General features: G+C 47.7%; 1 protein-coding gene across 1 annotated transcript; it reads left to right on the top strand.

Annotated features, from left to right (window-relative positions):
* Positions 1–43,451: 43,451 nt before the first annotated feature.
* Positions 43,452–122,973, top strand: PTH1R (parathyroid hormone 1 receptor). Its single transcript, XM_085050066.1, has 13 exons — positions 43,452–43,892; positions 80,285–80,390; positions 90,429–90,539; positions 92,675–92,793; positions 100,135–100,229; positions 102,592–102,778; positions 105,299–105,452; positions 111,447–111,507; positions 112,014–112,080; positions 115,255–115,349; positions 117,122–117,263; positions 117,480–117,521; positions 118,892–122,973. The coding sequence occupies exons 1-13, from the start codon at positions 43,818–43,820 to the stop codon at positions 119,252–119,254; spliced, it is 1,617 nt and encodes a 538-aa protein (XP_084906192.1). The 5' UTR covers positions 43,452–43,817; the 3' UTR covers positions 119,255–122,973.
* The last annotated feature ends 20,576 nt before the right edge of the window (positions 122,974–143,549 follow it).

Here is a 143,549-nt window from a genome sequence, read left to right as displayed (position 1 = left end):
ATGGGGAGATGGCAACAGCTTGAGTGGTGAAAAAAGCAATTTTTCCAAAATTTAGATCCCAAAATTGGGGATTTTTTTTTGTGGCTTCTTCAGGCCCAGATGTTCTGGCCAGATGTTGGGTGAGGAAAAGCAGATCTGAACATCCAAACCACATCTGCTCCTCACCCGTTGTAGAGCCCAGTTCGAAACAGAAATTCCAAGCTTTTCCAAAAGGCTTTTGGCATTTCCAAAATAATGAAGGAAGGGGGAAAAAAAGACATTTTTAAAATGGAAAATAATTTTTAAAAAAAAAACCTGAAATGTTTTTAAAAAGAAAGAAAACCAGATGGGGAATTCACAAAAAAAATCTCAATTTCTCTCCTGATTTTTTTGCGGGATTTTCCCAGTTTTTCCATCCATGCCTTAACACCAGAGTGGTTCAAACCGAATAAGAAAATTCTGGAAGGAAGAGTGGAAGGTGTTGGATCCACATGGAAAAAGGAATGCAGTGGGACAATGGGAAGGAGCTGCTGGGAGTGAAGGTGGGCAGAGAAATCAAGGGAAAAATGGGAATTTCCACCCAGGTGAAAGTTCCTGCACCCCAATAAATTCCATGGGATGTACATCCAATGTTATCCTTGTTCCCTGTAGGAATTTCAGCTCCCAAAAGAGACAATTCTTCCCTCAAGCCCAACTTTTCAGCTGCTCTAAATTCCAAACCTTCGAGGGGAAAATGCTGATTTATCCCAGCTGTGGATATGGAGCACAATCAGAGGTTGTCTGGCATCATCCATCTTTTCCTTCCCAGTTTTTGGGATCAGGACAACATATGTTGGCTCTCCAAAGAAGGGTCAAAAATAACACCCAAAATATCTTTTGCATTAAAAAAAAATAGGATAATTTTTAAAAAATTAATAAAAATTGTAAAATAAATAATATTAACAAAATAATGATAAATAGATAATAATATAAATACACAAATATAAAAAATATATATAGAAATATAATAGACGTATATAAAATAAATACATAATAATAATAAATATTTTAAAAATAATAGTATTAAGAATACCAGACAGCAAAATCCAAGGAAAAATGTGCTTTTCCTCATGAAGCCATGTGGGATTGAATGGCAAAGGAGTTTCTGGTGGATCATGGAGACGCCACAGGACAAGGAGCAGAAGGGAAATGGTTTCTGAATTCCATTGCTGCAAAGCCAGGAAAAAAATCCGAAAGTCTGGGAAAAAAATCAGTGGGATCCTTCAGGGGTCTTGGGAAAGGAAAAAGGATTAATTAAATAATTACAGTGATTAATTAAAGAACTGAAAGGATTAATTACCAGCTGGTTTTGCAGGCTTGGATGAGCTGTTTTGTTAAGTTCAGATTTTTATTTTCTTCAGGAAATTCTCCAGGTCCTCCTGGAAATGTTGGGAGACAGGGATGGGTTTGGATAGCAGAGCCACTGGAACTGGAGAGGTTGTGGATTTCCTGTTATTTTATCAGAGACATTTAAAATTCCAGCCAGATCCATCGCCTTTGATCGTTTTGCAGTGATGAGCCAAGGAATTTGCACCTTGCAAATTATTATTATTGTTTTGTTATAATAAATATATTATATTATATTATATTATATTATATTATATTATAATAAATATTATAATAAATATGTTATACTATAATAAATAATGCCTTTAATAGAAAAGTATTAATTATTATATTAACAATATCTTATATAATATACAATATCTAATAATATAATATATAATAAAATAATATAATAGTAATAATAATTATTAATTATAGAGATATTTAACATACTAATATATACATTTAACATATTAATATACACATATATTAGTATGTATAACACATATGTAATATATTAGTATGTATAACATATATTATAATAAATATCTTTTTAATAATAAAGATATATTTTTATTGGTGGGGGGCTTTTTAAATTAAAATTGGAATCCTGAGATTTCCTGGAGGTTGCAGCAGGAACCACAATTCCAGCTTTTATTGCAGTTAGACACAGGGGGGAAAAAAGGATTTTAAAATTACAGGGAAAAAATATGGGAAAAAAATTAAATTTTGATATTTAATCTCCATCAAATATCAAAAAGGAGATTAAATATAAGCGGGAAGAGGAGGAAAAGGGGATGAGAAAACCTCCGTCAGGAATGTTTGAAGAGTAAATAATTCCCTTCGTTTTAACGAGGAGAGAGAAGATCCAAAGGGAAGGCAGAGCCTTTTTTGGGATGCCACAGGTGGAAGAGCGACGTCATTTCCCAAAATACTCTCCTGCCTTTTTCACGGAGTGGAATTTGGGCTCTGCTTGGACACACTCCTGCCTTCCCTGGAGGGCTGTAACCCAATCTGAGCCGCCAGCAGGGAACAATGGACACGGAGGAATGTTCCTGGATCAAGGACTGAGCTCCTGAAATCCTGGGAATTCTCTGCCAGGCTTGGCTGGAACAGCCTGGAGGTGTGAAGAGAGCCGAGAGTTTGGGGTCAAAGGGAATATCCACAAGTGCCCCTGGATGTGTGTGGGACAGACAGAGCTCAGCCCACAGCAGGGAATGTGATCCTGTGTTAATTTGGGAATTCTCAGCCAGGATTGGCCCTAGGCTGGAATTCCAGTGATTTTTATTGCTCTGCCTCAGTTCTCACCTTAGCCTCGTATTCCTCTTTATTTTCCTCATTTCTGAAGGATTTGGGGATCTTTTTTAATAAGGAGTGCAGTGAACACAACATGTTAGTCTTGACATCCAATTAAAATCCCATTGTCCTCCCAATTCCATCCTTTTCCATTTCTTTAATATATTTTCCCCTCTCTTTCCACTTTCTTCCAAGAAAGATTTCCCACATCCAGAAATGGAAATGGGAGTTTGGTGTTTTTATGGGAAGAGGAAGGTGGTTTTCCCAGATGATGCCCAAAAACTCAGATCCAGGATGTATTGGATAAACTGGGGTTGTTTGGGTTAAAATGTGAGAGAGTGAAAGGGAAGAGAAGAACTTGATAACCTTCAAAAGGAAAAAATCCTAATCCTGGAATGGTTTGGGTTGGAAGGGACTTTAGGATCATCCCATTCCACCCATTCCATGGGCAAAGACAATTCCCACTATCCCAGGCTGCTCCAGCCTGGCCTTGGACACTTCCAGGGATCCAGGGACAGCCACAGCTTCTCTGGGAATTCCATCCCAGCCAGGAATTCCTTCCCAATATCCCATCTCTCCCTTCTCCCCTTCAGTTCAAAGCCATTCCCTTGGCCTTGTCACTTCCTATCCTAATAAAATTTCCCTCTCCATGCTCCAGGGCACACAAAACTCCATCTCCAGGGGCTGTGATAAGAGTTTATCCCACACTTCATCTTCCTACTGGAATGTTTGGAGAAACTCTGCATCCAGATGAATCCCAGGCTCTGGAATCTGTCGGATGGAAAACTTGGGCCTGCTGGAAAGCTTTAAGCAGAGTTTACATAAACTGCTGTCAGGAAGAGCAGGGATGTTGTTGTTCCAGTTTGGGGATTCAGGATGTTAAGATTCCCATCAGGAATCAGAGCTAATCCCACCTCTCATTCCCACATCCGTGACAATTTGGGGCTTTCATTCCAATCCCAATCCTGGAACAAATAAATCTTGACAGCCTCTGGTCAGTTTTTTTGGGATTTCAGGCCTTTCCATGGGGTTTCCAGCCCTTGTTCCCATTAACTGATCCAAACACTCCCATTCCTGCTTGGTTGGAAATTCCTTCCAGCCATATGGATGAAACAGAAGGAAAAAACCCCGAAAAGCACCAAACCCCAAATAAATATCCTTAAATATAGTCAGGGCCAGCTGGGTTTGATTAGGATTGTCCCAAGGCTGCCATCCCAAAAGGAACCAGAGCAGGGACTTCTGGCAGGAGCTGTGGAGCTGCCGAAATCCCTTTGGGGTTTATTGCATATTCCGGGTTCATTACAAAGCATTCCCGACATTTTTCTCTGCTGAGAGGCAGAGTTTGGGATACAATCCCTGTCATGTGATCCTAAGGATCTGGTGATCCTGAAAATGGGAGTCAAGGTGATCTCATGGGAATGAGCCATCCGTGGATATTCCCACCAGGATGAGGCACTCCTGAGGTTATTCCAGGTTTTCTCCTTTCCTGCCCATCCCAGTCATGGTGGAGTGGGGCAGGAACTGCTCTGGGTTTCCCAAGAAGTTTTCCTCCATGAGATCCAGGTTTTCTCACAGAACAGCATTCCAGACTGGGATAACTCCTAATTGAACAGGAAAAGCTCCATGATCCAGAAGGACTCAGCTTCCTGCACATCTTCCCTGTCCCAGCAGGAGCAGAGAGGCCTGGAATGAGCCAGGGGAGGGATTTTCCATCATTCCCTTGGAATAGCAGAGGAGAAAGGGAAGGAGACCAAAGCAGGGCCATCCAGGCAGATCAGGATTTAGTTTTGTTCTGGGATGAGGAGCATTCCAGCTCATCTTCTTCCACCACCAGGGAGGGATGGGAGATGGAGAATGACCCGCCCAAATCCCAACTGGTCCATCCTGGAATGCCTTGGAACCATTCCAGATCCACCTCCAGGCTGACTTTATTCTTCCTCAAGGTTATTCCAGCTCCAACCAGATGTGGCTTTCCTGATAATTCCCAAATGGGCCAATCCAAGACTTGAAGTCAACATTTTCTCTGGGAAGCAAGCACAGACCATGGATTGATGCTAAATTAGGTGACACAGCTGTGCCTTTCTGCCTGGAATTTGGGATCTCTCCACATTCCAAGGGCTGCAGGTTCTGGCAGCTCCCATTTCTTCAGGACCCTTGCCATGCTGGGAATTGTTCATCCCACAACTCCACTCAAACAGCGAGAAAATATCCCAATAAATCAAGAGGAAGCACTGGAGAGCCACCCTGTCCTGGAACAGAGCAGTTTGGTGCCAGTGGACCTGCAATTCCTTCCCAACCTCATTTTTCTGGATAAAAGTTCATCCAGCTGTGTCTATTCCCAGCTTGAAGTTGATATTCCTGAATCCTGGATAGGATAATGTTGGCATTCCTCACTCCAGGCAAAGCCATTATATTTCCTGGTAAAGGCTGTAATTCCATAGGATGTTCCTGAAAATAAAATCATCCTTCCAGCTTGTGCTGGAATAGTCCAAAACACAGAGAAACACATGGAATTGCACATGGAATTCCCACTGTGCCAGGCATTTTCCACATCCATTCGAAGCCCATCCTGCATGTGCTCACTGGAGTTGTTCCAACAGCCAGGAAATGTTTACCAACACAAATCCCCTGGGATTCCTCTTTTCCATAGCAGGAGAGCACTTAGCATAGCAGGAATTCCCCAGAATCCAACAGAAGGAAATCCTAGTGGATGAAAAACGCAGGATTGGGATGGGAAGCAGTTGGAGCTGGGGAATACTCCCACCTATTCCCTCATTAAAACGGGAGAAAAATAAACTTTAAAGGCATTTATCCCATTTTTCCAGAGTGTTTCCTGCTCTCTTTTCCCCTCGATGTTGTTTTAGTGGATTTTGGGAATGAGGCTCTGCTGGGAGCTGCTGGATCCTAGGGAGTGTTTATTTAAAGGCAGTTAACTTCCATAAAATCCCTTATTCCCCCTGCAGGCAGCCTGGCTGTGCCTAGAAAAGCTCAGGAGTTGCTTCCAAGAGAGGAAAGACATCCTGTGCCAGAAAATCCAGGGGGGAAAAGTCCAGGCAGCTCCAGCAGGGAAAGGATAAAATTCCCAGTCCTGAGTGATGTAGGAATGAGTGAAAAGTGCTGGATTATCCATTTTCTCGTGGAATCAGGGAATGGTTTGGGTTGGAAAGTTAGAGGTCAGCTGGTTCCAACCATGGATCAGAAAAGCAGGGACACCTCCCGTTATCCCAGGGTGCTCCAGCCTGGCCTTGGACACTGCCAGGGATCCAGGGGCAGCCACAGCTTCTCTGGGAATTCCATCCCAGCCAGGAATTCTTTCCCAATATCCCATCTAAATCTCCATTTTCCCAGTGGGAAGCCATTCCCTGTGTCCTGTCCCCCCATCCCTTGTCCCCAGTCCCTCTGCAGCTCTCCTGGAGCCCCTTCAGGCCCTGGCAGGAGCTCTGAGCTCTCCCTGGATCCTTCCCTTCTCCAGGGGAACATTCCCAGCTCTCCCAGCCTGGCTCCAGAGCTGCTCCAGCCTTTGGATCATCTCCGTGTCTCTCTCATATCCCAGCAGAGAATTCCAGGTTATGCAAAGTTATGAAGGCCAAGGATAAAGCAGCCTTAAAATGGGACCCTAAAATGGACTGGCAGCTGCAGAGGCTTAAAAATATCCACAGGATCCTCTTCCAACACTTGAGATAGAGGGAATTAGCCAGGCTGGGAGTGTGGGAGGGAAAAGCCAGAGAGAAAAAAAGCTGGGAGATGTAAAGTCCTTAATGAGCTGTTTACAAGGGATCACGGCCTGGGAATCTGCTCACTAATCCCTCCCTCGGGATTAACGGCTCCTTAATCCAGGCTGTGCTTCCCAGGGGCAAAGCTCGAGGGGAGAAGCTGATGGATGTTCCCTGGGATTGGTTTATGGTCATCAACAAACTCGGGATGAAGCCATTGGTGTGGGAATGGAAGTGGGAAAAAGAGATCAGGCCCTGTTCTTCCCTGGATCCATCCTGTCTTCCTTTCCCTGGATCCATCTTTACTTCCTTGGATCCACTTTCCTTGCCCTGGATCCGCCCTGTCAGCTCTTCCTTGGGGTCCCTCAGTCCCTCACCTAAATTTTGGGAAAAGCAGGGATATCTCCTTGTTCAGGATGGAAAACAGGAAGCCCTCAAAGGAATCAGTGGGATAAAAGACAGGGATGAGGATGGGAAAACCGCAGGATGCAGGGAAATCTGTTTGGTAAAAAAAATCTTGCTGAAGCTCAGAGAATTCCTGTTAATTTCCAAGTTGCCTGCATGATCCAGAAGGGAATGATGGGATGAGAGAGATTTTCATTAAGTTTATCCAGGATTCCTTATGGGAAGGTGGAGAATTCCCTCTCTCTGCATTTCCTGGGAATATAACAAATTAATAAAAGCCAATTCCTTCATCCCCTGCCCATGTTGATTCCAGGGATTGTCCTGATGCAGACCTTGGAAAAGGAAACAGATCCCTGTTAATTCCCTGCCATCCCCAGTGGCCACATCCCAGTTTAGTCAGTCACTGGTGACATTCCCAGCTGGAATGGGACTTTCCAGATCCTTTCCAACAGATGTCAACTGAAGGATTTTCCCTCCAATTCCTCAGGCTTGGATTTGGATCATTGGATTTTTTTTCTCTGTTCTGCTTCTCTGTGGAAAAAGCAGGAAATTTTGTCTGTTTATTCCTTTGGTTTGGTGTGGAAAAAACTGGGATATTTTCTGGTTGCCTTTCTGGGAATGCTGGTGGGAACTGAACCCAGGGATGAAATTCCTTTTCCAGAATCCAGGGATAAGGAACTTCCTGCCACAGAGGAGTTCTTTCCTCCTTTTCCTCTTCTCAATTCAAGTCTGAGCCTCCAGATCCTCCATTATGATTAGGAATTATCTCCAGGAATATTTTGCTTATCTCGAGCACATCTCAAACACAATTTATCCAGGCTAATCCCTGGAATAACTGGGATTCCGGCTGTCCAGCCTTCGTGGGGCTAAATTTAGAGCAGATAAATCCTCAGCTCTGTGTCCTGGCAGCTGGAAAGCCATAAATAAAGCAGGGACATTCTTTGGAGTGACAGATAAAAACCCCTTTATAGGATTTACAATTTTATTGGTATTTATATTTATATTTTCATTTATATTTGTATTTATTTATATGATTTACAATTTTATTTCTATTTCTATGATTTATATTTTTATTTGTATTTTTTAATTTATTTCTCCTGCTACTTCACCGATGTTTTTATTCGTTGTATTTAGATTTATTTCTTGCTCTGAATGCACAAATCCTGAGGCAGCAGCAATCGCAGATGACAAGTGTCAGCATGAAGCTCCAGAGCGGGGAAAAGGGAAAAGTGTGGAAATAGAAGAAATAAACATAGAAATGCTTTGAAATGTCTTTTTTAATGGCATATTTTGCCTAAATCCCACTGGATTTAACATGATTTGGGGTTCATGTGGTCCAGGGATGATTTCCAAGATGCCCTTTGGATGTGGCCATCCTCTCCTGGCGATTATGGGATGTTGCTGGGATGGACACAGCCAGACCCTGCCACTGATCCCAATGTCAGATCCACCCCTGGAGCCTTTTCTTTGCCTGAACGATCTGGGAAAAAAATAAGGAAAGAAATCCAAATGGTTGTGGGAAGACATCCCAAATTTGTGGGAAAGGAGAACCCAGCGCGTGGGATTTATCCAGGTTTTCACACTGGGACAGGGAAAAGAGTCACTGAAAACTCCTAAAAGATGGAATGAGCCCTTGCAGCAATTCCTTCTCCGTGGGATCCTGATGTCCTGACAACAAGGATGTTTTATCCAGAGGGTGTCCTGCAGGTCCTGGCAGATCCCAGCCCTGGGATGTGACAGCTCAGCTACCACTGGGAAACCTCCCACGGCTGGTTCAGACAAACTCCTCCCAATCCATCCATCCATCCATCCATCCTTCCATCCATCCATCCATCCATCCATCCATCATCCCTCCCTCCATCCTTCCATCCCTCCATTTTCCCAGCATTGCATCCCGCTGGCACGACCAGGTTCCTCCACAAGCCCTGCTCCTATTTTCTCACTTGGAGCCGATTCCCTGATGAAAGCCCATTCATTTTGATTCCATTCCAATTAATCCCATTTTTTCCCCCTAGTCTAGTCCAGTATCAGCTGGAAAAAACTGCCTAATCCTGCTCTTCCCTCTTTCACCTCCCTTTTTGCTGGCAGAGCCTCCGAGTCCCCTGACCTTCTCTTTCCCTCTTTTCCAGCAGCCATCTCTCCGTACAAATCCCTTTCCCTTCGTGTTCCAGGCTGTCTCCACCTCGTCCCTCGCAGGGAAACTTCCGGAGCAGCACTCGGAGTCGTCTCCGAGCACAAACCGTGGCCCAAACCCAAGGAACGCCGCGGGATCAAAACGTTTTACGCAAATTGGCCTCGTCAGCGCCGAGAAATCCGAGCCTGACGAGTTGTTTTGCCTCTTTCTCCTTCTTTCCTTGTGTTTTTTTGGCAGCGAAATCCGGAGCGAGCGACCCAAAGTGAGGTTCGACTTCCAGAAGTGGAGCAGAAATGTTGGACTCTCTCAAGGCTGCTGGAGAATTCCCAAGCTCCTCCCAAAAACTCTCAACTTGCACTGCTGTTGCTGCTGCTCTAATTTGTCCAGGCACCTTTCAACAAATTTGGGATTTCTCCCGAGGCCTGGAGTGGGAATGTGAGTAAAACAGCCCTGAAATAATTCCAGGGTGTTGAATTCCGAAGCTGAGGGGAAATAAGGAGCTGAGAAGAAATAAAAGTGGTTTTGTGGATTTTCTTCCCGGTTTTTTATTCCCTCTTGGATGTCTTTCCTGGATTTCTGGAGCTGTGCGTGAAGCACTGAAGTTCTGCTGTTGCCTCCATGAGGAAAAGCTTTTCCCTGCCTTCCTGTGTCCCATTCCCATGGGATGACACCGTGGTGGCATCAGTGGCACATCCCTGACAGGGATCATCCTCATTTCTTTGTCATCGTCCTGTACCTCATTCAGCATTCCAAAATTTCTGAGAATTAGGATGAAGGAAGATCCTTCATCCAGCGGGAAATCTTCATTTAGGTACCTCTGGAGGAGCTGAGCCTTGAAATTATAAATATTAAAATCACCAAGGTCATGGAAATTTCTCCTGGATAGGATTTTCTGGAGTGTTTCCTGGTGGGTTTTCACACCATCTCCTGCCTGGGCTGCTCCTCATGGCCCTGCAAGGTCATTCCCACCAATCCTTTCCCCATGGAAGTAGTTCCACCCTCAGATGTGCTGGAACTGGGAGTTCATTGCTTCCCAAAAGTCCTGAGGAATTTGGGGTAAAAGCACAGCAAAATCCTCTTGGAGTTCCACATTTTCCTGGAGAACTTTGACACGGCTCATGGAGGGGCTGGAGGAGGAATGGAGCTGGGAAAAGTGGATTTGCATCCTGAGAATCCTAAAATCATTGAGGCTGGGAAAGATCTCCAGGATCATGGAGGTCTTCCCTGAGCCTCCTTTTCTCCAGGATAAACATTCCCTGCTCAGCTCCAAGCTCCTGAGATAGCCAGAATATCCAGGAGCTGGAATGAGATGATCCCTTCCAACCCAAACCCTTGTGGGATTCTGGGATTCTGTGATATCCAGATTTATTAGGAATGGCCTGGATGTTCCTGGATGTTCAGAGAGTTTGGAATTTGTCTGTGGTCCCAGAGGTCCCAATTGCCCTCAGCCTCATCCGAGTGATGGCATTCAAAGGATGATGATGGAAAAGTCGGATAACTTCAGGATTGAACCAAATTAGATCAGGAATTGGTGTCATTAATCCATGGGAACAATTAGGAATTAGCCAGGGTGTTGTCCTGTGCACTCTGAGTCCACCCAAGCAGAATTCCCATATGGAATTTCACCAGCAGTGAATGCCTGGATTCTCCTGCTGCATCTGACCCGATGGAATATTTTTAGCCTTTTCCCGATGTCCCCAAACCCCCAGCTGACAATCTGCACTGCCACCTTGTGTGACTCTGGATTTCACTCCGGCTCCCTTTGGAATCTTCTCTTGGAATTCTGCTGGATACAACCTCCCTCCCAGCCACAGAATTTCCACCTGATCCCAAAAAGATTGAATTGTTCCCTGAAAACCTCCTGCTTTTCCCACTTATCTCAGCCTCCAGTCAGGCTCTGATCTCATCTTTCCTCCTGCTGCTGGAAAATCCCCTGGAAAAGCAGGGATGGTTCACCTCCCAGATGGATTTTACCAGGAATGTTATCCCAGCCTCTTGTTCTCTTCCCTCTCTGGTTTACCTCAGGAACCTGGGGATAATCAGACCTGGCAGGAAAAAGATTGGGAATTTAGGTTTCATCCCTGAGCTTCCATTTCCCACTTGCCTGTTTCATTCCCAAATCCAGGTCAGAGAGTTCATCCATGAAGGATTTATGAAGAATTTGCACAGGGAATTCCCTGCATGGGATCCTCATCCAAATCCAGGTGGAAATGTCCTGATCCAAATCCAGAAAGAAATGTGGAATCCCAGAAACATCCAGAAAAATCCCCTCCTATAGGATTTTCCTTCAGTGAGCACACTCCAAGCACTGTGGTTGAAGGAGAAACCTAATCCAGAAGGTTTCTCCTCCTTCCTTCAAGAAAAAGAAATCCATGTTTTCCTCTAGTGATATTTGGTGCCAGTTTTGTCATCAAAAATTAGGGAGGGGAGGAGAAAAATCAAGGAATTTTGAGTGTCCTGAGGAGAAAAAGGTGAGGTTGGCAGGAAAGTTTATTCCCAGCTATCCCAGTTTGTGCTGAGCCTTTCCACACATCCTGCCACGTCCTGCTGGATCCAGGCGTGAAAAATTCCTGACAGGCAAAACCACTTTGCCTTTCCTCTTGTCCCCCTGTTATCCACATTTTATCCTGCATTTTCCACACTCAATCCCACCTGAAATTCCTTGTCGCAGCCCAAAGCCACACCCAGTGATCCCAAAAATCCCAAAGTGTCCCAGGAGTCTCCCAGATTTGCACATCTGCCCTTGGGAATCCCGTGAGCTTCACCTTCAGTTCTAGTTTTGATTTAGAATTTATCCATCCTGACCCTTGGAGATGATCAAGGCCCAGACTGGAATTCTGGGATGTTTACAAAACTGTTTGGGATTGGGATTATTCCGGATCAGGGTGTAATTAAACTCAGACTGACTAAGCCTGGCTCACGGCACTCAAGTTTAACCCAATCAAGTCCCACCAGGAGCTCTGTAAGGATTGAATTCTGGTGATCCTGGCAGTTCTTCCCAATGGGATTTTAGGCAGAGCTGCATTTTGGATCCATGTGGATCCAGTGCCATTCCCAGCTATTCCCACTGGATACTGGAAGTTGTCCCTGCCCATGGGATGACCTTAAGGTCCTTTCCATCCCAAACAATTCCAGGATTCTCTGATCCACTGGGATCATTCTCTCCTTTCTCATCCCAGTTTTTTCTCTCAGCATCAAATGGTTCTTAGGAGTCTGTAGAGTTTTCCCTGCCTGGAAAGAGATGCACAACCTCTGCATTGACATTCCAGATGGAAAAATTCCTTCTCCCAACTCCGAGTTCCGATTCCAACTGCAGAACAACCGAGGTGTGCTTTAGGCATGGTTTATTCCCATTTATCTCCCTCAATATTTGTGTTTTAGCCAATCCCAAACCTGGGACTGAGATCAGGAAAGCCAGGCTGGGAATTGTATTCCTGCTGTATTCCTGCTGCATCCCAGCCTCTGGAATTTAATCTTCCCTGCTTTACCCATTAACTCCATGCCTGATTCCAAATTCCAGCAGAAAAGTGTGCGACAAAGGGATTGGTTGTTCATCCCAAAGGTGTGCAAAAAGCCTCAGTGCTTATCCAGGACTGGATTTCCTCTCCAGTATCCTTCTGGTTTTCCATTTATTCCGAGGTCTGATCCTGCAGAGCTGGAGAACATCGACCTCTGTAAATATTAAACTCCTGGACAGGGCTGGAGGCTCAGGGGGGAATTTTTGGGGAGTATTTTCCTGTCCCTGAGGAATCATTAACAAAGTTGCACAGATAGGGAAAAGTCCTGCCACACTACATGTTTTTTCCTGGGTTGTTCCCAAAATATCCACGGAATCCTAGAATCCCAGAATTTCCTGGGATGGAAGAGAGCTTAAAGACCACTTAATTCCAGCCCCTCTGAGAGTTTTAAGTTCTGAACTTCAGGGTCACTCAAAACTGTGATGCTCCATAAAATCCACATCTGCAGGGCAGTGAGGATCCCAGAATCCCAGGATGGTTTGGATTGGTAGGAAATTTAAGGATCACCCCATTCCCACCCCTGCCATGGCAGGGACACCTCCCACCATCCCAGGCTGCTCCAAGCCCTGTCCAACCTGGCCTTGGACACTTCCCGATCAGACTGGAGGAAAATCCTTCTGATTTTCTCCTTCCAGTGCCCTTAAGAGGTTTATTTGAATCCCAAATTCTCCAGTGGCGATGGAAATGAGGTCCTGGCATTCCTCATTTCAGGAGCCCCCAGGTGACACCCAAGAGGGGACATAAAATCCAGGAGGTGACACTTCAGTGACCCAACCTCAGCCAGACCTTTCCTGCCTCGTTCCGCTCTGCTTTCCTGGACTTTGGACAATCAGAAATCCATGGAGATTTCTCAACCGTTCCTGAGGATGAAGCCTCAGGTCGATGAGGTCGCTGAGTTCTTCCCCAGCCGCCCAATTCTCCCCCTTTTCCAGACTTTTGGGCTGAATCCAGGGAATGCCAAGGGTTTAATGAGGTGAAGGGAAAGCCAAAGGTGTTTTCAGAGACCTTTTGTCACCTCTCCATAAATATTTAAATGTTGGAATGCAGTGCCAGCTCTCCCTGGAATTCCTGTCACCGCTCCCTGCAGGGACAACAAAACCTCCATTCTCAAGCACTTTCCCACTCTGAATCCCCTTTGGAAAACTGGATTATTCCCGAGATGTTGGGTCTGAAAGTGAAGTTCAGGAAAATCTTCCTTTCCTCCTTTAATTCCCAACCGAGCCCAGGGAGTTCCCAGAAAATTCCCTGCTTTTGTGCAACTTCCAAATGTGAACGTCTTCCCAAGAGGAGTCACAGGTTGGACTCGAGGATCTCCAAGGTCTTTTCCAACAGAAGAGATTCTGTCATCCTGTGAAATGCTGGATTTTCTCTGCTGGTGAGGGGAGATCAGGGAATGTTTGGAATTTGGGTTGGACAATCCCAAAGTTCATAAAAGGTGGGCAGAGCTCATCCGGTGGCTCCAAGCTCTGCATGGGTTCCTCGATAATCAGCTGGTGGCTCCAAATGGGAATCTTATCTGTGCTTCCATCAGAGAATTCCAGGCCAAACTGAGAATCATCCCCTTCCCATCCCGTGGAAAGGCTGGGAAAAGTATTATTGGGGCAGGGATGGATGGGATATTGGAAAGAATTCCTAGCTGGTATGGAATTCCCAGAGAAGCTGTGGCTGCCCCTGGATCCCTGGCAGTGTCCAAGGCCAGGTTGGACAGGGCTTGGAGCAGCCTGGGACAGTGGAAGGTGTCCCTGCCATGGGATAATCCTTAAGATCTCTTCCAACCCAACCTATTCCACGATTCCATGGATTTTGAACTGTGATGATCCCAAATTCCATCTCATTCCACTCTCCCTCACGCTCCTGAACTAAAACCCCTCTGATAGCAAAGTTGGGCACAAGAACTTGAAATATTCTATTTTTCTATTGTCCAGCAACAACATCCACCTCCCCCACCGATCCCACGGATCCACAAAGGACATTGGGATGAGCATTTAAGCAATTCCCTTCACAAAATCCAGGATCTGGGATTCCAAAACCTGCATCCCCAAGCGCTCACCGCGGGCAGATCCTGCAGCTCCAGCCGTGAGCAAAACAAGGAGAATTCTCCCTGGTTTCTTCCCCAACCACAGCAACAGCAGGAGTCGGATTTCACGAGGCCGGGATGACTCCGCAGAGTAAACTTTGGGAAACTTTGGAAAACAACTCCATTGTCGGGAACCACAGGCTGCTGATTGACAGCGGGAGAACAATGGCTTCACACGCATTCCCCAAGCCAGAGTTTATTCCCTCTTTTTGGACTTTGGGATTGGCAAAGCTTGAAAGGGTTTGGATTTCCAGCTGGATTTTCAGATCTTTCTTCCTGAAGATCTCATAAAACAGCTTTAAATAATATTATTATTATTTACATTATTATTTACATTATTATTTACATTATTATTATTTAAACTATATTTTTGTCCTATTTTTGTGAGTCCAATAATGATCTAATTAATGTTTATTAATGAGGTGATCTAATAAAGATCTAGTTAATATTTATTAATGAGATAGTCTAATAATGATCTAATTAATATTTCTTAATGAGGTCATTTCATAGAATGTTTTGGGGTGAAAAATTCCAACTGGGAAGGGAATTAAGATCTGCATTAACCACTCTTCAATCACAATGAACCCACAATCATCACACCAATTAATTCTGTACCAATTAATGCCAATTTTTACTCAGGAGTAGCACTTGCAGCTGGAATTTGGGAACATCAGGAGTTTTTTGGGATAAATCCTCCTTCTCCCTGCCTCCCCCAAGACTGTCAGCCCAGGTCTGACCCTCTCCATCCAGGGAATTTTATGGATTTGTCCGTTCCCTGCAGGCCCCAAAGCACATTTATTCCCTGCTTTATCTGCCGGAGGGGAATGCTGTGTTCCCACAGCCTCCCGGTGGGAATATTCCTCTTTTGGCAGCGGGAAAAGGCTGGGATGCCGATGGCAAAGATAAGGATGCAGCCCTGCCAGCTCGGCACGGATAAATCCCGAATTCCAGCTGCCTCAGCTCCAGGAAAGGAGAAAGATGGGAGTGAAGAGGTTCCTCCAAGTTCAAGCTGAACTCTGGAGCTGTTATTCCCGACGGGATTTTGGCTGGAAGCCTGAGCTCTCCTGCTCTTCCAAGAGCAGTAAATAAAGCTGTGGCCTCTTCTTAAAAAGGTCAGGGAGTTTAGCTGAGCATGGAAAGATTTTTCTCCATCCTGGAATGGAGCTGGAGCTGTTTAGGAAAAAGGAGAATTCCTGCTTTCCATAGGATGTTCCTCCTGCCCTCTGCAATGGCCTTTTTGGGTCTCATTATCCAACTTGGAAAAGCTTTAATTCCAGGTTCTCACTGGGAATATCACACCCCAGATATTCCAGGGTTTCTTCCAGCTACACTTGGGACAATTTTTAGGAAGTTGGGAGGTTGATGTACATGGAAAAAGGTAAAAGGGATTGGGAATTTTGGAAAGGTCCATAAAGGCACAAACAGGGATATGCACATCCCTAAAAATCCTGGTGCAAACACCGCCATAGATATTCCATTCTCAGCAGGATTTTAGGAGGCTGATGGATAAAATCCTGCAGGGATTGGGGTTAGGAAATGTTTGTATTTGGATTCCCAGCTGGGAATTTCTCCCAAATCAATCCTAGAGGATTTCCAGGCATCTCTCAGGGTGTTCACCAGGGAATCAGAGTGCCTGAAATCCAGGGAAAATCAGCCCAGAGTGAGACTGGAAGTGGAGCCAAGTTTTCATCCTGAAGGAGCTGCTGGACATCAAATTCTCAAACATGGGAAAAGGGTTGGAATCACTCTGATTTCCCTGCATTTTCCTCTTTCCTGCTCATTTTGCATCTCCACAGCTTAAATCCTCATTTTTTTTTCCAATGAGATCATCATTACCCAGCAGTAGCTCACAATGGATTTGGGATGGAAATTTGGGGACAATCTCTTCTCCCATCCCAAAATTTTTCTTCTGTCTTCTACAGGCAATAAAAATTTCCTTCATGTTTCTAGTTTGAGTAGCCAGGACTGATCCATACATTTTTAAAGGAGTAATCACAACAGGTGACTCTAAAAGAAGGAAAAAAATTATCCTTAAACAATTAGGGATGGCACAGGCAGATCCTCTGACTTTTCCACTGTTTCTGAAAAGAAAATTAATTTATCCATAGTATTTCTAAGGAGTTTTCCTGCCTTTAACACAAAATGTGGAATTTTTTCCCCCCCCAGACTTTAAATTTATTCCAAAAAGTGTTTGGGCCAAGCACCAAAATATCTTTAGGAAGAAAGATCGATGGAATGACTTCCAGCACTGGAAAATTGTCTTATTTTGCTCAGATCCCGAAGCTAAACTACATTTCCCAGGATTCTGTGGTTTCTATTTACCTGTTGAACTGTGGGGGATGATGGGAATGTCCATCTCTTCCCATGGAGAAAAATGGGAATATCTGAATTTTGGTGTCCCTCAGGCTCCAGAGCCACATTTGGTTCCTTGTCAGATCCAAATGTTATTCCCAATCCCATTTTCCTGAGGAAAAACTCCTTGGTAGCTGTAATCCTTAATAACTCCATGCAGAAATTTTGTTTTTCTTTTCCCTCACTCCTATCCCATGGAATAGGAAAATTCCTCAGTGCAGGCATTGCCTCCGGAGCAGAAGCCCTGGAATAATTAAAGGAATAATTAAAGGAATGATTAAAGGGATGATTAAAGGACAACTCTTCCCTCCCCACTGTTTAAATTTCATCCACTTCTCCTCCAAAACACCAGGAATTTTTCTCTGGATCAGCTCAAATATCCCTTTTCTGTCCCACAAGGAGCTCCTGCTCTCCCAAGAAACCCAGGAACAAAATTAGAAATCAGGGAGAAAAACCAACAGAGGGAAAAGATCCTCCAGCCCCAAATTAATCCCTGAATTCTGCTGTTTACTCAGGGAAAGAACACACGGATTTTATTTTTTTTTCCCTCTTTTTCCCTTTTATTCCTCGCCCTGCAGGAAACCAGAGAAGGGTTTTTAAAAATCCCAAACCTTCAGCATTTTTCCTTAAATTACGGAGTGGGAGTCGCTGAGGGCACAGCGTGGCTCCTTTTTGTGCTGCTCCTGCATTTTTGGGTGGCTGCAGTTTCGCTGGAACGATTCCTCCTCGGATTTTGTTTTGTTTTTCTGGTTTCCCTCCCGTTTTGGCAGCAACTTTATCCCTGGATTTGGGGAGCTGGTGGGGATTTGGGCCAGGGTTTGTGAGGAATTCATTGTCTGGGTGATGTCAGCGTTCCAAATCCGTGGAATTGCAGAGCCTGGAGTGAGCTCAGGTGCCAAGGAACACCTAAGATGGGAAAAGGATCATTTGGAACATGGAAAAGAGATGGATTGCCAGGCTTTTGGGGAAATATTCCAATTATTTCCCTGATAATTATGTTGTATAATGATTATTAAACAATTGGTAATTAATTTGTGATCATTATTAAAACTGCGGTGAAATTGTGGTGTGTGGAGCCTGAATTGGTGTTGTTCCTGCAGGAAATGGCTGGAAATGCTGGCACAGGACATTCCCAGATTCCAGGGAGGCAAATGCCAGGACAGAAACTGGAATGGGATCTGTGGGATGCAGGGAAGCTGGGAATGACTTGGGAATGCAGAGCTCAGCTAGGCCTGGCCAGGCCTGGGTGATCCATCCAGCTCCCGGATTGATCTGAGTTTGGAATCCTCTTTTCCTTCTCTGTCCAACTCCATCCAAAACATGGGAATGTCACCCAAACCACCCACAGAGCCAGGCTGGGAGAGCTGGGAATGTTCACCTGGAGAAGGGAAGGATCCAGGGAGAGCTCAGAGCTCCTGCCAGGGCCTGAAGGAGCTCCAGGAGAGCTGCAGAGGGACTGGGGACAAGGGATGGAGGGACAGGACACAGGGAATGGCTTCCCACTGCCAGAGGGCAGGGAGAGATGGGAGATTGGGAAGGAATTCCTGGCTGGGATGGAATTCCCAGAGAAGCTGTGGCTGCCCCTGGATCCCTGGCAGTGTCCAAGGCCAGGTTGGAGCAGCGTGGGATTGGGAAAGGTGTCCCTGCCCATGGCAGGGGTGGAATGAGATGATCCTTAAATTCCCTTCCATCCCAAACCATTCCAGGATTCCCTCAGTCTCACTTCCCTGCAGTTCTGTATTTCCCCAGGGATCACAGTTTTGGCTTCCTCAAAGCAGGATGAGCCTGAAATCCCAAACTTCAAATCTTTCATTGGAAAAAAACCAAAAAACCCAAACCAAACAATACAAATGTTTGCACCAGAAACTTCCATGAGCCTTGGGAGAAAATTACTTTGGAAAGATTTTGCTGCTGTCCAAGAGATTTGGACATTTTTTTTGGTTTTGCTCCTCGAGAAAAAAGGAAGTGGAAGTGGAAGTGGAAGTGGAAGTGGAAGGGAAGGGAAGGGAAGGGAAGGGAAGGGAAGGGAAAAGGGAAAAGGGAAAAGGGAAAAGGGAAAAGGGAAAAGGGAAAAGGGAAAAGGGAAAAGGGAAAAGGGAAAAGGGAAAAGGGAAAGAAAGGGAAAAGGGAACCAAGCTCCTGAATATCCCTTGGGAGAGCCTCAGATTCCAATCTGGAACAGCAGATTGGATTTTCCAGCACACACAGACACAAACCCCAGTTCCAAACTGGGCTGGGCTTGTTCTTCTGGCATTACAGGGGTAACAGGGACCTAAAATAGGGACAGCTTTTTTGGGGTGATTTAAACTGAACTGCCCATTTAGCCTAAACTGAAATGCTAATATTTAAACTAAACTGCTAATTTAAGATAGACTGCTAATTTAAACTGAACTGCTGTTTGAAACTGAACTGCTAATATGTAAACTAAAGTGCTAATTTGAACTGCTAATTTAGACTAAACTGCCAATTTAAACCCAACTGCTAATTTAAACTGAACTGCTAATTGCAGCTGCTGTCTAAATCAAACCAAACTGTTCGTTTAACACTGAGCTGCTGTCTAGTTGAAACTAAACTACTCATTTAAGCCGAAGTTTAAACTAACCTGCTGATTTAGACTAACCTGCTAATTTCGACTGAGTTTCTAATTTAAATTCAACCCCTGCCCCTCTAATTACACACCAGAAAAGCCCCAATTTAGGGAGGAGATTTTCTGAACTCCAAGCCCTCAAATTCCCAGCCCCAAACCCAACGTCCCACAACGATCCCTCCGTCTTCTAATTAGGGAAATTATGGAAATTACGGAGTTTGCAAGTGCAGAGTAAGGGAAAAAAGGGAATGAGGGTTGTGGTTCATCCCAAAGATGGGTGAAATCCCGGGAAATGCTGCAGTGGCCAAGCTGGGAATTAAATAGTTATTCTGTGCTTAAATACTTCTTCCCACAGGACAGCGTGGATTCCAGAGGCTGGGAGGAGATGGTGCAGGAATTTTTGTTCTGATGGATCCTACAGGCCAGAAATGATGATTTGGAGGGAATGTTGAAATATAGGGAATGTTGAGATACGGGGAATATTGAGATATAGGGAATATTGAGATAGAGGGAATGTTGAAATATGGGGAATATTGATGTAAAGGGAATATTGAGATAGATGAAACAACGAAATAAAGGGAATATTGAGATAAAGGAAATATTGAGGTAAAGGGAATATTGAGGTAAAGGGAATACTGAGATAAAGGGAATATTGAGGTAAAGGGAATACTGAGATAAAAGGAATGTTGAGATAGAGGGAATATTGAGATACAGGGAATATTGAGATAAAGGGAATATTGAAATATAGGGATTATTGAGATATGGGGAATATTGAGATAAAGGGAATATTGAGGTAAAGGGAATATTGGGATAAAGGGAATACTGGGATAAAGGGAATATTGAAATAAAGGGAATATTGAGCTATAGGGAATATTGAAATAACGGGAATATTGAGATAAAGGGAATACTGAGATAGTGGGAATATTGACAAAGGGAATATTGATAAAGGGAATGTTGAGATATAGGGAATATTGAGATAGAGGGAATATTGAAATAAAGGGAATATTTAGATATGGGGAATATTGAGATATAGGGAATGTTGAGATGGAGGGAATGTTGAGATAAAGGGAATATTGAGGTAAAGGGAATATTGAGATATGGGAAATATCGAGATATGGGGAATATTGAGATAAAGGGAATTCCATGGGAAGCAAAGGCCCATCTGGGAAGAGGAAGAGGAGCAGAGATTCCAGCCTGGATTATAAATCCAGGTCTAAAAAAGTGGGATAATTTGATTTGGAGGTCACTAAACCAGTCAGGGTTTAATTGGAATTCGGGACATAAAAATGGATTTATTTTGGATTTGTGGAGCAATTGGGGGTAATTTTGGGTTTTCCTGGTGTCACCAGAACACATTTCCAAGGGGTTTTTTTGTTTGTTTTCTCAAATCCTTATAGATGAAAGATCTTTTTAGCTACAAAAAAAAAAAATTTTAATAAAAGCAAACAGAAGGGGAAGGATAAAGTGGATATGGAGTCAATTCCAGGGCCCAGAAAAATGGGATTAATCAAGTTGGCCTTTGGGAACTTCCAGCCTTAAAATAAAAGTCCCTAAAATCATGCTGAGTTTGACTGTGTTCTTCCCAAAATTCAGCTGGACTTCTGTGGGGTGGGATCAGCACTCTGTGGGGTCAACAGCTCCAGAAAACATGGAAAATCCATAAAACCCAGAACTGCTGGGATGTGAACCAGCTGGAAAGGGAGCAGGGAAGAGTTAACCTTTTGGAAATGTCAAATCCGGGATTCCCAGAAAGGAGATTTCCTGTTCCCAACAACAAAACCTTTCGCTCCCAGATGAGATAATTCCTGGGAGTTGTAGGAATGGCAGGATTAGAATCCATAAGGATTGGCGTTTATCATTCAATAGGGAATAAACTCTTGGATGTCAGGGATAATTTTAGGCTGGGATAAAAGCTGGAATGTGAGTTAGAGGAGCAACGCTGAATTACTCACACCAGCTTCTCCCAGGGAGGGAGTTGTGTGTTCCTCCCTGGAATTCACTGCCCTCTCCTTGATGTGGTCAGAGGGGAGGATTATCTGCAGGAATATGACAAATCCTCGCTGGCTTGGAGGAGAGGAAACATTTACATTGGCCAGACGTTGGGGATAATAAATCCCAACACTCGGCAATCCGTTCAAATCCATTCAAACAATGGAGGTGGGAAGAGGGGGTGGATTTTGGGACACAATTCCCAGCCCCTGTCGGAGGGAAATGATGGAACAGGAGGGTGGGGGATTTGGGATACTCCCAGGGTTATTTAAAAGTCATCTTTGGATGGGCAAAAAGGATTTTCTCTGCCGCTGGGTGGATGTGGAGTTGTTCCAGGAATTCCATCACCTGCTGAGCTCTTATCCCACAAAACCACAGGGATCAGACCCCACAAATGGCAGAGCTTCCTCTCCCTTTTTCCGTGCCAGTCCCACTGCAGCAGGGTTAAGGAGAGGCTGGGAGAACAGGGAATTCACATCCTGTAGGATCATGGAATTGTGTCCACCGAAACCACAGGGATCACACCCCAAATGGCAGAGTTTCCCCTTTTCCCTTCCCACTGCAGTAAGATCCTGGAGAGGCTGGAAGAACCAGGAATTCACATCTTGTAGGATCATGGAACGGAAGCCATCAAAACCCCAAGGATCAGGCCCCAGATTCCAGAGTTTCCCCTTTTCCATGATCTTCCCACTGCAGTAAGATCCTGGAGAGGCTGGGATAACCAGGAATTCAGATCCTGTAGGATCATGGAATTGTGTCCACCAAAACCACAGAGATCAGACCCTAAATGGCAGAGTTTCCTTTCCCCTTCTCCATGCTCTTCCCACTGCAGCAGGATCCAGGAAAGGCCGGGATAACCAGGAATTCACATCCTGTAGGATCATGGAATGGTGTCCAGCCAGCCTGAAGGATCCATGGAATACACCAGGGAGATTTTGGCTCAGCATGGAGATCTCCCAAAACCTTTGAGCGAGATGGATTTGGGATGGAGGAAAGGCAATCCCAGATTCCCAACATAAAATCCACAGTGATAAATCCCCTGATACAATCCAGAGTGAGCCAAATTTCCCAGAAAAGGGAATCAGGAATTCCAGAGGGAATCCCTTCCCTCCCACCCAGCTGGGGAGAAGATGAACCAAAAAATGATCCAAAACCCCAACCCCACCCATGTCCTCGGAATTCCAAGAGGGAACAGCAGACTAAAGACTTTTCCCATTGGAATTTTGACCTCATAAATAAATTGGAATTATCCTGGATCATTTTTCCACCTCCACGCCAAGGATTTGAGGCTCCAGGATGGCCGTGATGGATCTGCTGGAGCTTCTGCTGCTCCTTATTTTTAGCTCATCCTGTGCAGTCCTTCCCTCAGGATGAGTCACTTGGAACCGGCTGCTCCAGAAGTTACACAAAAGTTTTATTTTCTCCCAAAAATTCTGGCAAGGAACGGAGCTGAGCACTGTCAGCATTCCCGGCTGGAAGTGATAACTCAGCTCCGGCTGCCAGGAGGAAAACTCATCCCGAAAATGTTCCCCCAGGGGAAGAGAAGAGCTTTAAAAACTTGTGGAGGCTGGAAAGAAATGGGGATTTTCAGCTGATCTGGAGCTGCAGAGAGTCCCAAAATTCCAGCTGCTCTGGCTGACCAGGATCACCAGAGATTGCCAAAATTTCAGCTGATTAGGACCTCCAGAAATTCTAAAAATTTCAGCTGATCAGGAGATGCAGAAATTCCCAAAATTTCAGCTCATCAGGAGTTGAAAGATAACCAAAATTTCAGCTGATCAGGAGCTCCAGAGCTTCCCAAAATTTCAGCTCATCAGGCTGATCAGGATCTCCAGAAATTCCCAAAATTTGAGCTGCTCAGGCTGATCAGTATCTTCATAGATTCCCAAAATTTCCACTGATCAAGCTGATCAGAAGCTCCAGAGATTCCCAAAATTTCAGCAGATCAGGAGCTCCAGAAATTCCCAAAACTTCAGCTGATCAGACTGACAGGAGCTGCAGAGATTCCCAAAAATTGATGCTCCTGGGAAAAGAAGCCAAAAGCCACACTTTGATTTAAGTTTAATGGATAAAATTCCATGTTTCCAAGTTAAACTCCATCAGAGAGAAAGGAAATGCTTCCATCAATTATTAACACAGACAAAATCCATGGAATTCAGCAGGATCCTGGACTGAAATTCCTGAAATATCAGCCTTTGGATTCGTTCTGCAACCTTCATATTTTTATATATATTTTTCCCTCTTCCATAGCAAACCTGCCCTGATTTTGGCATCTTGGAGACACAAGAGATCAGGGAATGGAGGGAAAAGGGTGGGAAAAAGGGAAAATTGCCATAAATCTGCTTCCCATTGGAATTCGGCTTTCCAGCTGCTATATTGGAAGGCTGAAATTCTTTCTGGAATTTTGGAATTCCTTCTGAAATCCCTTCCAAAAAACACCTGGATCTGAGGCATCTCTGTCTCATCTGAGGCTGGTCTTCATCTCCAGCTTCCCAGGAATATCCCTATGGAATTCTCCTTCTCCTGTTTGCTGGTGACAACAATTAAAAAATGAAGGAATTAACCAATCCCTGGGATCAGCTGATTGGATCAGATGATTCCAGGATTCTCCTTCAACCACATTAACCACTTTATTCAAATCTCCATATATTTTTCCCGATATCCATATTTATCCAGATATCCACTTCATACCAATATCCAGCTGAAAATCCAAATGTTTTATTCCCTTCAGACAAATATCCAGCTGAAAATTGGGATGTTTTATCCCCTTTACACCAATGTCCAGCTGAAAATCCAAATGTTTTATTCCTTTTATACCAATATCCAGATGAAAATCCAAATGTTTTGTCCACTTTATTGCAATATCCAGCTGAAAATCTAAATGTTTTATCCACTTTATCCCAATATCCAGCTGAAAATCCAAATGTTTTATTCCCTTCAGACAAATATCCAGCTGAAAATCCAAATGTTTTATCCACTTTATCCCAATATCCAGCTGAAAATCAGGATGTCCATCAGAAAATGAAGGAAATAAAGAGGGAAGTCTCCCATGGGATTTATCCCTCTTTGGTGTGCAATCCACATCTGCTTTCCAGCACTCGCTACTCCAGGATTCCATCGGGAATCACATCTGGGAATCTCTTTCTCATGGAATCCTGGAATGGTTTGGATTGGGAAGGATCTTTAAAGATTTAAAATTCCACCCCACCATGGGCAAGGACAACTTCCATTATCCCAGGTTGCTCCAAACCCCATCCAACCCAACCTTGGACACTTCCAGGGATGGGAATGAGCAGAATCTTTCGGAAAGACCTCTGGGATCATCGAGTCCAACTGCAAACACCCTTGAGAGGCTCCTTGTCCTCGCGGTGACTTTTAAGGAATTTTCTCCATTTGGATTTGGGTGAATAACTCGGATACTTCCAGGCATGACCTTCCTGCTCCCTGCGCTTTCCCAATCCCACCCCTGGTCAGGAAACGTGGAAAGAGACAAAAATAACTCCCTGGAAAAGCTCCGTGGGCAGGGATGGCCTCTTTTGTCAGGGGTGATTAGCGCCATGAATAAATTATCATATTAATGAGTGTCCCGTTCTTTCCATTCCGAGGGGCATGGATTGAACCTTGGGATTGAATTCCCGGCCAAAACAAATGGTTCATCCCAAAAAAACAGGGAGACGAGGACACAAGGGCAAGACAAAGGTTGTGGCCATGGATCCAGCAAAATAGTGGGATAGAAATCCATGGAAGAATTCCCAGTGGGAAAAGAGTTACTCATTGATCCTGAAGGTTGTTGTTGGCATTGGGAGAGGAGTTAAACATTGACCCAGGCTGGGATGAGGCTGGAAAACAGGAGAGAATCTGGGGCTGGAAAACAGGAATCTGGGACTGGAAAACAGGAGGGAATTGGACTGGAAAACAGGAGGGAAATCCGGGACTGGAGCAGTCTGATCCCAGTCTAGGTAATCCCAAATCCCAAGGAATAACTTCCTGCAATTTCAGCAGGATCCTGGGAGCACTTGGATGACACATGGAGATGGGATAGGCGTTCCCAGGGAATGGCAGAGCAGCTCCCTAGTGATCCCAGAATCCCAGATTCCCAGAACTGCAGAATCCCAGAACTGCAGAATCCCAGAACTGCAGAATCCCAGAACCACAGGATCTCAGAACCCCAGGACCACAGAATCCCAGAATTGCAGAATTGCAGAACCACAGAATTCCAGAATCACAAAATCATACAGTCGAAAAATCCCAGAATCCCACAACCACAGAATCTCAGCCTACAGAAACATGGAATCCCACAGCCACAGAGTCCCAGAATCCTAGAATCCCAGAGTCCTAGAACCAGGGAACCACAGAATTCCAGAATAACAAAATCCCAGAATCCCAGAGTCCTGGAACCACGGAATTCCAGAATCCCAGAAACCCAGAATCTCAGAATCCCAGAACCACAGAATCCCAGTATTCCAGAATCCCAATATCATAGAATAAAACAATCCCAGAATCCCACAACCACAGCAACCTGGAACTACAGAAACATGGAATGCCACAACCACAGAATCCCAGAATCGAGTCCTGGAACCATGGAACCACAGAATTCCAGAATCATAAAATCACAAAATCACAGAATCCCAGAGCCACAGAATCTTAGATTTCCAGAAACCCAGAATCAAAAAAACCCAGAATCCCAGCACCACAGAGTCCCAATATCCCAGAATCACAAAATCATAGAATCCCAGAACCACAGAATACCAGAATTCCAGAACCATAGAATCACAAAATCCCAGAATCCCAGAATCCTGTAAACCCAGAATCCCAGAGCCACAGAATCCTAGAATCCCAGAGTCCCAGAAACCCAGAATCTCAGAATCCCAGAACCACAGAATCCCAGAATCTCAAAATCGTAGAATAAAAAAATCCCAGAATCTCACAAGCACAGCATCCTGGAACTACAGAAACACGGAATCCCAGAATCCCAGAATGGACACAGCTGGAAGGGAGCCCAGTGCAGCCCAACCCCTGATCCAAGCTCCCTGCTCCAGCAGGACAGGATTTTCCCAGTGCCTCTCTCCTTTTCCAGCTGGAATTCCTCACATCTCCCTTCCAAGAAGATCAGCTCCAGATCCAGGCACCACATCCAGGCCTCACCATCCCAGCTTTTCATTGGCTGTGGTGGGAAGTGTCCCAAAAATGTAGGAATGTGGTGGACCTGGACGTGCTGGTTGCACGCAATCCTAGAGGTCTTTTCCAACCTAAATAATTCCCTAATTCCATAATTTTTATCTCCTCCATGAAGATAAAAATAAAGAAATCAAACCAATTCAAACCCCCCCAGAACCTGGGTGGGGATGGTGTCATTCCCAAAAATACTCAGCCAAGAGAAGAGGCAAAATGTATTGGGAATGTTCTGCTTGGGAGGTTCTCTCCTCACGAATCCATTCAAAAATTATGGAATTTCAAAGTGCAAGGAATGAGGACTTGGAGGAAGGGAAGAACTGTTGGAGTTTGAAGTCAGCACATCCACAACCTCCCTGCACATTCCTGATGATTCCAACACCCCAATTGCGACAAATATTTCCAGGGATTCGAGTCCAGGAGTCCTGAAGCAATTCCCAGCAGGCCGGGATGAGGACATGGATCTGGGATTGCAAATCCCCTTTAAACCACAGCCAGTCCCAGCTGTTCCCGGGAAAAGCTGCAGCAGTAAAAGTCGATGGTGTTGACCTGGAAAAATCCCACCTTATCTCCTTACCCCGTGGGGAATAAAAGTGGGATTTGCTGTACCTTCCTGTCCCAACTGAAAAGTCAGCATCCCGTGATCCGTGGCAAATTCCAAATGGAACGTTGTGCTCATCTCAGTCCCGGGAAATTTTCCCAATTCCTGTGAAACAGAATTTTCAGGCTCCTCATTTCCTAAAAAATTGGGATCTTTGTTCCAGCAGAACCAAATCTGGGATTTTCTGACATTTTTTATTTTGTTTTGAAATGGAAATATCCAGTTCTGCTCTGCTCTATTCCCTAATATTCCCTAATATTCCCTAATATTCCCTAATATTCCCTAATATTCCCTAATATTCCCTAATATTCCCCTAATTTCCCTAATATTCCCCAATATTCCTTCTCTTTCCCAGTCATTTTTGAACGTGCCCACTGTGAATTCCCAGATTTGTGGCTCCTGTGGGGAAATCTTCACCTGAGAAGGTTTGCCTTGAGTTTTCCTGAGTTTCAATCCGATCCAGGATCATTGCAAGTGAAATTCCCTCATTTCAGTTCCCTCCTATTTGTTTTCCTCACTCCTGTAAAAGCTTGAATGCTTCCAAGTGCTTGGAATGCTCCTTTATTCCCATTTTTCTCAAATAAGAAGGCAAACCCAATGTTCCAGGATGAATATAAATAATTGGAATTCTTTATTCCCGTTTTTTTGGCATGTAAAAAGGCGAATCCAATGTTCCAGGATGAATGTAAATAATTGGAATTCTTTATTCCCATTTTTTTGAATATAAAAAGGCGAAGCCAATGTTCCAGGATGGATATAAATGTTTGGAATGGTTCTTTATTCCCATTTTTTGCAAATAAGAAGGCAAATCCCATATCCCAGGATGCATTTCAGCCTCCCCACTGCAGCTGATGGAAATTTAGGAATTTTTAACATTTTCAGTGACTTTGTCAGAGACCAACTTTCTTCCCAGAGCTACCAGAGATTGTGCAGAACCCCAAATTCCATGTGGATTTGACCATCCCAGAAGGAAAACTGGGATATCACAGCTGGAATTCCGGCTGGAAAAATTTGGGGTTTTTTTCTTCCAACACACTGAGGGAGGAACTGGAATGTTATGGTCCTTGAGGGTCCTTTCCAAGCGTGGATATTCTATGGCTCTGTGACTCCAAGTATTTGGAATCTCACTTTTCCCAAATTTTTTCACTTTTCCCGCTGCCCAAAGTCTCCCAGCGCCTTTCAGGTTTGGAATCCATACATATCCTGCAGTGAGTTGCAGACAACTCCAGCATTTTCTTTTTCCCTTCTCCATATCTCTCCATATCTTCCCTGGATAATTCCTACAAAATCCCCCACTTAAAATGTGCTTCAATTAATTTAATTAATTCCATCCCTGCTTTCCAAACCCAGAGCAATTCCATGCAGCTTAACCAGCAAAAAGTCATCTGCGATTCCCCCAGATTCCAATTTAAAATTCCATAAAAAAAAAAAAAAAAAGGAGGAGACACATCTGGCCACAAGAAGGGTAAAAGCTGTCGATGAAGCAAATCCTTGATTATCCTGGAAAAAAGCAAGGCCAGGGGATGAGGCTGAAATCAATCAAATGAGCACATCCTGCCTGGAAAAAGCAAAAGCTGGGATAGATAAGACGTGATCCTGCAGAACCCTGAGCTGGCTCAGCATTCCCTGGAGAAACGGGGAAGGAGATGGAGCTTAAACCTCCTGGAAAAGGGATTTAAATCTCCTCCAAACGGGGCTGACAGTGCTGACAAGAGCTCAGCATTCCCTGTCATCCCCATCCAGGAGCTGTTTGCCTTTTCCAGCTGCTGCCTGCTGTGATTCCTCATCCCGGGATCATTCTGCTGACTCCCAGTTTCTGGGTGTGCAGTGGGGAGCAGAACCAGCTGAAAGCCTTCGGAAAAAGCTTTGGAGCAGCTGGTTCTGCTTCCAAAAAAAAGGGGGAAATTCATCCCGGAGGAATGTGCAATGTTTAATTGGAGGCAAAACCAGTGGAGCACTTTAGTCAGGAATTCTCCGACCTAGTCTGGATTTCTCAGGATTTGTGGATTTCTCAGGAATCCACAAATCTGGAATTCTCAGGCCAGACCTGGATTTCTCAGGAACCCACAAATCCGGATTTCTCAGGGGCTCAACGCGATTATTTTTTTGCTTGAAAAATGATTTTCAGGCTGTTGTGCTGTGCTTGCACTTTGCCATGGGTTCAGCTGACCCCAGTCGGGTTTGTCCCGAATGGAGCTGGAAAATTTTCCACCCTCAGGTGTTCATTACCAACCCCGAGGTGGAGGAGTTGGTAAATCATCAATTTTTTCCAGGTGGTTTTTAACCTGAGGTTTGCTTAGGTTTGTGTCTGGGGGGGGCTGAACTCTTAAAGAAACCATTCCACAGGCAGGGAAGGATAAATCATGGAATCATGGAATGGTTTGGATGAAAAGAGATCTCCAGGATCAACCCATTCCACCTCTGCCACTATCCCAGAGTTCTCCAAGCCCCAAATTCCAGCCTGGCCTTGGACACTGCCAGGGATCCAGGGGCAGCCACAGCTTCTCTGGGAATTCCATCCCAGTGGCCAATCTGCAAATATTTTTTAGGTTAATCAGGAAAAAAAAGTGTCATCAATCAAATTCTGGAAATTATTCTCTAAAACAGTCAACATATAAAAGAATTAATATATAAATGAATTAATATCTAAAAGAATTAATACATAAAAGGAGCCCTTAGCAGAACTATAACTTGGGGAGAAGTTATCCCACACAGCTCGGGGATTTTGGGATTCTCAGGTCAGTTTTCAAACGCTCTTCCCAGTACAGATTCCTGGAAATCCAACCCCAGACAGACAGCTTTATCTGAGATCTCTCCCTCTTGAACCCAGTGGGTGGAAAAGCAGATTTTTTATCACCTTTCCATGTTTGGCCTGCTTAACTGCAGGCATTGCACTGGAGTTGCAGGCCAGGCAGGCCTGAGGTGAGAAGGGACAAGGGTTACTGCAATAAAGCAGGAAAGCTCTTCTCCTGCATTCCATGGAAACAACCAAACAAATCCCCAGGAAAATCCTGCTGGAAGGTCTAAACCAGCCCTGCTGTTGGGATATTCCAGGAATATTCTACCCTTTCTCTGCTTTCCTCTCTTTTCAGCAATTCTGGATGAGTTTTTGGTGGTTTTTGGGGTTTTTTGGGATTTTTCCATGTGGAGAGGGAGGCTGGAAGAGTCTCTCCAGCCCTGGAGCACAAGGCTGGGGATCGGAATTTGGTGTCACCTGGAAGCCCCTGAAATCCCAGGGAGAATCCCAGGAGAAAATCCCAGCAGGAGAAAATCCCCGGGATAAAAACAAACCTGGAAAAAAATCCAAAGGGAAAAAAATCCTGCAAAAAAAAAAACCCAAAACCTACAAGTGCCAAAAAAGGCATCCACAGAAGGATTTCTGAGTCAATTCCAAAGGAATTGATTTCCGGGATTTCTGGGTCAGTTCCAAAAAAATTAGAACGCAAATAATTTTAGTTCTTCTTTTTAATATCCTTGTGGAAGAAACCCGTTGGATTTGTGTCCTCCACCACTTTGGGAATGCCATCAGCTTGTGTTGGTCAGGAATTTTTTCCTCCTAAGGCATTCCAAATCCTGTTTCCTAGAAAAAAAGGGATCCTCAGAACCCCAAGGCTATGAAGCCTTTCCCACCACATCCCTCTGGTCTTAAACCATCCCCAGTGACAAAAGCTCTGTGATCCTTTCCAGGGAATCCCTTTAGGGTGTTCCATTATCCTTTTAAATTTTTCCTGCTCTAGAATTCCAATCTCCATTATCCCAGCTGAAATCCAAGGTCCATTTTCCTCGTTGAGAAGCCATTTAAAAACCTCCTTTAAATATTTATATCTTCTTCTGATTCCTGAAAAAAATGGGACTCACAAAGCCCCGCTGGGGCCAAAAACACCTGGAAATTGTTTTCATGGGAAAAACATCCTGGATTTATTCATTACAGGAGAAAAAATCAAAATATTCCAAGGATATCGGCCTGGTGATATTCCCTGCCTTTTCCTTTTCCCTTTTCCCTTTTTTTTCCCTTTTCCCTTTTCCCTTCCCTCAAAAGAACAGATCCATCAGCAGCATCATTCCCCTTAAAAAGATTAAGGCTTTTGGCATTTACAAGTTTAGAGGAGATTCCTTCCCTTCCCCAAAAACACTGGAAACCTCTGGACTATTTAATATAAAAAAGTCTGGGAGTCTCAGGGATAATAAAATTCTTACAACATTCCCGAAAATCCATAGCTGAGCAGAGGGAAAAGGTAAAATTGGGGTCCAAGGAAAGATGGGAAAAGCAGGAGGATGGAAATAACCTGGAGTGATCCATGCCTGGCTCTTTTCCAGCAGGGATTTGGAGGAACCTCTTGGCCATAATTCCTTGGGAAATGTTGTATTCAGTTCCTTGGAATTGCTTTTTTTTACCAACCAGGGAAGTGGGGAGTCAGGAACTTGTTCATCTCCACTACCTCTAAGGCAGCAAAATGTTAATTAATTATGTTCATTAAATCAGTGTCTATTAATAAAGAAAGAAATCCAAAATTCCAAAGGGAAAATCTTCCCCTGTTAGGATATTTGGGACAAAGTGGTGGAGTCTCCATCCCCAGAACTGTTCAAAAAACAAGTTGATGTGGCACTTTGGGATCTGGTTCAGTGGGAATTTGGGATCTGGTTCAGTGGGGATTTGGGATATGGTTCAGTGGGGATTTGGGATCTGGTTCAGTGGGAATTTGGGATCTGGTTCAGTGGGAATTTGGTTGATGCTCCTGGAAGTCTCTTCCAACCTTCACAATTCCATGATTTGCCTAAGGCCTATAAAATTCCTACAGGGGAGAAATTCCCACAGGGAAAAAAAAATCCAAAGTGACCTTTCCCTCATTTTTCACTGCTTCCTGTTCACCTTCCAATTAAGGGATGTTGGCTTTGGGACAATTAACTCAGGAATAATTAGATTTAGGAAATAATTACGGTGATGTAGATGTGGGAGAGACTCAGTCCTGCAGCTCCAGGAAAAGAATGGAAACTTTTCCCTCCTCATTCCTGGATATTCCCAGGAAGGAGGGTGGGATGAAGACAGAAAACTCATTTTTGTTTGGTCTTTGGTTAAACTTTTCCACATTTTCCAAATATTTGCACTTGTGGATCCAAGGGGAGCCTGAAGCTCCTCTCCAGCTTGGATCACAGCCATGGATATTTTGTTGGAATTTCTCCCCACCCTATGGAAACAGGAATTTCCCCACATCTTCCTGCTCATTCCTGATTCCCACAGACATTCCCACCCCGTTGGCTGCTTCAGGGAACCTCTGGAGTTAAACAAACCCCAAATCAACGGAATTTGGTTTATTCCGGATCAGTTTTCCTGCTGCTCCAAGATTCTCTGCAGGATTGGGGTGGTTTGGCCAAAAAATTAATTGGAGGGGAGCAAGAATTCTGAATCCATATGGAATATTTAATATCTGCCTAATTGTTTTATGTTTTATTTATCTAAACATGCATTTATTTAAATATATATGTCTGTATTTAATGTATATTATTTGCATTTAAATAAATATAATACATATATTAAAAGTAAAATAAATGTAATAAATATATATATTTATTTAATGTATATTTGTTTAATATCTTAATACATATTTATTTAGGTTTTTTTTTAATTATTTTTTTTAATTAATACACTGTTCTATTAATGAAGAGGAATCTCATCCTGGGATATCTATTAGGGAATTAATAATCCAGCTGTAATTGACTCCACAGGGCTTTCATGGGAAATTTGGCTTTTCCACAGTGTCCATCATGGAATTCTTTATAAAATTCTCTGTAAAATTTCCATGTTCTTTTTCCTTTTCCCATTGTCCCAGTCCTGGGAATGTTGATTTACAGAAGCCTCACTCCAAGGTGGATATTCCCACATGAGGATGGATGGGAAACAAAATTTCCAGAGCTCCAACTGCTCCTTGAAAAGTGGGAAATGTGGGGAAAAAGGACTCCAGATCACGGATTTCACCTGGACACTCCTTCCATCAGGATAAAAATCCTGGCCAGCCCTATTTGAAGTCACCAGGCAAGAATTTATGGGATTTGGGATCAATTCCCAGCTCTGTAATTCCAGTTTTTATGATCCCATCCCATCCCTCCCTTTCTGGGTGTCTCTGTTCACCAGCTGGGAATGAGACATTTTTCCTTGGTTCCTCATTAAATTCTTGGGGCAGGAGCCATAAATCTGCCCATAAATGCAGCACTGAGCCAAACACATCGGCCTGGCTGAGGAGTCTTGGGATTTCTGCTCAGCTTTCCTGGGATTTGCTCTAGCCTTTGGGAATTCTCCTTCTCCTTCTCCTCCTTCTCCTCCTTCTCCTCCTTCTCCTCCTTCTCCTCCTTCTCCTTCTCCTTCTCCTTCTCCTTCTCCTTCTCCTTCTCCTTCTCCTTCTCCTTCTCCTTCTCCTTCTCCTTCTCCTCCCTTGGGAATTCTCCTTCTTCTCCTTCTCCATCTCCATCTCCATCTCCAATCTCCATCTCCTCCTTCTCCTTCTCCTTCTCCTTCTCCTTCTCCTCTTCTCCTTCTGCTCCTTCTCTTTTTCCTTTTTTCCTTTCCTTTCCTTTCCTTTCCTTTCCTTTCCTTTCCTTTCCTTTCCTTTCCTTTCCTTTCCTTTCCTTTCCTTTCCTTTCCTTTCCTTTCCTTTTTCTCCTCTTTCCTCTTTCCTCTTTCCTCTTTCCTCTTTCCTCTTTCCTTTCCCTTTCCCTTCCCCAGAACTTCCAAACTCCTTTATCCCTGCAGCTCCATCCCATAATTTTTGATGAATGATTTCCCATTGCAGCCTCTTCCTCGGAATTGTTTTTTTTCCTGGAATTTTCCCTCCCCTCTCCCAATCGATTTGGACAGAGTTCACACAAAGTATTTACGGGACTTTCATTCCCCCTGGGAAATTGATTTTAAAATTGAGCAATGGAGTTGAGAGTTCCTGAAGTGAAGGCTTGGGAATCACACGGACAGACAGGGATAAACATATGGAATAAAATAATTCCATTTCGTATTAAAGATAACTGGGATGAACTTGATCATGTTGATGAGAAAAATCTCTCCAAGAGATTTGGAGATCACACTAGTTCAAAGGGATTTTCCCTCTTTTTTTCAGGAAAATCAGGGGAATAATACACAAGGAAATTTAAGGTCATTCAGGAAAAATCTCTGCAGTCTCTGACTGAACCCAACCCAAAGAAAAAAGAGATTTTTTTCACTATTTAATAGAGATTTTCCCTCTTTTTCCAGGAAATTCAGGTGCATAATGGACCAGACGACACAAATTCCAGTCTAAACTGGAATGGATTTGATTTGGGATCTCATCCCTTCGGATTTCATATTTCCTTGCAGCCTGAACCTCCTGGGGATCAATTTTCCTTGAGCTCCACTTTTCCCTCCCAGGTTTCTGCTCCAGCCTGGGATGTTCCGCTTGGCAGCCCAAATCCCTGTCCTCCCTAACTCCAAGGAATTCTGCAGCTTCATCCTTGGATGCACCGGAGAGTTTCGGAGGACTTTGGATTTGTAACAACCAACACTTGGGAAATCAGTTCAGGGAATTGCTGGATGAGGATTCATGGATTCACCTCTGGAGCCACGGATTAGTTCCGAGCAGTTGAGTATCTCCAGGCTGAGGTGGAAATTGCTGAATCCCACGGAATTCCTGCAGGATAGTTCTGGTCATTCTCCTCGGGAATCATGGATGCCTTGAGTTGTTATCTCCCTGGAAACTCCTGGATTTTATGGGGTGGCTTCACCTGGGGGGTGATGGGGGTCGGTGACGTCATACAGCTGCTCTGTGATGTCACACCACAACCCTGTGATGTCACAGCCCATACTGTGATGTCATAGTCCGCTCTGTGACATCACACAGCCACTCTGGGACATCACTGCTCACTCTGTGATGTCACACTGCAGCCCCGTGATGTCACTGCCCCCTTTGTGATGTCACAGTCCCCTCTGTGAAGTCACACCATGACCCTGTGATGTCACCGCCCATTCTGTGATGTCATGCTGCAACCCTGTGATGTCACACAACCATGTGATGTCACGGCCCATTCTGTGATGTCATGGCCCATTCTGTGATGTCATAGCCTACTCTGTGATGTCACACAGTCACTCTGACATCACCGTCCACTCTGTGATATCACTGCCCACTCTATGATGTCATAGCCCACTCTGTGATGTCACACAGCCACTCTGTGACATCACTGCCCACTCTGTGATGTCACACTGCACCCCTGAGATGTCACTGCCCACTCTGTGATGTCATAGCCCACTCTGTGATGTCACCCCACAACCCTGAGATGTCACAATGCACTCTATGACATCACACCACAAACCTGTGGCATCACTCTGTGATGTCATGCGGCAATCCTGTGATGTCACACCACAGCCATGGGATGTCACACCACTACTCTGTGATGTCATAGTCCACTCTGTGATGTCACCCCACAACCCTGTGATGTCACCCCACAAGCTTGTGACATCACAGCCTACACTGTGACATCACAGCCCATTTAGTGACATCATTTAGTGACATCACGTGACAATCCTGTGATGTCACAGCCCATTCTGTGACATCATACTGCAACTCTGTGACGTCACAGCCCACTCTGAGATGTCACACTGAAACCCTGAGGTGTCACATGACAATCCTGTGCCATCACAGCCCACTCTGTGATGTCACAGCCCACTCAGTGACGTCACACCAAAGCCCTGTGACATCACAGCGCGCTCTGTGACGTCATTCCGAGGAGGCTGAGCAGCAGCAGGGGATGGGCAGGAAAAATGGGAATAATTGGACCTAACTTGGAGTTCTCCAGCTGCAGTCAGTGCTCCAGGATCCCTCTGGAGTCACTGGAGAAGGAGAACAATTCCGGATTTATTCCCACCCAAAGATCAGCCTGGGAAATAGCCTGGAAAAGCATCTTTAAAGGGCAAATCCAGGAGCAAATCCTGGAATCCACAATCAACCAACTCATCCCATGGCTTACCAAAGGAAGAGCAGAAATCCCAGAAATCCCAGAAATCCCAGAAATCCCAGAAATCCCAGAAATCCCAGAAATCCCAGAAATCCCAGAAATCCCAGCCTTATTCCAGTCTAAAACCATCCCAAAGCATCTCCATTGGAGACTAATCCTCAATATGAAGGTTGATCCTTATGATTTATTGTTTATTTATTCTAAATTTATATTTTCCGATTAGATTCATGGATTTATTCTTTTCCCAGTCCTGCTCATGGAGGGAAATCCCAAAGGCATCTCAGTGAAGACATCTTTGATGCCAAATCCAACTTTTCCCATCGACAAGACCTTGTCCCTGACTACCTGGATGCCCAAATAAAAATTCCTAAGCTGGGAATTTTATTATCACTCCAAATCTAATTTCTCCCCCATTCCTGCACCATTTAAAACTAAGGATTTCACTGGACAAGCTGGAAAATATTCCTGCAGTGAAAATTCCTGAAATCCTGGCAAAAGGAAAATGTTCCAAAGGCTGGGGTGAGGTTTTTTTTTTTTCTTCCTTTTTTTTTTTTTTTTTTAATTTCCATTCTGCTCTCTTGTTCTTATGCTTGGCTGAGCTGTTGGAACAACTTCCACCTTTTCCTTAGGCAGCAGAAAATTTTATGGAGTGGAACCATGGCGGATCCTGGAGGGTTTTAGGGATGGCCTTTGTGGAAGTGCTGAAGGAGCTGACAGGGCATGAGGAGCTCTCCAAATTCCATCTGGAAGTTAAGGAAAATCCAAATTCCCAGCGGGAAAAAAAAAGGGATATAAAAATATGTAAAAAGGAAATATCAAAACCATTTACAATTCATGAATGATGTTTCTGTTCCTGTGAAAAGAAGGGAAAATCTGTGATTTTCTTATTAAAATGTGGTTTCATCCTAAAAAATAAAACAGGAGTTGTAGCTTTTTTTAAATACAAGGTGTTAAAATAGTGGGAAGAATAAAAATGGGAATATAAAAACAATGGGAAAAGCTGTTAAACTTCCATTTTAATAGAATATAATAAAATTATTTCTGTTGTTAAATCTCTTCTTCCCAACTCTTGACTGACAACTTGGGAAACGACAAATCCTTGGAGCCTCCGGATTGGAGTTGATTTGGAGCCTTCCTAAAAAAATCCGTGGATTTTCTTTATTAAAAATTGAGTTTGAAGCTAGAAATGGAAGGAGTTTGTTCCAATATCTAAATTTGGAGAAGGTCCTGTTGGACAGAGAGGACATTTAGATTGGAATCATGGATTTCATCCCTGATAAACCTGGAAACTCCTCCACAGGGAGAGCAAGGAAAGGCTTGGCTGCTCTTCCCAGAGGATATTGCTGGGATGTCCCAGCCCTGGGAGCCCTGAATTCCCAGGTGAGGAGCCAGGAGGACCCAGAGGGACTTTGGATGCTCCAAAGGCTCCTGGAGGAGCAGAAAGGATGTTTGGAAAACCAGGAACATTCCCTGTGAAAATTCTGGAATTTCAGAGAGGAGTGAGCTTGGCTGGGGGGAGTTTTCCACCTGGAAAAATCACTTTTTTCCCCTTTTTTTTTCCTTTTACCCTCAAACTCCTAATCCATCTCACACAGAAATTCCACCCTCTGGAATCTCCAGCAGCACTCGTGATGGATAACAACTTATCAACTCCAGGGAGCAGAATTCCTCATGAAAACAAGAACATTGGGAACATCCCAGGGTTTTCCATAAAATTCCCCAGCCCTCAACACCTCCAAACTCAGGGACCTGCCGGGACACAGACATCACACCAGGATTTAAAAGCCTGGAATGTTGTTTTTTTTTCCCAGTTTTCCCTTATCTAATCCAAGTTGCAATCCATGCAAACACAATTCCTTGTTCAGCTCCATCACCGGGAAGAGCCAAATTCCTTCTGTTTCCTTTGCTCTCCTGGAATTTTCTATTCTAAGTTCGAAATCATGACTAGGAAAAGCACCAAATCCCCATTTCCCGGTGAAAATGGAAATTTCCAAATTCTCCATGATTTTCCACCCCAGATTCTTTTCCAAACTCTCTTTTCCAGCTCGGAAACCCCAAGGTAACAAACGGGGATGGAACCCAACACCCTCAAAACAATCAACCTGCCCCTCATGGGCAGATTTTCCCTGGATAAGGACAAAAATCCATCGGTATGAAGGTTGTGGATCCTCCTGGAATATTTGGGAATGAGGTGAAAGATCCCATGGATCTCTCCAGCCCCACAAAGGGACCTTATTCCCCCCTGGAACAGCTTTGGGATGATCACCTTGGAATGCTTATCGGAGCTCCGGCGGACTGTGAACTCCCGGGAAAATTCCCCTGGAAACTCGGGAAAAGCCTCACATGCTCCCCACACGCTCAGCCCAACGGCTTTATGAGGGCCAGACGGAAAATCCCGGGTGCTGATGATCCCAGGGAAAAGGTTCTGAGCTCAGCCACTGGGAAAAAACATTCCCATCCCTCGTCGTCGCCTTATCTGAGTCAGCGGTTGCTGATAAGGAGATTCCAGACGCTTTCATCCTGGTTTTTCAGGCTGGATGGGAGAATTCCCAGCCCTTGCTGCAGGCTGGGAGCTCAGGCTTGGATTTGGGAATTGGAAAATTGGGATTGCTCACCAAAAAATCAGGATTTCTCGCCGAGAAAGTCTTGTCTGGACACAATCCAAGGGTGGAGCATCCCTGCAGGAATGCATTGGGAATGGGAAAAACAGGCCCATCCTGCAAAATTCCCATTCCCAGACTCCCGGAGAAGATTGGAGTCACATTCCTGGCTGTTTTTCATCCCTGGGAGCTTTGACACCAAGATGAGGTGGTTCTGTTTGTCCAGGGAATTCCAGGGAGGTTTGGGATGGAAGGAATCTCAAGGATCATCCATTCCATGGGCAGAGACATCTTCCACTATCCCAGTTTGCTCCACGTGTCCAACCTTGGACACTGCCAGGGATCCAGGGGCAGCCACAGCTTCCCTGGGAATTCCATCCCAGCCAGGAATTCCATCCCAATTTCCCATCTCTCCCTGCCCTCTGTCACTTTAGCAACCCAGGAGACAAAGGACAGAAGATTTTGGTTTATCCAGAACAGAATTTCAGCTCCCACAGGAGGGAAATGTTCCCTCATCTGGAAATCAGATTTTAAAAAATCCAGGGAAAGGAGAATTTTGTCATTAAACTGCATCAAAATTCCCTCCAGTACAGAGCTGATTCCCAAAAGTGACCATTCCTGGCCCAAACTGCAGCAGTTTAAATGGATAATCCCTATTTTTTTTTTTCCCCGGATGCTGATTTCCGACAGTGGAAGGATCCAAACATTTGGAAAAGTTCATTTTCGGATGTCGGAGAAACATTCCAAGCCCTGCCATTCCCAAAGGGCTCCTTAAAACAACAACCTCACAAAGGTTCCTTTTATCCCACATTCCTTCAATCCCCGCTCGTGGATCCAGTCGGAAAGGGAAGCAAAACAAAAGCATTTAAAATTCCAAATTCCCTTCGATGGGGATGTGGGGCTGGGACAGGGAATGGAGTTCTCCAGCGGGAAAAATTCCAATTAAACACTTCCCACCCTCGGCTGCATCATCCCAAACAAAACCAGGATGGGCTGAAGAATTCCAAAGGCTGCAGAGAGGGAGAAGATCCTCCTGGAAGCAGTTTTGGGATTATGTGAGATGCCGGAATACTTTTCCTGGAGCACCTGCTCCATCCCAAATTCCAGCAGTCTGACCTGGAATAAATCTCTGTTTGCTTGGAAAAGCTCCCAAGTTCAAGGCCGGAATTCCTGCGCCTCGTGAGGCAGCCAGGGATCCTTTGATGTGGGGAAAAGGCGGAGAGGCTGCTTGGGATCATGTGGATGTGGAGATGCTCACATGGCTCCCTCTGGGATGGGATTCCATGGGATTTCAGGGAATGTTTCCCCTCATCCAGGCCGGGATTGCTGCTCTTCCCAAAGGACAGGGATGGGATGGGATAATGGGATGGGATGGGATGGGATGGGATGGGATGGGATGGGATGGGATGGGATGGGATGGGATGGGATGGGATGGGATGATGGGATGGGATGGGATGGGATAATGGGATAATGGGATGGGATAATGGGATAATGGGATGGGATAATGGGATAATGGGATGGGATAATGGGATGGGATAATGGGATGGGATGGGATGGGATGGGATGGGATGGGATGGGATGGGATGGGCAGGGAGGTATCCATGGGGATCTTTCCTCTGGATCCCAGCTGGAGCAGAAATCCATGGGAATGATGGATTCACTGAGCTGGGAAGCAAATTCTAATTCCCACGGATCCATGTGAGAGAGGGATGGGAAATGTCCATCCTCCCTGCTCTGGGAGTTCGGGAAAAGGATTCCACTTGGAAAAATCCCTGCGTTCAAAGCTCCAAACCCTGCAATTCCCAACCTCCCAGAAGGGAAAAGGGAGAGGGAAATTCATCATTCCCTGGCTGTGGGATCAAGTTTTGGGTGTGAGTTTGGGGTTTTTGTGGATAAAGGGGATCTGGAATTTCTCAGTGCTAGAGTCAGGGTCACATTTCCCAGGTGAGCTTCTTGCACCAGGGTTAAATTGGGGAAAATTCCCTTCTGGCATCCGGGTTGAAACTGGGAAAAATTCCCTTTTTTCACCAGGGTTGAACTGGGAAAAATTCCCTTTTTTCACCATGGTGAAACTGGGAAAAATTCCTTTTTGTGCCAGGGTGAAACTGGGAATAATTTCCTTGTGCAGCTCCAGCAGTTCAGTGTTATCTCCCTTTAACCATTCCATGACTTGGGGGAGAATTAAAATGAATATCAATATAAATAAATAAATAAATAACATGGATTGACATATCAAAATTGATTGGAAGAACAAAACGGATCTAAATAATGAAAGGTATCTAAACAATAAAATGTGTCTAAATAATGAAATATGTAAAAATAAATACAATTTGTATAAATCAATCAAATAGGATCAGAAGCATCCCTGGATCAGCCGTGAGGGCCTGGATCCAGCTGGAGCACCAAAACCTGGATGTGGCCATTCCCAAACCCTCTCAGATCCTGACTTATTCCCATCCCCTCCTGGAACATATGGACAGGGCACATAGAAAATGCTCATTTTTAATAAATATTAATCTATAAATTAGTTTTTCCCTGTTTTCCAGGAAAAGATCCACAGTGGGGCTCCTGGAATGATGCAGTGGAGTTTTCCTCTCTTTTTCTGAAGGATCCGTGGGAATGGGATGGGATGGGATGGGATGGGATGGGATGGATAATGGGATGGGATAGGATAATGGGATGGGATAATGGGATGGGATAAAGGGATGGGATAGGATAATGGGATGGGAAAATGGGATGGGATAAAGGGATGGGATGGGATGGGATGGGATGGGATGGGATAGGATAATGGGATGGGATGGAATAGGATAATGGGATGGGATGCAATAATAGGATGGGATAATGGGATGATATGGGATGATATGGGATGGGATGGGATGGGATAATGGGATGGGATGGGATAATGGGATGGGATAATGGGATAATGGGATAGTGGGATGAATTCAGGCCCATCCCCTTCACTCCCAATCCACCAGGCTGGACCGGCAGGAATCCCAATTTGGGAAGGGGTTTGTCCCTGTGCAGCTCCCCCCGCAGCCGGGAAGATCCTTTGGGATTTCAGGGAGAGGGAAAGGAGGAGGAGGAGGAGGAGGAGGAAGAGGAGGAGGCAGAGATTGCATCAAGAGCAGCTCTTTTTCCCTTCCCTTCCCCTCTCTCTCCCAACTCTACCTTCGCCTGGAAAGAGCCTTTTCATAAACCCAGCTCAAGGCTCCTATTCACGGCCATGGAGCTGGGAAAAAAAAACGGGAATTAAAAAAAAAAAAAAAAAAAAAAAACCCAAGCCGAGCAACAACCCGACCGTAGAGTTTGGGGTTTCTTTTTTTTTTTTTTTTTCGCTCTCCTCCGAAAGAGAAACCAGAAACGCTCGCAGCAGCGAAAATTTGATGTTTTTACCGTCTGCTCCTCGAAAAATCCACAGAGGGGCGAAGTTGGAGCTGCGAGGAAAAGTGGGAAATAAAAAGGGGGGGGAAAGGAGGAAATAAAAACCCCTCCGAGTTTGGTTTTTAACGCGCAGTGAGTCAGCCCGAGTGTGTGTTTGCCCGCGTGGTGCATCCTCGGCAGGGTCTGTAACCCTTTCCCATCCCAGCTGCTCCTCCCGGCATGGAAAAGTCAGCAGGGAATGATTCCTGGATCCAACCCCGATCCCCACATCATCCCCCCACGGCTCGCTTTGGGGCGGATTTGGGGTTTTTTAAAATTTTTTTAATTTTTTTCCCTCAGCGTGGTTTTATGAATGAAAACTCCCGGCTGAGCTGGGAGTGATATCCCAAATCCTGGGAGTTGGGAAAGCTGGAGAAATCCAGGCTGGGAAAAGCGGGATGAGCTCGGGGGGCTCAGCCGGGGTGAATCCGGGGAGATCCAAACCCTTTTTCCCGGAGTTCAGGATGCTCCTCCTGGGATCTCCCGGAAAACTCTGTGCCCATGTGGGTAGAAAAAAAAAAAAAAAATCCCAAAATCATCCTAAAAATAACCCCAAATCCCGATATTTTCAGCGAATTTCTGAGTGATGGCAAAGCGCTTTTGCCGCGCGGGGTAGGGGATAAAAAAATAAAAAATAAAATTAATAAAAAGTAAAATAAAGCAGGGGAAAGGGGCGGCAGGAGGAGCAGGGAATTTGCAGCCCCACGTTTTCAATCGGCTCTTGGAAACTGCAGCTCCGTGGAGCCGGAGAGGGAGAGAGAAGCCAAAAACCTCCCGATTTCTCCCTAAAACACACGGCGACCTCCAGGCTGGCAGAACCGACCGAAAGGTAATCGCGGAGGGAAAATATTCCCGAGTTTTTGGGGCTTTCTGGGGAACTTCGGGATTTGTTTGCGTGCGGGAAGGAGAAGGCGAGGCGGAAAAAAAAAAAAAAAAAGAAAAAATAAAAAAATGAAGAGGACGGCGGAGGTGGCGAAGGGGGAGTTTGGGGTTTTTTCCCCCTCCCCTCCAGAAAGCGAAAAGATAAAATTACTGCGGCTAAAAATAAAGCCGCGGTTAAAGGTTCCCCCTCCCCGCCCGATCTCCCACCCCTTCCAGCCTCTCCTCCCTCCCTCCCTCCCTCCCTCCCCTCCTTCCCTTTTTCCCTGCCTCCCTCCCTCCCTCTCCCGCTGCCTCTCCTTCCACAAAGAACCCATCGCGGCTCCCCGAAGGGCTCGCGGGCTGCTCCCGGCACCGGATGGATGTGATTCCCGCCGCGCTCGGAGCCGCTGAGCTGAGCCGAGCCGTGCCGAGCTGAGCTGAGCTGAGCTGAGCCGAGCTGAGCTGAGCCGAGCCGTGCCGAGCCGAGCTGAGTTGAGCTGAGCTGAGCTGAGCTGAACTGCCCCGCCGCTCCCCATGGGCTCCGCCGCGCACTTTCGGCATCTGCCCGCCGCTCCAGCCGGCAGAGAGCGAGCCAAAGCGCCGGGGCTGCTCGCCCTGTGCCTGTCGGGCTGAAAAGCTGGGGGGGAGCCGAGCGGAATCACCCCGCGGATCCCCCCGGGAGCGGGGGAAGGAGAAGGAGGACTCGGGAATCAGCAGCTCTCTCGCCCTGCCGCCGCTTCCCTGCGCGAGCTCGGATGCTGGGAGCAACCCCTTGGATATGGGAGCATATTTGGTGTATCACAGCCTGGGATTGATCCTCTGCTGCTCCGTGCTCAGCTCCGTCTACGCTCTGGTGAGTGGTTTTCCGGCTTCTCGTGCCCCGGCGAGGAGGGGTTTGGAGGATGGAAAGTGGGTTTCGGGGAGATCCGGGGTTGTTCTGCTGGGATATCGGGAGTGCGAGAGGGTTCCCGGGGCTGCGGGCGCTGGAATTAAAATGTCTGTGCTTCCCAAGAGTTGGGATGGCTTGGGAAGCTCCGGCCGGGAACGTGTGTGTTTGACAGGGAGCTGGGACGGCGTTTGGGGCAGAAGCTAAGGATCTATGCATGGATAAAAGACAACTTTCCTCCTTTCTTTTCCCCTCTTTTTCCCCCCTTTTTAAATTTTTCTTCTGCTTTTCGATAATTTCTGTATATTTTTTATTTTTCTTTCGTTTCCCTTTTTCTCCTTTCTCGTGTTTTTCTGCTTTTTTTCTTCTTCCTCTTCCTTTAGTTTTTTTTTTCTTTTCCTTTCCCTTCACTTTTTCTCTTCCCTTCCCCTTCCTCTTCCCCTTCCTTCCCCTTTTCATTTCCCTTTTGCTTCCCTTCCTCTTCTCCTTCCTTTTCCCTTCTCCTTCTTCCTTTCCCCTTCCCCTTCCCCTTCTCCTTCCTCCTTCCCCTTTCCATCTTCTCCGCCCCCTCCAAGCCAATTTCATTCCCAATTAATCTCCTCATCCTGCAAATCCCAGTGAGACAGAGCCTTTCCCTTTGGAATTAAATTTGGGAAGAGAAGGACTCACACTTTACACTCCACAGCAGGGAAGTCACAGCAGCCCTTTGCTCCTTGGCACTTTTCACCCTTTCCAGGGCTGGAAAAATTGGGATAAATCCATCCAAAGTGCCTGGATGGTGGGAATGGTTTAAGATCCGCAGCTCCAAAGCCCTCAGGGAGCAGTGGAGGGACATTTCCTAGGGAATCTGCCACTGGATGTGGAGCCAGGGCTGGAATTCTGCCGTGACAGGAGCTCTCCTTGCTTTCCCCATCCCTGGAATTCCCACTGCTGCTCCCATTTCCCAGCATTTTCCAGCTCAGGAAGGAGCAGGACCTCCATGGAAAGTGGGGTTGGCTCTCCAGGAGGGCTGGAGATGGGATTGGGATTGGGATTGGGATTGGGTCATCCTGTCCCTGGCTCCTGTCAGGTCCTTCCTGACCCTCCAGGATCCACCACCCTGGGCCTTTTCCCTGGATTTGGTAGGGACGCTTTGGAATCATGGGCAGAGCTGATAGGAGAGATTTTCCAGCATTCCCAGCAAGAAAACATCTCCTCAATAAATGAGAAGGAAAAGCCCCTTGGAAAACAATCCCTGTCTCAGTCCAGCCCTGCTAAATCTACTGAGAAACCTTTCCAGATCCTTAGGAAATCAGGGAAATCGGAAGAAGCGCTTGTGGATTTGTTGGGATTTCAGATGGAGGAGGTTTTTTCCCCTATTTCGGGGTTGGATCAGCATCTCCTGACTTTGGGGCCACAGCCAGGTCCTGCAGCACCTGCTCCAGAATTCCTGCAGCTTGGGGAAAATCAGGATTGGGAAGCAGCCAGGCTGGAGCTGGGGAAATTTCGGGATGCGGAAAAGCTGGGCAAGGCTGCATCTCCCCATTCCAATTCCCATTCCAATTCCTATTCCCATTCCCATTCCCATTCCCATTCCCAGCTCCCTCCCCTCTCCCAGTGCATCCCAGGATGTGCTGAGGAGTGAACCCAGTGTCAGCTCCCTCGAATTCCCACTGGGATCCCCTTTGGATCCCTCATCCCAAAAGAGCTTTTCCATCCTGGGGGATGAGTTGGGAGGTGTCCTCTGTGCCCTGAGCTCTTCCAGAATCCCAGAGGGCTGAGAAATCCATGGAATTTGCTGGGAAAGCACAGGAGTTTTCCAGCAGCTGGACCTGGATTTGCTGATTGTTTTTGCTCAGAACTCGGAATATTCCCATTTTTCCTGATTTCAGGCCCTGCTGCTCCCAACCTGCTCGGTTCACTCAGGCCAGGCTTAAAGTCGCATTTCCCACACTTCCCCTGCTTTTCCAAGCACTCCTGAGAGCAGGAGGAATTTCCAGAGGGTTCCTAAATCCATCCTGACAATCCAGGAGCTGCAGAGATCCCGAGTGTCCCTGCAGGCAGGATAATGTCACCCCTTGTCACCCAGAACTTGCCTTGAGCCAGGTTTTTATTGGTGGCATCGCTTCTTTTTCCAGCTAATCCGATTTTTAAATGGATTTTGGGAAGAGGGAATGGGATTGAGGGTGTCTAGCAGGGAGAGATCCTGGTGGGTTTATTACAAAATATATTATTATTTATTAAAAGGTGGATTTATTATAAAAGATATTATTTACTAAAGGGTGGTTATATAATAAAATACATTATTATTTAGCTATCATAAAATATATTCTCATTTATGAAAGGCTGGATTTGTTATAAAACATATTATTATCTAGTTATTATAAAGTTTATTATTATTTATCAAAGGGCCATCAGTATTCCTGATATTTGGTCATCGGGTCTGAGGGATTCACTGCTGTAAATTGTCCTTATCCTGGGAGCAACAAGGAAAAATCCGTGGGAATGGAATGCCATGGATTCTGTGGGAATGACAGCAGGATGAGGATGGAGGGGTTTAGTTCAGGCTCTGGGCTGAGCCCAAAGTGGTGCTGAGTTTTCCCCCAGGCTGTGGGGTTGGAGTCAGGAGGATCTCCCCGGGAAGGATCCAGGGAACAATTCCTGGCTGGGCTGGGAGCCTTGGGAATTCAGGCCCTGATTCCCGGGATTTGTGCAGCTCTGGGATGCTGGGATGAGGCAGAGCATGAAGAATCCCAAATCCAGCACTGTCATTCCCGGTATTCCCTCTGGATCCAGCGAGGATCGTGCCAAAGGTGCTTTTTGAGGGAATAGCACTGGAGAAGGGATGGAAAATTATTCCTTTTATCCATATCCCTGGGATATGCCGGGATTTGCAGGACTGAGCAGCTGGGTCTCTTCTCTGCAGCACCCAGGCTGAGAATTCCAGCTGGGGAGGAAATCCAGCACCGGGAAAAACCCATGAGAAGGAGAGAAAAGTGTGGAAAATCAGGGTTCCCCTCCCCATGTCCCAAATCCATGTGGGATCATCACCCTGATCCCAAATTTTGAGGGGAGCCGAGAGGGAATTTTGAGGTGGGGGGAAGGCTGGGGTGAGGCTCAGCTCTGTTCCCACTCTCCTGACGATGCAGAGAAATTCTCTCCCAACATTTCCCTGGAACAGCCCAATCCACACCTTCCTGAACTATGGCTGGGATTTCACCTGGATCGAGTGCTTTGTGCCTGGAATCGGGAAGGGTGAGGGTGGAAATTTGGGATAACTCAAGGATGGAAATTTGGGATAATTCGAGGGTGGGAATTCGGGATAATTCTGCTCTGTAGTCCCAGGACTAAGGAATTAATCCTTCAGTAATCCAAGGCAGCTCTGCAGAGATGGGCTGGAGGAGAATTTGTGGCAAAATCTGGTGTGACACCAGCAGGGAAAATGTGGGAATGCTGAATTATCTGGGAAGTGCTGGCAGAGGAAAAACCTCCCTGCGTCGTTAATGTTGGGTTTTGGGATCTTCAGGGTCTTTCCAAGCTAATTCCAGGATTCATGGAGCTCAAAACTCCGAGGTTTGCTGCTCCAACCCCTTTGGTTTTCCCTTTGTTTGTTCTTTTTCCCAGTCTCAGCCTGGCAAATCCCAACCTGGTTGTTATTCCAGATAACAAATCAATTAATTAATTATCGATAATCAGACGCCAGCGCCTTGCAGGGCTTGAGACTGAAATTTTGGGAAGCAACTCCCAGGCTGCTTGGATGGAGCTTGGAGCACCCTGGGATAGTGGAAGCTGTCGGGGTTGGAATGGGATAATCCTTAAGGTCCTTTCCATCCCAAACCCCCCTGGAATTCTGTGGTGTTGAGGAAGGTTCGGGTTAAGGAGGTGCTGGTTGGGATTTTCCTCTTTGACTCGTTCCTTGTTCCTCTGCTCAGTCCCATAATTCCATGGATTGGGAAAGAGGAATGGGTTTATGTGGGAAAATTCCTAACTGGAAGGAAGAAATAATAATGATGAAAATAGTGATGATGAAATAATAATGATGAAATAGTGATCATGATAATAATAATAATAGTAATAATGATGTTCTGTATAGAGATCCTGCAAATCCCAACTTCATTAATTCCAGACAGGCCCCAAATGCAGGGAAAGGACATTGGGAATGTCCTTTGCTGGGCACACTCTCGGGAAGGAGCTCATCCCTGCTCCAGGATTTCTGAGGGATTCTCCTGCTGTAATCTCCCTCCAGGATTACTGACATCCCTGGATCCAAACCTCTCCAGCAGCAAAGGGAAAACTCCAAACCCCTGGGTGAGGGTGAAGCCTGGCCTGGCAGCTCAGCCCACCCAATCCCAAAAAATTCCAGCAATTCCCAGCTGGACCAGTGGGAGCTGCCGGCCTCGGGCAGAGGGAAAGCAGGGAAAGCAGGGAAAGCAGGGAAAGCAGGGAAAGCAGGAGCACAGCTGAGCCCACCGAGGGTCAAGGCTGCGGGACAGGAGAGCCCAGGGGGTCTGGGCAGTTGGTGTTTGGTTTGTGTCTCCCAGAAATAGCCTGGAGCGCTGCTTTGGGATCAGCGGGATTATCCCGGCTGGAGCGGCGGCTGTGCCCGCCGGGATCCCCCAGAGCGGGCAGGGACAGCTGGAGCCACCAGGGCCACCCAAGCGCCACATCCCACAGCCTCTTCCCGGCTGCCTGATAAGGGATCATCCCGCTGGAGGATTCCCATCCTCTGGAAAACCCTTTGATCTGATCCCGCCGGAATCAGGCGCTGTCTGAAGGGATTTGGGACACAAAGGCTGCTTTTGTCACCCTGAAATCCTGGATTTTCTGGCTGTGGGGTGAGGGGAAAGCTCTGCTGGCACTGGGAATGTCCGAGGCCAGGTTGGGTGAGGCTTGGAACAGCCTGGGAGAGCAGGAGGTGTCTCTGCCCGTGGCAGGATGAGATTCCAGGTGTCTCCAACCCAAATCCTTCTGGAATTTGGGGATTTGATGATCCTTTTCCCTGGAGTCCACAGCAGAGCTTTGGCTCTGGCTAAACCCCAAAATCCCTGGATTTCTCTGTGCCTAAAAACCGGGAGAAGGGAATTTTGAAGCTCCACTATGGATGCTCCCAACTCCAACCCTGCTGGCTGAGCTGCTCCATCCTCACCCCACAGCAGGATAAAACCCATGGATGTCACCAGGACCCTTTGGAGTCCTGATTCCTCCAAATCCCCTCAGGATCAAAGATCCAGCAGGAATCCCACAGCCTTTGGGATGAGCTGTTCCTCTGGAAAAGTGCAGGCCAGGAGGGGTTTGTCCTGCTGGAAGGGAAATCGGGAATAATTCCAATTAAAAATCTAAAAAATCCAGGAAAATCTGCTCCTTAAGGACCTAAAGGAAGAACTCCACCAGCTCAGCCTGGCTTTAAGTTTAAACCTCATCAAATCCATGGGGAATTTCCCTTCCCCCTCTGCAATCCCAGGGATTTTGGGATATCATTCAGGTGTTTTGCCCCAGAACCCCTCAGGCTGGGTTTGCAGGAGCTGGGATGGAGCTGGAGATTCCCTGCCAGCCTGGGCCTTGGGAAGAAAATTCCCAAATTCCCATGGATGGCCCTGCCTTGGCGTCAATCCCTTTATTCCCACCGAGGCCAGGCTGACCTCTGCCAGGGGTTGGAGGGGCTCTGTGTTTTGGGATTTTCCTTTTCCTTCACAGCTATTCAATCCCAGAAATTCCATTTTCAAGCCAGGAATATTCTGGATTGACGCAAATCCCTCTGACAGCATCCAGGCTTGGAAATCCTCTGTCAGGCTGCTCCGTCCTTCGGAATGTTTTTCCTTTTTTCCAGGGATTTCTCTGCCCCTTTTCCCTCTCATCCCTCAGCATTCCTGGCTCCAGGCATTCCAGCAGCACAGGAATGTTGCTCCTGTCTCCCTTTTTCCCTCTGGAATAGCAAATAAAGGAGGAGAAGGCTTTTAGTTGGATCAGGGAATGGATTCTGCCCAGGAAAGCTTTGGATAAATCCAAAAGATTTGGGAAAGATTGGATCACAGAGCTGGGGACAAGGAGCCACCTGTGGGTTCAGCTTTGCCCTGACCCCATGGATGTTCTGCTAAAGTCCCCCAAAATCCTCCATCTGGTGGATCCTGGTTGTAATTCCCAGGTTTTGCCAGCAAATCCACGGAGAGCAGTGCAATTCCCAAATTTCCCTCCTCCAGTCCCACCTTGGATGTGGGTTTTGGCAGTTTTTGGGTGAGAGGTGAATCCAACATGATCCCGAGGGGTGGAGCAGGAGGATGCAGCTCAGGGGGGTGGATATGACCACATTCCTGGTTTTTTGGGGGAAAATTAGTCTTTTTTTGGTGGAAAACCTTGTGGATATGAGAGGCCAGAGGAGAGGATCCAAGCCTTGGTTTTAGCAGGACAGACAGAAACAGGGAATTGCCAGACTGGGAATTGGCCTGGAAAAGTTGGGATACAACACAGTTGGTACTCACTGAGTTATTCCAGGTGGAGTCAATCCATTTCCCTGTGTCCAGGCTGAGGAAGCTGTGGATCCAGGCAGGAATTGGCCACTTATCCATCCCATCCCATTATTCCATCCTATCCCATTATCCCATCCAATTATCCCATTATCCCATCCCATCATCCCATCCCATTATCCCATCCCACCTCTCCAAGTGCAAACCAAACAAACCTCCAACTCCAAAAGTTTGGAGTTTTTCCACCATAACAAACCCGAGGCTTCAACCTTCTGCAGAAAAACTCATCCAAAGGACCCTTGGCCTCTGGGAAAAGATTCCCAACTCCGTGTCTGGGGCAGGGAAAGGCTCAGGAATTGCTGGCTCAGCAGTTCCAAGCCCTTATCTGGTTTCCCTGCTGCTCATCCGGGCTCTGTGATCTTATCTCGGCTCCAACCTCCCTTCCCCTCTCTCTGAGAATTCCCGGGGTTTCTCTGGAGAAGCAGCCCTGGCTGGATCTGTAAGGTAGGATTGGAGGTTTGGGTGTCCTTAGGAAACCTTCTCTTCCCTTCCCCAGAGTTTGGCTCGGGATCCAAATGGGATTTGTGGGGTTTTGTTATCTTTTTCTGGGTGTTTTAACAGAAAAGGGAAGGTGGAAACCCCAGGAATGATTTTCATGGATTTAGGGATGAACACTTCCTAAGGAGCAGTAGATGTTGGGAATTCCCACCTAGAAGAGGATGAGGGATCCATGAACTGGGATTTGTGGGATTTTGGGGATCTCTGCCACATGGAGTTGAAGATGTCTTTGCTTGTTCCAGGGGGATGGAAAAAATGATCCTCAAATGTCTCTTCCAACCCAAATTATTCCATAATTCCTTGATTTGATCCCTTTAGCACCCGGATTTATCCAGCTGGCTGGGAGGACTCTGGGAATTGCAGCATCCCAGGAGATCCCTGAGCTCATCCCCTGCACTGAACCCGGGAATGGGGCTGGGAGCAGAGCCAGAATGGGACATTCCTTAGATCACAGGAAAAGGAGGTGACACTGGAATTGCTGTGCCTGGAAAGGCTGGGATTGCTGGATCTGGGAATTCCCTTCAAGCCTGGTTTTGTTCCCATTCCCTTCCCCATTCCCACGCTCCATCTGCCATTGGAATGAGACTCTGCTCCACCATCCCTGTCCCTGGCTTTGGCCCTTTTGTCCCAAGGCTGGGGACAAGGAATGATGGAGCTGAATCCCGGCAGATCCATGCAGCACATGGAATTTCCCCAAAGGAAAGGCTGCCTCTGGCTCAGCTCCACTCCCACCCAGCCCACGTCACTTCATTTCCCATGATCCCAAAACCTGGGAATGACCTGTAAAACACCGAATTAGGGGACACAGGGGGACCTGGGATTGCAGGGAATGCTCAGGAGTAGGAAACCATGGAATCATTAATAATTTAATTGATTTTGTGCCTGATATCAAAGAGCTGAGGGCCTGATTTGCTTTCATACAATCCCAGAATTCCAGGGTGGATTGGCTCAGAAGGAACCTCAAAGCTCCTCCAGTTCCATCCTTTCCCAGGGACACTCCCACTCTTCAAGTGCCTTTTATTTTTCAAAGACACAAATCAAATTCCAAAATCTGGTGAAAACTCAGGATTGGTTTCCATGTTATTTCCATCTATCCCACTTTTACTGCTGGAACCCCTGGCTCTCCTCACTGCCTCCTTGACTTTCCTCTCCATTCCTGCATCCCAATCCATGTATCTTCTCCATTCCTGTATCCCAAATTCCTCTTGGACACTGAGGAATCAGAGCTGAAGTAACTCCAAGTTTTTTAGCAAGGACACGACCTGTTTGTCCCAGGTTTTTTCCGGGACTAGGATCAATACCCATTACCAGGAGCATTTATTTTGTGGGATGCAATCCGACTCCGCTCGATAAAAAACACCGGAAAAATGAATCCCTAAAATAAAAGTGGGAGGGAGCTAAGAGGAGGAGGAACTTCCAGGGTGTTTAGATATAGATATAGATATAGATTATATAGATATAGATGATATAGATATAGATATAGATAGATATAGATATAGATATAGATTAGATATAGATATAGATAGATATAGATATATAGAAATAGATATAGATATAGATATAGATATAGATGATACAGATAGATATAGATATAGATATAGATATAGATATAGATGATATAGATATAGATATAGATAGATATAGATATAGATAGATGATAGATGATAGATATAGATATAGATATAGATATAGATATAGATATAGATATAGATAGATATAGACAGAATGGCTTTGAACTGGAAAAGGTGAGGGATAGATGGGATATTGGGATGGAATTCCTGGCTGGGATGGAATTCCCAGAGAAGTTGTGGCTGTCCCTGGATCCCTGGCAGTGTCCAAGGCCAGGCTGGAGCACCCTGGGATAGTGGGAGTTGTCCCTGCCCATGGCAGGGGTGGAACGGGATGATCCTTAATGTCCTTCCATCCCAAACAATTCCAGGATAGCCACTGGATTGGGATAAGGCAGGATAGGCCCAGGATCTGGCTGGGCCTTGGGATCTTCCTTGGTTGTGCAAACCCATGGAATTTGGTAAAAACTGGGATGTGTTTGTGTATCCAAGGGATACAAGGGTGTCCCTGAATGGCTCTGACTCATTCCAGAGCAATGGGAAGGGAGAGGATTCTCCAAATGGAGAAAGTTGAATGAGAAAGGAGAGGATTTTCCAAATGGAGAGAGTTGGATGGGAAAGGAGAGAATTCCCCAGATGGGGAGATCTGGGTTGGAGGGGAAAGGAGAGGATTCTCCAAACTGTGAGCTTGGGATCAGATGGGAAAAGAGAGGATTCTCCCAGTGGAGAGATCCCAATTTCCAGCTGCATCTCCAACCCCTGCTGAGCTCCAGCAGCTCCTTTGGAGGCTCCTGCCCTGGGCAAGGAAAACCTTGGGATCATGGAAATCAGAGCAACTGGGAGGCTCAGCAGGAATGAGGAGTTCATCCTCCTTCCCTGGTGCCACTGGGAAGGAGGATGAACATCCAGGAAGGGTGGATTTTCCAAACCATAGGATTCCATTGTGGATTCAGGGCCGTTTTTAAGGGATGCCAAATAATCTCTGGGATTTGGGCAAAATCAGTCAGTGTTTGAAGCAGGTTGTGCAGCTTTTCCTTCTCTCCCCTTCGAATTTTTGCTGATTTTCCCTCAGTGCCGTTGCCAAAGTCCCTGTGATAAATGAATGGAATTTTAGGCACTTTTCCCACCTATTTTGGAAAGTGGGAAATCGGAGCACAGCGCTGTGTATTCCCAATTTTCTGTGCCACCAGCAGGAGCTGATGGGAAAGGGGAGGTGTTGGAGCTCAGGAGGGGGAAAAGCAGCAGCATTCCCTTGTTTTGGATCCCGGAGAGGATCTGGATCCGTGCCAGGGAACGGGAGAATCTCCATGTGGGACAACTCACCTGACTCAGCAGCCCCAGGGTGATCAGGGCTCTGATAAGCACCGGGAGAGGCTGGAAAAGGGACATTCCTGTGTCCTTCTTTGCCACTTTTCCCATCCCTCCTGCAATTCCAGCACAGCCAAATCTCGTTCCCTTTGTCTCTGGGGGAACATCCATAGGATGGGAATCCATAGGATGGGAATCCTGGAATGCCTGGAGTGCAGGAATGTCGTTATTCCCATTGGAATGGGCATGGATATCCCATTGCAGTGTGCTCCAGGCTGGGTTTGGATGCAGGATTTGGCTCCTTGCAATGGATCCCAGCCAGGTTTTTTCACTCCAGGGATTTTCCTCCTCCTTCCCATCACCTCCTGCTGAGGCCTGGATATCCAACATGGCTTTGATCCCTGCCAGGCCTTATCCCATGGCTTCCCTCAGCTCCAGGGGAGCAGTGCTGCCAGTGTATTCACTTCATTCCCAGAAAAAGGAGGGGACAGGGAATTTCAAAACTGAGTGTTGGATTCAGGAGATGAGGGAATTTCAGAGCTGAGTGTTGGATTCAGGAGACTAGGGAATTTCGGAGCTGAATGTTGGATTGAGGAGATGAGGGAATGTTGGATTCAGGAGATGATGAAAGGCTGGAGTTGAGTATTGGATTCAGGAGATGAGGGAATTTTGGAGCTGAGTGTTGGATGATTGATGAGATGAAGGGAATGCTGGAGCCACCCAGCTGGAATGAGGAGGTTTGGGAATGTCAGAACCGATCAGGTGGAGTGAGGAGATGAGGGAATGCCGGAGCTGAGTGTTGGATTCAGGAGATGAGGGAATTCTGGATTCGGAAGATGAGGGAATGTTGGATTCAGGAGATAAAGGAATGTTGGATTCAGGAGATGAGGGAATGCCAGAGCTGCCCGGCAGGATTCAGGACAAGAGGAGGATCCTGGCGCTGGGAGATCAGGAGAATCCTGGATCTGGGAGCAGACGGAACTCCCACATTCCCTGCAGCTCCATGAGCCCCAGGCACAGAGCAGCCCTTGTTGGCAGAGCATCCCATTCCCACCGCCGGCAGCTCCCGCCGGGATTTTTTGGGAACAGAACCGCCCTTCCCAAGGAAAGGGAGAGAGAGGGTCTGCAGGGAGGGGAGGGGGTGGTGTCCCCGCTCTGCCGCAGGGCTGTGAATTGGGACATTAATCAGCATTCCAGGGATCGCGATGGGGTTGGATACCTGTGGTTTGAGGCGCTGCTGGAGTCAGAACAGCACACTCTGCTCCTGGAACGGGAATTGTGGCCTTCCAGGAGGAATCCAGCTGGGAAGGGATGGGAAAGGCAGAGGAGGAGGGGAAAAGGATAAAAAATGAGGGAGAGAGGGAGATGAGGGGAGAACGGAGGGAAGGAAGGAGGGAAGGAGGGAAGGAGGGAAGGAGGGAGGGAAGGAGGGAGGGAAGGAGGGAGGGAGGGAGGGAGGGAAGGAGGGAAGGAAGGAAGGAAGGAAGGAGGGAAGGAGGGAAGGAGGGAAGGAGGGAAGGAGGGAAGGAGGGAAGGAGGGAAGGAGGGAAGGAAGGAAGGAAGGAAGGAAGGAAGGAAGGAAGGAAGGAAGGAAGGAAGGAAGGCAGGCTCCTCCTGCTGAACCTTTGCCTTGATTTCTTTTCCTCTCTCTCCCCTTATTCTGGCACTCTGAAATTCATCTCCAGCTTCCTCCTGTTGCCAGGGCAGGTAAATCTTAATTGGGAATTTTGTATCCCTCCATAAATTACTCTGGAAGTCGAGGCTCGAGGAAAACCACCTTTAAATCACAGCAGAAAAAGGAATGAGAGCCCTCAATCTTGACATTCCCCACGGAAAAGGGGAAAATGAGTAAGAAATTCCTATTATATTCTTCCTGTGCATCCATCAGCAATTCCCCCTCTGGAAGCAGTTCACAAAGGAGATGTCCAAAGATTTTGGGGGGAATTACTGGAATTAAAATCTTTTCTGCTGGGTTTTTTTTTTTTTTCACTTTCACCACCCAGCTGGTCACTGTGAGGTAGAGGGAAGTGCCAGGGCAAATTGAAAAGATCCCAAAAATCCCCATTTTAACTCCTGTGGGGATCATTGTTTGCTTTGTGTGTGTAGGAATGGGGATTCTCCTGGAAATGCCTCGATGGGGAATGAGTTGGATTTGGAGGAATTGGAGAATCCTGGAATGATTTGGGTTGGAGGGACCTTAAGGATCATCCAGTTTCACCCCAAAAAAACAAATCCAGAAACCAGGAACTTATTTGGCTGTGAATTAAAATCAAAGAGCAGAAGGAAAACATCCCCTTGAGCAGGGATTTCTGGGAAAATCACAGCCCATCCATGCCTTTTCATGGAATGCTGGAGAGAGGTTGGTACAATCCCATCCTGAATTTTGGGAATATCCTCAGAAACTTCTGGGAGCACAAAGGATGGATAAAAATTCCCAAATCCATCATTAACTGACATCCAGACATAGTCCACATCTCCCCAAAAAATGATGGGAAAAGGTTGAAAGCCTCCACTCAGTCCACAGTTAATCCCTAATATTCCCTTCAGGCCACCAGGATCTGAAACCTCCAGCCTGGAGCTCCAAATCCTAGGAATTTCTCCTGGCCTGGAGAGAAATTTGGGATCACCTGTGGAGCATGGCATGGGAACACCATGGATTGACCCACAGGAGAGCAAGTGGGACGAGAATATTTCATCCCATTTTACCCAACTTTTCCCAAGTTATTTATGGAGGTTTTTCCTGTGGTCTTCCCGAGCTCTCATCCCAAATTTGCTCTTCCTGCTGCTCATTCCTGCTTTTCTTTGAGATCCAGGGAAATAATCTTTGGATGGCTCCAGCCCTGATTGTCATTCCAGGGGTGACTTGGAGCAGCTCCTTCCTTGTTTTGGCTTTTCCGTCCTTTCTCCAACTCCCTTCTCTCTGTTTGCCTTTGGAAGCTGCAAGGTTGTCCCTGAAATTGGAGGGAATTCTCACCTAAACAACTTCCCAGCCAACATCCAGGCTCTGAGCCAGGAATTCCACACATTCCCTGGTTTTTAGGGATTGGTGGGGATGGAGTGGCTGATTCAGGGCAGGAATTATCGGAATTATTTCCAGTTGGGATTCCCAGTGTGGAGGGGAGAGGATCCAGAGGTGAGGAACTCAGGGACAAACTGAGATCCAGGTGGCAAATCCTTCTCACTTCCTGCAATTCCCAAAAAGTGTCTGTAGCCACTTCTCCCGAGAAATCAGTGCTGGAAGAAGTGGGAATGACCTCAAGTTGAACCAGGGGAGGTTTAGTTGGATATTAGGAATATCCTCCATGGAAAAGCTTGTCCAGCCCTGGCCCAGGGCAGTGCTAGACATTCCTGGGGGGATTGAACATCCATGTGGATGGATTTGGGAATGCCAGTGCTGTTCCAAAGGGTTTGACAGCAGCAGAGCACTGGGAATGTGAGGGGAAAAACAAGGATGAGGCTGGAGATCCCTTGGGAAAGCTCCATGTCCCTGGGCTGGATGGAGCCTGGCCAGGGAAGCTTTCTGCTCCTGCATTGTCTGCAAACGAGCAGGATGGCAGGGAAAGGCAGGAAGGATTCCCAGTTAATGGATTTGAGGGATCGTTAGGACAGGAACTGAGCCCGGCAGCGCTGTGCCTTCCACAGCCACTCGGAAATTCCCGTTTTCCCTCTCCTGCTGCTCCCCAGAGCTCCTGGATGTTGTTTCAGACTCCTGCTGAGCTGAGGGGATGTGCAGGGGATTGTTTTATCCTCAATTGTCTCCTGGTTCTCCTCATTTCCCATGGAAAACCTGGGGAATGTTTGGAGGAGCAGCCCCTGGTTCCCTTTGGATCAAATATCCCTCCCTGAAATTCCCATTTTCCCTGTCCTGCTGCATCCCAGTGCTCCTGGATGTTGTTTCAGGCTGAGCAGGATAAGCTGGGTTTGGGCTTTTTTTGTCCCAAATTGTCTCCTGGTTCTCCTCATTTCCCATGGAAAACCTGGGGAATGTTTGGCGGGGCAGCCCCTGGTTCCCTTTGGAATATTATAAATATAAGTATAAATATAAATGTATAAATAAATAGAAATAAATAGAAATACAAATAAAATACCAATAAATATAAAAAATATAAATATAAATATAAATATAAATATAAATATAAATATAAATATAAATATAAAATCAATATAAATATAAATATCAATATAAATATCCCTCCCTCCAGCTATGTTTGAATATTCCAATGCACATCTCATCCCTGGGTTTCTTCCTTATAAATCGCTTCACTTCCCAGAATTAGGGAAGAATTGTTGGAGAAATCCCTCCAGAAGTTCCCTCCAAACCTCCCTGAGAACATCCAAGGCTGGAAAATTCCAGATCCTTTGGGTTTTATCCCTGGATTCAAAGTCAGGCTGTGATCCCTCCATTCCATCTGGCATGTTGGGGAAGTCACTCTGAGAATCCCAGGATTCTCTGGCTGCCATAAAAGGTGGCAAAGTCCCCTGGATGTGTCCTGAGGGGGCTCTGGAGCAGTGGGAATTCATGATCTGGGAGAGGGGAGGCAGGGAATAGTGGGAATTTATGATCCCAGAGAGAAGAGATAGGGATTGATGGGAATTCATTATCTGGGAGAGAGAATAGTGGGAATTCATGATCCGGGAGAAGGCAGACAGGGAATTGTGGAACTCATGATCCCAGAGAGTGGAGAGACAGGGAAAAGTGGGAATTCATGATCCGGGAAAAGGGACACAGGGAATAGTGGGAATTTATGATCTGGGAGAGGGAATAGTAGGAACTCATGTTCCCAGAGAAAGACAGGGAATAGTGGGAATTCATGGTCCCAAAGAGAAGAGATAGGGATTGATGGGAATTCATGATCTTGGAGAGGGAATAGTGGGAAGTCATGATCTGGGAGAAGGGAGACATGGAATAGTGGGAATTCATAATCTGGGTGAGGGAATAGCGGGAATTCATGATCCCAGAGAGGGGAGAGACAGGGAATAGTGGGATCTCATGATCTGGGAGAGAGAAGACACAGAATAATGGGAACTCATGATCCAGAAGAAGGCAGACACGGAATTGTGGGAATTCATGATCCCAGAGAGGGAATAGTGGGAATTCATGATCCAGGAGAAGGCAGACAGGGTATTGTGGAACTCATGATCCCAGAGAGAGGAGAGACAGGGAACTGTGGGAATTCATGATGTGGGAGAAGGGAGACAGGGAATAGTGGGAACCCATGATCCCAGAGAGGGAATTGTGGAACTCATGATCCCGGAGAAGGCAGACAGGGAGCCAGGGAGACGTCTGGGCTGTTGGAGATCAATGGGACACATGATCCCAACTCCCAGGGCATGAAAGGATTTGTGGGAAAAGGGAAAAACCTTCCTCAGTCCCTCAGGGATGGATTGGCCAGGATGACCTCGGATTGCTGGGAAGGAAATTGGGTTAAAAGTCAGGAGAAGATTCCTAGGAGGGGCTGGAATATCGGGAAGGGAGGGATTGGATATCGCAGGGGGTCTCAGCTCCAGAACATCATCAAAGGAATTAAAGCAGAGCTGATCCTGGGTTTAATTAGGGAAAATTAAACTTCCCACAGATCTGTGTTTCCAATGGCTCAGCAGAGCCAGGATTATCCCAACCCCCAGCCCAGCCCAGTTTTACCTTCCTGCCCGAAGGAAACTTCCCAGAAAGGAGGAGGAAGATTTTTCCTGGAGAAAAGGAGGCTCAGGGGGATATTCTGGCTCTCCAAAACTCCCTGACAGGAGGTGACAGCCAGGGGGAAATCAGGACAGGAGGAGAGGAAAGGTTTAGGTTGGATATTGGGAAAATTCCTTCCTGGAATTGGCTGTCCAGGCCTGGCACAGCTGCCCAGGGAAATGGTGGAATTCCCATTCCCGGATGGATTGAAAAACCCTGTGGATGTGGCACTTGAGGACAGGGCTGGAGTCGATCCTAAAGGGCTTTTCCAGCCTCAGTGATTCCATGGTTCCAAGGAAAACTGATGGGAACTCCCAAACAACTCCCTCTGCACTCTGGGGAAGGCGAGGAGGCACAAAGCCTTTCCCGGATAAACCACGGCATTGCTTTTCCAAAGGCTGGTGACGACTGCAGGCTGGGAAGAGCCGATGTCTCCATCCCAGAAGGACAGGGAAAACCCTGGATGAAGAAAGGATCCGCTGGAATAAGACATCTTGCGGGATTCTCGGAGTGTTCCTGGCTGGAAGCAAATCCCGGGGTTGTCAACAAATCCTCCCTTTTCCCAGGCGGAACAAAAGCACTTCCCCTGCAGCCAGCCTGCTTTTCCTTTGTTATGTAACTCCCCGAGTTTTAACCATGGAATGACATTCTCCAGAGCCTGCTTGGCTCCGTGGGATTTCAAATTCCCAGGCACTCCGAGCATTCCAGGGATCTGGAGGACACCCCTCAGTGACCCGAGGATGTCGATCTGTGATTCCCAGAGCACATTCCTGATATTCCCAGCTCCACGTGTGAGGTTTGGCTCATTCCATATGTTTTTTCATGGGAATGACCAAGCTCCAGCTGCTTTGCATCACCAGAGCCCTGCAAAGCACTTAATGCAGGCCAGGCAAGGCTTCGTCTGGAATATTCCTGGGTTTTTCTGTATTTCTGGGATTTTAGGGAGGTTTCGATCCTGGTTTTCCCAATGGGAAGAGTCAGGCTCTGCTCCTGAGGAATGGGGTCAGGATAATATCCCCAAATTGTGCCAGGGTGGGTTTAGATTGGATAATAAGGAAAAGTTTTTTCCCAAAGGATTGTCCAGGCCTGGCACGGCTGCCCATGGAAATAGGGGAATGCTGATCCCAGGAGGATTTAAAAGTGTGGATGTGGCACTTGGGGACATGGGCTGGTGGCCTTGGCAGGGACTCCATGGTCCTGAGAAACAGAAATGGTCCAACAGAAATGATCCTGGGATTCCATGATCTCCCAGGAGAGCACGGCAATGTGGGAATTGGGAGCGTGGACAGAACAGGGACCTGGCTAGGCCTCTGGTTGTGCTCATTTTCCATGAGGAAATCTGGGAATTCTGTGAGGAAATCTGGGAATTCCATGAGGAAATCTGGGAATTCTGTGAGGAAATCTGGGAATTCTGTGAGGAATATCGAGAAATTCCATGAGGAAATCTGTGTCCTCAGACTCGAACCGATTTCTAGGATGTTGATCCATATTTTCCAGACATCCACATGGATCTGCAGCCTTTATTCCATAATGTCCCAGCAGAACATGGGAATGTGGGAGTTGGGAGCATGGAAAGAGCAGGGACCTGGATCAGCCCCTGGTTGTGCTCATTTTCCATGAGGCATTCTGGGAATTCTGTGAGGAAAATCAGGAAATTCCGTGAGGAAATCTGGGGATTCCATGGGGAAATCTGGGAATTCTGTGAGGAAAATCTGGAAATTCCATCAGGAAATCTGTGTCCTCAGACTCAAGCTGATTTCCAGGATGTTGATCCATAATCTCCAGACATCCACTTGGATCTGCAGGATCTCTGCAAGTGCTGCAATTCCAGACTCCAAAAAGCAGAGATTTCCTGATAACTCTGAGCCATTCCCACAGGAATAAATCCAGAATTTCCTGCACAGGAATTCCAGAGGAAAAACCAGTTTCCCCCCCTAAACTGATGCCAGTTCTGCTCCCTCAGCCACCAGCATTTTTTGGGAATATCCCCTATTATGGATCAGGATAATCCCACCATCCATCTCTCTGATAATGTAAAATAAACACATGGAAAGTGCAAACAATATTTCCTTCCAGTCCAATTAACACTCCCATTCCTCTTTCCCTGTTTTTAATGGATATTATTTCTCCTTCCTCCCGTTCTATTCAGGAAATGTTGGGATGCTGCTTTTCCTGGAGCTCCCAGGAGGCAGAGCTGATCAGTTTTTAATTCCATTTCCTTCCCCTCTCCAGCAGATTTCTCCCAGGTGAAAGGCTGGGAAGAGGCAAATGAGACTTCTAATTTCCAGAATTTTGGGAATAATGGCAGGGCTGAACTGAATATTCTCATCTAAATTGCAGGGAAAAAGAGGATTGTTTTCCTGGAGAAATCCCCAGGTTGGGAAGTGAAATCAGCCTCGGAAAAGGAATATTTTTGCACTGAATTTCTTAAAATCCAGATCCGCAGCAGCTGGAATTCTGAGGGAGCAGGGAATGAAATCCCTCAGCAAACACAGAATATTCCAGTTTCAAATTCCTGCAGAGCTTCAGCAGCTTCAGGATCTGAAACCTTCCATGCCAGGCTCGGTTTGCCAGGATTCACATTCCCAGCAGGATCTGCTCCTCCTCATCCCAGAGCCTGCTCCAAAGGCAGGGAATGACCCTCCTGTGCCACTGGAAAGGCTGGAATGGAGTGGTTCTTGGAATTGTGGCACTGGAATAATGGAAAAACCTCAATTTCTCCTAGTAGGGGATCAGCTCTGGCTCCCAGTGGATCAGAAAGGGAAGGAATTCCATCAGTAGGGAATTCCAGCTCCTGCAGGATTCCTTCTTCTCCCACCCGAGGGGATGGGAATAAAGCAAGGACAGGGAATGTGCAGGGCATGGATTTGTTGGGAAGCTGAACCCTGAACTGGATATTCCTGGATAAATGGGATCCTTCCCTTCCCAAAACCTAATCCTTCCTTCTCCACCTGCTCCTCCCGCCGTGCAGGGAAAGCCCAGGATTTTCCACAGGCAGGAGTGAGGAGAGGAAATTCCAGCAGGAATTCCTCTCCATAGGCTCTGCCTGTTATTCCTTATCAGCAGAAAAAATCTGGGATAAATATCCCGAGGAAAAGACCTCCTTGGATCCTTCTTCCAGGAGACATGGAATCATTTCCATGGGAATGCTGTGTCCTGCTCTCCTGGTGGCTTTGGGAATCTGGGATTTCCCAGCACCATTTCCTGATCCCATCAGCATTCCGTGGCTTGGAGTCTCCTCAGTGCATTTTTAGGGAGCTGATGGGATGTTTATTTTTAGGGAATTGGTGAAATATTGATGAGGAGCATTGATCGGCTCCGTGGGCTCTCCAAGGGCAGCAAGGACAGGGAAGCAGAGGGAAAACAGCAGTTCCAGGAGTTTCCTGCTGAAATTCCCATCCCAACCTCCAGGAAAAGTTTTCCTGGATCAGGAAGTCTCCCCCAGGAAGCCAAATCCACACATCCTGAGGCCAAATCCCTGGAAGTGTCTTGGAAAGGCTGGATGGGGCTTGGAGAAACCTGGGATAGTGGAAAGTATCCCTGGAACAAGATGATCTTGAGCTCCCCACCCTAAACCATTCCATGATTCCAGGAATATTCCAGGAATATCCATCTTTTAAACCTCCCTGAACTGAGTTATCCTTATTCCCAATGGTTTCTCTCCTCTGGCTCCGATGGCATCTCCCAAAAAACTTCCATATCCAAAACAGGATTGAAAATTCCTGCCCAGGTCCTCCTTGTGTTCATGGAATCCTTAAGGTTGGAAAAGTCCTCTTGGATTATTATTATCCCAGCACCTCCAGGCCCATCACTAAATCATGTCCAGGGATAGTGATTCCATCATTTCCCTGGGAAGCTTTTCCAATGTTTCGCTCTTTCAGGGAAGAAAGAAATCCCACAGTTTTCAGAGCAACAGCCCCAGAAAAAAATATGGAATTTCCAGCCTCGCTCCATGAAATATTAAAAATATTTCTGCCCCACATCTCCAGAGAGGGAAAACTCCTCTCTGTAGGTGGCCAAGAGCTTTGGGAATAAATCCCAGGTCAAGGATAAAGCAAAACTTCCTTTCCAAATCCAAACCAAAGTTCAGGGATTTCCTGAGCAAGGCTTCCTTTTCCCATGGAATTCAGGACCCCAGTAGGGTTTTTGTTTGTTTATTTTAGAATCTGTTCCCATAAACTTTCAGCATCCACAGGGTTTGACATCCAGAAGTTTTTCAGCTTCCCCAGAATTCCTGCAGAGCTGGAATCACCCCAGGCAGGTTGGTGGGATGAGATGGAGAAAGCAGATTCCTGGATTTCCCAGGGGGTCTTGGACATCCATTCATTTTCCCAAAGGAGTATCTCTTTTCAGAGTTCCATGTGGGATCTGGAAAAATCCTGGCTGATAAGGGATGATCCTTTGGAACTCTGGCTTTTCCCTGCTGTGCCTGGGCTGAGTAAAAAAACCGGGATACCTTGGGATAACTCAGGAGTAGGGAGAGGAAGTCCAAAAATTAGGGAATCCTTTGGCTCCTCTAAGCTTTGGGATAAAGGGAAACATCCCAGTGATGGTTTGAGGCTGTGATGGTTTGATCCTGAATATCCCAGGATTCCCACAGCAGGTGTGGGAATATGTGGGAATTTTCCATGGGAAGAGGAGCTGATCCTTGATCCAGCCTTTCCATGGAAGCTGCAAGGACAGAACATTTCCTTGGGGCTCTGAGGCTCATCCTGGGATCCAATCCCATTCCCATTTCCCGGATTTCTGGGATTATTTTGAAAAATCCCACAGCAGAGCAGTCCAGCTGGACAGTTCTGTGCTTCCCACCGGATTCTCCCAGATATCAGTCACAGAGACCTGGATTTGGAGAGGGAAAAGGGAGGCAAAGGGAGGAAAAGGATGAGTCCGGGGCTCCTTTGATGTCCCCAAAGTGTGTCACAGCAGCAGGGCTTTCCCAGGGCCGGAATTCCCTTTTCCTGGCGTTCTCCTGGAAAGGTTCAGGTTTCCCCGGGGCTCGGGAAGGGGTGGAGGTCAGGGCTGGGAGCATCCAGCGGGACATCCCCGATGCCGAGCTCGGGAAGCTGAGCCTGGCAGGGAAGCGGCTGCGGCTGCACTGCCTCGGGATGCTGCCAGAACAAACAGCGGCGCTCGGGATTCCTGGGCAATTCCACACCGGGAATGAGCTCTCCTGCCTCCCCGGGAGAGAGGGGGGGAGCGAGGGAGGGAGGGAAGCACCGCCCGCTCCCTGCGCAGCTCCCAAATTCCCGGTGCTCACATCCCAAATCCCTGCTGTTCACATCCCAAATCCTCCATGCTCACATCCCAAATCCCCAGTGTTCTCATCCCAAATCCCCAGTGCTCACATCCCAAATCCCTGATGTTCTCATCCCAAACACTCAGTGCTCACATCCCAAATCCCTGCTGTTCACATCCCAAATCCCGTGTTCACATCCCAAATCCCGTGTTCACATCCCAAATCCCGTGTTCTCATCCCAAATCCCAGTGCTCACATCCCAAATCCCCAATGCTCCCGTCCCAAATTCCCAATGCTCACATCCCAAATCCCTGGTGTTCACATCCCAAATCCCTGGTGCTCACTTCCCACATCCCCAGTGGTCAAATCCCAAATTCCCAGTGTTCAGATCCCAAACAGTGCTCACACAGCATTTGCTCTCGGAATTTTGGTCAGGACAGTGGGATGAAAATTCCCAGGGAAATGCTGGTGGAGCAGCATCAGAACTGGAAGTTTTCCAGGCGTCTGCTCTGGAGAAACAGGGAAAAGGGAATTGAGGAGGAAGAGGAAGGGGCGGGAATGTTTTCCAAAGCCTTTCAGGTGTGTCTGTGTGGCACCTCTGGAGCAGCTGTGCAGCGTCATTCCCAATCCCAGATTATCCCGGGAAACTCCTGTCTCATCCCTGCACTTCCTTCCTGCGCCTGACGGGCTCTGAGTGTCCTGTGGATCCATGAAATATTCCAAATATTTCTGCTCCGCATCTCCAGAGAGGGGAAACTCCTCTCTGTAGGTGGCCGAGAGCTTTGGGAATAAATCCCAGGTCAAGGATAAAGCAAAACTTCCTCTCCAAATCCCAACCAAAGTTCGGGGATTTCCTGACCAAGGCTTTCTTTTCCCATAAAATTCAGGACCGGGAGTTTTCCATGGATGGAAATGGGGATGGGAGTTTTCCATGGGAAAGGATTACTGGGAAGTTTTTTGCAGAGAGCTCCTCCTTGCTTCCCCATCCCCATTCCCAGCTTTTCCAATGGGGAAAGCATCCCAATTCCCCAGGAAAACGCAGCCCGGAGGCAGAGCCAGCTCTCTGCCGGCTTTTGCACTATTTGGGATTGGCCGTAGATGGCAGCAAATGTCTCGGAGCTTCCCGCTGGGTTGGCTACGGCCGGGAAAATTCCTGCAGCCGGGAAAATTCCTGCATCCCACCGCTGGGCAGGGATGAGGACTTTTCCAGAGGGAGAGGAGCAGAGTTGGGATCAGCAGCCACTCCCATCCCGGGATTTCTGGCAGAACAGCTCTGGCACCACTGGCAGCATCTCCTCCAGGCTCCCAAATTCCTGGATGATGGGATGGACCGAGGGAATGTGGAGGGAGCCTTGGGAATGATCCTGGAGATGATCCAGGATTTCCCTCCCACCCGTCCTGAGGGAGAAATCCATCAGGATTTGTAGAATCCCAGAATGGGATGGGATGGGATGGGATGGGATGGGATGGGATGGGATGGGATGGGATGGGAGGGGCAATAAGGATCATCCCAGTCCACAGGCAGGGACACCTTTAAAGTGGAAAAGGGGAGATTTGGTTTGGCCATAAGGAAGAATTTTTTAGGATGAGGGCGGGGAGACCCTGGCACAGATTCCCAGAGCAGCTGAGGCAGTCCCTGGATCCCTGGAAGTGTCCAAGGCCAGGCTGGACAGGGCTTAGAGCAACCTGGGATAGGGAAAAGTGTCCCAGGAAAAAGATGAGCTTCAAGGTCCCTTCCAACCCAAACCAGTCACGGATTCTGTGATTCTATGAAAATTCTGTCCAGCCCCAGCCCTATTTTCCATAGAGGATATTCCCAAGTGCTCAGGAAAAGGAATAACAGAATTATTAGGAATGATCCTTCCCCTCCTCCTGCCCCAGCTGTCATTTTAAGTTCCCCATCTCTGGGAATTTCGGGAAGGCTCCCAGTGCTTCCCAGCCATCCCTCTGTTCAGGGATTATTTAACAGCTGGATTATTTAACACCCCATGCCATGGGCTATTCTCCTACTATCCCAGGTTGCTCCAAATCCTGTCCAACCTGGCCTTGGACACTGCCAGGGATCCAGGAGCAGAAAATCCCAATCCCTTCTCCACCGAGGACAAATCCAGCCCTGCTGTTCCTCCCTTTGCCCTGACTTGCCCAAATCCCTGGGTTTTCTGCCTCCAGCTCTGTGTTGTGCATTTCCTTCACCAGGCTCAGCCCTGTGGCTCTTCTCCAGAGCCTGGAATGCTGATTCCCTGCCCATTCCCATCTCCCTGCAGCCCTTTAATTCTCAGGATCACTCAGGAGTGAGCAGCACTGTGGATTCTCCCATATAATTCCCTCTGGAATCCCAGAGCAGGAACGTTGTGGTTCCATAGGTTTTCTCCTGCAATTAGCAGAGCCTCTGTAATTAGCCCAAGATAGATGGAGCTGGCAAGGAAACTCCTCATCAGTCTAATTCCAAGCTGTTGTAAAACCAGGGGATGGAAAAGGAACAGCATCCATTTGTTTCCATCTGGGAGAAATGCAGGATTCAGGCTGCAGCCAGGATGGATCCTTTGCCTTCCCAGGACATTGGGATCCTAAGGATCCACGCCGTGGTGTCAAACCCAATCCCAAATTTTCCTCATTTGTTTGGCTGCTCCCTTGATTGACTTCTTTCCCTGCTCCTCATCTCATCCCGATTTGGATTCCCAAATGCTCCCCTGTGCTGCAGGGCTGGTTTGATTCCAGGGAATTTGCAGTTGGAAAAGTGCAGGAAAAGGCTCCTGTTCATCCCATGAATTTGTGTCAGAGGAGGGAATTCTGCATCCTAAATGTTCTCCTGAGCTGTAAAGGATTCAGCTTGCCCTGATCCACTGAACTTTGAATTCCTCCCTTTCCCAGCTTCATGGCTCTGCTCTTTTCCAAGGCCTCTTTCCATGGTTGTCACTTCCAGTTGGGATTTTTCTCCCACCAGGAACAGCTGCTTTGGGAGTCGGGAGGCTGCAACTGCAGGGCCCAGTGTCCCATGGAGGTGACATTGTTCCTGCTGGGAATTCTCCCATGGAAAACTGGCCCTGGCTCAGCTGAACTCAGCTGGGCTCTTCCATTCTCGACTCCAAAATCCTGCATTTTAGGAGAGGTGGGAGAAACTCCATCAAAAATGTACGTGGTGTAACTCCCTTCTCTCTCCTCCATCCATGGTAATTTTCCAGCCTCTGACTCCTTAATAAAATCCGGAATCCTGAGGAGTCTTTAATCCATGCAGAATTGGCTTTTTAAGATTTAATTCCCTAAAGAAATTTGATTTATCTCATTTTGTGTTTGTGCACATCTGGGGGCTGGAGGTGGATCATCCTCAAGGTCTCTTTAAACCCTAACAATCCCATGATTTTCCTTTGCAACTCTAACTTTCCAAAAGCTTGGAACACTTTGGAAAACTTGCACCAAATCTGATTTTAGCTCAGGTTTTAAAGCCGGTCAGAGTCTGGAAAATCCCCCAGGAGTGAGGGGAGAGAAAAAGAGCCCTTGGTGACCTTGGAAGCTTAAAGTTCAACCTTGCCCAGGTTTTATTACCCAGGGAGGCATCCAGAGTCCAGGCTGGAGACAAACTGGAATTCTCTGCATCCATTGTTTACTCAGTGACCCGAGCTATTCCGAGATCCAAAAACTCCAGACGGAATTCCCGCCGTTTTTCCAGCACAAAGCCCATTTCTCGCGGATGAGATCCCCGTCTCTTTTTCGGGAGGCATCCAGTCTATTTTCTGGGGGACAGGAGAGGAGTCTGTGCTAAATTTAAGGCCCAGACAGGAGTAAATTCCTCATCCCAAAGTCACGGGTGTGTCCCGGAATTCCCAGTGCTCCCCGGAGCGTTTCTAACTGGGGCACCGGTAACGCGATATCCGCACGTGCCGCGAGTCGGATCCGCCGGGATATTCCTGGATACAAACCCCGGATTGTGGCTGTGGGACTCTCAGGAGGGGTTTCAGTAAGGGATCCTTGCCCGGCTGACGTCAGCGGGCAGCTCGATTTCCAGAGGCCCAAATTCCAGGTTTTTTTCCGCATCTCGGAGGGGTTGGGGGTGCTGGGAGAGTTTGCGTCATTCCCGCTGTGGCAGGGGGTGGAAAATAGCGCCGAGGGCTGGGAAAGAAATGTTTTCCTGCTTTTCCCAGCCGTGGGATGAGGAGCACGAAGGGAAGGTGTCAATGGATGCTGGGTTTTTTCAAGCCCCAAATTGGGCTTGGAAATTCCAAATCAGACCTGGCAATGGGAGGCTTAAATATAATTTTTCCCTTTGGTTTTAAGGTGAAGGAGAGTGGATTTGGATTGGATTGGATTGGATTGGATTGGATTGGATTGGATTGGATTGGATTGGATTGGATTGGATTGGATTGGATTGGAGGAAGGAATTGCTGGCTGGGAGGGTTGGTGAGGGACTAGAATGGAATTCCCAGAGAAGCTGTGGCTGCCCCTGGATCCCTGGGAATGTCCAAGCCCATGTTTGGAGCACCCTGGGATAGTGGAAGATGTCCCTGCCATGGCAGGGATGGAACTGGATGATCCTTAAGATCCCTTCCATCCCAAACCATTCCAGGATTTCCTGATTTCTGACAGCCAATCCACCTTCAGCTGTTGGATTGGATTCCCAGAACATTCCCATTGTTCTGGGAATGTCCAATGGATTGAGGAACACCTCCATGGAATGGTCACCTGGGGGTGGCTGGGAAGGTTCAGCTCAGGGAATTGCACTTCAGCCAAACCCAGGGAGAACAAAGTCTGGTGGGGACAACTTAAATGCCTCTTGTTCCCAAAAATATAACAGGGAATGGTCTTTTCCAGCACAAACCCAGAGCTCCTGGCAGCATCTTTATGGATGTGTCCAAAATTCCCAATCAGGAACAGTCACAATTCAGCATATTCCCTGATGGCAGAGCTGGGAGATTCCCGGAGCCAGGAAAATTTGATTTCCAAGTTTCCCTTTTCTTGTCTTTGGACCAAAAATCCCAGTTCACCTGCGAAGGAAAAATGCAGGAGGCACCTGCCTGGTTGAGGTTTCCGTTCACAGCATTCCCATGTCATCTTGATCCCAGAATCATGGAATTCCAGACTGGTTTGACTCGGAAGGGACCTTAAATCCCATCTCCAACCCCAGGGGCAGGGAACCTTCCACTGTCCCAGGCTGCTCCAAGCCTTATCCTTGGACACTTCCCGGGATCCAGGGCCATCCCATGACCCCTGCTCCAGTCTCACCTTGTCACAGCTCTCTGACATCCTCGTGGTTCCAAGGGAATTTTTTCCCCTCTGTTTCTCATTGACTCCCAGGTGGAGCCTCCAAAGCAGGATGTGAGCACTGTTTGTCGGAATCCCTGCGCCAACCTCATCCCAAAAAAAAACCTCTGTTTTCATCCAGACAAAAACTCATTACCCGTTTTACAGGGCTGTGGATGGGCACTGGGCTTGTTTTGGAATCCAGAGGGAATTTCTGGAAAAGCTTTCAGCTGGAGAGAGCTGGGACAGCGAAACACAGGGAGATATTTTTAGTGTGGAGTTGTTGGTTGGTTTAATTTTTTTTTTTTCCCCCATAAATCATGAGGATCTGCCTTTGTCCGTGCTGAAAAGGTCGCGGGTAGCTGGGAATTTTGGCTGCGCCGGAGGGATCGGCACATCCTTCATCCTGGAAAAAGTGACGGAATTCCAGGTGGGGGGTCCCCATCACCCGCAGGACAACCCGGTGATTAACGAGTGGCTTTTTTAGGGAAAGCAGCAGCAGCAGCCGGAAATAAATCCCAGCTCCGGCCAGGTGATCCGTGATTCCCACCACAAAGCTTGGAAGGAAATCTCGGCTGCAACACTTTTAAGGAGGCTGCGGCTTATCGGGAACATCTGGCTCTGCCTAAGCCGGGCTGTTGGCTTTGGAAAGCCGGAGTTAACTGGGAAAAGCCGGGAATTGGCACTGGGAACGGCAGTTCTGGGAAAAGCCCGTGGAGAGGATGCCGAGGGGCAGGAGGAGGACCAGCGAGTCCCTTCTGGTGGCAGAGCCGCTCCCTGTGAGCTCATCCCGGGCTCCCTTTAGGGCCTCCCAGGGAAAAGAGGCACTTTTAGGGAATGATTCACGGCCCTGTTTACGTGTCTGGCTGAGGAGGAGATAAATCATCCCTGGCGCTCCGAGAAAGCAAACCCTGCCTGGATCCGCTCGGGGTTCCAGTCCGGATCAAACTCCTCTCACTGCAGGGCAAGGGTTGGGTTTCTCCCGTGCTCAGGGATAATCTGGGATGAAGGAATGGGGCAGCCATGGTGCTGCTCCGGAGCCAGAGGGGTTCCCCAGCCAGAGCTCAGCCCAGCAGGGATACAAATCCCAGCTATTTTTGGCAGATCTGGGCTGGCATGGACACAGCCCGAGGTGCTCAGTTCCAGGGAGATGTGCACAGATCAGCTGGATCCTCCCAAAATGGGGTTTTAAAAAGGCTTGTGGTGATTTAGACTTGTCTGATTTTTTTTTTTGTTTTTAATATGGTTCCAAAAGGAAAGGGAAGGGAATACAGGAAGGGTTAGATGGGATATTGGGAAGGAATTTCTGGATGTGAGAGCGAGGAGGGGCTGGGATGGAATTCCCAGAGAAGCTGTGGCTGCCCCTGGATCCCTGGCAGTGTCCAAGGCCAAGCTGGACAGGGCTTGGAGCAGCCTGGGACAGTGGAAGGTGTCCCTGCCCATGGCAGGAGGTGGCACTGGATGATCCTTGAGGTTCCTTCCATCCCAAACCACTCCATGATTCCATGATTCAGCAGTAGGATGTGTTATTTCTTCTGCTCACCTCCCTCACCCCACTCCTTCATTCCATGCTTTCCATGGAGGTCTGTCTAAGCCTGGCTTTCCCTGTGTTTATGGATAGTCTGGAGCAGCAGTGTCCCCTGGATTTTGGGTCACTGATGGATCAGCATTGACTCACGGAGCAAAGGCATCACCACCTTGTGTCCCACAGGGAGAGATCCAGGGGATTTTCCAACAAATCCAGCAAGGAGACAAAAACAAGAAACCTTCAGGGATTGACCAGGCTGAGGAATTTGTTGTTCCAAGAGAGGGACAGAAAGCAAGAGCTGGAGTCAGACTGAAGGGACTGGGAATCTGAAGGGACAGGAGTGTCCAAGTCCAGGTTGGACAGGGCTTGGAGAATCCTGGGATAATGGGAGGTGTCCCTGCCTGTGGCAGGGGTGGGATGGGATGATCCTCGAGCTGCCTTCCAACCCAATCCACTCTGGGATTCTGGGATTCTAAATAATCCCAGGATTACAACTGCAAAAAGTGGGTTGGAGGAGAAGGAAGGGAATTTGGGCTGCAGGGAATGGTCAGCCTCAGCCTGGAGGTTTTTAAGGATGGAAGGCTGGGAATCACCTCTTGGAACTGGGGATTCCAGAAGCTCATCCCAAGTTCCCTCACCCTGATCCAGTGGAGAATGTCCGTGCTCATTGCAGGGAGTTTGGAATCGATGGCATTTAAAAGGAAGGGATTTAAAAGTCCCTTCCAACCCAACCCATTTGACAATTCCATGATCTCCCAGGCAGTGCTGGATGTTTGGATTCTCCAGCACAAACCCTCAGCACCTTTTCCAAATGTGATTCCCTGTGTGGAGTTGGAAAACCTCCTGCCCTGGATCAGATCCGTAACCAGGAGGCTCCAGGGAACATCCCAGGTGACATCCAGCCCAGGAGGTAACTCCTCCCACTCTGGAAATCCCTCTTTTCCAACTGAATCCCAGATTTCCGGGATGTGGAGCTCATTGGTGTAAACACATGAGTACAGCCTCACCCCACTGTGGCATCTCCCCATCCCAAGGACAATTCCCTTTCCAAATCCCTGCTGGAATTTGTGACCTCTGACCCCCAGGATGCACCCTCAGTGCCCAGCATGGCATCTCTCCATCCCAAGGGACAATTCCAAGTCCCTGCTGGAATATTTCCCCTGTGGCCCTCAGGATGCACCCGGAGTCCCGAGGGACAATTCCCTTCCCAAATCCCTGCCAGAATTTGTCACCTGTGACCCCCAGGATGCACCCTCAGTGCCCAGCATGGCATTGTGGCATCTCCCCATCCCAAGGGACAATTCTCTGCCCAAATCCCTGCCAGAATTTGTCACCTCTGACCCCCAGGATTTGCCCTCAGTGCCCAGCATGTCCCGAGTGGCTGATCCATGGATGATCCCGAGGGAGCAGCTGTTGGCACCGGGAGCTCTCCGAGGTTTCCCTGCTCCTCCTGCGGCTGCTGGCACAGCGGGAGCAGCGGGAATGTGGCACGGAGCCCACGGCTGCCCCCAGCCTTGGCACGGCATTCCCAGGGCATGGATTCCTCCTCTCCCCGCAGTCCAGTCCCACCGGCAGACGTGACCTGGCAGGAGTCAATCCCAAATCCCTGCTGGGCTGTGGGATTGACCATTCCGGCAGAAATATCTCGGGAACATCCCCAAACCCCTTTAGGGACATCAAGGATGGGAAGGAAGGGTTTTGCTCCCTTTTTGCTCCCAGATAAATTTCTCCAGATGGGAGGGAAGAAGGGAGAGCTGATCCTGGTCTGTGCCTCTGGAAAAGGGAATTGCTGGGATTAGGGTGCAGCTGGGAGAGCAAATGCTCCAGGGAAAGGAGCAGGTTAGCCTGACCTGAAGGATTTGTGGTATCCCAGGGAAGGAGTGCCAGGATTTTGCCTCTCTCCCGAAATTCCTGGGCTGCCTGAGGCCAAGGAGCAATGCTGTGTTGATTCCCAGTCAGGGCTGCTGGAAGGTGAGGAGTTGGTGTTTTGGGAGGAAAAAAAACAGGAAAATCGGGGGGAAAATGGGGAAAAAAGGAATCAATCCCAGCATGACCTGGAGCAGCTGAATTGGGATTTCAGTCAAATCTTTGGATGATTTTCCAATAGGAATGCTGGAATCTGGGAGAAAGAGCTCTTTGCCCATTCCTGATGCAAGCAGAGCTCCCCCTGACCCCAGGGAAGAGAATTTCCTGCTTCTCCAGCTCGCTGCTCCCAAATCCATCTGTTCCTCCCATCCCTGCACAAAAAAATTCGGGATAATCCAAAGGGATAAGGCAGGGAAAGGGAAGAAGCTTTACTGAGCCTGGGGGGAAACTGAGGCAGGAAGGCTGGATTTGCTTTTCACATTCCCAGACAGAATTCCCTAGGGAGCTTGGAGTCACTAAGGTGTGGAGGGGCCCTGTGGGAATATGTGGAGTTCACTAAGATAAGATCACTGGGAATCCCCAGATGAATTCCCAGTTTTGCCTCCTGAGGAATATTCCTGGTTTTTTTCCTGGAACAGGGAGGTGAAACCAAGCCAGATAAATCAGTGAAACCTAAATCCCAGAATCCCAGAATGGTTTGGGTTGGAAGGATCCTTAAGGATCATCCAGTTCCACCAGAAATTGGGATTGTTCCTCACTTTTGTGGTCAATAGACTGAGGAAAACCGAGATTTTCGCTCTAAATTCCTGGAATTTCATGATGTTGGAATCAGCATTTTAATGCCTCTTTCCCAAGCGCTGTAGGAAAAGCTTGGATTGGCTGGATCTGGGAGAAAACCGAAGGGATTAGGAAGTGTGGGGTTGGAAAAGAGCCACAACATTGGGGATTTTTACAGATGATCTGAATTTTGTGCAATTTTGAGCCTCTAAAGCCAGCTGAGGTGGGACAGTGGTGCATAAATTATTGATGTTAATGAACTGAAACCAGCAGAATCAGCCAGAATTCCTACAAAATAATCGGGAATTAATTTTTCCCGCTGGTGTCAACTCCCCACCTTTCCCATGAATTGCTGTCTTAATTAACTTCCAATTAACAACCCCACGGAATCCTTCATTCTTCAGCATGCATTGAGAGAAAAAGGGAGAGAATCCCATTTTTAGGGAGTTGGGAGAGCTGGGAAATGCTGTTGGCATCCTCCTCCTGAGCACATTCCCACTGGGAATATCCTGCTTTATATCCCACGGCTCTTCTGCTGCCGGGCTGAGGAATAAAACCCCAAAATGGGCTTTTTTTTAGGGATTTAATCTCCTGGTTTGATAGAGATTTTCGTCCTGCACCGCTCATTGGTGGGAGGAAATCCAGGGAACACGTGTCAGGATGCATTAAGGAATTCTGGTGCATCCCAGCTGTTCGCAGACCTCGTGAGTCAAAGGCAGAACTCCAAATCCCAGAAATTCCTAGAAAGGCTTTAAAAAGAAATAATAAATCCCTGCCTGAAGGAGATTGATTCAGCCAGGAAAGGAAACTGAAAAAGGGAATCAGGCTGGAGAGGGCAGGGAAGGAGTTGGATTTTCCCACGGAGAATCAAGGAAAATCCATTCCTTCAGGAATGCTCTGTCCAAGGGCATCCATCACATATCCAGAGCAGATTTTCCAAAAAAAATTTCGGGATCACAGGGCTGGAGTCCTTGTACCTGTGCTTGGATGATCCCAATCCTGCATTGGATGTGGAAAATCCACGTGGGAAGGACAGGGAGCAGCCAGGCTGGGAATCACTGGGAATAACCCAGAGGTCATTCCAGCCTCTGGAGCAGCAGATCAGCATCCTGGATCCTGCTGTGATTCCAGCTGCTCTGGAAAAGCTGTGGTTTGGGGGATGTGGTCAAGGGATTAAGGCAAAACCACCGACTGAGTTTACCCTCTGGAAAGCTGGGAAAAACAGGAATGAGGCAGAGCAGCTTGGGCAGGAATCCTTCAGTGCTTCCCACTGCTCCATCGGGATCCATCCAGCTCTTCCTTCCCCTCACATCAACACTTTTCCTGCTTTTTCTTCAACCCCTTTCCATCGGGTGCCCCTTGGCTCTCCTTTCCTCCTCATGGATTGTCCCATCCCGGGATCCAGAAGCTGGGATTTTAAAAGGAATGTGACATCTCCTCAGTCTGATTCCCAAATCCACCGTGGATGATGGGATGAGGGAAAGCCAGACCAGCATCACCTGTTTGAATTTCACCTGTCTGAACTCCCAGTCCTGAATTCCTGCCATTCCTGCCCATCTCAGATATCTGGGAGGAGTTGGTCCATCATGGAGCACAGCAGATTCCCACCAATCCCACCCAAGCTGCAGATCTAGGAGCAAAATGGGCTTTGAATCCAGTTTTCCGTGCCTTTTCCATGGGCCAGCCACAGCTTCTCTGGGAAATCCATGCCAGTGCCTCCCCACCCTCCTAGCCAGGAATTCCTTCCCAATATCCCCCTGAAATCTTCCTTCCATCAGCTTAAATCCACTCCTCCTTATCCCATATCCTTGCAAATAATCTTCCTTCACTTTGGAGAAATTCCTGGAAAAGCACCGTAAATATCACTTCTCCCGAATAAAGGGAATGTGCTGGCTGGAAATCATGGATTCCCAGTCCCTGGCAGTGTCCAAGGCCAGGCTGGACAGGGCTTGGAGCAACCTGGGATAAGGAAAGCTGTCCCAGCCCATGGAATGGCATGGAACTGTTGGAGCTTTAAGGTCCTTCCCACCCAAACCATTCCCGAATTGGGATATTTTCCCTCTTCCCTTCTCTCTCCTTCACCCCCTTTCCCCTTCCCAGCCATCCCCCAGTGTTCTCCCAGCAGATCCCAGCATTCCCTGCCTCGGGCCCACGGAGTTCCCTCAGTCCCAAGAAATCTGTTTGCCCGGAGCTGCTTTTTGAGCCTCAGCCAGGCGAGGCGCACAAGAAGGACCCTGTTATTCCCGAAAATGAGGCCCATAAACAAGGATGAATGTGACCTCCCCGGGGACTTTTGGGGTTTGCTTTCGTGGCTGGGACATCAGCCAGGGAATGGAAATTCCAGAGAACATCCTCATCCTACCCCACGGGCTCCGGAGGGGCAAGGAAAGGGGGAAAAGGGATCTGAGTGGATTTTACAGCCTCAGGATAAAGTTGTTGTTTTCCCATTCCTTCCTCATTTCTGCTTCCTCTGGACAAGGAGGGGAAACAACATTCCCAGGTCTTTTCCCCGTGAGGAACTTTTATTTTCCAGCAGACAAAAATGGAAGAGGGTTTTTTTTTCCCCTGGGAAGAGGGGAGTGGGTAATTGAGAAAGAGGAGCAGGTGGGATTTGATTGGAAAAGTGGGAAACTCAGGGAGGATCCTCCATCCCTTCCAGGGAATCCTGGGATGGCAGGGATGAAGGGAAAACTGCACCTGTGGAGTTTCCACTTCCCTGCATCCCCAGGGATGAAGTTATTCCTTGGATAAACTGAATGCCGAGGAGCTCGGCGCAGGAATTTCTGCTGAGGAAATTTAGGGGAAGCTGATTTAAAGGGATTTGCTGGCAGCTTTTAGAGGGATTTTTAGAGGGATTAAGAGCTCCGGGGACAGGATAACCTCGACCTCTTCCTCCAGAACAGCTGGATTTGGGAGCTGGACTTGTCTGGGACAATTTCTGCCTTTCCTTGGTTGCTCCTCTTGCTCCCAGAGTTCCCATCAGCAAAAATTCCTCCTGAAAAATCCTCTCCGAGCTCCTGAGTGGCCAATTAATGGGTAAAAAAGGGGGTGGGGCAAAGAAAAAATCCCAAAAAAGGGCTGATCCAATTGATTTCAGGTGCTGGTTTGAGGATGGAATAAATCCCAGCTGCTCTGGGGAGTGAAATGCTCAGGAATTCTGAGGGAATAACTCAGGTTGGTGAATCCCATCCTGGATGTTCCCAGTTAGCCTCCAAGACAGGGATTATTGGGAAAAATATGTGAAATATTTATTCCTTTCTGTTGAGTAATAAGGGTCTGGAGGATGAGAGATTTTTTGGGATAAAAGGGGAGAGAAATGTTGAATATGTGAATTTTGTGGAGCTTTTGGCTCTGGGATTTACTGGGACGAAAACTTTCAGTGCTTTTATCTCTTTTTCACTGTCCTGAGCAGAAAGCACTGAAATTCATGGAATAAATGATACTAAACTGGGGCAAACTCGGAATAGAAATGGGACTTTTGGTGTTCTGAGCATGGCACAGGGGGGTTATGGCCTTGAGAGGACAGAAAATCCATGGATATTGATGAAAAAAAATCCCTTTTGGCCAATTTTCTCTCCTAGCTGAATTCCAGGAGGTGCCAGTTTAGGAAAAGAGGAGACACTTGATGGGTGAGCAGCACTTTGGGATATTCCTGCCCCTGGAATCCATCCAGGCTCCAAATTTTATCTGAATTTATTTTGAATTGATCTGAAAACCTTCTGGATTTGTGCTTTTTTCATTTGCCTGATCCTGGTTTGGATCCTCTGGTGGGATTTGCTGGGAATTTCATCCCTGTTTATTCCATCTAAAATCCTGCAAATTAGGGATTAATTATCCTACTTTATCCTACAGACAGCTCATCCTGGGGATCTCCATATTCCCCAAAACTGGCACAAACAATCCCTAATTATTTTACCAAGGCAATCCCCCAGCATTTTTTGGGATCAGATCATTTTTCCAATGGAAAGCTTTTCCCAGCCAGAGCCAAATGTGTCTGGGGTCAGGAAGGCATCAGAAGGGAAATATTCCCATGGATTTCTTTCACCTTGGATAGCCAGGCTGGAAAAAGGAGTAGGGGAAAAATGTGCCTTAAAATCGGGAGATTCAGCAGGAAAATCCTAGGAAAATTTGGTGTTAAGGAGTTTAAAATTCCTCCAGCAGCTGGCAGATCCAAAGGGGCTCAGGGCTTTCCAGCTCTGGGTGTTTTGATCCCAAATCAGAGCCACTCCAGTGTTGGATAATCCTCAATCCTGGGGATTTTTCAGCCCCGTGGAGGCACTGAAATGTCCCCACAAGGGGTTGGAACAGAGGGAATGACAACTTCCAAACCTCCAGCTCCCAGTTTTCCCTGGATGTTTCATGGGAATTATCCAGCACCATTCCATAGTTTTCCTAAAAGCCTCTTGATGAATTCAAATCCCAAAATTTAGGGAGAATCTCTGTTTTAATCCATGAATATATTTACATCCACATTTCGCCCTCTTTGACCAAGGGGAACCCCACAAAGACAGGTCCTAAATGGATTTTGTTATCATTTAAACCTTTTTTTTTTTTTTTTTTTTTTGTATCATTTAAAACTTTTTTCAGGGGGGAAAAGAGAGGATGAGGAGTGGGTTTTATTGGAATTTTTTATTTTTTGGGGGGGAAAAGGGAAGGATGCAGAGTGGGTTTTGTTGGAAGTTTTTCTTTTTTGGAGGGGAAAGGAGAGGATGAGGAGTAGATTTTGGTGGATTTTTTTTTTTTTTGATCAATCAAATTTGGGGAATTCAACCTGAGCTGAGCTGAGTGGCTCTCCAGCACTTGGAAATTTTCCCTCAGCTTTCCTGGGAATTAAAAGGTGTTTTCCATGCATCCCTTCAAGCACAGCCAGGGGAGCTGAAGGCTGAGCTTGGGATGAATCCCTCAGAATTCCTGAGGTCTCATCCCTCCAAATCCAGCCTAACTCCTCCCGTGCTGTACAAACCCAGCCGCCAGCAGGAGCTGACCCCGAGCTCTTCTGTTCCCAATCCAAGCTGCAATGAGGGATGGTGCCTGAAACACGGACAGGCCAAACATCTGGGAAGGGCTGGAATTGTTCCCATTAACGTGGACGCGGTTTGGAAGCAGCTCCCACTTCTGAAGGGTTTGCAGCCTGGATTTCTTCCAAGGACATGGAAAACCAACTCCTGTTTTACTCCCAAGGCCTTATCAGATTTAATTCCGCAGCTGCCTGTCCGCGGCTCCCGCTGGGAAATCGAATCCCGGCTTTTTTGGGAGCTGGGATTCATTAACCCTCGTTAAGTCGTTTGGAGGGAGGTTTTGCTGGGAGTTAATTGGGCCTCAGCTGGTTCCTGTTAGGGGCTTGGCAAAGGGAATGGATTGGGAAGGAGGGAAGGGAGCTGAGTTGGGGATGGGGATGGCTTGGGGAGTGAGGGGAAATCATGGAATGGGTTGGGTTGGAAGGGAACTTTGGGACCATCCCATTCCAACCCCATTCCACAGGCAGGGATATCTCCCACAATCCCAGGCTGCTCCAAGCCCTGTCCAGCCTGGCCTTGGACACTGCCAGGGATCCAGGGGCAGCCACAGCTTCTCTGGGAATTCCAGCCCAGCCAGGAATTCCTTCCCAATATCCCATCCATCCCTGCCCTCTGGCAGTGGGAAGCCATTCCCTGTGTCCTGTCCCTCCATGCCTTGTCCCCAGTCCCTCTCCAGCTCTCCTGGAGCCCCTTCAGGCCCTGGCAGGAGCTCTGAGTTTTCCTGGATCAGATGGGAGGGAGATGCCTTCCTACATTCCCGGGATTTATACAGGATTTTATGGAGTTTGATGCCATGGGAATGAAGATCTCCATGCAGAGGTGGAAGAAGCAAACAGGTTACAATTCCTTAGAGGAAAGGAGTCCTTGGTACTAAATTATTCACCAGGAATTTTTTCCTCCTGTCTAGCAGCCTCATCCCTGCAATCTGAGATGCTCCATCCCAAAATTCCTGCTTTTCCATGTCCATAGGCACAATGGAAGCAGTCCCAGCCCGTGCTTCCTTCCCCATATCCATGGATGATCATTCCATGGAGCAGCTGCTCCTTGGGACACAACCACAGAGAAAACTGGGATTCTCAGGGCGAGGACCTGACTGATGCAAAGGAAATTTGGGAATTCCGGGGTCACCTCTCTGTCCCGTCCCACAGGTGGATGCCGACGATGTCATCACCAAGGAGGAGCAGATCTTCCTCCTGCTGAAGGCCAAGGCCAAGTGCGAGCGCCACCTGAAAGCCAAGGTGCCCAAGGTGCACGGTGAGTGTTCCCGAATCCCGGGAACTGCAGCCGGGATTCCCTGCTCCAGCCAGCCTTGCCCTTCAGCCTCTCACACGGAGCAGGGAGGGAGGGAGGCAGCTGGAGGATCCCAAAGCATTGGTTTTTCAGGATAAACCACAGGGAGGTTTCAGCATGAGGTGGTGGAAAGCAAAGTTGGCACAGAGTTGGTCTCCTGCCCCGGAATTCCAAATGCCAAGGGTTTGGGAGGACGTGGAAGTTGTGGAATTAGAGCCCTTATTGTTACAGACAATGCACAGGAGAGAGCATCAAGCACCAGCTCTCTCGGGAATTCCAGGGAATTCCAGAATGGTTTGGGTTGGAAGGAACCTTAAAGATCCCATTCCATCCCTGCCATGGCAGAGACACCTCCCACCATCCCAGGCTGTTGCCAGGCCTCAGACACTGCCAGGGATCCAGGGGCAGCCACAGCTTCTCTGGGAATTCCATCCCAGCCAGGAATTCCTTCCCAATATCCCATCCATCCCTGCCCTCTGGCAGTGAGAAGCCATTCCCTGTGTCCTGCCCTCCATCCCTTGTCCCCAGTCCCTCTGCAGCTCTCCTGGAGCCCCTTCAGGCCCTGGCAGGAGCTCTGAGCTCTCCCTGGATCCTTCCCTTCTCCAGGTGAACATTCCCAGCTCTCCCAGCCTGGCTCCAGCCCTGCAGCAGCTCCTGGCCTCCTCTGGACTCATTCCAGATGAGAGCCACTAATCCAAATCCCAAAAATCCTTTGCAAGCAGCACTAAGGAAAACAACCAATCCCTCCAGACCTTTCTCCTAAGCCCACTCTCTCCTCAGAAGAGCCCAAGCTCAGCTGAGCCCCTTTTTCCCACTCCCTTTCTATTTTGGGCTGGAAAATCCCTGTGGCTGTGGGGCAGGAGGAGGAGGAGGAAGGAGCAAATCTCTCATGTGGGGAGCAAAGTCCTCACTCCCTGCTGCTTCCTTCCCTCACATTCCCAAGTGCTAATTCCCAGCGATTTGAGGGATCCTTCACCCCCTGGGGTGGGTGTCCTATCCCAATTCCCTCTATTTCCAAAAAAACTGGGACAAGCCAGAATATTCCCGCACCTCAGCTCTCTCTTCCCTCAGGGATCGCAGTGGGAAAACCGGGAAAGACTCCCAAGTGCAGCTTTGCCACCTGCCCACCTGGCGCCTGCTGGGAACGCCGGGAAGGAGCCGTAAAACCCCAGCTTCCCTTTGATTCCCAGCCTCCTGTTTTCCATCAGGAAACCTCAAGCCACATCCTCTGCTGCTCCTTTGTCCCCTCGCCCCGTGCCCAATTAACACCTCGTTAATGAGCACATGTGCGAAAGCATTTCCTGCTGCTGTCTCACGCCACCTGGTCCTGCTCCCAACCCCCTTATCCAGCTTTTCTGAGGCAGGATTTGGGATCGATCCTCATTCCCTGTGGGCAGGGATGGGATTGACAGCTGGATTTTGGGATCTTTCCCATGGGCAGAGCAAAGGAAGCAAATCCTGGGATTTGTAGGTCATGGTTTGGGATCTCATTCTGGGACTGGAACAGAAAAATCCCAATCTGGGGTCCATGTTTCATCCCATGGACACAAATCCTGCCTTTGGGAAAAGTCCTGAGCTCCTCAGGCTCCCATCCCATACAGCAAATCCAATCCCAAACAGTCCAAGAGGAGGAATCACCTGGATTTCAAGGCTTTAAAGACTCCAAGCCATCATTAGCAGAAGGTAATTAGATCCAATTAATCTGCACTAATCCAAAGGCAAAATTAATTCCCACTTAACCTTTCCCAAAGAATATGGGGGTTTTTAGGATTAACTCCCTGAAATTCCCTCTAGGAGTTCCCAAACAAGGCAGGGAGTTCCCAGACCGTCCCTGAGTTTGTGGTTTTCAATGTGGCAGAGGGTTTTCAATATGGAAAACGTTAGGGAATTCCATCCATGGATTTTGAGATTTCAGCCCTTGGACACAAGCAAAGTGGTTGAGTCCAGTCCTTTCCTCCTTGGAATACATGGAATTTGGGACGTGGTGTCTGTTTTGGTGCTCAGGGACATCCAGATCCTTGCCTTCCTCATCCAAAGGGAGGATCTCATCCCATTACCTCTTCCCTCACTACAGATTCCATTAAAAAATCTGAGAAAGGCAGCAATCTTCACAATTGCCATTCTGCAGCCCCTACATGCAGATAGGATTTAAAAGGAAAAATTTAGGAGGAAAAGCAGGGTGGATTTGGAGCAAAACAAATCCTGGGTGTTGTTTTCCATGGGCAAATCTCTGCTGGGTTTGTCATTCCGAAGAAGGAAAAAGGATGAGCCCACAAGGAGGCAGCAGTTTTGGGGTAAATCCTCAGGAAAACACATCCCACAGTTATCCAAGGATGAGATTTCTCCAGCCTTTCTTGAGGAGTTTCAGCTCTGCTGGAAGGAATGTGCCTGGAGAGCCAGAATCCCTCTGGGATCATCCTGGAATTACTCCAGTCGAGGGTCAGCCCTGCCAACAGCCCAGTGGTGTTGGATGGTTGGGAAAGGAGAAAGTTCCTACTCAAAATTCCAGACCCAAGGCAGCAAGGAGCGAAAGGGGATTTCTCCAGGGGAATTTTTCCCACAGGGGTCACAGGCCAAGAGTCTTTGACCCCGTTCTGGACAGTGGGAACATGTCCTGGCTGCCAGGGCTGATATTCCAAAGGGAAGTCTTGGGAAATGAAAAGGTTAAAACCCTCTGAAATTCCAAACTTTCTTCAGTATCTCTTTATGTGTAAAAACTCCACATTCCCTTTTTTCCCCTTCTAAAAGTGTTAAGTTTCAGTTTAATGGGAGGATGAGCTCCCTCCTCTCCCCCTGCATGGCTCACAGAGATCCCCTGGCCACCTCCCAGGTGTCCCTGAGCCCCAGATCCTGATCCATGTGGCTCCCACATGGATCTGAGCCACTCCAGGAGCCTCCAAAGAGCCCAGTCAGGATCCGTGCGTCATCTCCACCTTTGGCTGAGGCGCTGAGGGCTGCAGACCCAAAATATGAAACCAAAAAAACCCCAAAACCCTTCCCCCACAAGCATTTGGTTTCCTTCTTTTCTCTCCTTTTTTCTTTCTTTTTTTTTTTTTTTTTTTCCCTTAAATTTAGTCTCCAGATGAAAGGCTTTGGGAAAGAACAGGAAACCTGAAAATTTCTCTTCTCCCTACACAAATATTCCATCCCAGCCCTGGTGAGCAGCTGATGCCACCCCAAAGTTAAACCTGGAAGGGGATGAAGTGAAACTCCCAGCCCAGAGCCATAAGACCTGACTTTTTTCTAATTTTTTTTTTTTTTTTTTTAATCCATGAATTAAAAGCTTGTCTTTCCCTGGTTTGGAAAAGGAGATGGGACATTTTGTGGGGAAAGAAGAGGGATTTTTGCACAACCCTGCCATTAGCAAGGGCCGTGGGCAACCCTTTCTCTGGGCCTGAGGTGTTGCAGCTCCAAACTGAGTTGTTTTTTTAATAAATAAACCTATTTTCCTGGGAAAGGTGTTATTTTTAGTTGGGAATCTGGCTCTGTTTACCTGGGTTGTGCATCCCAGTTTGGCTTCATTGTCCCTAAAGGACCCAGAGCAGATTCCAGGCTCTCGCTGCACTTCAGGAACCCCAAAAGTGGCTCCTGGTTCCCTCTCCAGAGACTCCATCACCATTCCCTGATGCCAGGATCTCCCAGGGGTTGGGAGTAGCCTCAGGTGCCTCCAAAATTTAGGGAGAAAAAGGCATCCAAAGCCCTGAACACCCCAGCCCTCCATAAATCCATATTTTTTTCCAGCTATTTCCAGCTCCTTCCAGTTCCTATTCTCAGTAATTTTGGCTCAACAGTGCAGATTTGGCCCAAATTCCACGAAAAAACCAACCTCATCCCTCATGAACATATTCCCTGGGAAAGCTGTCACTGCCTCAGTGTGGGGAGTCAACATGGACCAGGAGACCTCTGAGGATGGAATTATAGACCAGGAGATCTTTTAGGATGGAATTATGGACCAGGAGACCTTTGAGGATGGAATTATGGACCAGAAGATCTTGGAGGTTGGAATCACAGCCCAGACTGTTCCTCTGGAAGGCGTGTGAGGAATTTTGGAGCCATGGATATGAAGCAGGATGGACTTGAAGGAGCTAAAAACAGAATGTGGCCTCTAATTGCAAAGTTTTATGGCCAAGGACTCCCAGGCCCACTGAGAAATGTCCGTGGAGCAGCCAAATAGGGCTTGGAATGCAGGGGAGGAATGGATCTTGGGAATGATGAGAGGCATGGGTGGTCCATGGTGTGGAGTTGTGAAGGAACACAGAAAAAGGGTGGAAAACATTCCAAAGGGTGGCTGAACTGCAGTGCTGGATATCAAGCTGATTTTAAGGATTGCTGTGAGTGATGTTATCCCATTCAGAGGGAGGCTGGAGGGCTTGGAATGAGGAAGGAATGGGATGTGCCAGCAGGGGCAGCTTGGGGTTTCTGCTGAAGGTTGTGTTTCTGCTCCTGTGTTGGGAAGGAATATTCCAGAACCTTCTGGATGCAATCCTGACCTCTGGGATGGCCTTGCTGGGCGTGACCCCACTCCTCATCCTCCCTTTATCCTGGAACTGTATCCACACACAGCCAGCTCAGCCTCACCCTATGGATCCATACATGCCAAACGCACCCCTCGCCCTTCCCTGCCCTCAGAGCCAGCTGTGAAATCCATCTGCCACCCCAAACCCAATTCCTGCCCCTCCAAGCCCCCATTCCTGCCCCTCCCTGTCCCAAAACAGTTTCTCCCTCCCATCCCAAAATTATTTCTCCTCCTCCTATCCCAAAACAATATCTCCCCCTTTGTATCCCAAAACGTTTCCTCTCTCTCCCTATCCCAAAACAATTCCTCCCACTTCTTGTCCCAAAATTATTTCTCCCCCTTCCTGTCCCAAGATTATTTCTCCCCCTTCCTGTCCCAAGATTATTTCTCCCCCTTCCTGTCCCAAAATTATTTCTCCCCCTTCCTGTCCCAAAATAATAATTTCTTGCCCTCCTATCCCAAAGCATTATCTCCCCCTTTCTATCCCAAAATGATTCCTCTCTCTCCCTATCCCAAAACAATTTCTCCTTCTCCCTGTCCCAAAATAATTCCTCCCCCTTCTTGTCCCAAAATTATTTCTCCCCCTCCTAGACCAAAACAATATCTCCTCCTCCCTACCCAAAAGTATTTCTTCCCCTTCCTATCCCAAAACAATTCCTTCCTATCCCAAACCAATTCCTCCCTCTCCCCACCCCAAAACCATTCCTCCCCCTTCCCCTCCCCAAACTCTGCCTCACTTTCCTGCTCTCTCCTCCCCTCCTGCTCCCAACGCCCCAAACGTCCTTCCCGTAACGGGGTGACCACAATGGCAGAGCGTGTTCCAGCTGTGGTCTCCCGGCTGCCGGAACGAGCCGGCCTGATTTATATTCCGTGCCCCTGGATAAACACCTCCAGCTCGTGGTTGCGTTTGTGCAGCTGCCAAGGAGCCTCGCAGATGGCTGGAATGTGTTCTCCACATGCAAAGTGTCCCGTTCCGGCTGCAGCGGGAATTGGGGATGGGGGGGAAGGAAAGGAGGAGGAAGGGAATGGGAAAGGGGGATGGGAAAGGAGCGGGAAGGAGGGAATAATGTTCCATGCACCCTGAGCAGGGATGGCCCAAACTGGTGCCTTCTTTCCTCTTTCCCATCAAAGCGACCTGTGGGATGCTGTGAATTCCCACCTGGCTCAGGTGGGGACAGCCCCTTCCCAAAGAAATCTGGGATTGGGCTTCCTGCCTTCCAAAGGGAAATCCCGCAGCAGCGAGAGCAGAGAGAGCGTTTGCTTGTTCCCATCTTGGAATGGCTGCGATTTCCATGCCGTGAGATTCCAGCCTTCAGGGGGGAAGGATTGATCCGAGGGATGTCCTGGTGGACAAGGAGCTGTCCGTGAGCCAGGGGCAAGAGGCCATGGGATCCAGGAGAGGTCCCGTGTTTCCCTTCAAGACTCCTTTCTTCAGGAATATCATCAAGGAATATCATCATTCCCATCTTGGAATGGCTGTAATTCCCATGCCCTGGGATTCCAACCCTCAGTGGGGGAATGATCCAAGGGATGTCCTGGTGGACAAGGAGCTGTCCGTGAGCCAGGGACAAGAGGCCATGGCATCCTGGACAGATCCCAAGTTTCCCTTCAAGCCTCAGCACTGAAGTGATCAGGATGTCCTCAAAACATGAGGAATTCCAGTGCCATTCCCACTTTCCCAGTCTCCATCCATGAGCTCTGAGTTTGGAGGAGCTTCACCCACAGACAGATCCCTGAGGGATAAACAGGATCCTCCCATCAGTATTGGCTGGATGATGGATAAACACCCAAAATGCTTTGGGATGTGGGATATGTGTGAGATTTCCTTGTTTTCTTCATAGTTGATGAATTCCTTTGGACTTCCATCATCCATGAATTCTACTATTTCTTCCAAGGAAAGAGATGTTTGTCTTTCCCAGTTCGCTTGGAATGTGCAGCTCCGTGTCCTGAACCACCTGGATCGATCCAAACAGCACATTGGAAACCTCCAATTAATTTTCATCCAGGAAAAAAAAATTCCAAGAGCTTTTCAACCAGCTTTTCCAATGAATTGGATCATTTGGAATTCTCTGTGCTTTGGAATATTGTTAACAGTGTCTCAGGAGAGACTGAATTGTTTTTAACAGGCCAAAACCACTTGACTTGCAGGGGGTGGATTTTTTTTCCCAATGACAGCTTCTAAAAGAATGGAAAAAATTGATTTTTTTTTTTTTTCAACCATTTCTGAAACTCTTCCTCAGTTTTCAGCTTTTTCTTGGAATTCAGTGTGGATCTCCTTGGAGAAATGACCGGGAGAAAAGGAAAACAAAGGGAGAAGCCAAGTTGTGATTACTGCGAATGTTTTCATAAACTGAGGGGGAAAAAAAAAGCTCGGAGGAGATCTTTGGGCAAACAAACAGAAAGGAATGGCTTGTTTGGATTCCAGCGCAATATCCATGGAATATACAGGATTGTCCCTCCAGAGAATCATGGAATGGGTTGGAATGGGAGGGACATTAAAGCTCATCCAGTCCCACTGTCCCAGGCTGCTCCAAGCCCTGTCCATCCTGGCCTTGGACAATGCCAGGGATCCAGGGACATCCACAAATTCCCTGGAAAACCTCCTCCAGTGCTTCACCACCCTCATCATAAAAAATTTCTTCTTGTAATTAGCGGGAATCAACTCTCTTGTGGTTCAAACCCATCAAGGTTTGTCCTTCCGGAAGATCTCGTGAGATGGGAAGGATGGAGGGATTTGGGATAGGAGAGGAAGATGGAAGATGTGCTCCTCTCTGGGACACAGAGGGGACAAACCCCAGGATTGTGCATCCCACAATCCCAAAGTGTGGCTGCTCTGGACATCAGTCCATATTTCCATTGGAAAATGTTTTCCAAGAGTTTCAGCCAACATAGGAACTCCTCAATCATTCCAGGAGCTCCAGAGGCACCTGGCTTGACCTGTAGATTGCCCTTCCCAGGTTTCCCTACCTGCAATCCCTCTTCCTGACCCAAATCCTCTCCCTTTTCCCCCGTGGCTCCCTGGAATGACAGGAACAGCCATGTATCCCAAATTTTAGGTGCCCAGGTGGATAATATCCCAAATATCCACCTGCCCTTCCCTTAACTCATCATCCACCATCAGGGGAGTTGAGGAAGGAAACGATGGCTGAGGTGTTTTATCACTCCCCAGATTTGCCTGGAATGGTTTTTCCAAGCCAGGAATGGGGAGAGAGAGGCTGGAGATGATGGAGAGGAGCAGGAAGAAGTTTCTCTGGGATCCTTTCGTTTTGAAGCTCGAACATTTCCCAAGTTTTGAGTCCCACTGGATTCTTACCAGCTTTAATGACTCCCTCCCAGAAACTGAATCATTTAACGAATCATTTCCGCTCTGAGAAAATTCCAGATGCAGTCAGAGGCAGCAAAACTCATCCTTTGGAATATTCCTGGGGCAGCTGTTGGTTCCCTGAATTGTCCCTCAGCAAAGCAGCATTCCAGAGGTGTCCCACCATAGATTCCTAACGAGAACCTTCAACCTTCAGCTTTTTGGGGATAATTCTGGGGGCTCAAACTACCCAAAAATAAATAATCTCATGGTCTGCTGTGAGCTTTCCATGTTTACAGCACAACAAGGATTCACCCACCACAGAATTTATCACTTTCTGATTTTTTTTTTTTTTGCCAAATATTTCCTCTCAGAGGTGAAAGTTGCCCTTTGCAGTTTGTCCTGAAGATTTTGGAGAAGTGGAAAAGTGGAAGGTTTTTCTCTCATTCCGGGGCACTTTTTGGAGGAATGTTTTTCTCTCAGAGTTGTTTCTCCACCGTGCTTATTTTAATGTTTACCCAAATTGATTTATTCTGCCATAATAACTGATTTTATTTTAAGCAAGAGCACTTTGAGGGCTCCATTAAATCTTTATTTACTTTCTCGTCTGCAGAAAAGACCTCAAGGACATCAACATTTTGTCCTGAGCCAAATTTTGTGGGGCCCTGTGTTGGTTTTTTGTTTTTCCTTCCTTTGTCTTTTGTACCTTCCAGAGAACTGAAAAGTAAATAAACTCCTTTTTTTTCCAGTGTAAGTTATCCTGCAAATAACAAGCCAGAGGGAAGGGTTCTCCCAGTTTTCATGAATAGGGAATGGAATATTTTCCTTCTCCTGGTGTGAGTTTAAGCAGAGAAAGCACAGTAAATTTTTTTTTCCTCTTTTTTATCACATGGGTATTGAGGAATTTTAGCTCCTTCTCCTCACTCCCAGCTGATCTTTAGAAGAAAGGTTGGGCTTTTTCTGGTCCTTTTCATCCACACTAAATCCGAGATAAGGAATCAGCTGTTAAGTGAGGAGATTTTCCATGTTTTTCATGTCCTAAAAAGCAAGAAACTGAATTAATCAGTGTCAGCTCCGAGCCCGGAGGGCACTGGACCACAGGGCTTTAAACAATCCCAGCTTTTCTTTAATCTTGGGAAAGCTCTTTGGTGAGAAAGGATAAATTCCTGGGTGGTTGGAAGCTTTGATATTCATGGAACACGCGGAGATCGTGGATTTGTTCCTAGAGGAGTTTTTGTGGATAAGACAGTTGCTTCCCACTCTGGATAAATGTTTAACTGGATAATTTAACTCTGGATAAATTTTTCCAGGGGTGAAGGAAGACACAGCTTTGGGAGCAGATTTGGGGCAGATCTGCTACTTTTAGCATTTCATTCCCAATATTCCACTGCGGCTGGAATTGAACTGATGGGTAAAGTTATCCAAAGCAAAGGTATTCCCTGAGGATACAGAGCTGGGAGCAAATGATGCCTTGGGGGCTGTGGAGGAATGGAATTCATTCAGAGGGACCTGGATGGATTGGGGAGATGGGCAGGGAGGAAACTTCTGGAATTCAGCAAGGGCAAGAGCAGCTCCTGCACCTGGGCAGATCATCCCATTCCACCCCTGCCATGGCAGGGACATCTCCCACTGTCCCAGGCTGCTCCAGCCTGGCCTTGGACACTGCCAGGGATCCAGGGGCAGCCACAGCTTCTCTGGGAATTCCATCCCAGCCAGGAATTCCTTCCCAATATCCCATCCAGCCCTGCCCTCTGGCAGTGGGAAGCCATTCCCTGTGTCCTGTCCCTCCATCCCTTGTCCCCAGTCCCTCTGCAGCTCTCCTGGAGCCCCTTCAGGCCCTGGCAGGAGCTCTGAGCTACCCTTGGATCCTTCCCTTCTCCAGGGGAACATTCCCAGCTCTCCCAGAGAGACTCCAGCCATGGAGCAGCTCCATGGCCTCTCTGCAGCAGCTCCAGATCTTTGTGCTGTTGGGGACTCCAGAGTTTGTCCTTCTGAAATAAAACTTGGGATAATTTGGCTCTTCTGGATCCAAACTCTGACAAGGAGTTGGCAATGATTCCAGGACTGGTTTCTCCAATGGAATGCCAGCACTGGCTTCCTCACAGAGCGCACTGTCCCAGCAGTGGCCCATCGGTGTCACCTCGGCAGGTGCAGTGACCTTTCCGTGTCCCGTTCTGTCCCACAGATGGCTTCTGCCTGCCCGAGTGGGATGGCATCGTGTGCTGGCCCGAGGGAGTGCCCGGCAAGGTGGTGGCCATGCCCTGCCCCGAGTACATCTACGACTTCAACCACAAAGGTGGGTTTTGTCCCCAGTGCCACCAACCGGGGGGAAAAAGGGACATTCCTGACAGCCGGGAAATGCAGAATTCCCTGTGTTATCCCTTTTTCCTCACATGGAACCTCCCTCCCCAGCAGGAGTAGCACCAGGGAGAAGGAAGGAGAGGAGCAGCCTTTGTTTCTGGATGCTGAAAGAAAATCTTGGTTTGAATTTGGACAGATCTCCCACATGCCCCACACACATTCCCAGCACCAATTCCCTGCTCACAAGAGCTTGGAGATCCTGGAGAATTCCAAACCTGGATCTGTTTGACACCACCAACTCTGTGCAGCAACAGAACCCCAAAATATTCTTCCAATTTTTAGATTTCACTTTAGGACTTTGTTAATTCTGAGCCCAGAGGCCGGTTGGGTGTCTGGGAGCAGAATGTGGGAATTCCTCCTTATCTCCCTTTCCCTCAGGCTCCGCATTGCTGGCTGGCCATCGGAGCCGGGAAGTCTGAGGGTGTTTTTAGAAGCACACTGGGCCCTCAGTCAGTGTTCCAAGCACCCAAGGAGGGAAAAGGGAGGGAATTCATGCTCTCTGCCTGGAGCAGAGCACTGGTGAGGCTTTCAGAAAGCGAGGAATTACATTCCCAGCTATCCTGGTTGCTCATGGAATGTCCTGACTATTCCATAAGGAGTTGGGATTCACCCCTGGCTGGTGGTGTCTCACTCCTCACCTCAGAGGTCAGGAGGAGCAAGCAGCCAGAGAATCATGGAATTCTTTAAGGTGGAAAAGTCCTCCAAATCAGAGTCCATCCATTCCCAACACTGCCAAGGCCACCACTGCCCCATGTCCCCAAGTGCCACATCCACATGGATTTTAAATCCCTCAGGGATGGGAACTCTACCCCTCCCTGGGCAGCTGTGCCAGGGCTGGAAGGAATTTTCCCTAAATCCAGTCTAAACCTCCCCTCAGGGAGAGTGGGAGTGAGATGGAGACCCTAAAATGATGGAATCAGAGGATCCTGGAATGGTTTGGGTAGGAAAGGAGCTTAGGAATCATCCATTCCACCACCTGCCATGGAATTCCCACTGTCCCAGGTTGCTCCAAGCCCTGTCCAGCCTGGCCTTGGACACTTCCAGGGATCCAGGGGCAGCCACAGCTTCTCTGGGAATTCCATTCCAGTCCCTCCCCACCCTCACAGGGAGGAATTTTTCCTTTTATCCAGTTACTCCTAATAATATACAATTATTCCTAATATCCGCTCCTTGGAAAAGTCCCTCTCCATCTTTCCTTAGGCTCCCTATCAGCTCTCCCTCTGCAATCCCAGGATCTGTGGAGTGGTTTCATCCCTGTTATCCATGAGGGGATTCTAACACACACCTGATGCCCCAATTCCCACATGGACACCTGAACACGGATATTCTCCTCTGCCAGCCGAATCCAAAACCTTGCTTTCTCTTCCTTGCCCATCCCCATGAGGAGGGCAGAGGTAAAAAATACCCCTTGACATCACCTGAACCTGGAAACAAAGAGAAAATAATATCAAAATAATCTGAATCACATTTTTTTGTCCACAGGGATTGAGATGCAAGGAATTCTGAGGATAATCCTGTGCTTTGGGGCTTTCCAAAGCTTCTCTCCTTGGTTTGCAGACCCAACATGTAAACTTCAGGGCAACTTGAATTTAAATTAAGCCAACTAAGGGTAGCTTATTAAAGTCTCCATGGTGTTTCCCAGCTAAAAATTCGATAAAACTGATAAAATTTTTTAACTGATATGGAGATGGAAGTTGGTTTTGCAGCTGAGCTTCCAAGCAGGCAGGACACCCCAGGATGGATGGGATCCACATTTTTGCTCCTGTTTTTCCAGGTCTAATCCTGCTGATTCCATGTCTCCTTGCTTTGCAGACCCAACATGTAAACTTAAGGGAAACTTGAATTTAAGTTAAGCCAAATCAAGCCAACTTAGGGCAGTTTATTAAAAGCTCCATGATGTTTCTCAGCTAAAAAATCGATAAAATTGATGCACTGATACAGAGATGGAGGTTGGTTCTGGCAGCTGAGCTTCCAAACAAGCAGGAGACCTGAGGATGGATGAGATCCACCCGTTTGCTCCTGTTTTTCCAGGTCTAATCCCACTGATTCCGTGTCTCCTCTGTCCGGCAGGCCACGCGTATCGGCGGTGTGACCTGAACGGCAGCTGGGAGCTCGTCCAGGGCAACAACCGCACCTGGGCCAACTACAGCGAGTGCGCCAAGTTCCTCACCAACGAGACCCGCGAGAGGGTAGGCATTCCCACCATTCATTCCCACCATTCCCACCATTCCCACCATTCCCGGCCTGCAGCAGGGATTTCCGGCCTCATCCCGGCCTAACCCGCGGAATCTGCCTTGTTTGAAACCCCTGATGAGCTCCAGCTCATCTTCCTCCGCTTGGAAACTCTCCCCGAGCTTGCCAAAGCCACACAGGGCTTTGATGGGTGATGGTTTGATTGGAAAATTGTCCTCAAGGCCAGAGAAGTTTGCTGCAGCTGCCATGATCCCATTCCTGATGAGATCTTGGGAAATTGGATGAGAAATTGGAGTGGTCATGGGATGCTCAGAAGTGGTTGGAGGTTGTTCCATGGTGTTGAGGTTCCCTCTGCCACAGCAGGGAAAAATCCTGCTGCTGGTTGTTATCAGAAATTCCAGTGTTTGTGTGGCTGTCTGAGGGAGGGAATGGCTGAACACACGGCCAGTCAAACCAGTAACAACCGGCTGGGAGAGCTGGGAATGTCCAGCCTGGAGAAGGGAAGGATCCAGGGAGAGCTCAGAGCTCCTGCCAGGGCCTGAAGGAGAGCTGGAGAGGGACTGGGGACAAGGGATGGAGGGACAGGACACAGGGAATGGCTTCCCAGTGCCAGAGGGCAGGGAGAGATGGGATATTGAGAAGGAATTCTTGGCTGGGATGGAATTCCCAGAGAAGCTGGGATAGAATTCCACTTCCAACCTGGCAGTGTCCAAGGCCAGGCTGCACAGCGCTTGGAGCAGCCTGGGACAGTGGGAGGTGTCCCTGCCATGGCTGGGGTGGAATGGGATGAGCTTTAAGATCCATTCCCACCCAAACCAGTCTGGGATTCCATGATCTTGAATAAATCCTGGTGTAGCCACAATGTGGAAACAGTGACACCAGTCCAAATCTGGAAAAGGGATTCAGAGCACATGGAGAGGGTCTGGTGCATTCCCAGAAAAAAAAAATATCCATTTAGGAAAGTGGCAAAATAGCAGCTGGAATAGAAATTTCCTACCTCCCCTGAGCCAACCTGGGGCTCTGTAATGCTGGAGTTCTGGAATTCTCCCAAGCCAATCCCATCCTGAAGGAATTCTGTTCTAAGGTGACAGCAAAGCTGTCCCTGGAGTCACCTGAGAGAGGATGTGACCTCCTTGTCCTACAGAGAACAACATTCCCACCCACACGCTCCTGTAATTCCCAAAGAATTCACCCAAAACCTCTGGCTTTTCAGTGGCTCTTGGAAAAGTCCCTTGGACACTGGGCATGGCATGAGCCACAGGGAGGATTATTCCAGACAGCTGGAGATAAGGATCAACCACAGCTTCCTTGAGGATGATCCAGAGTCCCTTTGGGACTGTGTTCTTAATTTGAAATCTAACCACAGTTTTGGGTTTGGGGTTTTGTTTTTGGTTGCTTTTTTTTTTCCCTCCGGAGTGAAGCAACACATGAATGGAGTGGTTTAGGAAAATCAGGAAATGAGGAAAATGAGGGAATGAGTTCTTGGGGTGTTTTCTGTCACATGGACACAGAGCAGGAGGTTGTGAGCACCAGGTGCTGCTGCAGCTGCTCCCCAGCACAGGCTGGATGATGTTCACTTCCAGAACCAGTTTGGTGGGACTTTTCCCAGTCCATGGTGGAAAGAACAGTGCCAGAGTTTTCTGGGAAGCTCCTGGAGCAGGTGTTGGAGTCATTGGGCACCATGATCACACAATATTTCACAACTTTTTGACCTCTCTGAAACATCTCCTCTGTCCCACCACCCTCAGCCATGTGGGAATTGTCCACCTGATTTCCCCTGATCCAAGATTTCCCCTAGGCAAAGGACATCCTTTCATTTTAACCTCCCACACGCAGGACTTCTTGGGGTGAATTGGTAGAGGAAAGGCACAAAGGAAAACAGAGTTGCCCATTTTTTTCCATCTCTGTGTGGCAAAAAAGGCTGAGGACAAAGTCTCCTGTCATGGGTTGATGGGCCTGGCTTTGTCTCTGTCCCCTGAGGGGTCACAGGTGAATGGAATAATATTTAATGTTAAGACAAATTAAGCCATTATTGTTCAGATAAAATGGCCAGGCTGGTCTTACTGAGGTGGTGCTTGCCCAGTGCAAAGGACACAGAAAAAATTGATGTTTCTGCCAGATTTGGAATTGTATCTTCATTAACAAATGCTTTTCAATATCTATTTATTATATTATTATTATTTTTTAATTATTATTGGTAGTATTACCATTAACTTTGCATTTGCAAGAGGTCTCTTCCTCAGCCCAGCCCTGCCCTCAGTGATTCCATGCTTTGTCCCAGAGTTCCCTGATTTTATCCCAGAGGTGGCTGAATTTTGGTGGCAAAGTACATCCACCACAGCTCTCCTGAGCCCTCTGGTATGAAAACCACCCTGGAAATAAAAGAGGAAAAAAAAATAATGTCCTTTTTTCCTCAGTGTGGCAATGACCTCACTTACGGAGAGCAGGGAAGGCCTCTTGTCACACTCCAAAGTGGCTCTGAAGCCCTGGGATTAATAAACCTTCCTCGGATTGCCTTTTTTTTCACGGAGTAAATCTGTCAGGAGATGCCAGAGGTGGGGAATTGGGCCAGATGGAGCAGTTGTCTCGGGAGAGGGATTGTTTTCCATTATTATTTCCCTCCCTGGGGAGCAGCATCTCTGCGTCACCACCGACAGCTGCGTTTACCCTCAGTTTTGCCAGCAGCTCGTGGCTGACTCTGAGCAGATGCAACCAGGGGGAATTTTGAGGAGCTGTGCATTTAGAAGACCCGAAAAAAAAAAATCTGTCTGTGGCTATAAATATATAGATTTGCTGGCTATCTCCAGAAATAGGCCTGCACCTATAGATATCCTCAATAAACACCACGTGCAGCACACACATCTCTGTCCAGGGATGTTGTTTGTTTAGGTGGGGACTTGTTCCCATTTTAGCCACTCTGGGATAACTCTAAAATTGGCCAAAGCAGCAAACAGAGAGCCCCAGAGCGAGCTGCTGTCCTGCCCCAAATAAATGGGGATTATTGCACCCAGAGCAGCTCGGAAACCACTCTGGGCAAAGTGTGTTAAAGCTATCAGAGGGCAGAGAATTAACAGCTCCTAACTGCCTGGGGAGCAATGCTCCTGGGCTGCTTCCTTGGGAAAATTCCTGCTGGAGGATGGGGACTGATGGGAGATGGATTCCTCCTTTAGCCAGGTAGGAGGAAGTGATCCAGGGAATTGTGTTTCCCTCAGATTCCTTTCAGAGAGCGTTGAACATGGAATGAACTATCTGGAAGTGTCCAAGGCCAGGCTGGATGAGACTTGGAGCAGCCTGGGGTAGTGGGAGATGTGCCTGCCCATGGTGGGGGTGGCACTGGGGGAGGCACTGGGGGATCTTGTCCCTGGTGGCAGGGACACCTCCCACTGTCCCAGGTCACTCCAAGGCCTGTCCAACCTGGCCTTGGACACTGCCAGGGATCCAGGGACAGCCACAGCTTCTCTGGGAATTCCATCCCAGCCCCTGCCTACCCTCCCAGCCAGGAATTCCTTCCCAAAATCCCATCTAAATCTACTTTCTTTCAATTTGAAGCCATTCCCTGTGTCCTGTCCTTCCATCCCTTGTCCCCAGTCCCTCTCCAGCTCTCCTGGAGTCCCTTCAGGCCCTGGCAGGAGCTCTGAGCTCTCCCTGGATCCTTCCCTTCTCCTTAATCTTTGGATAAAATGAGGCTCAGATGACAAGTGATGAATCTCTGGCAGCTTTTTAGGCCCTTTCTCCCCAAATTCCATGGAACCATTTTCCTGGTCACCTTTTCCAACACCGGCAGCAGCAGTGGCATGTTTGGGTCAAAAAGCAGGAATTTCCCTCCTTCCCATCTCCCCCAAAAAAACAGGGATGCCAAACAGAGCTGTTTTCAGCTCAGGTCAAACCCATCCTTTTTCCAAGGATGAGCTGAAGGGTGAATGGGATCCACATTCCCAAAATCCCAGGGAAGGGCAGTCAGGGCTGCAGCAGGACATGGGCTGAGGTTTTAAAGTCTGTGGAGGGACAAAGAAATTATCAGAAAAAGAATTATCAGTTTTTTTCCATAATTTCAATTAATCCCATGGTGCCATCCTCATTGCAAGCCTATGGATTTGGTCTGGTGGGTTCCTGGAAACAGAATCCGAGAATCCTGGAACGGTTTGGGTCGGAGGGGAACTTCGAGATGAATTTTATGGGCATGCATGTCTAAATTGGGGTGTCTGAGGCTAAATTGGGGTGTCTGAAGCCAAACTGGGGGGTATTTTGTGAGAGCTGATCCCAGTCAACATCCAGATTTTGGGGATCTAAGAGCCTGGAATCTCAATGGATGAGGAGAACAAAATCATGCAGGAAAAACTCCTGTTCACACTCAGAGTTTTCCCCGAGGCTTTGGAAATCAGAGCCTGTTCTGTGCCTTTCATGAATATCCCATTAAATTTTTTATTTAGGCCCATTTTACTGTTAAAAAAAAAAAAAATAGACCAGAAAAGCAAGAACAGCTATTTTCTGGCTGTGTTGATCACTGCAAGCAGTAAAACCCTTCCCCTGCTGATTCCAAATGTGTCCTGAACAACGTCTGCATCAGCAGCTCAGAGAAACCTCTCAGAAATTCCATCTGGAAAATCCTTATTTATGCCTCCAGCCTCCTGTGCTGCTGATCCCACCCTTCACAGCCTTCCCATTCCTCAGAAAACACTGGATCCCTCCCAGATCCCAGCCTCAGTATTGCTGGTGACTCCCTAAAAGAGAATAAACATGATAAGAGGGAAACATTGGATACATGAAACCCAGGAGAGGATTTGGGTTTTCCTTTTCCTTTTGCGCTCTGGCAACAGCCGAAAGAGTGGAAGGTTCCTGTAGGAATCAAATCCATGGAATCATGGAATCCTGAATGGATTGGGGTTGGAAGAGACCTTAAAGCTCATCCCATTCCAGCTCTGTGCCATGGGCAGGGATAGCTCCCACCAGCCCAGGTTGCTCCAAGCCTTGAGCACTTCAATTAAATGCTAATTAAACTCAATTAAATCGCACTGGTTAATTGGAATTCAATCGCACTTTTTAAACCAGGATCTCATGGCAAGGCCAGGTTTGGCCTCTTCCAGGAGATCCGTGGATGACCAGGAATGGTCAGTGTGTCCTTGGGGTAAAATTCCAGAAGAATTTAGGTGGGAACTTTGTGCAGTGATGGAGCTCCAGGTCATGTCCATGGCTTGGCCACCATGACCTTTGTTGTTTTCTGGGAACTCTGGGAATTCTGGAGCTTCCCATTCATCTCAGCTCCCTAAGGATGCTCCCCAGGCCATGGAGGGGGTTGTTGCACCTGGCAGCTGAATCCATATTTTCCTACTATTTTCCTAGTTCATCATTGTGGTTTCCATGGAGCAGGGAGCTCCCTTGGGAGACCTGGAATTCCCTTTGGAGAGGTTTTCTCCCTCCTGGGTAAATCCAGAGAGGAAAAGCTCCTGGGAACTGCCAATCCTGAGCTCCAAGTGAGGGAGAAGTGGAAGTGGAGAACCTAAGTTTTTGCTCCAGAATTTTCCCCAGGATCTGAGCACTCCATCCAAGAAATCACCTTTCCCAACAGAATCCCAGAGTGATTCCAGCTAGGATTTGGGACACCTCCTTCTCCAAAGAGGACACCAGGAAAGGTTTTCCATGTCTTGGTCCTCCTTTCACAGAGAGGTCAATCAGAGCAATCCCAAAATCCTGCCAGCCAATCCAGAGGCTCTTCCCAAAGCCATTCCCGCCCATAGGAACATGTATATTCCCAGTGAAATTTCTGAATGGGGCTCAGGGATGTTTTTGTTAAGGCCTCAGACTCCTGGATTACTGAATATGCCATCTTTGGAGTGAGATTTTTTTATCATTATCACTATTATATTTGAATTTTTACTATGGAGGCAAATGTTTTCCAGCTCCAGGAGGATTCCAGCTTGGCAGCAGGAAAATCACACCAGGCTATTTTTCCCTGCAAGCTTTGAAATCTCCTCTCCTTGGCTTTTCAGGGCCTGCTGCCTCCACAGACAGATCCATAAAAATCTATAAAAATCCCATATAAATACGCACAGACACACTCAGTAAATTAATCCTGGCAAGGGCTTCACTCCACCAGTGCAAACCGCAGAGAAACATTCCCAAATCTGCGGATTCTGATGTAATAGGGCTGAGGTTTGGCATTCCAGGACGGCGTTCCAAGCCTCAAATCCCAATCAGAGCTGTCATTCAGCCCCAGCATTCCCGGGCTGGGGGGAGGGAAAGGAGGGAAGGAGGAGAAATTGAATTGGTTGGGGTTTTTTTGGGATTTGTTCCTAATTTAAGGCAGGACATGCTGGGATGGGGCAGGCATTTTAACCCTTTCCAAGAATCAGAGCTGCAAGTCCCTGCAGGATCAAGGCAAATATCCTGATATTTAATGGAAACCTCAGGGTTTCAAGGCCAACTTTAGAAAATAGAAACCTAAAACCTCCTAAAGGATTAATTATTGGGAGCTCTCCTGTGACAGGAGCTTTTTCGATGGGATTTTGGCAAGCTCAGGTTGTGTCTGGATTGGATAACCACAGGCAGAGGCTGCTTTGGATTCAAAAAGGGAAAAATAAACGCAGGTGATTTTTTTTCCTCCTCACATCCCATAGCCAAAGTATTTCCTTCCCGTATTTTCTGGGATGGGTTGCACTCCTCCAGGCTGGACATCAGTCATCCAGCAGTGGCTAAATGGTACAATTCCGGAAAAAATTCCCAGCTCAGCAGGCATTTGGTCCTGGTAAAAATTCCCAGATAATCCCTGGATTGGGCTGAGAGGTTGTAAAGCACTTTGGGTTCCTTTGGGATAAAAATGCTGCGAAACTCCCAAGTATGGGACAAACCCAACTCCATCATTAATCCCTTGCAAAATTCCCAGCTCAGCAGGTATTTTGTCCTGGTAAAAATTCCCAAATAATCCCTGGATTGGGCTGAGAGGTTGTAAAGCGCTTTGGGTTCATTTGGAGTGAAAATGCTGCGAAATCCCAGGTATGGGAAGAACCCAACTCCATTGTTAATCCCTTGCAAAATTCCCAGATCAGCAGGCATTTTATCCCAGTAAAAGTACCCAAATGATCCCTGGATTGGGCTGAGAGTTTGTAAAGCACTTTGGGTTCCTTTGGGATGAAAATGCTACAAAATCCCAGGTATGGGATGAACCCAACTCCAAAAATACCACCTCCCCACCTCAGGGAATACAAACCCCACTTCCCAAGCTGCCAAAAAGATGGGATTCCCAAAGGATTTGGGGCTCTGCGTGCCACCAGGGTTGGGTGACAATGCCACAGGGCCGCCTTCCCAAAGTGACGCTGTTTTCTCCATCGTTTCCACTGCAGGAGGTCTTTGATCGCCTCTATTTGATTTATACTGTTGGATACTCCATCTCCCTGGGATCCCTCACAGTTGCTGTCCTTATCCTGGGATACTTCAGGTAGGCGGCTCTGTTTTTACCTAAGGGAGGCCGGAAAAGCCGCGGGTTTTTCCGGAAGGATGGAATTGGGTTGGCGCAGTTCAGGGAGCCACCGGCGGCGGTGGGACTGGGGATTTGGGCTGTTCTTAGGGTCACTTAGGGCAAAATTCCTGGGGGATGGTGGGTGGGGTGTTGGAATTCTTTCCACTTCCCTCAGGTGGAGTTTTCCAGATCCTCTTCTGTAGTGAATGAGAAGAGGAGAATCTCCAGGAATCCCTTGGAAGACTTTCCAGGATTTTCTCTCCCTGTTGTCCCTGCAGATGACTGGCTTGGATTTAGATGGCTGATTTTCTGATTAATAAGTTTTCCTGAGGGAAATTCCACTCTAAATCCAAATGTTCGAGGAGGATAGCCCAGTGGAAAGGGATGGAAAAATCCCAGGATGATTCCTCCGATCTCCCCATGCTGCTGCTGCTCCCAGGAATCCAGAAATGACCCTCCTGGCTCTGTGTCCTCTTCCTTCCCACCTCCCCTGCCATGGGATTTGGATCCCTAAATACCACTTGGAACCAGGACTATCCATTCCTCAGATCCAGTGCTACATCTTCCATCCCTGGAAGTGTCCAAGGCCAGGTTGGACAGGGTTTGGAGCAACCTGGGACAGTGGAAGGTGTCAGGGTTGGAATAGGATGATCCTTAAGGTCTGTTCCAACCCAAACCATTCCGGGATTCTGGGATTCTTGCTGGCACAGAGAGCATGGAATGGGTGGGATGAAAGGATATATCCATATCCAGGAATTTGTCCTTTGGGAATGTTGTATCTGATGAGCTGATAGAGCAGGGTGACCCCAAACCCTGAGCCCCAGATTGGCTTCCCTTCCTTGTCTGCTCCTGTCTTCTCCTAAAAATCCAGCAGGACCTGGACAGGAGCTGAGGAGGCCAAAACAGCCACGTGGTGTCTGCAGAGGGATTTGGGAATTGGAATCTGGGAATAAAATGTGTAATTTGGGCTCTAAAAGTGCTCGGAGCTCTCTGCAGAGAGCAAAAGGTGTCAGGGGCGTTTGCCTGGATAACAAATCCCAAATCCATGAAAAACCCAATCCAAAGGGCACTGCAGACCCCTCCTGGTGCCAGACCCCATTCCTGCCCCATCCCTGTTCTGCCAACCTTTTCCTCTCATTCCATTTCCCACTGGACGCTGGCAAGGTTGTTAAAATATTCCATGTCCACATATGCAAGAGAATTCCTGTTTTTTCCTTTATCCACATCCTCAGAGCACTTCATTTCCTGCCCAGAGCACCCAGGCAACTGTGCTGGAACATCTCTATCCCAAGGATCAGAGCAGCAGCAGGGATCAAACCAGATTTTATCCCAGATAATCCAGAGATTCACTGACTCCATTTCAAACGCAGGGAACAAAGCCAATTTTCATTTAAAGCTCATCAGTTCCACTTGGTGCAATTTGGATTATAACAGCACGGAGAGCAAGCAGTGGTGTTATGATAACATCCCTCAAAAGGGATAAAAACACAGCTTGTAATTAGTGGAGATTATTGGGATTTAGGAGGATATAAATCCATTCATAAATCCAGGCATGGCAACAGAGCTCCAGAGGACAGAGGGGACCCCACAAGCCTAGGTCCTTCTTCCCAAAATCCTGATTCTAAAACATACCTCTTATTTCTGGCTCAGGCCCTTTCCCCTCTCACCACCCAGCTTTTCCCCAAAAAAAGGACCCTAAAGTGCTTTACAACCAGGATTTGTGGGGTCACTGCTGCCATTGCTGGGGTGAAGCCCACAAACTGTTCCCAAGGGTAACATTTCCATCAGGAAACAGGGAGAGCAGCCCAGCACACTGGAGTTACTGCTGGAGTTGCTCCTAAATTGGGCTGAGCATAAAAATTACCAGGAATTTATAGGAACATCTGGGAGGTTTACCATGGCCACAAGTTCTGGATGCTCTGTAGTCTTCTATGAATAGGACACAGGGAATGGCTTCCCACTGCCAGAGGGCAGGGATGGATGGGAGATTGGGAAGGAATTCCTGACTGGGATGGAATTCCCAGAGAAGCTGTGGCTGCCCCTGGATCCCTGGCAGTGTCCAAGGTCAGGTTGGACAGGACTTGGAGCAGCCTGGGACAGTGGAATGGGATTGGAACTGGATGGGCTTTAAATCCCTTCCCACCCAAACCATTCCATGATTCCCTGGAGCAGGGATTAACCCATTTCCCATCCCACGGGATAGACAGGAGCACAGGGAATGGTGACCCTCACTCTGCTCCCCAGGGACACAGTGCCAGTGGGAGAAGCTCTCCAGAGCCAGAGGTGACTCCATCCAACAGCTCAACTGAACTTCCCAATCCTTCTTTTTCTCCCGTTCCAGACGTTTGCACTGCACTAGGAACTACATCCACATGCACCTGTTTGTGTCCTTCATGCTGAGAGCCGTCAGCATCTTCGTGAAGGACGCCGTCCTGTACTCCGGCTCAGCCCTGGAGGAGATGGAGAGGATCTCCGAGGAAGACTTGAAATCCATCACGGAAGCACCTCCGGCAGATAAATCGCAGTTTGTGAGTATTCCCAGAGCAGCTGTTTTCCCAGGATTCGTGGTTTTGTCCCCTCTGTTGAACAAATCCCTCTTTCTGGGGGTTTTCCACCCTACTCACCTTTCACAGCATTTTCCCATCCTTTCCCACTCCCAATCCATTGGTTCAGACAAATTGCCCAATTCCTGGGCTAAGGAAGAGCTGTTCCCATGGCAGTCAAAGCCACTCCCAATCCACTGGTTCAGAGGAATTGCCCAATTTTCCAAATGCAATGGGCTAAGGAAGAGCTGTTCCCATGGCAGTCAAAGCTTTGATGCTTTGACTCCCATCTGCAGCTACTGTTTCCAACATTTCCCCAATAACCCCTGGAGTTTGTGGTTGTGGAAACATTCCTGACCACCCCAACACAAGGCACATCCAGCCTGGCCCAGAGCACTTCCAGGGATGGGGAATGCACAACTTTTCCCACTCCCATATGGAAAAAAACACATTTTGGAAGGGAAAATGGCAGGAAGGTGTCATAAGAAAGGGTGGGGCAGATGTCTACAAGAGAGGGATCTTGGACAGAATCATTGGGGTTGGAAAAGAATTCCAAGGTCATCAATTCCATTATGTGTCCCCAGCCCAGAGCACTGAGTGCCACATCCAGGAATTCCCTGGACACCTCCAGGGATGAGGACTCCAAACCTCCCTGGGCAGCTCCTGCAATGCCTGACCACTCCTTCCATGGAGAAATTCCTGCTGATGTCCAACCTGAGCCTCAGGTTACTTTTATGGTTGGTTGAGACAGTCCAGCCAACCCAGGAAACAAGTCAACATCCCAAAATAAAAACAGAAGTGAGGTCAGTTGGACTTTTCTCCAAAAGTCCATATTTTTTCACTGTATAGGAAGCTCCAGCAGCAATATTTGCATTGTCCATGTGCTTGGGGGAGGATGAAGTCCATCCTCACATTTCCAAGTTCTCCCAGACTTCTGAAGTTCTTCTTGTCATTGCTCCCATCACTGATTTCCCATGGAATCCTGGATATGGCACCTTCAGGCTGGAGTCACCATCCCAGGAGGTGTCCAAGGAGTTCCTGGCTGTGGCACTCAGAGCTCTGGTGGGGATTGGGCACAGTTGGACTTGATGACCTCGGAGGTCTTTTTCAACCTCAAGGATCCAAGGATAAACTTCCTGCCTGTGGGTTTGCTTGGCTTCTCAAGTCTTTCCCAGCTACAACCAGGGACTGACAGCACCCTGTGGAAAACCAGAGGATTTGGGAATGCCCCACTGTGCATCCGAGTGTGCCAAGTGGAATTTTGTCATTGTGTTCCCTTCCCATCCCTGAGATCCGTGTCATTAATTTACAGAGTCGCACTCAACACACTCCAAAACACTCATTTTTTTGGAAAGAACGCAAAATGTTTCACTGCATTGTTTTGTGTTTCTCCTCGTGCCGGGCTTGTTATAAGGAATAATTTGGATAATGTATGGCATTCTTCGGATATCAGCATTTAATGGCATTTCCCACTCTTCGGAATTGAAAGGCAAACAAGCGATGAAAGCAACAATTAATGGATTTCTTTTGTTTCCAAGGGAAGTGTGAACTTTGCAATTATTGCATCATGTTCCCTGCATGAGGCAAGAAATACAAAACTTAAATGTAGATTGCTCAACTTAGATGGGGATTTTTTAAACAAATAAGAAATATTATTAAATTTATGGAGATTTTTAATTGCTCCATTTTAATTTGCTTCGTCTGTGAAAGAAAATGAGTGTAATGTGTCTGCATCGTATATAAATCAATATTCAAATATATTGAATTACTAAAATAAATTAATAAACAAAATAAATAAATAAATTTAAATTAAATAAAAATTTTAAAAAATTAACACACATATTATACACATATATACACACAATTATATATATATATAAATATATATATGTATGTGTATATAATATCTGTGTATTAATTTTGATTGACAAAGAATTAGCATAAGAGTGGTGCCAGGATAAAAAAATTCTCTTTTTCTCACCAAGATATTATTGACATTTCCTCTCAGTCCTTTTTATTCCCCTCAAGGGAAGGGACAGCACAAATATGTGCGACAGCCAAGGGATATGTTTGGTAGCCCCAAGATTCCTGGGAAATCAAAATTTCCAGACTCCATGTCTGCATTGACTAGAGGTGGCTTTGTACCAATTAATCCCAAAGCAGCACCAATACTTGGCAATCTTTCCCTGCTGGAGCTGGGAAATTGGGAAGAAGGGTGGCTTTGTCCCACTTGGTCTCAAGGACATTTGCCATCATCTCCCTGTCCTCCCAAATTCAATGCTGGAAAAATGATCTCTGGCTCAGGAGTTTCTTTCCAACAGCTCCTCTTTTCTCAGTCAGCTTTTTCCCCCTTCTAAAAACCCTGCAACAGAATTTTCCAACTTATTTTGCCTTTTCCCATGTTAATTCCCACACAAGCCTTGTTTCCCACCTCGTCCCGATGTGTTTGTGTGGCACAAGGATCTGACCTGGCATTCCTTCTCTGTCCTTCCATGGTCACTGCAGGTGGGCTGTAAAGTCGCCGTCACCTTCTTCCTCTACTTCCTGGCGACCAATTACTACTGGATCCTGGTGGAAGGGCTCTATCTCCACAGCCTCATCTTCATGGCATTCTTCTCGGAGAAGAAATATCTCTGGGGATTCACGTTATTCGGCTGGGGTAAGTCGTGGAATCTCCTTGGGACTCGCCTGGAAAAGCCTCTTGGAGGTGGTTCTTGAAGGAAATTGTGGATATGGAGAAATATTGTGGATGTGGAGAGGGGATGGATGCAGGAGGAGCATGAGGGGACTCTTGCGAGGACAGGTTTTTCCATCTGGGAAGCCTTTAGCATTTCTGAATAGCAGTATTTACACCGTGGAATTTCCAGGGTCTCCAGAAGGATCAGCCCAGGCTTGGAGAGGCAGCACAAAGAGCCAGGGAATCCCAGGATGGATTGGATTGGATTGGATTGGATTGGACCATAAGGATCATCCAGTGCCACCCCTGCCACGGGCAGGAGCACCTTCCACTGTCCCAGGCTGCTCCAAGCCCTGTCCAACCTGGCCTTGGACACTTCTAGGGATCCAATGGAAGCAACAAATCCCTACTGGTGCCTCACCACCTCCCATGGCAGGAAAAGTGAGGGCTAAATTTGGGATGAGACAGCCGATTTCAGGGAGTTATCCCTGTCTCTTCCCAGGACCTCCTGCTGAGAAACCAGCCCTGGGCTGGAGGGGCAGGACTTTGTGGGAGGTTTTCATCATCTGCTCCTGACGAGAGCCCTGAGCTCTGATTTCCTCCCTCAAACCTCAGCTGCTTAAAATCCTTGAGGTCTCCCGAGCCTCGGAACACCACTGGAAACCTGCAATTTGTGGGGAGGACTTTTTAATTTTCCTTTTCTTTCAACGTGGGCATCCTTTGCCTGAGTAATGGGAAAGGGGAGGGATGTGGTGCAGGGAAAGGGCTCATTAGGAGAGGACGTTGTGGGGACACACATTTTGGAGGAGAATGGGTTTTCTGTTCACTCCTGGCTTTAATTTTGGCTTCCCAGGAGTTACGAGGTGCTGGGACAATAAAACAACAGCCCAGGGTTGTCTCAGAGCCTGGGGGTTGGGAGGAGAGACAGGAATGTTTCAGATGATAGGAAGGAAGGAAGGAAGGAAGGAAGGAAGGAAGGAAGGAAGGAAGGAAGGAAGGAAGGAAGGAAGGAAGGAAGGAAGGAAGGAAGGAAGGAAGGAAGGAAGGAAGGAAGGAAGGAAGGAAGGAAGGAAGGAAGGAAGGAAGGAAGGAAGGAAGGAAGGAAGGAAGGAAGGAAGGAAGGAAGGAAGGATGGATTTTGGAATTCAATACCTCAAGGCAGGACTCTCTCCAGCCTTTCTCCTTCCCAAGTGGGATATAGGGAAGGAGCTCCTTCCAAACCTCATGTCAGAAACTGCTGGTGCTGCCACAGCAAAATATAAATATTGTATATATTTATATATATGTGAATATAGAAATATTGCAAAGTGGGAATCCATATCTCAGGAAAAGTCTGCTCCTGGGCATCTGGAAGGATTTTGGGAAATTAATGAATTGAGAGATATTTGACAGGGCTCAGAGCAACCTGGGATAGTGGAAGACATCCCTGCCCTTGGCAGGGGGTTCAATGAGATGGGATTTTAGGTCCCTCCTAACCCAGATAATCTGGGATTCTATTTTGGGGATTTTGCATTTCTTATCTCAGCTGCTGAGGGATGGAGAGGGCCTTGGATGGCACCTCTTTGCTAAAATAAATGAACAAAACCCCAACTAAATTAAATTAAACTAAATTACATTTTTTCAAAAAATAAGAAAAACAACCCCATCCTTTTCCAAACCTTCAAGCTCTGTAAAATTTACCTCCCAAAAAAATCACATCAAACTTCCCAGAGCTGACTTCAAGAAGCAATTCCCCAGAGAGGGAAGCAGCTGGAAAATAATGCCATATGTTTAACAAGCAAACCCAAAGGAAAACAGTGGGACCGGGCAGGGATTGCTCCCATTAATTCTCCCCAGCCCTGCCAGGGAATAATCATTTTATCAGAGTGACCACAGGGCTGGAATCCCACCTGTCACAACAGCCAGCATCCCTGGGCTTCCAGGAGTCTGAGGCTGCTCCGTGGAAATTCCTCTGGAATGAGAACACAGGATCCCTCCGGTGGCAGTTGGGATTGCTTTGTTTGGATTGGGATGATAATGTCCACACAGGACGGACGGATTGTTTGGATAATTTTTGGGCACTGGAAAGGGCAAACCAATCCAGGAGCCGCTGGAGACAGTGGAAAAACTCCAGTTGCCTGCAGCAGGCACTGGATCCTTCCCACACCGCAGCAGTGAGTGACAGGGAATCAGGGATAAAGAATTATTCCACAGAAAAGACAAGTTTTTCCCCAAAATTGGGATATTCTGACAATAGGCAGTGTTGGATTTGTCCTGCCTGGAAATGTCCAAGGTGGAAAGAGGGAGTGAGAATCACTCTGCACCAACTTATTTCTGGGAAAAGCAGGACAAAGAGTGATTCTTTGATGTCAGATCCATGGATTTCTGTTTGGTATTTTCAATCCACATCCTCACTGGCACCAGCTCCATCAAAGTCCTCAGTTCCCCTCTTCCAAGGGAGACCCTGCTGACAGAAAGGAACTCATTCCACGCCAGCACCCACTGAAAATAAATAAATAATGACATTATGGGCAGCGAGAAATCCCTCGGGAGACTCCCAGCTCCCTGCAGCTGTTTGCTGAAGGAAGTTTAGGAACCATGACCAATAGCCAGGAAACCCAAGCTGGTTCCATTGGCATTTTTCCTTCACACCACGTTAATTCCCACACACACATGGCTGGGCTGCCCTGGGTTTCAGCAAATGGGGATGGCAGGGACACCTGGAAAAGGTAAAAAGGATGGAGTGAGGTGCTCCAAAAATCTGTGATGGTGAGCCCTGTGTGTTTGTCTGAGCAGGAATCATCCTTCCCTGAAAATCTGGTACCAAGCAAGACTAAGGGCATTAAAAGTATTATTATTATTATTCCCATTTAATATCAGGAAAACAGGACACACAGGGACTGATGAAACATTCAGTGTTCCTCAGAGAGGTTTTTAAATCCCAGGGAGTTGAGCCCAGAATTCCCAGACCTACACAAGGTCTTTATTCCTAGACTCCCTTCCACTAGTTGATCCCTCACTCCACATGCATGGAACCCATTTTTCCAGCTGCTGGGAGACACAGACATGGGAAAAGCCGCAGAGGGGGTGGGGTGGCAGCAGATCTTTCCCATTTTCCAGCTGCTGGGGAGATTCCTGACTTGATAGCACCTGCATTGTACACACTGTGTGTGGGGCTGGAATGCACAGCGCATACAATGTGGATTCTGTACAAGTCGCACACGGCACGGCGGGAGGACATCCATCTGTGTATCCATTCCTCCATGCATCTGTGTATCCGTGTATCCATCCCTCCATCCATCCATCCATGAATCCGTGTATCCATCCATCCATCCATCCATCCATCCATCCATCATCCATCCATCCATCCATCATCCATCATCCATCCATCATCCATCATCCATCCATCATCCATCCATTCAGCCATCATCCATCCATCCATCCATCCATCATCCATCATCCACCCATCCATCCATCATCCATCCATCCCTTCATCCACCCACCCACCCATCCATCCATCCCTGCATCTCTGCATTCCCAGACTCCAGGACACCACAGATTTTTTTGAGATTTCTTTTCTTCACCCTGGTGCCTTGGTTGGCCAGATGGATTTAACCATGGATTAGTTTCATGGATGAGCTGCATCCTCTTGGATGTCCTTCTCTTTGTGGATATCTTTGAGGACATCAGTCCTGATTTTTTGGTTAGGGAAGGGAATGAAGCTGGGAAGGGCTGGAGAATTCCTGAGGGAGCTGGGAAAGAGCTCAGCCTGGAGCAAAGGAGGCTCAGGGGGACCTTGTGGCTCTGCACAACTGCTGCCAGGAGGGGACAGACAGGGGGAATCAGGCTGTGCTCCAGGGAACAGGGACAGGAGGAGAGGGAACAGCCTCAGGCTGTGCCAGGGGATGGTCAGGTTGGATATTGGGAATATTCCTTCCTGGAAAGGGCTGTCCAGCCCTTTGTGTCACTTTTTTTAATTTTGAGGACATTTACATTTGTTCACACTGAGAAAAAAACAGGGAAGAGACAGAAAAACAAATGGAGCAATAAAACTGATGGAGGAATTCACCTCCTGTGTTTTGCACAAAATATCAGGGATTCTTTTCCTAAATTTGTCTGAAGGGAATGAGGCAGCAGCACACAGGGCACAATAAATGCCACAATTGGGGTTTTTAGGGATAACCATTTTCTCCTGGATATTTTATTGCTGCTTGGAAGCTCAAACTCAGCACAGGATTAGTAAGAACAGGAATTGTGTCTCTTCTGGAGTGCAGGACAGGAGAGAGAGGAACAAATTCCTGCCAAATATATCCAAATCTCAAAAAACAATCCATCCTTCAGACTCAGAGCTTTGCCATAGTGGGAATATCCAACATCTCATGGACAGCCTTTCAACATGGCAGTTCCTCAGTGGATACAAACTGGAAAAGCAAAAATTGAATCTTTGAAGCCTTTGATAATAATCCAGAGCCTGCCCTGCTTTCCATGGATAGGTGGATAGCAGGGAGCAGGAAAGAGCCAGGCTGTCACAAGGAATCACCACCTTCCCCGAGCTCCGAGTTCCCAGTGCAACAGGTCAAGGATTCTCTTCCCAGCGCCAGCAGCGCCGGGAATTGTGGAGCGGGATGAATTCCTTATAAACGTGGCTTTGTAGGAGCGCCGGGCCTGAGTGAGGCTCTGTGTTTAATTATTTATGCTTTCTTATATTACCTCGGCATTCCCAGCGCCCGGCCGGGATAAGGGCCCCGTTGTCCCCGGGTTTGGGACACAGCCATCCCCGCTCCACACCCCGTGGGCAGGAAAACCTTTAAGCGCCCTAATGAGACTTAAGTGCACGCTGAAAGTTAAGCCTGGGCTTATCCCCGAGCCCCAGCGAGCTTAGACTGGGAACAGCCTCTTCCCAGTCCCCGCTGATAAATGTCGCCTTTATTTATTTTTTAATAATTTTTTTTTTTCTCCCCACCTGAAAGGGGTCATTCTTCCCGAATTTGTGGGAGCTACTGTGGGTTGGATCTTGCCTTTTAAGGGAAGCCAGTAGGGGACTCGGTTGTACAAATAACTGGAGACCCTGAAAAAATAAATAGGAGGTTGCGTTTGGATACTGGGGGATTTTTTTTTTTTTTACGTTTCACAGGGACAAGATGATGGCCCAGGGTGGCTGTGCTGAAATCAGGATGGTTCATTTGGGAATGGACCTTTGGCTGGAGTGTTTTGGAAGAATTATCCTAAATTTTAGCACTTCTCTGGTTTGTGCAGCAGCTCTCTCACACTTGGCAGAGCTTCCAATCCATCCAGGGATTTCCTGGGAGAAACAGCCTGACTCCTGATCCACTTTTCCTTCACGTGAAGGAAGGGAGGGAATATCCTGGGGAAGGTGTGCTCCACAAACCCATGAGAATCATGGAATGGTGTGGGTTGGAATGGATCTTGAGGATCAAGGCCACCACTGCCCCATGTCCCCAAATGCCACATCCATGTGGCTTTGAAATCCCTCCAGGAATTGGGACTCTACCACCTTCCTGGGCAGCTGTGCAGGGCTGGACAGCCCTTTCCATGAGGAATATTCCCAATATCCAACCTGACCATCCCTGGCCCAGCCTGAGGCTGTTCCCTCTCCTCCTGTCCCTGTTCCCTGGAGCACAGCCTGACCCCCCGGCTGTCCCCTCCTGTCAGGAGCTGTGCAGAGCCACAAGGTCCCACTGAGCCTCCTTTGCTCCAGGCTGAGCTCTTTCCCAGCTCCCTCAGGAATTCTCCAGTCCCTTCCCAGCTCCGTTCCCTTCCCTGGACACTCTGCAGCCCCTCAGAGTTCTTGTCCTGAAGGGCCCAGAACGGAATCCTTCACTTCTCAGATGTGAAAGCTCAGCCTTTCCAAGTCTAAATTACACCTGAATAATTCAAAACTGCTCCTTCCACCTTTCCCCAGCCCAGCCCAGCTGGAATTTCGTCGCTGGAGCCCTCAGTCCCCACTGACCCCGTGTCACCTGTGCTCTCTTGCAGGACTCCCTGCTGTGTTTGTCACAGCGTGGGCCAGCGTCAGAGCCACTCTGGCCGACACAGAGTAAGTCCCTCAAGGTTTTCTTCTCTCCCTTTTACGTGAAAAGCTTCTCTGGGATTTGTGGGTGAATTGAAAGGGAAAAGGAACCAGGCGAAGCTGGAATTCTACTGGGATGTGAACAACCTTTGGAGGAGGGTGGTGGATGATGGGGAAGGATAAACTTTCATTTTGCAGAATTCAGTGGGAATACCTGCAGTTGTTGTCCTGGAGGATAAAGGGATTGCTAGGCAGGGACAGGACTGGGATCCTTAAAATCCCTGAATGATTTGGGCTGGAAGGGATCTTAAGGATCATCCCATTCCATGGACAGGGACACCTTCGATTATCCCAGGTTGCTCCCAGCCCTGTCCAGCCTGGCCTTGGACACTTCCAGGGATCCAGGAGCAGCCACAGCTTCTCCTCCAGCAGGCTGTGGAGGAACTCATCCTTCCAGGGAGATTTTTCCAAGGAGATTCCTGAGTCTGTTGCTCTTCCAATATTTTCCTGACAGGATGTCGATCTCTCCTCAGGTGTTGGGATTTGAGTGCTGGCAATCTGAAGTGGATTATTCAGGTGCCCATCCTGGCAGCTATCGTGGTGAGTTTGGGATGAGGGAAGGGGTGGGAAGAGCTGATCCAGCATTTCCTACTCTAACACAAATCCCACCTTGCAGTAATCCCTGTATATCCACTTTGAGGAGGTTCTGTTTGTCCTGCCTGGAATTTTGATGGCTGCATATGGCAGAGGGAGTTTGTCAGCAACTTCAAGGAGACAAAAGTCCCATATTTTTAGGGATGAGACCCTAAAATCATTAACACAACGAACATTCACGGTGATATTTCCAACCCAGGTGATCCTGGAATCTCCCAGGGTTCACAACACGTTCTCCCAAGGCATCCCCAGTGGGAAGAGATGGAATTTGGGGCCTCTAGCTGGACCAGAGCTTTTCCCTGGCATGTTTCAAGGTCATCCCATTCTTTCTGAACCAATAAAAGCTTGGGAAGCCTCAGGGATGGGAAGGAAAGTTAAACCATCCCAGCTTTGATTGGATCTTTGATCACTGGGGAGGATTATTCCAACCCAAAAAAAGGATCCAAGTGACATTGTTCAGACACAGGATGAGCTCTCCAAAGCTGGAGAGGTCGTTATGGGATTTAATTATCTGCACAAGGTGAATTCAAATATGTCTTAATTAGCTAAACCTGCTGTCCCAGAATTCATTAATTACCCTCTTTGCTCCCTCTCTTTATTCGGGGTTTTTCATCTCTCGATGGAAAAAGCTCATCCACCCTCACAAACCCCATTCCCCTCATCACTCATCCACATGTGGAGTCAGTAGGAATCTCTCCCTACTCTTGTGGGTTTGGAATTAGGCTTTTCCTCCCACCTCACAAATCAGGAGGCCTTGGAAGATGCTCAGTGCGGGTGAGAAGAACACCAGACACACAAAGAGCAGGAGATTTTCCAGGGTGGATTTTCCAGGGCTCATCTGTGCCACTAGGTGAGTTTTTTGGGGTTTGGGGAAAGCTGGATTTCACCCTTTTGGTGGAAATTCTCCGCCTGGCTCCAGCAATTCCTTGGAAGAAATGCATGGCTGAGACCACAGCGTTGGAAATGGAACAGTGGAGGCTGCAGAAGAAAGTTCAGATGGTTCAATTCAATGAATTCCAGCAACCCCATTGCATTTCATTTAAAGGCCAATTAGCAGAGGAGAAAGAGCCCAATTGAGGCTCATCCTTGGAAAAATAAGATTCCTCCAGGAGGCTGTGCCTGCGCCCCGGCAATTTGCAAATGCAGCTGTTTACTATGCAAAAATATTCTGTGGGTTGTGTCTGTTTAATTTCTGTGGGTTGGTATTGTTCACTTGGCTGCTCCTGCAATTCCCACACCGATCCTGCATGGCTGGACTGAGCCCTGCGTTTTCTGGATGAAGCTTTGGAGGCTTTAGGGTTTAAATTCGCTCCACTTTCGGCTCATTTGGATGTGATTCACTCATCTGGATTTCTTTTAAAATGTAGCACGTTTGGGAAATCAGAGCAGTTTCCCTCCTGGGGGTGGTAAGGTTGAGCATCTTTAATTGAAGTGACAAAGGCAGCATAAAGATCCCACTTTAGAGCCTTTAAAGCTGGAAAAACTCATATAAAGGCATAAATCCTGCTTGGTTTTTCCCTCAAGGATTGGTTTCCAAGGAATTCGATGCCCCCAGGCTCCACTCTTCACTGCCTGTGAGTCCATCCCTTCCTTATAATTCCTATGCCAGCCAGGAAATTTCAACCAAATGGAACTCAGGGAATGGGGTTGTAGGGATGTAAAACTCCCACAAACCTCACAAAAACAGGGAAATTACACAGGAGAGGAATTTCACTCATATCCCAGTGAGGGGAAAGGGTGTGGCAGGACCTTCCCTGCTTTTCTATGGAAAAGAGTTTTATGGAAAAGAGTTCCAAATGAACTTGCACCTCGTTAAAGGAGGAGGAATCCAACCACAGGAGACAAAGGATGGCAAAGCAGGCCCTGCTGCTTCAGGGAACTCCTGGTTTTACCAGGGAGGATAATTAACCACTGGAATGACTCTCCGGTGGTTGTGGTGAGATCTTCATCACGGAAACGCTGGAACCTGGATCTGCTCTGGCTCCAACCAAAACGAATCCAAGGAGGTCTCCTGGACTGTCCAACGTGAGGTTCACAATGGTCCCTCCCTAAAATTCCAAGCCTGTGTGTGGCGTGGCAGTTTGGTTCCTTGGAATGCCAAAGGAATCCATAGGAAACAGCATTTTCCAGCACCATGGATCTGCTCAGAGCAGCTACAGGATGGTTCTTCCCTTGCCATAATCCCATGGATGGGTTTGGCTGGGCCAGCAGCCAATGGAATTCCAGTTCCAGGGACACCAAGCTCTGAAGTGACCTACAAGATGGGAATTTCTCCAGTGTCAACCCATCTTTCCTCTCCATGAGGTGTTGCCATTAAATTTTCCTCTGTGTGTTCCTGTAGGATAAGATTGGAATCATGGAGTCACGAAGGTTGGAAAAGTTCTCCCAGATCATCAAGTCCAGCACCACTGTGGTCACCACTAAACTTTGTCCCCAAGTGTCACATCCACATGGCTTTTGACCACTTCCAGGGATTGGGATTCCCTGGACAGCCTGTTCCAAGGTGGTCAGGATTGTCCTGGTTGAGCAGTTGGCCATGAGTTGGATTCATAGATGTCTCCCTGAAAAGAATTTGATGTAACTCCCTGATTGTCCTTATCCATCCTTATCATCCCAAACGCTTCCCAGAGGAAGCTTGGCAGTAGAAATATGGGAAAAATCCAACAGTTTTGTTGCCCTTCATTTTTGAGCTGTGATCTCCAGTCAGGTCAACTCTGTGTCTCCATCATGGTGTAGTTTGCTTGTTATTCCTTCCTTTTGCACGTGGAAATGTGGGAAGACATCCTACAAATGTTCCTGAGGGGATCTTAATCCCCACTGGGCAGGGAAAGACAAATAAAGCCTTGTTTTGGTCTTCTCCAGGTGGCTGCTGGGCTGGCTGGCTCAGGTGTTTCCATGGGAGATGTCCACACCTCGTGAGCCATTCCCTTCTCTCCCTGAAAGTTAAAAACCTGGGATGATTCCTGGGATGCTCATCCCTTCCACAAGACAAGTTCTCCCAGGAGGAACTTCCTCCAGAACCCCAACCTCTGCCTCACCAGGGGGAAACATCAACTCCACCATTTCCATCATTTTCTAACCCTTCTCCTTCCTCTGTCGTTTGTTTTCTTCCCCCTGCAGGTAAATTTTATTCTTTTTATCAATATTATCAGAGTCCTCGCAACCAAGCTCCGGGAGACGAATGCAGGGAGGTGTGACTCGAGACAACAGTACAGGTGAGTGTCACCTGCCCTGGGCCCATTTTGGGATGGGACAAAAACGTCCAGAGTGTCACCTGCCCTGTCCCCTTTTTGGGATGGGACAAAAACGTCCAGAGTGTCACCTGCCCTGTCCCCTTTTTGGGATGGGACAAAGTCTCCTCACTTCACCCCTTTGGCCACAGAGGAAGCCCAGGGTGACACTGGAGCCACCTAAAATAAGGTGAGAAGGTTGTTGTCGGCCAAGTGTGGTAATGCAGAATGAATCAGCGTGATTTAAACCTCTCCTAAACCTTTCCAATCCAACCTGCTGGAGGTTAGGGAGGAATTCCAGCTCTTCAGCTGGTTTTTAAACCAAAATTGTGAAAATAAAACGTTGCTTGTGCTGTTGAAGGCCGTAAAATTTGTGTCAGTTTATTTGCTTTTATTTCTTTCCCTCATGTGCTTTGTAAAGCTTGGCCTATTTGTTAAACCTGCCCTTGGGCAGCTGTTTCAGTGCCTTGGCTGAACTGGGAAAAAAAGATTCCAATTCCGTTGTTTGTTTGGTCTTCCTTTGTTCTGCCAGCTCGTTTCCCTTGATAATTCCTGTTATTTGTAGCATGGTCAAAACTGGCTGGAAAACTCGGATTGTTGGGACACCACGGCTGCTTCAGAGCTCCCAAAGCTTCTCGAGATCTCCTGGATTTCCCAACAGGATACTTGGGAAGGGGGAGAGCAGAATTATTTGGGATGCAAACCATGAGCTCACGTCTCCCACCTCCCTCTCCAAGCACACATTTGAGGCAGGAGGGAGATCTGGCAGGAAAACACCTCCTGGTTTTCCTCGCTGCCCTGTCAGGGCTCTGATTTATCCACTTATTTACTTCTCCCTGGCCGAAGCTTTGCCGTTAATTATGGTTTGGATGGGGCCAGCTCCTTTGAAAGTGCTCAATTCCCTTGGTGGTTTCCAGGCGCTGGACAGAGGCAGCGCCGGGGATTTCTGGGAGTGATTCCTGCCCTTCCCGATCCCTGCTGCACTCAGGGACTTGCTGGAACTCCTGGCAGAAGGTTTAATCCCTCAGTTAATGTCACTTCCAGGCAAAGCTCATTCCCTCCAGAGCCAGCCCAGCCAAGCACTCAGGGTTGTGGTACCTCCTTGGAGTCCTCAGCATAGGATCTGCTTCCCAAAGAAAGGAGCTTTTCCAAGTGATGCTGAAGCCCAAATCACCTCCAAGGAGTGTTCAGCTCTGCCCTGTCCTCTTCCCCTGGATATCCAGAGTAATTCCACTCCTGATTCACTTCCCTCTCCTCCAGCACTGCTCATTGCACAGGAGCCACTAAATCCAGGTGGATTTTCCTATTTTGCCTCAAAGGGCAAATCCCAGAGTGGCTGAGGTTGGAAGGAACCTCTGGAGATCATCCAGCCCAAGCTCCTGCTCTGGCAGCATCACCTACTGAGGGTTGTGTAGGACCACATGGAGATGGAGAGCCATCCTTAGGGATGAGGGGATTTATTTGGTGCTGGAATTGCAGCCCACATTCCTTTCATTCCTTCCCACCTTCCTTCCACCCATGATCCTGATCCAAACCCGGAGCCAGTTTAGGGCTGGAAAAGGCATCTCGGTCACATCCCACAGGAGAAGCAACAGCCTGGAATTCCAGGTGGAATTCCACAGAGCCTGTGTCAACATCCCATATCCAATGGGACAAGGAGCAAACCACGAGCAACTCATGCTTATTGACAAGCCTGGCTGGGTTGGTGATGTCAGGGAATTTTATCCATGAATAATTCCCGGTTTTCTTCCCTGCAGGAAGCTGCTGAAATCTACCCTAGTCCTTATGCCTCTGTTTGGCGTTCACTATATTGTTTTCATGGCTATGCCATACACAGACGTGTCAGGGATTCTTTGGCAAGTTCAAATGCACTATGAAATGCTGTTCAACTCTTTCCAGGTATTGGAACTCTGGGAAACCACGGGAATTTCGGTGGGGAGAGGAGGGAAATGGGGCTGCAAGGTCTTTGGCTGGATTGGATTCAATACATTGGATTCAATACATTGGATTTAATCCCTGAGGTTGAGTGTTGCTGATCACATTGGGGTTCTGGGAAGAGAAAAGATCCAAATTTCCCAAAATTCCCATTAATTTGTTGTTCCCTTCTCCTTCCAGGGATTTTTTGTTGCCATCATATACTGTTTTTGCAATGGAGAGGTGAGTTGTCAGCATCTTCTTTATTTACCTCCTTTCTTGGGTTCATTCCACACCCAGGGGATGCAAATCAGCACATCCTCATTTTTCTACAACAACCTCGTTTTCCATTCCAAAATCTGTCAATCCACTTGGAAAGTTCATTTTTTTCCTGATGGGAAACACTCAGGTCAATATGGCATTGGAATGAGCCCCATGGATGGGGCTAATGGAGAAAAAAAATGTGGATTTTTTAAAATTTCCCAGCACAAGAGCTGTTTAGTGCTGCTTGATTGTGGCAGGAAAAGAAGTGGCTTGATAGAGTAGCTGATTGCCTAAGAAACTCTGGATTTTTCCAGGCTCTTTTGACCCTTTTTTTTTACTATTTTCAGAGTAATATCCTTTCATTTCTTTGTTTCCATTAACTCTCTCTATTGCTGCAAATTAGGAAAGTGGATGGTCAGCGGCTGCACCCCAGGGAGGAACTTCCATGGATTGGCATAAAGCTAAATTTATGGATTTTGAGGGGAATTTTTCACCTAAATTCATGGATTTTAAGGGGAATTTTTCACATAAATTGATGGATTATAAAGGGAATTTTCTGCCGAAATTTATGGATTTTAAGGGGAATTTTTCACCCATATTTATGGATTTTAAGGAGAAATACAACCACAAAATCATTGTTTATGTTCCGCAGATAAAACCAGGATAAAATCTAAGGGGAATTGATCTCATCCTGACCTCAGCCATCTACTTTAGGTCCAGTCTAAAGCAACAGGCTCAGTCTAAAGTAGGCAGCTGACTTCTTTTTAGGGAAATTTCTCAGGGTTAAGGTGGTTTATCCCACTTTGAAGGGATTTTCTCCTGGATGTGCTGCTCTCTATCCCTCAGCCCTTGGGCAGAGTGATCCCAACCATTCCAGCCAGATGTTTTCATCCATTCAAGCTTGCCAGTGTCCAATATTTCATTTGGAAAGGGCAGATTTAATGCGAATTTACTGTTTTTTCCGATTTCATGGAGTCACAGAATCTCCTGGTTTGGAAGGAACCCAAAAAGACCATGAAAGTCTAAATCCCTAAAGAGTTTCCCACCTATTCCCTCTGTGAGCAGCACATTTTCCCAACATTTTTCCTCTCCCGCTCATGGGGGTTTTTCCCCATTTTTCCCCTCAGGTCCAGTGTCCAATATTTCATTTGGAAAGGGCAGATTTAATGGGAATTTACTGCTTTTTCCAATTTCATGGAATCACAGAATCTCCTGAGTTGGAAGGAACCCACAAAGACCATGAAAGTCCACAGAGTTTCTCACCCATTCCCTCTGTGGGCATCACAGAGGGAATTTTCCTGGCATTTTTCCTCTCCCACTCACGTGTTTTTTCCCACTTTTCCCCTCAGGTCCAAGCAGAAATAAAGAAGTCATGGAGCAGGTGGACTTTAGCCCTTGACTTCAAAAGGAAAGCGCGGAGTGGGAGCACAACCTACAGTTATGGACCAATGGTTTCCCACACCAGCATCACAAATGTAGCCACGAGAGGGGCGCTGGCCCTCCACCTCAACACCAGACTCATTCCAGGGACCCTCAACGGGCACCGGAATCTGCCAGGTTATGTGAAAAACGGCTCCATTTCGGAGAATTCCATGCCTTCCTCCGGCCCGGAGCAGTACAACAAGGATGAGGAATACCTGAACGGCTCCGGGCTTTACGACGGAGACAGACCCACGGTCCTGGTGGAGGAGGAGAGAGAGACAGTGATGTAAAGAGAGGAGGAGATCAAAAACAAAAATTCAGCCAAAGGATGAGAAAGGTTCCCGGAGAGCATTTAGTGGGAAAAGACCATCGGGCCACGCAGCGGATTCCGAGGGTTTCCATGCAGTTTCTCCGTTCTGTGGAACGAGAGGTTTAAGTTATTTGGGAAAAAAAAGCCACCAGTGTGGCTGGCGGGTGATCCCATCCCTGAATTGCGTGATCCACGATTTCCTGGTGAGAGCAGAGCCAGAGCTCTCCAGACCTGCTGGACACCAGAGATCCCTGGAGCTCACCAGGGAGGGCTGCAAAGCCCCACGTGGTCCTTGGAGAACTTGGAGAGCGTGGGAGGCCAAGGAGGACGGGAATGTCCCCGGGAAAGCAGGAGTGGTGCAGGGAGGCTCCGGTGCCATGGTCCCGCAGGGGACAGGCCACCCTGGGGTCCATGCTGGGGTTTGGGTTGTTCCCTGCCTGGGAATCTGCCTGGTGACACACACAGGGGTGGGAAAGATCTGTTGGCCAAAGGTCCTGTTGGGTACGACCAGTTCTGTGTTCTTCTTCCCTTGGGAATGCTCACTCCCTGGCAAAATGCTCCTCTGGGATGGGGAAGGGTTGCATTCATGGGTGGGATGCAGGCAGGAATTCTCCTCTCCTTTCCCTGAGTCCCAGGAGCAAGGCAGGAATTTTAGGGGGAAAAGGTGGTTATTGGAATGTGCGACATTCCGGTTTTTCCACGTGCAGCAGTGGAGAGGGAACCACAAAGGGCAGGGAATTCGCAGATCCCAAGGGGTGTTGGTGGCTCAAATCAGTTCCTGGGGGGATAACCCAGCTTTCCTGTTCTGTGGGTGCTCCTGGAAAGCTCCAGTCCTTCCTTAAACTGTTCCTCACTCTGCCCTCTGAGTGTCCTGTTCTGCAGGATCATGGAATCCTGGAATGGTTTGGGTTGGAGGGACCTTAAAGCTCATCAGTGCCACCCCAGCCATGGCAGGGACACCTTCCACTATCCCAGGTTGCTCCAAGCCCAGTCTTGGACACTGCCAGGGATCCAGGGGCAGCCACAGCTTCTCTGGACAACTAATCAAAACCCCAATGAGGAGAAAGACTCCACCAGCAGCAGCCAGCTGGTCTTCTGAGGGATAGTTAAGGAATAACATCCCCAGGCTCTGGAGGGAGGCAGGAAGAGCAGGTGGGATCCTGGCTCTGTGTCCCAAATCTTCATCAACCTCTCAGATTGGAGTCTCACCAAAGTCTGGTAGAATCCAAGGAAAGATCACATCTCTGAGGTTTGGATTCACACCTGGTGAGGGATGGGATGGCTGGGAGGTTCTGTCAGCAGCTGGAGCTGCTCGCCAGCAGCTGCAGGTCACAGAATCCCAGGATCCCTGAGGTTGGAAAACAACTCCAAGGTCATCGAGTCCAACTGTGCCCAATGCCCACCAGAGCACTGAGTGCCACACCCAGGGGTTCCTTGGACACCTCCAGGGATGAGAGCTCCAAACCTCCCTGGACAGCCTCTTCCAAGGCCTGACCACCCTTTGCATGGAGAAATTCCTCCGGTTGTCCAGCCTGCCCCCCCGCCCTCGCACAGCCTGAGGCTGTTCCCTCTTGTCCTGTAAAAGAACCCTTTGAAATTCAATATTTATTTGTTGTTTTCTTGTCTCGTATCATCAAAAGAAGTCAAATCTCACCACAACCATTTCCCACCAAATGAGAGTTTCAAAAAGATCAAATTTTCAAAGATTCCTCCATTTTCCTGCTCTCTTCTTCTGCCCCTCCCGATTTTCTCGCTCGAAGACATTTCTGAGTTATCATTTCACTGCTGGAACAAAGCAAAAATACCAAAAAAACCCAACCCGTGACTCATTATTTGCTCGTGTTTATTACTCAACTCAAGATTGAGAACATTTGACAATTCCTCAGAAATCCAAGGCATTACCAAAAGCCATAAATTTATTTATGAACAAATACAACTCATAAAATGCGGCCTTGACTGCATAAAATGCAGTCAGTCATGAAATGCGTTCAGCACTGGATTATTTAGAATTAAAATAAATAAAACCTGTTGTTAAATGTAGGTAAAAATTACAGGCACAAGGTTGTACATGGGGAAGAAATATTTTTTTTTTTAAATCCTTTTAATTGCAAATTATAGATAATGGATTTTTTTTGGGATGTTTTTGTGCATGAGCAACATTCATGCAAAAATCGGGATAATGCTGACACCAAAAGAGAGGGAAAACTGCCATGAAGGCACAGCAGGATCTGTTTGCCAAAGCCCATTCCCATCATTCCTGGGCTGCTCCCAAACTCCTGATTGAGAGTATGGATCAGGATCTGTCAGCTGGAGATGCAGGGTCCTCCCTCCCTGATGTTCCTGAGGAAACATCAGAGCTGGCATGGCTGGAAAGAGAGAAGAAGCTCCAAGTTCTGGTTGTGATTTGTCCTGGAAGGACAAACGGAATGGTCCTGTTGGAGCTTTGGATTCAGAGCTCCTCTTCCCTTCCTCCATCACCAGGTGACATTTCCTGAGGAGAATTTATCCCCATCCAAAGGTATGAGTCCACCTGGGATGACAGATTGTCTCCTGTCTGATTTTCCATGGAAACACAGCCCTGAAAGCCCCAGGAAACAGAAACCTGTGAGGGGAGGATTCATTTGTCCAGAATTCATCCACTGCCCTCAGCAAATCCTGCAGGAATGACAGGGCTTGTGTCAATCCCGGTTCAGATCCAACGTGGGATCGTGGAGTGAAGAGAGCAGATTGGAGTTGGGGTGCAGCAAACGCAGCATGGAATCATTAGCATGGGATCATTGTCATGGAATCATTAGCATGGAATAATTATCATGGAATCATTATCAGGGAATCATCAGCATGGGATCATCATCATGGGATCATCCCAGGATGGTTTGGGTTGGAAGGTGCCTCAAAGCCCATCCCATTCCATGGGCAGGGACACCTTCCACTATCCCAGGTTGCTCCAAGCCCTGTCCAACTTGGAAAACAGGCCAAGAAACTTTCCCAAGTTCACTTCAAGGAGCAGGCAAAGCCCCAAAGGAGCTGTTCCCTGTTTTTTTCCCAGTTTTCCCTCCTCCTTTGTGTCAGATTTCTGCCCCTTTTCCTCCCATCCTAGAAAACACCTGGCAATACTCCAGAGTCCTCTGGACCTTCTCAGTTCTCCAAGCCAAGCTGTGCTCTGCAGTATCCCAGCTGACTGCCTCACATGGAATCTCCTGGAAACTCTTGGATTGGTGTCCTCCAGCACCACGGAGATGTTGGGCTTGGACAGGGAATCTCACACCCTTGTGCCTCTTCTATTCCATCCAGAGCATCAGAGTTTCCCTCAGGATTCCTTGCTCCATGATCCCCCCTTTTATCTGGATGGACACCCAGCTGTTCAATCTTCCTTTAATTTCTTTGGGATGGCTTTCGGCAGCAGTTTTGGCATTCCTGCTTCTCCCAGATAAGTGCAGACAAATGTTTTTCTGCCTCCTCCATTCTCCTTGGTCGTGGTTCAGATGAGATCATGTCTTGTCCTGTCCCTCACCATTCCTCAGCTCTGCTCCTCAGCTTGTTTCCGAGCCAAAAGATCTCCCAAAATCGAATTTCTCAGCCAGGGATTGGCTTTGTATATCTGTTCATGGGCAATCAGCTGGAGGTCATGGAACATCCACAGCTGGGAAGAATTTTCCACTTTTTAAACCACGAAAATACACGGAGAGGGAAGATCTCCAATTTTTGAATTCCTGTTTGTTGTCTTGACAAGCTCAATGGCTGAAAGGTCTTTTAATTTCAGGTTCTGATGTTCCAAAATGTTAAGAAACCACATTTATAGGCTGGGTTCTTTTTTTCACACATCCTCCTCGGTGTTTCCAGGTCATCCTTGGTGATTCTATGTCCTCCTTGGGGTTTTCAGATCATCCTTGATGTTTCCAGGTCCTCCTTGGGGTTTCCAGATCTTCCTTGGCCATTTCAAGCTCAGGGACATCAAACAAACTTTGCTGAGACAGAAATCCCTCAGATGAGCTTCATTTACTGATTAATCCCAAATTAATTTGCTGTCCAGGCTTCTGATAGACCTTGATAAATCTCCTAATCATGGTTCTTCTTACCTCAGTGCTGATAGACATCATTGCTGGCTGCTCCTTGGTGTGTAGGAAGTTTTGGAGTTTTTGGAGCAGGGATTTTCTCCTGGGAATCCTTTTCCACACTTCAATTCTTTTTTCCAAACTGTCCCTCCAGAACAACCCCCAAAACTTATTTAGATAACTTAAATCAGCATTTAATTTTCCTCTTTATCTGGGTGCAAATTCAGCAGGGAGGGGAAGGTTTATGGTTCAAAGCCAATCCTGAGCTTTGGGATGGGAATGTGATTTCTTGGATCACATTGTACTCATCACACCTGGGCAGAGTTCAGATACCCAGAGGTGGGGAGGTGACTCCCAAATAGTCCTAAATCTTGCTGGATTTGTGGGGAAAAAAACACAGAGAACAGGGAAAACACTCATTGTGTTTATGCCACGCTCCAGAAGGATTTCAAACAATAAAACAGAAATTTTCAGCTATTTTTGTTTATTTTCTGAGATCCTGCTGAGTGCTCTGCTGGGGTCTGGGCAGTGTCCGGAATTCTGGCTTCTCCCAGTTCTCTGAGCTGGATAAAACCTCTCAGAGGCAGAGATGTTCCAAGCTGGGCTCCAGGGCAGAGCAGTTGGAAGCAGCTCTGATGTGGATTTGATATTCCTTGGCACGAGGCAGGAGCTGCTCGGCCGAAGGGAATTGGGTTAACTCCGAGCAGTGAGAAGGCAAAACAGCTCTGGAGCTAAAGCACAGCTCAGGACTCGTGGCCAATTTGCAGAATGGAGTTCAGATCTAGCTTCCAAATCCAGCTCCACAAATGTTCTGCTGAGAGTTACAGGCCAGGCTTGGTGTTGGGATTAAATCCAAGGACACCCAAGGATCAGCTGGACAGAAAATTATCCCATTTATCTGTTTCCTTTCCTTTCCTTTCCTTTCCTTTCCTTTCCTTTCCTTTCCTTTCCTTTCCTTTCCTTTCCTTTCCTTTCCTTTCCTTTCCTTTCCTTTCCTCCTTCCCTTTCCATCCTTGCATGTGAACTCCAAGTTTTCCCACTGTTTTCCAGGTTTCCAGTAGCCCCAGAGCACACAAAGTTCCCAATAATACCAGAATTTTGCCAGGATTTGGGAGTCAAGTGTGGGAAAGGCAATCTCAGGGGAACAGTAAAAGAAGCATTACCAAAGGTTCCTCTGAAGCCTTTCCAGGGGAGCAGGGAAGAATTTCCAAACCTTGGCACAGAATTTTATCCTCCCAGTGAACTCCTGTTTTGCTCAAAATTCTGGAGTCAGTGGGACCTGCAGAGTTCCCGGGAATATTCCCACCAGCTCAGAGGTTTTGGGATTAGAGCTGATAAACCGTTAAATATTCTAGTTTAATTTGAGCATCACCTTCTCATCTGCTCCTGTGGTTTCTGCATCCAGCTCTAGGTCGGTGCTTTCCAGTTGGAGTCAATGGTCCAATGGGGCTTTTCCAATCCCAGCAATTCCCTGATTCCCTGACAGTTCTCCTTTGGGAACACTTGTCCCTCGAGGTGCACCCATGGCACACAACAAAATCTGTCCCCAGAGAGGCAATTCCAGGCATTTTCCAGGGCAGGAAATCAGCTGAGAGCTTGGCAGGGGCCAAGAATGAAAGGAAAAGATCTGGAAAACTCCCCTAGATGAGCAGGAGTAATTAGGAATTCCGATACATCCAGCCTTTTTCCAGGCAGACCTCCCTCCCAGCACAGATCTGACGGGGGAAATTAGTGCCTAATTATGATTTCTCTTAATTGGGAGAGTCTTGAGAGAGCAAATGGGGTGGGGGTGACAAAGACAGTACAACTCCCTCTTCTTTTTTACCCTCACGGCCACTTTTCCTCCTTTTTTTTCACTGGAGAATGGGGCACATTAGAACAAACTCAACCCAGAACCCAGAATTCCAAACCATTTTTCCTGGATCCCGCAGAGGAACTTCTCCCTTTGACTGGAGCAGTGGTTTTCCTGGCACATTAAGGAAGGAATCTAATGGAATTTAATTCTCTTCCTCAGACTGAGGGTTCAAGGTGCTGGGCTAATTCCAAGGTGTGCAAAGCCAGAGGTGTTGGTACAATTTGGGATGAAATCCTGACCCCAAGAAAATCAACACCAAGGTGTCTGTTGATTTCCCTGGAGTGAGTTTTGCCCATAAATTCTGAAGAGGAAAAGGGGAATAATTCAAATAAATTCCCCAAACCTGGGATTTCAAGGTGGCACTGGGATTTCAGGGTGGCTTTATCCTTTAGATCCACAATCCAACAGGAGTAGAGATCTCAGGAGGCAGGAGAAGGTTTGAGTGGCAACTTCCTCTCCTAAAACTCTCCACGAGGGACAAAATCATTTTTTACTGAGGACTGTGGGGATTTAGGATGTGGGAGATGCTTGGCTGGAAATCCTTGGGATTAAAATATTGGAGAGGGAAGGATCAGCATGGGCCTTGTTTCCAAAATGCCCGAGGTTACCTCCTCTGAAATTGGGATACAAAATCCTCTGGAAAGGCAGCTCAGGCCCAGCTGGAAGCTGGAAGGGAGCTTTGAGACCACCCAGTTTTGGTTCCATGGGCAGAACTTCCCCTATCCCAGGTTCTCCAAGCCCTGTCTGACCTGGCCTTGGACACGAAGGCATTTGCTGTGAAAAGTGGGATATTTGGAAGGCCAGGTTGGATGAGGTGGAGCAGGAGAAGGGGAAGGACAGCCACAGCCAAGCACCAAACCCATCCCATGTTCCAAATCCAGTCTCTTCCCATCAGGATCCATGAGGAGACAAACCTGCTGCTGAACCCCTTTGCTCATCTCAGCAGCTTCAGGATGACCCAGCCACGGTGGTCACCACAAGTTTTGGGGTCTGGGCTTTGGGAAAGGGTTTTTTCCAGGATTTTGGCTCCTTTTTCCACTCGGAGCAGGAGGGAGAGGAGCTGAGGGTGGTTTTCCCTCTCCAACACCAAAGTGGGTTTTAAAACCTTGTTCCCCTTCCAAAGAGGGAAAATCCCAAAAAAACTGAAGGATGAAAGTGTGATTCCAGGGGCATTGCCGGGTGTGTGTCTCCAGGCAGGAATTTGGCTTACATTCCTCCACTTCTGCTTTCTGCATGGACCAAAGCAACGAGCGGGAAAAGGCAAACCACAGGTGTATGTAAAAGGGAATTCTAATAAAAAGAAACCTTTATTGATTCTCATGGAATCTTTCTGCTGTGTCTTCTCCTGTCTGTGGCACTCAGAAATCCTGCTGGGACACACTTGGGTGTGGGTTAATGATTCCTCTGGAGCTCCATGGGCTCCTCCAGTTCATGAACAGAAAGGTGGGAATGAGTTTTCCTGGAAATCCTTTGGGAAGATCTCACAGCGAGTGGCTTCAACACCTCCTTAGGCTTGTGATTTTCAGGAGTACTGGGAACAATCCTGATCAACTCCCATCCGTGCCTGCAGGAGTTCTGGAGACAATGTAATTCCACTGCTGATATCCTTATCCTTCTGCCTGGTTTAGCTCCTCCAATCCGAGAATCCCAGAATGGATTGGCTTGGAAGAGACCTTAAAGGTCATCGAATTCCAATGTCCCTGCATCCTTTAAATATCCACTGGAGCCACGCTGGGACAACAGGGCTGGAGGGCTCCATGTGGTGGGAGGGACAGAAGGGACATTTGGCCAGTTTGACTTCAGCCACTGTTTTCATTTTTTGCCACTGTTTTCATTTTTTGCCACTGTTTTATTTTTATTCCAGCCTTTTCTGCCACTTTCTCCAGCTGGGATTTAGGGCCATGCTCAGGGAGAAGCTGTGCAGCCTTGTATCCAGGAAAAGTTAAGGAAAATGATCTGGGAAAGGCTCAGCTTAATGTAAGATGAGAGGAAGGATCAGATTTACTGACCGAGTTACCCAAGGAACTGTTTTCCATAAGGTTGGTCACTTACGGCTGGAATGGCTCTGCAGTGATCCATATTATGCTTGGAAAGGATTAAGGCCAGGATTGGGATCATGGTTTGAAACTAAATAAGGGAAGATTCAGACTGGATGAAAGGAAGGCAATTTTAAGATGAGGGTGAGGAGGCGCTGGGATGGAATTCCCAGAGAAGCTGTGGCTGCCCCTGGATCCCTGGAAGTGTCCAAGGCCAGGCTGGACACTAGGGCTTGGAGCAACTTGGGACAGTGGAAGGTGTCCCTGCCCATGGTATGGGATGATCCTTCAGGTCCATTCCAACCGAAACCATTCCAGGATTCCATAATCTAACTGACATACACATTGGATATTTTTCCTCCAGAAGAAAATCTCAGTTTGCAGCTGGCTGAGAAAGCAACAGCTCCAAATCTCCTCAGCTCTCTCTCAAAGACCAAAACCTTTGGGAAAAAAATTCCCATTCCTCTTTGCTCCACAGAATGCCACAAGGATTGACAAGTAATATCAGCTCTGCTGAGGTGCCTCCATCTGCTCCTGGAAAAGTGGGAACATCCAAGCAGCCCCTGGAAAAGAGGGAACATCCAAGCAGCCAAACCCTGAGCAAGAAAACGGAATTGAATCCAAGCAATGTCTGTTTGGAATCACCAGCCCTTGGAGGAGGGAAGGATTGAGACCTGCCAGAGTGCTGACAAACAGCTGGATTGCATGCACAGCCCTGCAGAGGCTTCCTGCAGGAATTCTGCTGGATGCAGGGATGGGGAATGATTTCCCTGGAGCAGCAGGTGGATCACAAAGCACATTCTGAGCTGGTTGGGGTGGGAGGGAGGAGAGGCTTCAGCCAGGGGTCAGCTGAGGCCTTGGATGCAGTGGGATGGGAGCCAACCAGGCCGTTCTGTGAGTCCATCTGGAGTTTGTCCCTGAATTCCAGCACCCAAAGAGCTCCTGCCATACCCCTTCCATGTGTTTGTGGCCTGTTTGGGAGGTGGCAAAGCAGGGAGATCACCAACATAAAGGAGGAGCCTGGAATTCTGATTGTAAAGGCCCTATTTAACCTGGAATTCTGGTTTTACCATTCCTAGAGGATGCAGTTCCTATGAGTTTGGGAAAGATACAAGAGGGAGAGAGAACCTTTTCCATGTGGAAAGGCTGGGAGAGTTGGGAATGTTCAGCCAGGGGCAGAGAAGCTTCAGGGTGACCTCACTGTGGCCTTGCAGTGCCTGAAGGAGCTCCAGGAAACATGGAGAGAGACTTTTTCCAAGGGATGGAGGGACAGGACAAGCAGGAATGTCTTCAAACGGAAAGGCAGTAGGTTAGGATGGGATATTGGGAAGGAATTCCTCCCTGGCAGGGTGGGCAGGCCCTGGCACAGGGTGCCCAGAGAAGCTGTGGCTGCCCCTTGAGGACTGGGAATTCCATTTTGGATCTGAAGGAAATCTGCCTTCTCTGGGAAAAACCACAGGACTGCAGAAACAGGACCTGGAGAGGAGAATTCCCTCTGGAAAAGCAGCTTTTTCTCTTGGAAAAGCAGCAGTAAATTCCCAGGAAACAGCAAGGCTTGGAGGGCAGTGAGAGTGATTTGAGGGAGTTTCTGGCAAGGAGAAGCTGAAGGGAAAGAAGACACGAGACCAATCCCGAGGGATCCATCCACTCCAGACCAATTCTGGTTGTTTGTTATTGTGCACATTCCCTTTGTCAGCTCCTATCTGCCGCCGGATCTGCAGGAAAAACAACTCCCTTGCATTCTGAGTCATTGCCCTTGACAAAAACATCTGCAGGATCTGGGGAATGGGGCCTGGAGTTTCAGGCAAAAAAATCCAAAGTTAAACAGCTGGAATGCTGCCGAAGGAATGCTGAAAATCCTTCTTTCCCTCAGTCCCACTGTTAATTCCAGTGATTTTGGGGGGTTTTGGTTTCTCCTGGATTTAGCTCCATCCTGCTTGGTTCATTCACCCTCACTCCAACATCTCCCCTGGCCTCAGTGTGGGACTGGGGCACAGGCAATTCCATGATCTCCACATGTATCCAAGATCTTGAAAAGTGGGAATCCTGGGGAGACTCCCAAAACCTGGGGGGGGGGTTTGCAAGACGGAAGAAGCTGCGAGAAATTGCGAAAAAAAATGGATCAGAAAAAAAAGGACTTGGGGTTCTTCCAGTTGAAACTGGAATGTGGTTAAAATCCAGAATAATTCCCAACAGAGGATCATTTCCAATGATCTGATGGGATGCTATAAAAATGAGATTATTGTTATCATTTTTACTACTACTACTACTATTATTATTATTATTATTATTCCCCTTCCTTTAAATTTGGCATCAAGCTCTCTGTGCCTCTAAATGGCTGCAATTCCAGGAGCATCATCTCCAGAATTGACTCCCAGATTTTAGTCAGATTGGATTCTCTTCCAGAGGATTTCTTGTCCCCCAACCCAGCACAGGAGTCAGAGCAGACATGACAGGGACATGGAAGGAGAATGACGCCCATGAGGTCAAAACTGGGGATTTAATTCCCTCTTTTCCTTTAAATCCCACAAACCCGTCGGAGGCTCTTTGGAGAATTTGATTACAGAGACAAACCTGGTTTTTATTCTCTGCCCAGACAAGTGTTTTACAGAGGTGATAAACAACCTTGTTTTTGTGCCTTGAGTGGATTATCCTCCGGATCAAATCCAATTCCATGGGCATCTCCCTTCCCAAACATCCCTGATTAGTTTATCCCGTCTGCAATGATGCATTTCCTCAATAAAGCCCTTTTCCCTGCTAAATTCCATCCATTTAATGCGTCTCCAGCCCCATTAGCCCTGCACAGGTCAGAAGAGGTTTTTCCATCACCCAGATTGAAGGAGATTCCAAGAAATCTCTCTCTGCACGAAGTGAGGAGGTTTTTCCTCCTTCTCAGGGCTTTGGACACCCAAATATTCCGAAAAGTTCCAGACACCCCACTTGGTGTTTTTCCCTGCCCTTGCCATGTTTATATCCAGCCCAATCCATAGGGGAGATTTCCCAGAACCTGGAAGCAGTTAAAGGCCTAAATCCATATAAAAACCTGTAGAAATCATTGCTTTGCGCTCCTGAATTTTCCCTGGAAAATTCCTCAGGTCTTCTTTCTCCTCACACCAACTCCCCAAGGTTTTCATGGAATCACCAACTGTTCCTGTTCCCAGCAGGACACACCTGGATACCTTACACAGGTGAATTAAACCCGATCCATGTCTATTTTCTTATCTCTTCCCAGCCAGGAAAGAGAATTCCTGGAAAATTCCCTTGATGGGATGGAGGTTGAAGAGCCTCTAAAGGTCCCTTCCATCCCTAAGGTTCCATCCATCCCGAATTATTCTGGGATGTTGTGACCTTCCCTTGTGAAACCAGCCTTTTAATCCAATATTTCTGATTTTCACGGCAAAACATTCCACAACCAACCAATGGAAAAGCTCTGGAAGCACAGAGCAGGTTCAGGACTCCTGCAGGAATCTCCTGAACATCCCAGCTGATCCCAGCCAGGAATAATACTGATTTTTTTCCCAAAGGGGGGAATTCTAATTATTTTCCATTCTAAAATTCTGGCCGAAAAAAAACCCAAAAAAACCTCAAAAAACACAAAAAAAAAAAAAAAAAAAAAAGAAAAAAAGAAAAAAAAGAGAGAAGGAAGATGAATTCCAGGACTCTGAGCAGCTGGGGAGCTTTGAGATAATAAAAGAGAAAAAGATTCCAAGCCGATTTGTTTGTGTCATTCAGCAAACCCTGCTGAGCTCCTGGGGGATAATATTCCAAGGGAAGCCAGGGAGTGGGGATGGGAAGAGATTCCCTTTCCTTTGTCTAAAGCTCCTGAATTTTTCATTCCTCCTCAGGAGAGATCCCAGGGATATGTCCCTGACTTCACCTTTCCCAAAAAACTCAGGAAGCAGAGGAAAAACTCAGGATTGTTCCTCCAGGGTGGTTATTCTTCCACTGGGATTCATCCTGGGATTCATCCTGGGTTTGACTCTTCCCTGCAGACAGAGCCAGATAGGAATTCCTCCTTTCTTCCTGGGATCCAGAGAGTCCTAGGAATATCTGGGATCTCCATCATCTTTCTCTGAGTGTAACACCTCTACATCCATGGATTTATCCATGGATTGATATCCGCAGGTTATATCCACCAGCTCCAGGACAGCCCTTCTGCCTGAGCCCATCTGTTCCCCACATTTTGCTCTTCCCAGCAGGAAAATATTCTTTTTCCATGGAATAATTGGCCTTTTTTCCCTGTCCTGAGGCCTCAGGATCCCCCATGTTCTCCCCATGTGCTGTGAACCCAGGGAAAAAGGGAAAGGAAAAGGGAAAAATTCCTCTTTTCCTGGGAATGCTGAGCTCCTCCAGCACCTGTGACAATCCAAGGATTTCAATCAGGAATGTGACCATTATAACCACCAATTATCCCATTGATAAACCCTTACTCCAAGGATTCCTGACTCTGCAAATCCACAAATTTCCTCTCCTCCTATATTTGGTTTTCCCAGGCCTCTTCCACGGTGACAAATTCCATGGACCCACCAGGCACATTCCCTGATTTAATCAGGATATTGAGTGACCTCAGAGTTTAGGCTAAATTCAAGCCTAAAGCCCCTCAGCTCTTCTTTCCTCACAGTTCCCTCTGGAGCCAAAGCCAGAGGCTGGAAAAGCAGCAGCATTTCCTAAAATCATTCATTCCACCCCCGGCATGGAGCACCCAGCAGGAATCTCGGGATGTAAGACCAGCAGCCAGCTCTGAATCCCCAAAAAAAGAGCATCCAGACAAAAGGGAGTGACTCCAAATGAAGAGCAGGGCCCTAATGAACTCACTGAGTAATTACAGTGAGAAAAACACGCCCCAAGCTGGGGATTCTCCTCCATGGAATAACAGGGAGAGAGGATTTTGTGCTTTTTTTTGTGGATCCTCACTTCTGCTTTTCCATGTAGGGTTTGGGATGTGGAAAAAGGAGCCACATCCAGGCAGATTTTTCCCATTTCTCCATGCAGAGTCCAACCTCCAGGTCAAAATCCACCCACGGCAGGGAAAAGGGCAGGAAGGTGGAGGGAACTGGGAGGGTCTGTTTGGAATTTCAGCTCACAGAATCATGGAATGGTTTTGGGTGGGAAGGGATCTTGAAGCTCATCCCATTCCATGGGCAGGGACACCTCCCACTGTCCCAGGCTGCTCCAAGCCCCAATGTCCAGCCTGGCCTTGGATACTTCCCGGGATCCAGGGGCAGCCACAGCTTCTCTGGGAATTCCATCCCAGGGCCTCAACCCATTCTGGGATAATTCCATGATCGAAATAAACTCCCTCAGCCCTGCCATTCATGGAATTCCATCCCATATCTCCCTTTTGGGAGTCAGGCATGGACCATCTGCTCTGGATCCACAGCTTGTGTTGTGAGGTCAGGTCAGCAGTGCCCAGGAGCCTCCATTCCTGGAAAAGTGGGGAAGATGTTCTTTCCTGCCCTTTTTTCCCTGTTCTGCCTGGCTGGATTTGCCAGATCCCTTTCCAGGGCCCCTCACCAATCCAGGCCCACTCACGCTCAGCTCTAATTTAGCAGGGAAGATCTTTTCCAGCTCCTTCCAACCTGGATCCAGCGCGCTCCACTCCTCCCTCCTGGGCAGCTCTGCCTCTCTCCCTGTTCCTTCAATCTCCTTTTCCTCATGTTCTCCACAGAAAGGATGGAACTCCAGCTCCTCCCCTGTTTACAGCTCCAGTGGCTCCCCACTCCACGCTGTTCCCTGGCCAAACTGACACCATTCCATGAAAAAAAATCCAATAAAACCTCAGTCCAGCATGTTCTTCTGAACGGGACAAAAAGTCCAAACCGTGTCCTTGGAGAGCACAAAAACACGAGAGAGGAGGGCACTGCTAATCCTGGAATTCCCCCTCCTGCTCCTTCAGAGCAGCATTGTCCTCGAATCCAGCAGGAATGGTGAGCTGGGATCAGCTGGGAGGAATTAGAGGCAGGAAAAGCTGCTCAGCTTTCCCACAGAGCCGCTGCGGTTTCGGAGTGGCCTCAGCCCAGCTCGGCACGCGCTCTGCTCCCAGAGTTCAGGACATTTCATTCCTGCATCAGGATTCCTGGGAGGGATCCAAAAAATCATTTCCCAGCCCCTGACCCCGAGGGGACATTCCCAATCCTGCCTCGGGCCTCCTTCCCACTTCCCAGTCCAGCCAGTTATGGCCTAGGAGCTCCAAGTTCAGCCCTGGCACTGAGGGGACCTAAATCCCTGTGGATGTGGCACTTGGGGACACCAGGGGTGGCCTTGGCACTGCTGGGAATGCTTGGACTCCATGAGGTCTGAGGAGTTTTCCAGCCTCAGTGATTCCATGGCCTCTCTGTCTCCAGCACAACTCCCAGGGTGGGATGGGATCACAGCAGTGTGGGAGCAGCCAGATCTGCATGGATCCAAGGGGGAGCTGTGGGACACAGGAGCAGCTCTGGAGAGTCCTTGGCCAAGGACAGAGGTCAGGGAGCATTCCCACCTTTTCCTTCAGGAGCATCATTCCCACTTTTCCTTCAACCCCTGCATTCCTCTTTTCCTTCAGCCGCTGCATTCCCACTTTTCCTTCAGGAGCTGCCTTAACCTGTTGGTGGCCACAGACCAATCCCATTAAAACGAAAATCCAAGGATGTGTCCCAATTTTTTTCCCCACCATCCACTGGCAGATTTGACTCTTCATTCCTGAGAAAATTCCAAACATCCAAACTCTCTTCCCTCAGCTGCACTCCATGGATATCCAAGAGCCTCGGGAACTTACCTGGAGTTCCCTTTGGATTTCAGGAGGCACCAAAAAATCTCCGTGGATTTCTTCCAGCTCAGGATATTCCACAATTCCTGGAATATCTGGAATATCCTGGAATATTCCACAACTGCCTGGTCAGTGAGATCCAGCAGGATTTGTGGAACTAATAAATCCATATTTGTGAGGGTGCAGGGATTTGTCCACACCTCTCTTTTAAAACTGTTTATCCTGCAGGAAGCAAAGAGTTTTCTGGAGACTTTTTTTCTCCTGGCTGCTTTTCCTGCAGGATTTCTCTTGCACGAACAACAAACTGGAACAAACAAATATTCCTTTTATTCCTGAGCACCCATGAGATCATTTGGGGTTGATTTCCCATAAAGCAGTGACAGAACTCATGCCTTCCCTGCAGCCATCACTTGGCTCTCTCTTATCTGTTTCTTATCAAAAAGGAATTCCTTAATGCTTCCCAAGAGACATTCCCTGGTTTTTTCCTAACTAATCTCTTTGGCAATCCTTGGAGATGACTGGGAAGCAGACACCTCCACTTCCCAAATTTCTTTGGGCTGCTGGAGCCCCAAAGGTTGTTTCTGGAGCGCTGAGGGTTTGGCAGCTCCGTGAGAAGGAGGTGCAGCTCGAATTCATGGAATTTGGTGCCTGTGTTGGGTGGGAATGGGATGGAAATGGGAAGTTTTCCATGGGCAGAGTCGATCTGGGATCCTGGTTATAAAAAAGGAGACTTGAAACAGAAACAAAGAGGTTGAATCCGAGGAACTCAGCCCAAAGCTATCCCTGCCTTTATTTAATGGTAAAATCATGGAATGGTTCAGTACTGGAATCTGCTCTGCGCCCCAGCCAGGACTTCCAGCACAGGGAATAATCCTGAGGGGTTTTTCCCAGATTTCTTTGGTCCTTCCCGAGTTCCTCCAGGCAGTTTGAGTGATCCAGGTGATCCCTGGATGTTCCAACTCTCCCACTGCCCACTCCTCACCCCAACCTGCCTCATCCAGCTGCTGTTCCCTTTTCCCATGCAGGAATTCCCTCCATCGGCCCAGATCATTCCTAAATCCTGCTGCTTTCCAGTTGGGATGTCTCCCAGTGACTCCTCTCCATGCTGGTGGCTCCCAGTGACATTCCAGAGGCCACCATGGCTCCCTGGCCACATGGGACCTGTGACCAAGACATGGATTTGGGGAAGGAGAAGCTGAACCTCGGGAATCAAAGATTCCCACCTCCCATGCTGGAGCAGATCCCAAAAAAACCTGTTTTCCTGGGAAAAAGCATTGCCAGAGCTTGAGGCCACAATTCCCAGATTTGGGTTAAGTTGGATTCCTCTCATCCAGGTTTTTCTCTGGTTTCTCCTCCCTCACACTGAGGCACCATGTCAGGATAGACCTCCTGGATCATTCCCAGATAAAAGGGCTGGGAATGGGTGAAGACCAAATCCAAGCAGATTTTGGCCAAGGAATCATTGGGGTTGGGAAAGAAATCCCCTCTCAGACCTCCCTTTATTCCCTTTTTGTGCATCCAGAGGGAAATCCCTGGGGATGAATGCCAGAGCCTCAGTCCTGCTGCTGTTTGTGTGAGGAATTCCACAGATCCCAGGATTTCACACCAGGATAACAACGGGGTTTGTTTGCATTCAGGGATTTGTTTATTTCCCTGTTTCTGTCCCGCCAGGGGTGGGAAGGTGGGAGGGAAATCCTGGGTGGATTTTAAAGGAGGCTCTGTGGAGGCTTTTGGAATTCCCAACCCTCTGGATAAGAAAACAACCTTAAAATTCCCTCCAGATATTCCAACAAACAAACGAGCAAACAAACAGGGGTTGTTTTTTGGGCTCCAAAATGAAGGGAATGAGGTCACAACTCTGCTCCTGGATTAGTTTTGTGGGATTTTTTAGGAGAACAGAACATCCAGACCGGGAAAGGACCACCTCAGCTTTCAGGGAGCATTGGCTGGGGAGAGATGGACAAGGAAGAGCTGGAGGAATTTCACCAGGGATTTGGGAAGGGAGGATTGGAGCACTGAGCAGAAAAATCAGGGAATATCCTAAGCTGGAAGGAACCCACAAGGATCATCCTGGCCCCAAAAATCCCAATTCCCCCTTGGGAATGAGACCATTCCCAAGGAAATTCCTTGGGAAACCTATCCAGTGCCTCTGGGAAATAACCTTTTCCTAAAATCCAACCCAAAAATTCCAAAGTCCCATTCCAATTCCCGCAAACTCTACAACTATACCAATAAAAACCTGGAATCCTGGGAATCTGGAGTCTTTCTCTGCCTCTTCCCAGTAGCACAAAGTAAGGAAAGAGTGGAAAAGGAAGGAATTGGCAGAGGGTTGGAAATTGAGCTTTTTTTTTTTTAATTCCCTCTTCCTGAATTTGTTGGGAAGTGGAACAGAATTCCTTGGCTCTGCTGCTGTTCAGGCCAGTTTAGGGATACTTTAAACCTAATATGAAACTCAAGTCCATTTATTGCCTCCTTCCCAGGCCCTCTGGAATAAATCCCAGCCCTGCTGTGTCCCAGGAACGGGAAATCACAACTCTGCTGCCCCTAAACTGAAAGGAAAAATCCCAAAACCATCAAAAATCCTAAAAAAAGCCGCCAGGAACCAACAGGGCAGGGGAGAACTGGTGGCAAAACTAACACAAATGGTCTTAATTAGCACTTCCAGCCTTTGCCAGGCACTAAATTATCCATGGAAATGAGTTCACACCTCAATCCTGCTGCTGGGAACGGGAATGCAAGTCCAGCAATTCCCATTTTTCCAGGTCTCCCTGGGAAGGAACATTCTCCCCACTCCCAGCAGCTGCAGGGAAGTGCTGATTGTCTACTGAATGCTGCAGTTTGGATCCTGAAATCTTTTCCATGGAAAGGCTGGAGAGCCCATGGATTCACCAGGAGCTCCAGGAGTGGAGAAAGTCAACCAGGGATCAAACACCTGGAGAATGGATCCAAACAGAGCTGGAAGTGGGGAGGACAAGGGGAAAAATGGGATTTAAAATTGATTTTTAGAGGGCTGAGATTCCACAGAGTTTGGCAGGAGCAAATCCGGATCAGGATGGGCTCTGGAAGAGGCAGGGATACCCAAGGAAACCAGAAGTTCATTTAGGCTCCTATTCCAGTACTCTGGCTCCTGGATCCAGGAAAAGGAGAATTTGGAGGATTTATGGGATGTAAGAGGTGGGAAAGGCTCACAGGATGAGGAATTTTTGAGCAAACCTGCAGAGGGAACCCAAGGAAGTCTGCAGTTCCCAAATATTCTCAGGATTTATCCCGAGCAGGATTTCCCTCTTTACCAGATGCAAAGCAACTCAAGGCAGAAATTATCCATGTTTTTCACACATCCCAAGAAAAGGGAACATCCCCGAGGGGGAGTTTCCAAGCTGTGCATTTTTAGGAATGTTTTAAGGCCTTTCAAAAATACTTTTTTTCAACCTAATCTGAAGCATCCACATTTTTTCTCTCCCATTGGGATCCATGTTCTCAGACAGCCCTGGGAATTCCCTTCGGATTGTGGAAATCCTCACATCCAAAACCCCAGCAAAAAAGCAAAGGAATCTCAAGGATTAATGGAATGAGGGAGAAAAATGACACTGAAAAAGCTTTTTGGCCAAATTTAATCCCACTGGAAACCTGGACTTGAGTTCATTTCTCCAGTTTGAGCAACATTCCCATAATTTTCCCTGGATTTCTCTCAGCTCAGTGTCCATCAAGCAAACAGCTCCTGGAATTGCTCCAGGCTGACGCAGCTGAGGTGAAAATCCCCTTTGAACACCGGATAAAATTGAATTTTTCAGATTAAAACCTGCCTTTGTGGAGGAGATTTTCTTGGGAAAAAAACCCCAAATCTCTTCCGATTTTAATTCTACAAGCGCTGAGAAACCCCAGATTTGTTTTGCTGTCCTATTGTGGTTCTTTTCTCCTCTAATTGGCTTCACTAATTAATTAAGTTATAAAAGACGGAGCTCTCCCACAGTCCAAACCTCACAGGGTCTGAGCTTCCTCCACATAATCCACAACTCTTTTATCCCAGGGATGAGGAGCAGAGCTCGGAAAAGACATTCCAACGAGGAATGTGTTGCTTGGAGGGAAGATGACACCCAGCTCAGCAATAAAATTAGGAACTTTAATGGGGATAAAACAAAGAATCAAAGCCTTTCCGGCCTTTTGGTCAAGTTTCTCTTCAGTGTCCAGAGCTGGATTTGGGATTTCTGGCTAATCCCAGTTTGCTCCACATCCCTATCCTCGATCCTGCAATTCCCACTGGGAAAACCCACCAGGATTGGGAATTCCTGAGCCTCCTGGAGTATCCACAGTCCTGCTGTTCCTGTGGGAATCTCGACCCAGGGCAGCTGGAACATCTCCTGTGTCTTCTCCTCCATCTGGGTTTTATTTTGGGATTTGCGGGAATTCCACAGCTCGGCTTTTCCACATGGAACAAGTTAAAGGCAAAGCCCAACAAATCCTCCCTTTCTAGGGTTCTGTGGAGCTGAATTCCTTGGATTTGGGGAGGAAGAAAGGTTGGGATGGATCCGTGGGTGCCTCTGGTCCCAGCTTGGCCCAAATCAAGATTTGGAGCTGAGGGTTGGATATCTCCAGGAAAGGAGATCCAGGAAAATTCTCCAGGATTTTTTTGTTGTTGTTCCAGGATTTGATCACTATTGGTGTAAAGCATTTTCCCAATTCCTGATCCGAATTCCTGCAGCTTGAGCCCCCAGATCCCAGTCCAGCTGTTCCATCCTTCCCAGAGGAGTCTGGATCTGCCTCTGGATCATCAGGTCAACGTTAGGAATAAACACGTCTATCCTTCATTTTCTCCAGGCAGAGCAATTCCAGATCCCTCCAATATCCACTGCTGCAGCCTACAGCATTCCTGGGATTCCTTCACTGGGATCCCTCCATGGTTTTGAGGTGCTGGGAAGCCCCAAACTGGGCAGAGCTGATCCATAATCCCTCCTTTTCCACCAGAACACCTCATCCTTTTCCAGAAATCGCTTTTCCAGCTCACCAGGCAACAAATCCATGGGATTGGATATCCCAAATAACACAATTACTCATCCCAATTCTTTTCCTCAGCAATTTTCCCTAACTAACTCCTCAATAATTCCTTCCTTTGTCTTTCCCTCCCTTTTTCAAGCCCTGCACTGCACTTTTCCCTCTTCCCAAGTCTGTCATCTATCCAAACCCCTTGCAAATCCTGCAATTCCACTGCCTGGCTCCTAAAATATTTTGGGATGAAGCAAGGGCAGCCAGTTGGAAATCCTCTCATGCATTGGAGTGTTGAAACCAACCCATTTCCAGTTCCAAACTGGGACTGATCTCTTTATCCCTGTTTTTAACACTCCCTGCTCCTGGATGATATTGTTGGGACAAAATGCACAAAAGGAGCATCCAGGAGCATCCCTCCATGGATATGGATCCAGTTCATCTAGGATCTCCAGTTTGGGATGGCAGCAGCACAAAGGTGCCTCCAAAAGGGGCCATTTTTGTGGGATTCCTTTGGGAATGCCCTCGAGGTGTCCTTGGATTCATCCCCACCAGCACACACTGTTCCCATCTCCCCGGACAGATGGGACACACATTTTGGGAATCCGGATTGAAAAGCTCCGCAGAATCCCTTTGTTTGTTTTCTTCCCAGAACACGGAGATAATTGGATAACTCAGCCCTTAATTGGCCCCACAATTAATGAGGTTTAGGAGCTGCAGCTCCCAATGTTCCCTGTTCCCTGGAGCTCCTGCAATCCCTTTCAAGTCCCACTGCTTCGTCCCTGCCGTGGGAATTCCCAGAGCTCTGCTCCCCGAGCTGCACGAAGCCTCTGGAGCAGCTCCCACCCAATCCAGAGGGTTATCCAGGCCGGATTTGGTCACTCCTGGATTTATTCTCCAGCAGTGGGAAGAGCCTGGAATGGTTGTGTGCTCACAGACACAGCTGGGACAGCGAGGAAAATCCTTGCTGGACTTTTTCTGGAATCTTGGAGGGGCAAATCAGCAGCAGAGCCAGCCCAGGGCAGCGCAGAGGGACACAGAGCTGGGATTCAGCAGAGCTTTGGGATGAATCCTGGTGGGATTGGATTTTATTCACATTCCACACACTTTCCATCCCAAGAATCTGTGCTGGGTGGGCACGGCCAGGTTTTGGGTGTGGGGAAAATCCATGAGCAGGGAAACTTCCCACTATCCCAGGCTGGTCAGAATTCCATCCAGCCTGGCCTTGGACACTGCCAGGGATCCAGGGGCAGCCACAGCTTCTCTTGGAATTCCATTCCAGTTCCTGCCCACCCTCCCAGCCAGGAATTCCTTCCCAGTATCCCATCTTTTTCAGTTTGGATCCATTTCCCCTCATCCTCTCACTCCAGGCCCCAGGAAATCTCCCCCTCCAGCTTTCTCGTGGCTCCTGCAGGTGCTGAAAGGCTGCAAAAAAGAATCCTGGAATGGTTTGGGATGGAAGGAACCTCAAGGATCATCCATTTCCACTCCTGCCCAGGGACAGTTCCCACTATCCCAGGTTTTTCCAAACCCCATCCAATCCAACCCTGAATGTTTCAGACACAGAGCCAGGGAAGACACAGTCGGATTTACCGGGAAAGGGAAACAATTCCACACAGCTCCAATCAAACTGTCAGGATCCTGGGAGGAGGGGGGAAAGGAGCCTCATGTTCTGCTCCAAAATCTCCCAGCACTGTCAGCAGCAGCAGAGGGAACTGAGAATGGTTTTTCCCCCCTGCTGGATCCCCTTTGATGCTCCTGGGAGACAACAGCGTGGAAAGCTGGTGGAAAACTCTGCCTGCTGCAGATGGGAACTCAGAGCACTTCCAACGGCAGCTGGAGCTGGAAATTTGGGAAAGATGGGCTGCAGGCTGCGTTTGGATTGTGTCAAATTGGATTTGTCACTCTTTCATATCCTGGGATTTTTCCCCTCTGCTGCTTTATCGCTGCAGACAAGGCTGGTTTTGGCTGCAGTAGGTTTTGGGAATTAAAATCTCTTTATAGGATCAAGTCTGGTACAAGCACACTTCAGGAAAAGTCCACTTTTCCCTGAGAGAATCTCGTCTTCCTTAGGATTTGTGAGCATTTTCCCCCTGACAGTTAAAATATTAAGGATTGGGAATTCCAGCTTGGCTGCCCTTCTCTGTCAGGGATGTTTTTCCCTCCTGTGGTGTTGTTTGGACCATTAGGACACTGAGATACTGGAAAAGGATGTCCAGAGGGGTTGGGAAATCTCCATTCCTGGAGGTTTTCCCATAGGATAAGCCCCGAGCTGCTCTGCCTTCAGACTATTGGATTCCAGACCTCCCTTCTGAAGGATTTTCCATCTTGACTGATCCCTGTGCCCTCATTTTGGGGAGGCTGCCCTGGAGCTCCTTCAGTCAGAGCTCACAGGGATGTTCCAATATCCCTCAGAGCCAGGAGATTTTCCCAATCCCTGGATTTAGTGCAGCATCCATAAGAGACCAGCAGCTGGAATTGCTCAGCAGCCACTTGGGAAATATGGAGTTGTCAGATCCTGGAATTCCAGGACGGTTTGGGTTGGGAAAGACCTTAAGGATCTTTCAGTTCCAACCCCATCCAGCCTGGCCTTGGACACTTCCAGGGATCCAGGGGCAGCCACAACTTCTCTGGGAATTCCATCTCAGCCAGGAATTCCTTCCCAATATCCCATCCATCCCTGCCCTCTGGCAGTGGGAAGCCATTCCCTGTGTCCTGTCCCTCCACCCCTTGTCCCCAGTCCCTCTGCAGCTCTCCTGGAGCTCCTTCAGGCCCTGGCAGGAGCTCTGAGCTCTCTGTTTTCCCAGCTGGAATCAGCCTGGGTGGGATCCACCTGCAGATCCAACATCCAGGGGGAACAACGGGAGAGGAGCTGCTGGGTGGTCCTTCCCGTGGGACAGAAATCCAAGGGGTGGAGCAGCTGCCAGAATTTGGGAAGCAGAGCCAGCAGGAAGCTGCTGAAGCCTCTGTGGTGAACACACACATGGCAGGGGGATTGATGCTGTGCCTGGATGGGATTTATCCCAGCAGTGGGAATGATTAGGTTAGGAAAAGGATCCTGTGAGGGTCACACCACTTCTCCAAGGGTGAGGGAAGGAGCAGCACAGAGCATTCCAGGGAAAACAGGCACCTTGCTCCAGGCCGTGGGGTAAGGAAGCTGAAATTCAGGTGCAGAGAATTCCCTGGATTGCAGCTTTCCAGCCTCTCCCTCCCATCCAGCCCTGGAGCTCCAAACCTCCAAATATCCCAAAGGTTCCAGAGCTCCAGGAGCTCCTCAGGCTCAGGCTGGGATTATTGGGGTGTCCTGGGCACTGGATGATCCCTGTGGGTCAGCTCAGGATATTCCATGGTTCTCCAAGGCCTGGAATGAGGTGGGGTTTCCTTAGGCAGCTCCATCCCCGTCTTATCTGAGGGATAAACTTTCCCTCTTTGTTGCAGGGACTTGCTGATGGAAAATCATTCCCAGGGGGCTGGAATTGTCTCCTTTCCATGCTGGTCCATGCCCAGGAAAAGCTCCCGACATGGAATGCAGGGAATCCTTGGGCTGCTCTTTGCCTCATCTCCTTCCCAGCCCATAAACCCAGGGATGATGCTGGGATACTCCATCCCTGGATATTCCACCCCTGGATATTCCATCCCTGGATATTCCATCCCTGGATCTGCCCTGAGCCTGCTCTGCTTCCTCTCCCTTGGAATGACCACTCCCCTTCCCATCCCTGCGGTCACTTCAGGGGACACAAAGTGACCAATTTGGGACAATAATCCCTGATTTCACTCCAGCCTGAAGGACCCTTGGAAGGCTTGATGGATTCTGTCAGCATTCCCATCATCTCCAAGCAGGATAAATGCTGGAAATAAAGCTCTGGTCGCCGAGTCAGTGACAAATATCCTCCATTCCCGATTATCCTTCACCTGGGAAAGATGGATATCCCAACCAAGGAAAAATGGACAATTTATTTGGGAGATGTAATCTCTTTCCTCGTGAACAACCTGTCAGACGGAGCATCCAAACACCTCCCAGTCCATCTGTTATCCAGGAAATAGTGAGGAGAAAAGAACTCCCAGCCGCAGAGGGATTTTTTACTGTCTCTTCAGGGAATTATCCAGAGTTTATGCTGTTTTGTCTGGAATTATTGACCCTCCCATCAGCCCTGCCCTTGCTCTGAGTGAAATGTGATTTTTAGGCTCTGATGAGATTCCAGGGATTGTCCATTAAATCTTAGCAGCCAATTAAGGCTCTGCCTTGCCAGCTTTGGCGAGAAATTGCAGGGGAAAAAAAAATCTGTATTTGAACTTTTTATTGCCCTGATTGTTGCAATCAAAGTGTTTTCTTCCCTTTGGGATCTTTTAATCCCAGAATCCTGGAATGGTTTGAGTGGGAAGAGATCTTGAAAGTCATCTCATTCCATAGGCAGGGACACCTCCCACTATCCCAGGCTGCTCCAAACACTTCCAGGGATCCAGGGACAGCCACAGCTTCTCTGGGAGTTCCTTCACAGCCAAGAATTCCTTCCCAGTGTTTTCTGGTTGTCAGGGAGTTGCTCTGAGCACTGAAATTCAGGATAAAAGCAGAATTAAAAGGGAGAACAAAAGGAAAGGGAGAG

The sequence above is a fragment of the Lichenostomus cassidix genome, chromosome 2 (assembly GCF_008360975.1).
Source record: "Lichenostomus cassidix isolate B80296 chromosome 2, HeHo_3.0, whole genome shotgun sequence".
Lineage (NCBI taxonomy): Eukaryota > Metazoa > Chordata > Aves > Passeriformes > Meliphagidae > Lichenostomus > Lichenostomus cassidix.
This window is presented reverse-complemented; position numbering and strand designations above follow the sequence as displayed.

Coding starts and splice junctions, on each gene's coding strand:
- PTH1R (XM_085050066.1), top strand. CDS start 43,818: ATGGGAGCATATTTGGTGTATCACAGCCTGGGATTGATCCTCTGCTGC. Junction 111,508..112,013: donor GCCACTCTGGCCGACACAGA/GTAAGTCCCTCA, acceptor ATCTCTCCTCAG/GTGTTGGGATTTGAGTGCTG. Junction 117,264..117,479: donor TGCTGTTCAACTCTTTCCAG/GTATTGGAACTC, acceptor TTCTCCTTCCAG/GGATTTTTTGTTGCCATCAT.